Source organism: Uloborus diversus, chromosome 2 (assembly GCF_026930045.1).
Source record: "Uloborus diversus isolate 005 chromosome 2, Udiv.v.3.1, whole genome shotgun sequence".
NCBI classification, from domain to species: Eukaryota; Metazoa; Arthropoda; class Arachnida; order Araneae; family Uloboridae; genus Uloborus; species Uloborus diversus.
The window spans coordinates 144098077-144242255 of NC_072732.1; the positions used below are offsets into that span (position 1 = coordinate 144098077).

At 32.6% G+C, this 144179-nt stretch overlaps 2 protein-coding genes across 6 annotated transcripts; one reads left to right on the forward strand and one right to left on the reverse strand.

Moving 5' to 3' along the window:
- Positions 1-37449: 37449 nt before the first annotated feature.
- LOC129217384 (annexin A7-like) lies at positions 37450-77562 on the reverse strand. Of its 4 annotated transcripts, none has more exons than XM_054851677.1 (11): positions 77414-77562; positions 61751-61820; positions 56204-56298; positions 55987-56100; positions 55789-55845; positions 55288-55321; positions 53939-54087; positions 49184-49361; positions 48094-48206; positions 43989-44169; positions 37450-37577 (listed from the first exon to the last, which is right to left on the reverse strand). In XM_054851677.1, exons 1-10 carry the CDS (start codon positions 77432-77434, stop codon positions 44047-44049), a joined length of 954 nt encoding a protein of 317 aa, XP_054707652.1. In that variant the 5' UTR covers positions 77435-77562; the 3' UTR covers positions 37450-37577; positions 43989-44046. The 4 variants fall into 4 exon arrangements, with proteins under 4 accessions (XP_054707652.1, XP_054707651.1, XP_054707654.1 ...); XM_054851676.1 differs by having other exon boundaries at positions 61745-61820; XM_054851679.1 differs by having other exon boundaries at positions 77419-77525.
- Positions 77563-91346: 13784 nt separating this feature from the next.
- Positions 91347-101893, forward strand: LOC129217385 (ubiquitin domain-containing protein 2-like). Of its 2 annotated transcripts, XM_054851681.1 has the most exons (3): positions 91347-91548; positions 95784-96060; positions 99235-101893. In XM_054851681.1, exon 3 carries the CDS (start codon positions 99988-99990, stop codon positions 100702-100704), a length of 717 nt encoding a protein of 238 aa, XP_054707656.1. In that variant the 5' UTR covers positions 91347-91548; positions 95784-96060; positions 99235-99987; the 3' UTR covers positions 100705-101893. The 2 variants fall into 2 exon arrangements, with proteins under 2 accessions (XP_054707656.1, XP_054707655.1); XM_054851680.1 differs by lacking the exon at positions 95784-96060.
- Positions 101894-144179: the final 42286 nt, after the last annotated feature.

A 144179-nucleotide genomic window follows, 5' to 3' on the forward strand; every position in this document is an offset into this window, starting at 1 on the left:
GAATTGTCATTTATAAATAAAAGCGTCAAAGAGACCATAAGTATTTTAACTTTTTACGACCGCTAAGGTTTCACTTTCTTTTTTTTTAAATTAATTTATTTATTTTTTACGACACCACTAAAAATACATTGACAGCCCGAAGGCCCGACTAACTAAAAGTAAGGCCCTAGGCCCATATTAATTTGGAGGTCCCCTGAAGACTATGCAGTGTTTGATTTACATTTTTAAAGCACGAATGTACTTTTGGAGGCCTCTTTGTCTAATCACAAAACTATGCATAAATCACTTATGTGCATTTATGAATCCCCTTTGGCACCCCTCATAATCGTGACCAACTAAATTCGTTACTGGCAGAATGATTAAAAATTCACCTTTAAAAAAAGTTTTTTTTCCAATTAATAAGTTAATTTTTTTTTTTAATAAATGTATTTTTCATATCGTTGCAATGCTATGCTTAAATTCTTTAAAATATTTTCGGCCCCTTAGGAACATGGGGCTCCCGGCCTAATCCTAGTCAACCTGTGTGGTAATCAGGCTCTGGGCAGCCCAATTTCAGAAATTCCCCCTCCCCCCTCTTGGTGATGGCCCTGCCTCCCTTCACCCGCAAGCTTTAGCCCATGCGTAAAGAGGAGCTGAGACTATGTTTTGCGAATTTGCCTTATTCTAAACACAAGCACTTAAAATTTACATTTTGCTGTTAGTTGACAGGCCCGAAAGACTTTGCTGCTAGTTGATCGGCCCACCGGGCAAATGCCCGGTTGCCCGCCGGCTGTATCCGCCACTGTCTGGAGAATGGAACATAAATGAATTGCCGCCAAAACTTGAACCAAGACGCATAAACGGTTTTCGCGATTTCTTTTTAACTCAACTAAGGGCAAGCAGTAACCCCCCGATGGGAGGTCATTGTGTGACCTCTCAAAAATTTCCTTGATTAGGCAAATTCAGAGAAAATATTGCATTTTTTAAAATGATTCCTAGTCGCTTCTCATTAGATGTAGGTATGCGTACCAGGTCGTATTTTATCTTTCGGCAAAATTTGGGAATTACCGTCTCTCGTCCTTGAGCGAAAGAGACACTTAAAAGGGGGAGTTACTTGGGGGAAAATAATCATACTTTATTTCAAAAAAAGTCGAAGAAAATGTTTTGTAATTTCACAGCCCTCAAACATTAAAAAAAAAATCTTTGATTCTTTATATGCGTGTTCTAAAAACAATGAAACAAAATTATTTTTTGCTAATGTACAGTTATAGAAGATAACATTTGAGTAAACACAAGTAATGCTTGGCAGACGATAAATAAACGTGTACCAACAGAACGATTCTGTTCCATTTGTTTTGTTCTGTCGCAGACGATATTTTTCACAATTTTTTATATATACTAAGCTGCTGCACTTTTAGTAGTTCGATGAGAGCCATTATCAACACACGAAGCATTTCTTTCGCCTAAATTTTCATGGATATTTATTGCTTAATTGCAAAGTGCGGAACATTAAGCGATTTGTCGTAGTTTTAAAAATTCCTAAAGAATCTTCCAGTTGCCAAGTGACAACGCATGAACATTAAAGAGTTTTCGACAATGCCGTAAGCAATCAAAACATATGCCTTTTTATTTTATTTTTAAATTACATTTCATTTATTGATATTAAATTTATGTCAAGTGTATACACTGTATTATTTATTTTTTAAAGTAAAATATATTATTCACATTGCAATAAATATACTTCGTAATGACATATCTACTGCGTATTATGTTGAATTTGTAATTATTGGTCATTCAATAGTACATTGTGCAGTTACTGCTGATTACCAGTAAAAGTGCATGAAAATTTTTACTGCGAAGTGCAGGTAAACGGCAGTATCTACTTTAATTAAAATTTTGATTGCAAAATCAAATTGAAACAAACTGCCCAAAAAATACTTCGATATAAACATATAGAACAGCCTAAAATCGAATTTCAATATTTAATTGATATTTGTGGGAAATCAAAAACGCGTTTCTTCAAATATCTCAGAAACTCATCTTTGTAGATACTGTCGTTTACCTGCACACGGCAGTATACGCGTTTTACTCGAAACTTGAAAATGTCCACTTACATCACTTTGCTTTTCACTGCCTCAACTGTGATTGCTTTAAGCAATAAAATTTCGTTAATTACCATTCATTTAAATGTGCTCTTTGACTCTAAACTTCTGTTCAAATCGTGAGAAAACTACCTTAAAAATCACTTAAATTTAGACACGGTTTATGGTAAAACAACTACTTGGCAATATTGGGCTTATAAGTGAAAAAAAAAAAAACAGTAAGTAATTAAGGCTGCGTTCGGAAACGATCCACCGGTTACACCGCGTGGTTAGTCCGGTGTGGTTATGACGTATTTGGAATTTCTCAAGAAATTCCGGTAGAACAGCTGTGTTTCCGAACGCTCGTGGTTAAACCGCGGTAGTTCTAGTTCAGCAGCAAACGACACTCCAATCAACGCGTAACTTTCATAATAGGCAAGTCACGTGTGTTACGATCAAAACATGAAACACGACCGGATTGGCCAACACAGACTTTGTGACGTTTGTGATCTCGCTAACCGCTTCCAGACAGCGGTGCCACAGGTTGCTACCAAGTCGACCGCCAGAAAACAACCGCAGTGTTTCCGAACGCGGTTAAGTGACGTCAGTGGTTCCACCGCAAGCGTTTCCGAACGCTTGTGGTTGCACCGAGGCGACCGATCCGCGTTTCCGAATGCACCCTTATTATTAAATGTCCCAAAACATTGATAAAATGCCTTACATTTTTTACTAACTAAATTTAAGCAATAGTAAAACTTTTTCCGTCATTAAGTTAAAAGTAAGAATTTTTTCCAAGCGTACTAAACTGAAGAAAAAATACTACTTTTGCGAATGCCGGAAAAATAAATCTATTGTTGTTTACCATCAGATTGGTGGATTTACAAGTTTAAAAGTGATTTAATAGCATGTTCTGTGAGTATTTTCTTATTTATTGGTAACTACAGAGTTTCAATTTTTTTCTTATTGTATTTTAGAAGATAAAACTGGGCATGTTGCTGAACTGCAACAAGCAACACGATGCATTTAAGGGCTAAGATTGGCACCAATGTTGAATATATCGGCTCTGATAGGTAAATCCCAAACGACTCTCACTGAACTACTGAAAGTTTTACTTATTAATATAGCGTACACAGCTAAAACACATTTTCATGAGTGTTTATATTTTAAAATTTAACGTTATTTCAAATCCTACTTCTCATTTTGTATTTGATAAATCTCACTGATTTTCGAAACCTAGTGCAACTTTCTACAATAGTATATTAGAAAAATTCTTAACTATTTAAATTTCGAGAAAAAAAAAACTCGGGCTGAGGGGTACGTACGTTTTTTTACACCTGCCTTGGAATATCAGGGGTGCCCACAGGGGGGGGGGGATTATGGCGCAAGTTGCGCCATCAAAATTTTCGGGGAAAGGGGGATTTTTAAATGTTTTAATTTATTTATTTAAATTTATTTGTTGATTTATTTTTAGTATAAACTATTTATTTTATTTTTATTTTATTTTATTTTAAGTTCATTTTATTATTTAATTGTTTTGTGTGTATGTGTGTGTATGTTATAGGTGTTGAACGGAACTTTTCTAACAAAGCAATAATAATAATAATTTAAAATAAATAAATAATTCAATAATATATATATATATATATTAAATAAATTAAATAAAGAAGGGCAAAAATAAAAAAATGGCAAGGGGGATGAAGAGAAAAATTTGGGGGAGGGGGAGATTTGCGTCATCGAACTTGGGGGGGGGGGCACCCGTGTTGAATACTTCACTGAATTAGGAACAACGAATCGTATGCAATACAAATTAAAGTGTGCTTAGCTTACTCTTCTTATTTGTTAAACAATTATTCGCGGTAAACTTATTCCCTTATGAAGAGCAACGGATCAAAAACAGCATGATACATCAAACATATTCAGAGTAAACAGTTCATTTTGTGCACGTACTCTAATGATTTGTAGATTAAAAGTAAGATTGGAAATAAAATCCATCACATTTAAACTTATAAAACGTAAAAATCAGTAACAAAATCTGTCCCACACATAATAGATTATACGATCGCATGTATGACAGAAAGTGAAAAATCAGAATGAAACGGCAAGCATTACAGCACATTCTGGCTGAAGAAAGCGTTTTGATCAAACGTGTTAAAAGATTCGATCTGTTTAGAAGATTGTAAGCAGGATTTAAAATAAAATCCACAGTTTTTAAACTCATTGAACATAATAAAATACTACAAAAACCATTCCACACTTAACAGCTTGTTCTATCGCATGTATAGTCAAACGGATTGTGCAAAACCGAAGCAAACGGCTAGCATTCGAGCACATTCTGGTAAACTATACATTTTTTTAAAGACCTCTAATGATTTGATTGTATTAGGTCGTAATAAAAATGATATCTGCTACTTTTAACTCATAAATCATAATATATTACAAAATTTATCCCACACATAATAGATTGATCACAGTATAAACGAAAGTGTAAAATCAGAGTAACCGATTACTATTCAAGCAAATTATCGGTGTACAGTACATTTTATTTAATGATTTAATTACATTATTATCATAAAAATAACAAATAAATATACATAATGAATAAAAATAACATAATGAATATACTGCTTCTAATATTTCCATTTTTTAATACACTTCATTGCTTCTGGAACAATGGCGGTACATTACTGTTTTACACTTAAATAAAATCCAAAATACAAAAACTACTTACCTGTAATTCGAGCCTAAACAGCATTTTTTATATTTCTTTCTCTTTGAACTTTTTCTCAGGTTTGATGACAATGTTCCTCGCCTCCCTTGGTATTGTAACATCAATTTATTGATAAAATTATACGGAAACTACACAAACAGCATATTTGCACCAAAAACAACTGTTGACATTGCCACTCTTTTTTTTTTCATCAAAGATTCCGCCAGTTGGACTAGTACAGTTTGATAAGGGGGTCATGGTACACTAACGAGGTACGGGGAGACACACCGTATCTCACGGTGAGCAAGACCCACACATTAAGGGGTAAACTCCCAGCTGGGTTGACGCCCAGCACGGGGACCTTCCCCGGCGCAATAGGCATCAAGCGCGTCCGTAGCATGATACGACTATCGACCGCCGCACCCAGCCGTGCGGGGGGCCCGCTACGCGGACCCTCCGGGCGGTGGAACCTAAGGCCTACGGCTAAGAGGTGGGGTGCGTGCGGAGAAAAGTACAGTTTGATATGCGCGGTGTCTGACGATTAAAGGAGCGGTAGATCCATTAACTGTCGAATAGAGATAGACAAGGAGATAACGTACCTATGAAGGTAAATACTGAGAAATCTGTGAAACTAATTTGCCAATTTTAACTGTGTTACTCAAATGATATTTTTTGCAAAGAAATTTTCCATCTGCAATTTTATTTAGGATCATAAGATGCTTATCTGACGATTAATGGAGCGGTAGATTCATTAACTGTCAAATAGAGCTAGACAAGGAGCTGACGTACCTATGAAGGTAAACATTGTGAAATCTTTGAAACTAATTTACTGACTTTAACAGCATTATTCTGATTTTTTGCAAAGAAAATTTCCATCTGCAATTTTTTGTAAGCTCATAGGATGCTTTTTTTTTTGTTACTTTATGTTATGGATGCATCGTTTGATCAGCAATAAGCGGTAAGCGAGCATAATTGGCGGGAAAATGTTTTTTGATTAAAATTACTTCAAGTTAACCTAGAACAAGAAACTATGCAGAATGAATTAGTAAACAGTAAGTTTTTTTTTATATTTATTGTTTAAAAAGTCAAGTGGGTAGCTATGATATGGTTATATGCATGTCTGTCCTTATCCCCCCTTCTCTTTTTGAGGGAATACTTTTATTCGAGGCAAAAAAAGAAAATGGTTTTCAGTTATCGTATTCACTGTTTGTACACATAACTACGACATTCACTTTAATTTGTTTTAAAAATAACAAATTATTTTATCATTCAACAAAATTTTAAAGATATTTTTAGTATATTTTGATTTGTTTTCAATCATGCTTTTTTTAAAGAAATTGTTGATTAAAGCAATATTAATTATTTTAATTTACTTTCACTACTTTATATACGGACATATATACTGGTTCAACAAATCTCATACTTTTTTATACACCATTCTTCCTTCAGCACAGTGCCTTAAGATTGACGTAAAAATTTTATCTTGAGTAATATTCCTGAACTAAGTGACTTCGAAAAAAAGTTAGGAAATTGAAAGTTTCTACTGATCTTGGGCAACTAACTAAATATTTGAATATTCTACTCTAGTCAACAGAATGTGTTCTCTTGTGTGTAATTATAATGTTTTTCTGGTTATTTACAACTAGTGGCACCCGCACGGCTTTGCCCGTAATAGAAAATTAAAAGGTCTTTTGGCTCGCCTGTATATTTATAAGTAATGTATGGTGAATTTTCTCGCCAATTGGCTTGTTCCCATGTTACGGTTCCACATTATGATAATTTCGTAATTTACTCGTCCATCTTAGGATATTTTTGTTCTTAAAATTGGAATAGAAAAAGAACTACATCGAATTTTTTAAAAATCGCTTCGAGGTGCACACCCCCAGACAGCCCGGTTATCACATCCAGAAACTGCGGTATTGTTCTTGTTAAAACTCTTCAGTCTGGAATTGTGAATAGCCGAACTGAAGGCATATCCCATCTCATTGAAGCTGAGAGTGCCAACAAACTGGAAGATAAAGTAAATTTATCTCACCAGCGAGTGTCCACAGTATGGTGCGGTTCGACTCATCAATTAAAGGCAAAGCTTGGGTATTTAGCAGGGCCTCGGAGTCGAAGAGTCGGAGTCGGACTGATTTAGTGGTAATGGAGTCGGAGTCGTTAGAAAACATACCGAGTCTGACTCCGGGCTTCCCTTTTCCTTTAATTTCCGCTGACTCTCCTTGCATTTTTTAAAAAACTGACCACCAATTTGTTCGATTACATGTATAAAAGCCTACTAATAAGAAAAAAACTTGTCATTAACAACCAGCTGGCTTGATTGTTTATTGAGTTTTCTGTAATAACCAGCTACGCTGTTCCCTAGTTTGTTTGTTTTTCAACATTCTTGAACTAATAGAAACTGTCAGCAAACGGTTTTCTTACCTAACATTTTATGACATAATTACTTTTAAATAAAAATAATAACATTTTTTTTACTTCGATCTCAGTTATAAAATTGCAAAAGGAATGTACCCCTTAAGAAAGTCGGGACCCGTAGCTCGGGAGGTAACTTGCGGTCTTCCGTAATTCAACTTAGTATGTCGAAAGCGCAAATCATAAAGATATGATAAAATATATGTTTTTTCAATCTAGAGACTATATCTACAAGTTTGATTCTCAACAAAAAAGATAAAATAAAACAAGTACTATATGATTTCTTGGTTACAACACTCAACAATTGCAGTTAATCTTAAAATCATCCAATTCTAAAGTAGCCAATAAATTTAAATTAAAAATTGAGAGAAGAAAAATAATAGGGAAAATGAAAGCTATTTGTGTACAAAGCTGTATACCACCGCATTTTCTGTAAAATTTGCTCCAGGCGTACATTATACCCCATATTTCCCCGCAATACAAGTATAGTGCCCTATTTTCGTTTAAATTTTATAGATGAAATATAATTTCAGATTTATTGAGGATTATTTTTCAGAATTAAAGTATGTGTATTTTTTTATTAAAACCTTTTCAAATTTTTAAGCAATGAGATGATTATGTGATTTAATTTTTTAAATCATAACCATTACAAACATTTGATTTTCAAATTCAATTTCTGACGTTGTAATGTATGCATCTTAGGTTTACAAAAAAAATACAACGCTTAAATTTCATAAAAACGAATTCATATTTCAATCTATGTATAGAGTTTTGCCCCCTTCTCGGGGGGGGGGACGGTTGAATAGAAAAATTAAAATTAAATTATAAAGTCAGAGTCTGACATTTCGAAATCCCGGAGTCAGGGTCGGAGTCGGCCATTTTTCTTCCTACTCCGCAGCCCTGGTATTTATCAGTAAGTTACAGCTTTTAAGCCAAGGCTGATGAAAAACTATGCGCAATATGCCAGACAGCCCGGAAATCACATCTGGAGACTGCAGTTTCGTTTTTGTTAGAAATCATCAATAATTAATCGGCTGCTGGTTAATTGGAATTCAGCGGATTATCTTCAACCGATTAATCGGTAGTCGACCAATTTGCTTATCGGTGCATCCCTAATTTATTTCTTTTTAAAATAATCCAGAAAAAATTGCACTGAAATAATGGAGACTTTATTGCAAATCGATTTCAGAAAAGCAATTTGTGTTTAGGGATATTTATTTGACAAACATGTATTCACCTTTTATTACACAAAAAGCATCAAATAGAAACCAAAACAAAAGAAATATGATAAAGAAACGTGATACTTAAATATGCAGAAAAAAATAAACTATAGGGTCTGGTGGGGGAAAGTGGTCAATGGGGTAAAGTGGTCATACGTCAAATAAATGGCTATAGCTTGGAAATAAACGTTCGAATGAATGTGAAACTTTTATTTTAGAGTAAAGCAGTTAGAAACTACATTTTGAGTACAAAATTTTACAACTGGCAAAATTTTATTTGGTAAAAAAAAATATTTTGCGTGAACATGAAAATTTTTAAAATCTAAACACCTATTTCAACATCCTTGGGAAATTTTGTTTGTTAGAATTAGGAACAGATTGACTGTACAGGAAGCTACCTACATTTCTCAAGAATTCTTACTCATTAGCAGTTAGCGGAATCTATTTTAGATAATTTTTTAGAACAATTGAAGTAAGATGGGGTAAAGTGGTCATAATATTAGGCTTAACGAATATTGTTCTTCTAGTGTCACTTAAGCTTTAGGTATAAGGCAGATACAAATTAAATATTAATTTTACTCAATATGTATTGTTTTTACAGTAAACGGGGTTCAATATACGAGTATATGCGTATATATACGCATATATACTTGTGTAGACATGTACATAGACGTATTCACATAAATGCGCCAATAAATACATATATGGGTATCTGCAAGTATTTTTTATCCACACAGTTATACATTCTACTATACACGTATATGCTCGCTTATACTCGTATATATAAGAACACTTATATACTCAACTAGACACGTATATACGCGTACGTACTCGAGTAGACACTTACATACAAGCATATGATGTAAAAGTATACAGGGTGAGTTTACATTCTTGAGTAAATTAATAAAAGGTGTTAGAGAAGAGGAGAAGAAGTAAGAGTTAATAAGGAACATATGGTCACAAACACAATGCTGACGCGCTACATGCACGCAAAGTGAGAAATTGATGGATGCAAAAAAAGTCACAAATTTCTATATATATATATATATATATATATATATATATATATATATATATATATATATATATATATATATATATATATTACACAAATACAATTTTACACAACATTTTAGGACTTAAGAAAGTTTTAAAGCGATTGATGAAATTTACGGCCTTTAGCTGTAATACATGCGTCGCATTCACAGATCCCTCTCTGTTGCAATAACGAGACTTTTGAAAAACTTTCATCATCCGCTGCGCCTTTGATGCGACGCGTGTATTAGAGCTACTACAGACCGTAACTTTCAACAATTGCTCTAAATATTTCTTAGAAACTAAAATGTTAGGTGAAATCATCTTTGTGCAACAAATTTGTTCGCTGCTTTGCCTCCTGGCTTTGTGTGCATGTAGCCCGTCAGTGATTATAACTTCCTCATGATTCTTTGCTTCTTATCCTCCCCTCTCACACCCCTTTGATTTTTGCCCAAGAGCTTAGATTCACTCTGTAGGCCGACATGTATATCAGCGTATATTCTCGTGTATACATACATGTACTGGTGTATACACGTTAATGTACGTATATACGTCTATACAGGTATATAATCGTGTGTACACGTATACATGTGTATATACTCGTGCTTCCATATTATATATACGTGAGTAGACACGTACAAAGGCGCACTGGATGTATCCACGAATTAACTCGTGTATACCCGTATATGTATGCATGTACACTTATATATGCGTATATACGTCTACCATACACATATATACTCAAGTATGCACGTATTTTCTCGAGATACAAGTACATGCGTGCATATGATGTTCGTTTATACTCGTAATTACTCGTATATACACGTGACACGTACATATACGTGACACGTATATACATGTGACACGTATGTAGACACGTATACACTCCTGTATGTAATCAAGTATACATGCTTATATACTCGTATATACACGTATATACTTGAGTAGGCACGTGCATGCATGTATCTGATGTATACATGTATCTACTCATATAGGAGCGTGTTTACTCGTGTATAACACGACACGTATATATTCGTGTATACAGGCATGTACTCGTGAATATACTTGTAATTATAAAAACAACTGAAATATACAAGTATTAGGGTTCTTTATAATGGTTTTGCTACTATTTTTAACTATGACCACTTTACCCCATGTTATGACCACTTTCCCCCACCCCATGGGGTAAAGTGGTCATAAAACATAGGGAAACGAAAGTTCTATAAAACTACTAAAATCATTATTTTTCTTCTTAAAATTCAATGTACCGTGTTCTTTAATAATGCAATGTAAAATAACAACAAAAAAAGTTGAACTGTTTAAAGAATTTGTTGCATTTATTATCCACCTAAGTTGAAAACCTACGATTTTATGACCACTTTACCCCCACCAGACCCTAATAGTTTCTTTTTTCCTGAGGCCTATAATAGTCTCGTTTTTCATTTTATTTTCCGACAGGATGAGCCGTACCTGCTTGAAATTCAAAGAAAATAACATTGAAAGCAAATTAATAAATTCCAATGTATATTTATGGAGGTTTTCCCTGCTTTTTTATTTTTTCTATAATTTTATTTTTAATCTATTACCGTCTAGAAATTGAGTTATTTCTCGAGAAGCATGCCAGCGTGCAAATCTTCTGCTTTCTTTTGTTGATACATTCATTTTCCGCTAGAGGTTATTTCGCACGTACCATCAGCAACCCGCAAGGAAGTGTGGGTAGAATGATGTCATGTCACGACTTACGTTAATTACTTCTAATTGGCCCCAAAGCGGCGATTGGAAGGACGCCATACTCTCCAATCATGAAGAAAAAACACTTCCCATAATTCAACGAAGGATCAGAACCCGCATTCGCCCATTTTGGATACTAGTGAGGCTCCGTTGGAGGAAAAAAATATAAAAAAGAGTGTTAATTTAATGAAGGGGAAATGATCCGAAGGTCAAAGTCCTTAATGAAAAGGTGCTGGATGATTCACAAAATTGTCTGCTTTTGTTGACACTATCATCAAACACAATAACACCAAATTCAGTTTTTGTTTTTTCATCAGTCTCTTTTGTATATACACGTCAATATTTGACAATAATCAAATGCAAAAAAGATGAAACAAATGCGTTTATTTAATTATTTACTCCCTATATCAAATCTCTTCTATTCTGTCACTTTGATTTTTTTTAAAAATGGATGACCTTTTATTTTAAAAAATTATTAATTAGTTCATGAACATATTCTCGTGAGTCTGTAGCTTAGAGTGGGAATTAATAAATGGAGAGAGCAAGTCCAATCATTGGTTTAACAAAAGCTGAGGCAAAGACCCCGAGTCACGTGACTCAACAACGACCAATGGTTGACACGTTTTACGAGAGACTTACGAAAGAAATATGGTTTCTTCCAATGCTTCGCATTAAAATCTATCACTTACACTTAGGGGTCTTTCCTTCATGAATGAAAGTCTTCACTCCATCCATTTTATTTCTTCTCAATGGTCTGTAGCTAGGTCTTAACCGAAAAGTTTATTTGATGTAAAGCACTGTATATGGGGCGAAACTAACCCGGCAGCGTAGTGATGTTATGATTAGGATCTGCGTAGCCAGGGGCACCCCGAACTTTTTGGGAGATCGAAAAGTCTCAATTGGCAGAATGGAACTCCAAATTTTGCCGAATGATGATAATTTTGCCAAATCATCAAACAGAATTTGCCGAATAAGGAAATTTATATATGGTCGCAGTGACCTCCCATCACCCCCCTCCCCGTGCATAGCCTTCACAATGCAGCCAGGGTAGATTTACCCCAACTATAGAATATAAAAATAAATACCAGTAAAAAAAGGAAAAGCTATCGCTTCTTCATGCAATACCATCTTCAATGCCATGTATTTTGTCAAAATTTCAATCAAGTCAGCTGTTGTTCCGGATTTCTTAGTTGGATGGCGTTGGAAAGTCACTCCACATCTCCCACCAAAACCGAGAATGTCATGTCACCATTCGGGGGAGAAGTGGAGGAGTAGTCTTCAGCCATGCTCTGACTTTGGGTGGAGTACGGAGTCATTCTTCTTTCCCACTTGATAAAAAAATTGCTTTAAACTACATTTTGAGGACTTCAGTTTCTATTAAAATACCGGAAAAGAGCTACACAAATATTCAACTTTAAACCACTTCTTTAAAACAAGGTTCAGTAAAATTTACAATTGGTGACCAAACATGGAGAATAGTTATTATTTGCATTCAGTAGTACAGTAATTTGCTACTGAAATTACCAGTAGCAAAAATTCCAGGGTTAGCACGAGTTCAGTAAATGAGATTTCATAGATCAACAATTTCTGATTGCGAATCTTACCCTGAAGCAAAGTAAACATTAATTACATACACAATTAACAAACTAATGCCACACGTGACTACCAACTTATTGCCAAACTTTTTTTCCCATCCGAAGAAGATGGAAATAAATTCGTCCCTCGTATGCTATTATATTAATTAATGAATCACCAAGTAAACACGGTTGCTGCATTTTGCTTTTGCTGGAAGACAGACAATAGAAAGTTTAGAAAGCGGAAGAAGCCACCCGATGTTTGTTTGAAGATTTATTAAATCACGACAACGTCTAATCAGAATTCGTTAATGATACAATAAGAAAATTAATTGCAAATCTTTGAGTTAATACGGTAAATATGAGAAACACCGTTTATACGTCTCTCGATTATACGTCTTTTACATTTGCATATCATTTTCATAAAGTTCCTATTCATATTTTAGGCAATAGTGTGTACGCCTCACGATTATACGTCTTTTACACTTATAAAGTTCCTATTCATTTTTGAGCCAAAGTGCATCATTTATACGTCTCTCTATTATACGTCTTTTACATCAAGTTCCTATTCATTCCTATTCATTTTAGTGCAAATGTTCCTCGTTTATACGTCTCTCGATTATACGATTTTTACATTTATACGTCATTTTCATAAAGTTCCTATTCATTCTTATTCATTTTAGTGCAAAGGTGCATTGTTTTTACGTTGCAAAATATTGGATATAAGTCGTTTGCACCTACCTGAAATTTAAAAAATTTCGGCTTGTTCATCTTTTTTGGTTTCTGTTGGAGGAGGATTTCCTTCAGGCATGGAAAGTCAAAAGAAGATGGTAGGGAAGCTTATTTCATTTGTCAAAACGCTAGTCAAAAAGCATTTGATGAACAAAATTCAATTCATAGTGCTTTAATCAATGCTCAATTGCAACCAACATGTCAGTTCACTATAAAATACATTTTTAGTGAAAGTCCTACAATGTGTAAATACCTCGAATAAAAGTAGTATGATCACAATAATACTAGAAATATGCAAGGCATTTTTTACTTAGAAGTTATGTTTTACTTAAAAGTGCAATAAATGCTTTTAGTTCAAAACTATTAAAAAGTGTACTTTCATTTAAAAAATTTAAAGCCTTAAAACTAAAATTTGCACAAATTAGAGTTAGCACGGTTAAACCCTTTAAAATATTGGTTATTTGTCAATGCTTCGGTTGTACGTCGTTTTTATTTATTTATTGAGGTACCTTTGAAATGCGTATAGACTACGTTTTACTGTATTTGAATTACAGTTTAATTATCTAGTGAAGAAATAACAGAAAACTGACGTAATGAAGCTATTATTGCTAAAACTTTTCTCGTGTTCTGTAGGATTTAAAAGTCATAGTAAAATTATAACGGTAAATGAGCATAATGTTGTTGAATTAGTTGATTGAAAGGCATTTGTAATTGTTAAATACATTGATATCACTTACAAAAACGAAAACAGGTGACTCAAAAAGTAACAAAATACATACTACTTTTCGCTTTAATTCGAAACTTATGTACGAGGGTTTCTTTTTCTGTTTTTTTTTTCTTTTCAAGGTCCGATTGATCGCGGAATAAAAACCAGAAAGTCAAGCCGATTATGCTGTGAGTAGATTTGTTGCGCAGTCTCTGAAGTAAGATAGTGCTGTGCATCAGGTCGCTGTGGTTACTTCGGAGCATGCAGTGAACGAGGAAACATGCCTCGAACAATTGCATCTCCCGCCAAGTATGAAGTGCGTGCTGTAATTCGATTCCTGAATGCTGAAAAAAAGGGCGACTCAGAACAAACGTAGAGGAATGTTGTCATCAGGCATTGTCCTTCTGCACGATAATGCGTGCTCACACACTGCTGCTTTAACCAAAAAAGCTTCTGCGGCAGTTTCGCTGGACAGTGTTTGACCATCCTCCATGCAGCCCTGACTTGGCGCATCTTCCGATTACGACCTCTTTGATCACATGAAACGCTGGCTAGGGGGACAGACGTTTGGCTCCGACGCCGAGATGCAGATCAGCGTACAGAATTAGCTGAAAGCTTAGGCGGCTACCTTCTATGACGAAGGTATCGAAAAATCGGTACCACGCTGCGACAAATGTCTTAATCGGAGCGACGACTACGTCGAGAAGTAGTTGGAAGGTGTATGTACATATTCCAAATAAAAAGAGTTTCCATTGTCTTTGTGGTCTTCATTTCGCTATCGATCGGACCTTGAAAAAAAAAAAAAAAAAACCTCGTAAGTTAAATGAAGTTTTTGCTATTATTTAAAGCTCATATTATTTGAATGAAATTTTTGCTTCAATTTAATGAAAATGTTATTTGAATCATATTTTTGCTGCGCTTTGATGATTATGCTATTTTGCTTCCACTAGAAAATTATGTTGCTTGAATAAAATGTTTGCTTTAATTTGAAGATACGCAACTTGAATGAGATTCTTGCTTTAAGTTGAAGATTATGTTATTTGAGAGACATTTTTGCTATAATTTGAAAATCATGGTACTGGAATGAAATTTATGCTTTAATTTGAATATTAATTTACCTGAATGAAATGTTTGCTTTAGTTTGAAGATTACGTTATTTTAATGAATTGTTTGATTGAATTTTAAGATCATGTTACATTAGTAAAACTTGCCTAGTTAGAATCTTCAATCAGGTTATTTAAAAAGTGTCGCCTCTTAAATAATTTGTACTCTCACAATTTTGAAACTCAGCAAAAAATTCAGTTTGAATGGGTACCACGTTACTTATTACAAAAGTTCTAATGAGTTGTGGTAAAACTTTTACTTACTAGTTCTTAGTATAAATACCATAAATAAATGTAAGGTAAAATCTAAGTTCTGCTGTCAGTTTTAGTTTGATGCGTAAATACCTTAAAGCGTTAAAAAAATTAAAAAATCATAATTCTGGTGAATGTAACGAGACTCAAGTATTCTAAATGTTATGTTCATAAATATCATGCATTTTAAAGTAAGGTACAATTGTTTTCATTTTGAATACTTAAAACAAAACTTCCGCTTTCGCCTGAAAAAACTGCTACAAATTTTAAAATTTTTCAAAATTTGATGACAAGAACATTCATAAAGATTTGATGGACCAAACTGTGCTCATTTCTTCAGCAATTATAAAGAGTTAAATTTTTCCACTCGAGCACAACATTGATTGTTTTAGAATTGCTCAATAGAAATTGAAGCTCTAGACAGAAAAAGAAAAAAATGGAACATATGTACATGTAAATTTTTCTCTTAAAAAACTTTCGTAAGAAAAATTGGTCGGAATCGATTACTGCTTCAAAAATTATTAAGTGAAACAAGCAGGTGGACGGATGTACTAACACAGACTGACAATCATTTCCCCCTTAGCTTATTTTTCCTTTTCTATTTCTTAACTGAACTTTTAGTCGGCTATTCTCGCAATGTCACGAATTCTAAAAATGTTAATCTGCCTTAGGTTTTCATTTTTTCATTTTATAATAACTTTTTCCTTTTTTCATTTTTACCTCATCGTATATTTAAAAAAAAAAGTCTAAAAATTACACGAAATACTTCTGAGTAAAATTTTTATCGAACTTTAAAAATATTTAATGACACAAATTCAAAAATCAGATCGACCTTCTGCGCAAGTCTTGCACGAGTAGTTTAATATCTAGTACTTGCGCCCCTCACCATTCTGCTTGTAACATTTTCCGAACCTTTTTCAGGCCGAGGGTGAATTATTCTTTCAGAAGCAATAATTTTAAAACCTACTGTATTTACTGTGCTTGATCTAGTTTTTTTTGGTAACTGTTCTAGTTCTGCGTAATATATACTATTTAATTTTTACGTGTTCAAAATTTGCACAGCAACCACTCATTCGCAATGTTTGACATTGCAAAGTTCTATTACAACTCAACAAACCCTAGTCTCAATAACAGGTTCATGAAAATGTATCACGTTCTGATTAACAAAAGTCTTCTATAATTCACGCAGAATCCAATTAAAGCGACACCACAAGATAAAAACGTTATGTTTCCATAGCAACATCCATAGGACAGTAACGTTCTTCTCTAAACAGTTCCATACGTTGTCTTTTTGCTAAATAACTCTTCTGTCCAGAAGTTTGAATTCAGTTCTCTAAGTACCTTTTTGCAGAGAGAGACATAGTTTTACGTAATTAATTACTTAATGCTTGAAGTAGATAAAAAAAAAGGAAATAAAAAAAATATCTGACCTAGTTTCTAAGAAGGAAAATGGCGTCATAGAAGGCGTATTTCATCTGCTACGGGACGCATAAAAGAGATATTTGTTTTTTACGTAAGACGTTATAAATTACTTTAATTGCTTAATGATGTTTGTTTGTGGTGGACAAAGAGCGTAGACAAAAGAGGTTTGTTTTAATTTAGATGCCTGGAATGTCAATGAATATCTTAACGTGTATATCAAGCACAAACCAGTTTCTTATGATGTTGAGTATATAGAACTAAATGTTTTAAAGTAAAAATTATACAGATTTATGTTGAAACTATTTTACTCCACAAATTAAGTTAGTCTTTGAAAGAATATGTTGTATAGTGGTAAAATAATTAACATTTACTTCGTTTCAAATCGTACGAAACATTATTTCCTAGTAATTAATTAAATGTAGGCTTGCCAGATTTCTGATATGTTCAACCGGAACACCGGAATACTCCCCCCGCCAGCGTAAGTATCCAAAAGGGTACACACACACCTTTTCGGACTTATGTCAGTCTTGCTCTGAGGTACAGAAATGACAAAGTTATTATTTTAAACAACCCTTCACAGTAAATTATTTTTAGACTTTTTTGGTCATCTGTAATCAAATTTATCTTAATCCGGGACGGGAAGTAAACCGGCCAGGACACCGGGATTTTGTCTGAAAAACGGGACTGTCCCGGTCAAACCGGGACGCCTGGCAAGCCTACTAAATGCCTACTTAAACGAATAAATAAAAGTGTATAAGCTCATATCTTCTGAAGTTTTTTTTAAAATAAATATAAAGTATTGATATTTTTTGGTCTGAAGAGCTTGTCTGGATCATTCCAGAAGCTTCAACATTTCAGGCAATGTCGTGCGAGTTTTAAATAATATGAGTCAGTGGCTCTGTAGGGGGTTTGAGTGTGAATCCTCCCTCCAGAACCCTTGGTTTTAACACATATTTCAAATCCTTATACGGTAATTTATATACATGTAAGGACTGTTATGACCTTCGCAATGAAACGTAGTTGTTTTTCAATTTAAAAGGGCAATTTATTTCATGTCGTTTGCTGGAAAATGCTTACTAAGCTAATCAACCATTCAAGTCGAAAATGTTTATAAACATTGCGCTTCACGGGAAAAGTGTCTGTCAGTCTGTGTGTGACCGTCCCATCTCCTCCACATTCAATAAATCTTATGAGATAATTTGTTCGTTTCGATCAAAATATTTTTTGTTCGAAATGAATAAAGTCATCTAGGATAATTTACTTCCATGTTTCCTTTTTTTTTTTTCTTTTCTTTCTGAAATTTGATTCGTCCATTTTTGTACAATTCAAAAATAACTGTATACTAAATCAATATATTCTACGGAGAAATTTGAATCTTCTGCGACACATGATTTAACATGTGGATTTGTTGAAAGCTTATGTTCGAACTTCGTCGCAACAAAATTTTAAAGCAGAGTGTTTATAACAGAAGAATTTTTTGCATAATAATTTAAAGATCATTTTGTCAAAAATTTAAAAAAACTTCAACACGTGCCCACGGAATTAAATCAAATCTTGTAACCAAAATCACCAATAAAACCATTCTTTTTTTAACCAAAAAATGAGGAAAATTACAACGATTCTGAATGTCTTTTTAGTTTTTTAGTCTCCCACTCCCCACCCCCTTTTCCCATGAAATGGGAAAAAGTTTATATTACAATTTGAAATGCATTTCCCAAAAACTACGTTGACGAAAGTAAGGATAAAAAAAATGTATCTTCAATTCGTAAATGTTGGAACTTAATCATTGTCTTTCATAAATAGCTCACGATGTAAGTCTTTAAACGTATATGAAACAAATATTGCAGTTGAAGTGCTGTACAATTTTGTACTTTATGACTTTCAACAGATTTAAATTTGGATATTCATTAAAATGCCTTTTTACAATACCTCGGTCATACATAGTTATTTTTAAATTTATTTATATGGCACATTTATAATTGTTAAACAACGAAATATGAGCCTTGCAAACAGGGGTGCCTACAGGAGGAGGGGGGTGCAAGTTGCGCCATCTAAATATTTGACTAGGGGGGGGGGGTACTATTTTTATCTACTTATTTAAATTTATTTCTTCATTTATTTTAATTTAAATTATTTATTTTGTTTTATTCTATTTATATTTTATTTCATTTATTTATTTAGTTTATGTGTCTCTGTGTGTGTAGCACAGAACTTTTCTAATAAAATAATAATAATTAGAAATAAATAAATAAAAAGCATTTTTAAAAATAAATATTTCTTTAAGAGAGAGAAAAAGGGAAAGAGGGTTGCGATATTTGGGGGGGGGGAATAAGCGCTATTGAAGTTGGAGGGGGGGTACCCCTGCTTGCAAAAGTCACCGCAACTTTTATTCGTTTAAAAAACAGATAAATATTAAAGGTAAAAATAAATAACTAAATAAAATAACTAATACATGAAACTGACTTTTAGCATACCTACATATTCTATTTTTTGCTTTGTTGTTTGTTCTTTAAAAAAAAAGAAAAAGTAACTCGGGACTACGAAACGTTTCAGTGACCCTAAGACTATGAAAGCGATTGTTATCTCCGTCAGAAATATTATTAACCGAAATTAAATAAAAACAATCTGAAAGACGAAAACATTTTGGCGACTCAGCAGAGGAAAGGGGAGACAAAACCTGTACTGCTGCCAACAATAAACTGATTTTGAAAACCATCATCTGTAGTAATTATTGGACTGCAAAGAAAAATACGGCCCACAACCCGTGTAATAATTGCATATTCCACGAAAAACGCCTTACTGCAACTCGTTTGGCGGGTCTTCGAACTTTCCGTTGCCATTTACGTGTACACATGTTGATTCTCTCTTGTGCTGGATGGGGAAATTATTCTATATCTGATCCATGATAAGTATGCTCAGGAGAAGTGAAGTGAAATGGCCTCCGATTCCCTTTCAGCCACCTGCTGCAGAAAGTGAAAATACCGAGAGGGCAATGGTTTCTGTTTTTCTTCGATCTTCAATTGCTTGCTCATGTGCAGATGATAGTGATTTACGTTCATTTTACCACGGTTTTACCATAAGCATTTTTGGTATTTTTAATAAGATATTTTCAAGATTATGCTTCTGGAAACTTTTTTTTTCTTCTGTAATGCGATTTTTGTACATTGTCAGAGAACTTACAAACTGTTTTACTTGTATCACTTAATTCTAATAGTATATACAAATTCCGACATTTTTTAATGTCAGAAAAAAATGAAATAGTGAAAAATATTGAGAAACGAATTTCTGTGGAGTTAATTCAGAACTAATGGATTTACGTTCATCAACAAAGCTTTTGCTGGTTCTTTCCTTTGTTCTATTTTCTTAAATTGCTTTCATTTTCTCAAATGAGTTTTTGAAAAAGAAACGAGACTTCATACGGAAACGAAAATAAATTTTCATTTTTGATAGATAGTTATTAGTATCAAAATTAGACAACTGGAAATATTATATTTCGAAGAAAAATTACGAACTAAATGAGATCTTATATCTCACATGCAAAAGATTGTTACCCGCGCTCATTTTTATTTAATTTTTTTCTTAAATTTATCCCAGCATAATGTTTCAAAAGTGATGAATAAGAATAAAAAGTGTTGGTTTATTACTTGCAGTTCTGGAAAAACAAAAAACAACATCACATTAATCGCTGAAAGCTCGCCAGAATCAATCGCTATTGGAGCGTTATTGTTGCAATGCTGCTTTGCTGCAGTCGAAAACTTCAGCAACTACTTAAAAGCTAAAATATTGGTTAAAAACAATTTTTTTGTTGCAATTGATCCTTATTTGAGACCTGTTTCAGATCTTTCAGCCTCTGGCTTTGTATGCATAGCGCACGACAGCATCGCGTTTTTGACCATGTACTATTATTGTGTGATTCTTGCTTGTTATCGTGTATCTATATCACTCGTTTGGAAGAATAGAGCCACAATACGAAATTCTTAAAGGGCTTCAAAGGATGTTATCTCCTTTGGAAAATAATGACAGATTTTTTGTTTTAATATTAACCACTGGAGAGCAGAGCAAACTTACTTTCTTAATACAAATTGCCTGAAGAGTTCAACTTTGAACGCTTCTCCTGTAAAATTTCATTTCTTCGTATTGCGGCACTCTTTTTCCAAACGAGCGAAATGCAAGTTGAGGCTGTTCTAAATTACGAGAGTGTGTATTAAACTTTATAACTGAATATCAACATCTCTGCTACCATTGAAATAAAATTAAATACTTCAGCTAAATTGAAATGGACTTCAAAATATCTGAATTAGAATGGTATTTTAACAAAGAATTGTTTCGTACAAAAAAAAATTTTTTGATCTCTAGGTTTCAGAAAGAAATCGATTCCTTTTTAAATGACAAACAAACTGCCTATTGAAAAACAAATTTCAGTTTTGTTTCAGATATTTCTCACGTTTTTTCCTCCTAATTTGCGTCCCTGACCAGTAATCAGCTTTGGGCCACCGCTTACGGATGGATCCCTAGCATTAATCATTTATTTTTTCCTCTTCAATTAATTTCTGGAGCTCAATCTGCAAAAACCAGAAGCCAGGTTATTTTCAACAGTTACGCTACCCATCGATTTAACGCGTCTTGATGAATAATTCATGAGCCTCTGAAATCAAATTTCTGGTCCCATCCGTCCCTCTCGGCTTCAGAAGTTCAAGGATATGAAACATACTGAGTGACGAGTCGTCAATGTTTCATTATTTTTCCATCCATCTAAAAACCCTTTTTTTTTATTATCAAACATTGTCCTTGAGGTCGTAAAAGTGAAGATGGAAATCAGCATTGAAAAAGCAAAATGTGTGAAGACCAAGACTGCGTCCCCGGTGATATGAAATGACCAGATATGTAATTTGCCTCCACAATGGAATGTTTTCAAACGAAATTGTAGGTTATGGAATAAATCGACCCATCCTTCAAGTTAAGGGAAGGTCAATGGAAAAATTTACCCATCTGTATCTAGATAACCAAGTGCGATAAAGCTACCACACGATAGAATTTGCGAACCATAACGAATCCTAATTTACAGGATGAACCCAATCTGGATGAGTGAAAGCTATGCGAAAATAAGGCGCAAAAAAAAGTTTGCATCGTATAAAAATGGTATTTATAGGATAATAAATTCCGCTAATTTCCTTCTGTTTATCATTTTGATTAAAAATCTTTTTAAAAAAACCGTTTGTTTATACAATGCTTCTGTCTGCTGGTTTCATTTTGATTTGTTCAAAACGAGTTGCATTTTTGAACTCCTGGAAATTGTTGAAAATCATCGATTGTTTTTTGGTTGATGGAGAATAACTTGAGGGCCACTTTTCATTTGCTTGTTTTTCCGTCTCTACCTACAGAATTTTTTTACTTATATATTTATTCTTTTGAAAGTAAGGAAAATTAAATTACATACATTTATATCGAACGCATTCACAAATTCAATACTTCAGTTGAAGAAAATAGTGGAGAATAATATTTAAAATACATGAAATTATTAAAATAAGCATAATAATGCCGTTAATTTTGCAGTAGTTGGCAGCATCAAAGGTCATACCGAATATAAATGAACATTTTTCTGGTTTTCTTCTGCGAAGACAGGGAGGGGCGCCTCTGATAGAAAGTCACGAGAGGTCACTGTCACCTGCCAAAAAAATTTCTGGATCGGCAAATTTTGTCTGACGGTTCGGCAAATTTGTATACATTTCAAAATATTTCAGTTAAAAATTTTACTATACCTACTTATGGTCTCTGCTCGTAAGTTAAGTGCGCATTCTCTTATTTTATCGCGTTGAATAAAATTTGGAATTTATTCCTCCCAAAAATTTAAGTTTGGGGTATCCCTGAAGACAGAACTATTTTAATGCTTTTGATTAAGAACTAGACAATTTTTGTGAGTTATAAGTTTGCAACTATGAAACTGTTTGACGCGTTGTATAGTCAGAGGCATCGTTACCGGAAAACGGAGAGGGCGATTCGCCCCGGGTGTCACCCGTCTGGGGGGTGTGACATGCTAAGCGGAATTGCGATATTTTAAAAAGTATAAATGCTTTAGTTCAAAAACTTTTCCCCTAACATTTTAACTAATTCTAAACCTCTTCAATCGCTAACAACTTCTAGAGTAGACCAAAGATAGTAAAGATTGTCTTGTAAGATTATGAAGTAGAAAATTTACTGGTCTGAGGGGGCCTTCGAACCTCTTCTCCACGCAACATCATTAAATTTTGTATAAAACTGCGTTTTAAGAGGTACAATTTCGAAATATTTCTGTGGGACTTCCACTTCCCCCAAACCTCTATTTCCCTAACATATTTGGAGACTGAATTTCATGTTTTCTATAAAACGTTAAGAACTTTTTTTTTGTGTGTGTGTGTGTGTGTTGGGAGGGGGGGGTTGAAACCACGAATTACCGCCCTAGGTGTCATCTATTCTAGGTACGCCACTGGGTATATTAGTAGAGGGAAAATTTCAACAGAACTCAATTCTTTAAACAATCGTTTTCATACGTTCAATGGGCAAAAAAATGTCCTTCCTAGCAATTAAACGTCGAGTTTAAGTGTCAAAAAATGATTCGTGTTTTTTAAACTAACTTTTTGTATTTTTAAAATTGGGGCCACCATTGTTCGCTCTTCTAATATTTTGATGGAACTTTTATTGTTTTTTAATTTATTGGTAGATTTAATCGGCGAATTATAATAGCCCTTCTAATGTGAGTAACTGACTTTTTTTATGTTCTATCCTTTTTGAGGTACACCGGTCTTCGTACGTTGGTATAGAAAGGCCTTATTCACCGCCACTTAGTTTTCAAATACTTCTTTAGTACTAGCCTAGTCTGAATTTTCTGCTGGAAGGGGGAGCGGGTGTACTGGTCTTTAAATGCTTCTGCTAGGATTGACTGTGTGGCTTAAACTAAGGATTCTGGGGTGATTTTACCGAATTCGGCTCAGTGCACTAAGACTCTGAAGTGAAGATTTACAATTTGCAAGCACTATATTTTATGTCAGCTATCTATTCTATCTTTTCATCCAAACAAAGATGAATGAAAAAGAAAAGCCTGAAACAAACTAGTACGTTGTGGCCATCATAAACTTTCTTCTATGTTTTTCTTTTTTTTCTGATCCCTCCCCATGATTGACGAGGAAGCAATACTCCCAACAGAAACAAAATTACACATGCAAAAAAAAAATTAAAAATTTTAAATCATTAAGATAATATTTCCGATCATTTCCATACAATTAAAATCACGAGAAATACGCAGACGACAATGTATTACGATTTATCTTTCTTATTGTTGCATCAATAAAGCTATTTTTATTCGCAAAAAAGAAAAATCAACACATTTTGGAGCGATTGGCGTCAAAATTGAACCAAAACCTATTTACATATGGATTCACATATATTCCAAATTTCAACCAGAACGTAGCATTACTTCTTGAGATAGGGCACTCACAATGGAAAAAAAGAACGGGCGATTGCGCTCCCCCCTTTTTAGCTGTTGTCACCAAAATAAAATCATCTCTTATACCCACTAAGGGCTACTTGCCGATAAATTGTTCTTTCATTCCGTTCATTATTTCTCGAGATACAGCAGTCACAATTGACGACAAAAAACGTTCTATAGCTCGACCCCCGTTTGAATTATTGACACCATGGCAACATATGGACCAAATTTTGTTTGATTCCGCCAGTTACTTCCTGAGGAATAGCAAGCACGCGTAATTCAAAAAACGTCCCATTGCTCCACCCCCCCCCCCCTTGGAGGAATTCGCGCCAAAAACCAATGGGCACAAGTTCACATAGGGGCACATATGTGTACCAAATTTCGTTCGATTTCATGCGGTAGTTTTTGCTGTAGAGCGGCCACAAAAAACTGGTCATACACAGACGTGACACACACATACATACACACACACACACACACACACACACACACAGACTGACATTTTCCAAAAATATTCGAAATGGACTCAGCACACCTCAAAACGTTCGAATATGTCGAAATTCGAAAATTTGCACGAATCCAATACTTTCTTCTATATATTAGATATAGAAGAAAGTAAAAATCAAAAATTTCTTACGAAAGTTTTGATTTCAAAAATATTTTTGTGCACAAAAAATTACAAAACAGTATTTTGAACTTATTTATTTGGAGAAAAAAAATTAGAAAATACTAAATAATTTCTCAAAACAAAAAAAACTTTAATTTTGCAAGCTATCTGTATGATCACCAACGGAATTCAAACCCATCAAGCCCTCCTTCAATACATACAAAATAACCCCTTTAGAGCAGGAATTAGCAAATGGAGGGAGCAAGTCCAATCATTTGCTTAGCAAAAGCAAAAATCCCAAGTCACAGAACTCAACAACGACGAATGGTTGACACGTTTTGCATGAAACTAGCAAAAGAAACCTGATTTCTTTCCAATGCTTTGCTTTAAAATCTGTCACGTGACTTGGAATCCTTGCTTCACGAATGAAAGTCTCCACTCCCTCCATTTTATCTCTTGTCAATAAATATCCTCCGTACTAGAAAACATGCGAATGTTTCCAAGTACAAATAGCCTGAAAAAAAAAACTCTCACATAAAGTAGCATCATTTAAATCGTTTAGTTTGAAAACAAGTTTCAAAACTTCAATTACGGCGTTTCTACTTTCTTTATTAAATTTCTCCCATCCATAAATGTCATTGCGGAACCCATTAGTTCTGTAATCTGTATTCAAAAGCCTAATTTTTCATTTCACTAATGGAGCTCATTAAATGCGCAGTTTCTTTTGAGGACTCGTAATTTAAAATGCGCACGCTTCACACACGCCATCCCGGCCCCTTCCTTTATTGTTATTTTGAAAAGGAAGGAACTGTTATTGGACGGGAGAAGCGGGTAGTATTCCGTGCCCACGCAAATCCTGCGGCGCGAATTACGTTGATGGCCAAATCTGGCCCAGCAAATAAAAGAATAATGGGTCGAAATATGAAGAGCTTCAGCCCTTTCAATGCCAGTGGTAATCGCCAGCTGACATCACTGCTCAGTTTGTTGGAGGCTGACGTTTTGTGTGGTCGCTACTGATACAATCTTGTCAACGAACTACCAAGCGTGTCAAAAAAGTAAGACTTCATCCAACGTGAAGCCATTTATATAATACCTCCACAATGCCATGCATCAAACTATATTTTTTATTTATTTTATTTTATTTTATTTTTTTTAACTTTTTCTAATTAAAAAAAAACAGAGAGGGTCGACATGGGAAAAACGCTTTTTCATAATTTTTGGTTTGGAATCGGTGCGATTTGATGTCAGATTACATCATATCACATTCCAGGGTCCCCCGTACCTACCCCTATTTGTAGTTTTACCGGTCGGATGGGACCTTGGAGGTAGCTATGATTTTTTGATCCAGCCATACAATAACTGAATCCCTTCTTCGTCCAGTAATACCTTTGCACAGATGTTACTCAATACTCCATCTTATGCAATCTGCTCAGTTTGTGTACCCGAAATTTGAACTCCAGTTAGTATGATCTTAAAACATTTCTTATTCAGAAAATCTCACACTCGAATCTTCTTCTATCTATCTATACATATCTATATACATATAATAAAACAAGATGTTTGTGTGTGTGTGTGTGTGTGTGTGTGTTTGTGGCGCGCATCCCAGGAAAACGGTAAGGCCTAGAAAGATGAAATTTGGTATACAGGTGCAGTTTTTGCTGAAAAAGTGCACCTCGGGCTTCGATTTTTGATATTTTTATTAGAAAAAAAGTTATTTAATGTTTTATGCGTTTTTTTTGCACTTTTTAGTACTTTTTACCTCACAGACCCCGAACCAATCGCACCACACAAATATTTTTTGTACTATAATGTAGGAAATTTAGTTTTAAATATGATGATTGAAAAAATTTTGAAGATAGAGCAATTTTTGTATTTTTAATTGATTTTTGAAAAAACCTTTATTTTACATTTTTTTCTAGGTTTAGTTTTTTTCGAAACCCATCCTGCGACAAGTATTGAACCCTCAATTCTAAAATTTTAGTTGGTAATAGTAAAAACATTCCGCCCTCTTCAGAAGAAAAAAGTTTTGAAAAATACGCAATAGTTTTTTTTTTTACAATTTTTTTAATGGCAGAACACAACGCGCGCTGTTCGCTTGCCGGCTGAGTTCCGAGTTTACCTCATCACGTGATCCAACTGAAATCGTTTGCCTTCTCTTCACCTTTCTTTTTTTTTTTTTTTTTTTTTGCAAGCGCTACTTTTTGAACACTACGGGGAACAAAGAGCTTTTATTTTTGAGGGCTATTTTGATTAAATAAATAAAGTCCGCGATTTTTTGCATGATCTTCGTTTCTGTTACGAATTGGCGGTTAGGTTAGGTAGATACAGAGATAGATAGAGGTTGAGTGGACAAAAAATGTTTTTGTTTTCGAATTAATACTTATATAAATAAAAAAAGATTGTACTGTCAGGAGGTAGATATGCGCAGATCGTATAGATTGATAGATAGACAAATATAGAGTTCGATATAGCAGATGGACAGCAAGAAAGAGGCATGTCCGTCATTTAAGGAATTTCAACGGGGTGTCAGTGCCCCCCTCCCCACACACACCATGACTTTGAAAAAACAATGCTTTCACATAAAATTGGAAGTGCTTTTTGTTATTTTTCGACAAAATTTGCATGAAGAGTACCTCGTACCCCCTCCTTTAAAAATATTCCAAACGACGGAACTGGAGATAGATCTAGAAAATATTTTATTCAAACTACTAATGATATACATAGATATAGATTGATTGATACCGCCACAAAATTTGTTTAAGCAGCCGCCGAAGGCGGCAACATCGGTGTAAAAAGGCGAATGATAATATTGAGAAAAAAGAGAAAAACGTTGATTAATACCGTCGCTAAATTGTCTAGGCAGCCGCCGAAGGCGGCAACTCTGGCGCAAAAAGGCGAATGGCGTAAAAAGGCGGACCAGCTGGTCGCCGCAGGCGGCTAGTAATAAAATAAGATGTTTGTGTGTGTGTGTTTGTGGCGCGCATCCCGGGAAAACGGTAAGGCCTGGAAAGATGAAATTTGGTACACAGGTGTAGTTTTTGCTGAAGTTGTGCACCTCGGGCTTCGACTTTTGATATTTTAACTAGAAAAAAAGTTATTTAATGTTTTATGTGGTTTTTAGCACTTTTTAGTACTTTTAACCTCACAGACCCCGAACCAATCGCGCCAGACAAATATTTTTTGCACTATAGTGTCTGAAATTTAATTTTAAATGTGATGAACAAAAAAATTTTTGAAAATAGAGCAATTTTTGTATTTTTTATGAATTTTTGAAAAAACCTTTATTTTGCATTTTTTTCTGGGTTTAATTTTTTCTAAACGCATCCCGTGAAAAATATAATAACCGCTTTTCTACAATTTTACTATGTAGTAGCCAGAACATTTCGCCCTCTACAGAAAAACAAAGTTTTCAAAAATGTTCAAAAGTTTTTTTATTTACAATTTTTTAAAGGCAGAACGAAGATATGAGCTATCGCTTCACCGAAGATCTGCTGTCCGCTGCGAATATGACGTAACGCAACAACGTGATCTAACCTGAAGTGCGTAACTTGCTTTTTTCTTTTCTTCCTTTCGAAGGATTTATTCGTTTTTTTTTTCTTTCCAGGTATTTCATTTGTTTCTCCCCCCCCCCCCTCGGATGTTTTGCTAACCATTCGATTTCGGTTAATCAGACGGACCACATCGGATCGTTTTGGTCCCAGTCACTTTTTTTTTTTTTTTTTTTTTGAATTTCAATAAAAACAATGATTTTTATACTTTGGCAAACTCCGGGTACCACAAAGACATAAGTTTTTGTGCATTTTAATAAATAAGTAAGCGCGTTTTTTTTTTTTTTTTTTTGCATGATTTTCTTTTTGTTAGGGAATAAGATTGGAGGTTAGATCAAAATAAATAGAGATAGATGAGAAAATTTAGAGATGGATCGAATAGTAGATAAATATACATTGAGTGTACAAAAAAAAAATTTTTTTTTTCTTTTTTTTTTGAGCAATCACGATTGCTTATTGTTCTCACTTGACCGTTTTTGGCGTCCGTGCCTTTTTCAGCTTGGACCAGGCCTGGAGCACCACCGTCCATCGGCGGCGGCGCGGCTGGTCCTGAGCACTGTCCCCCGGAATCCACTTTTGCTGGGCGGTGGCGTCCATGTCCCACACACACGAACGCCTACACACACACACACACGAACGCCTACACACACACACACACACGAACGCCTACACACACACACACACGAACGCCTACACACACACACACGAACGCCTACACACACACACACACACGAACGCCTACACACACACGCACGTACACAACACTCACTCACACACATGCGCCTACACAAACACACACGCTCGTGATTGCGAAAAACATAATTTGAATTTAAGATGCCAAAAATTCAAATTATTTTTTTTTTTTTTAATTTTGTTCTCGAATTAATACTTTTTTTCTTTGAAAAAAGATTGTTAATTACTCTCAGAGGTAAATTTCCATGGATCTAGAGAAAGATAAATCTACAGGTCGATGTACAATGAGAGATAGACAGACCCCGTTATTTAAAGAACAACAACGGGGTTGGGGGGGGGGGCGCCGCTGAAATTTGAAAACATTGTTAATTACTGTCAGAGGTAGATACGCATAGATCGTATAGAGAGATAGATAGATAGATAGATAGACAAATGCAGAGGTCGATATAGTAGATGGAGAGCAAGAAAGAGACATGCCCGTTATTTAAGGAGCTTCAACGGGGTGTCGATGCTCCCCCCCACACACACACACACACCATGACTTTGAAAAAACAATGCTTTCAAGTAAAAGTGGAAGTGTTTTTTGTTATTTTTCGACAGAATTTGCATGAAGTGCAAGCAGTTTGTGTCTCCCCTCCCCCTCCTTTAAAAATATTCCAAACGACGGAACTGGAGATAGATTTAGAAAATATTTTATTTAAATTAATAATGATATAGATATAGATCGATTGATACCGCCACAAAACTTATTTAAGCAGCCGCCGAAGGTGTCAACACTGGCGTAAAAAGGCAGATGATAATATTGATATATAGAGAAAAACATTGATTAATACCGTCGCTAAATTGTCTATGCAGCCGCCGAAGGCGGCAACCCTGGCGTAAAAAGGCGGACCAGCTTGTCGCCGAAGGCGGCTAGTACATATAATAAAATAAGATGTTTGTGTGTGTGTGTGTGTGTGTGTGGCGCGCATCCCGGGAAAACGGTAAGGCCTAGAAAGATGAAATGTGGTATACAGGTGTAGTTTTTGCTGAAGTTGTGCACCTCGGGCTTCGATTTTTGATATTTTAATTAGAAAAAAAGTTATTTAATGTTTTATGTGTTTTTTTGCACTTTTTAGTACGTTTTACCTCACAGTCTACGAACCAATCGCACCACACAAATATTTTTTGCACTATAGTGTAGGAAATTTAATTTTAAATATGATGAATGAAAAAAATTTGAAGATAGAGCAATCTTTGTATTTTTTACGAATTTTTGAAAAAACCTTTAATTTGCATTTTTCCCGGGTTTTACTTTTTTCTAATATCATCCTGCGAGAAGTATCAAAGCCCCATTTCTAAAATTTAAGTTGGTAATAGTAAAAACATTTCGCCCTCTTCAAAAGAAAAAAGTTCTTAAAAATAAGCGATAGTTTTTTTTTTACAATTTTTTTTAATGCTGAACACATTGTGTCTTTCCACGCATCGGTCGAAGAAAAGCGTTCTTCCGGATTTCGATTCGATATTTAGGATGGAATCTTAATCGCAAACAAATGTTAATCTTTTTTTTTACCTATATAGCTTACTTCTACATTTTATGAAGTGATGACCACGTGTTTTTCCGACAGCGCTTGCTTTTTCTCTTTTCCCCCCCTTTTTTTTTTGTTTGTTTTATTTAGGGATTGCATTTATTTCTTTTCCATTCCCCTCCCCCCCCCCCCCCCGCCCAAGCTGGACGTTTTGCTGTTACTCTATATTAGGTTACATTTCATAGTTGTGCGCATTTATTTGAATAAAAACAGCGAGATTTTTTTTTCTTTGTCGAACGCTACTTTTTGCACACGACGGGGAATTTTTTAGATAACTTTTTTTTTTTTTTTGCTCTACTTAAATAAAAAAAAAGCGATTTTTTGAGTGATCTTTGTTTTTATTAGGAAATGGGTGGGAGATTAAAATAAATAGAGACGGAAAATTAAGAGATAAATCATAAGAGTAGATAGCCGCCGAAAGCGGCAATCTTGGCTTAAAAATGTGAATGGCACAAAAAAAGATAGTGATGGATTGATTAATACTGCTGTCAAATTTATTTAAGCAGCCGCCGGAGGCGTCAAACTTGAAGTAAAAAGGTAAATGACAAGTTAGCCAAACAGCCACCGTAGGTGTCTGCTTGCATAGAAAGGCGAATGGCGTAAGAAGGCGAACCAGCTGGTCACCGAAGGCGGCTAGTAATTAATAAAAGAGTGTATTCCCATGTTTAAAAAAAAAGAAAAAAAAAGCATTAGGGCTCCTCCCTAATTTTCCTAATTCTCCCGTATCCATTATTGGAAGAAAAAAAAAACATTTTAAATAAACATAATGCTCAAAATATGTATAATGATAAGAATTTTCTGAAAGAAGCATGGGGGTAAAATTAAAATAGCGGTAATTCTGGAAATCTTCAGGAGACTAAAGAAAATTTTCTCCTCTTACCTCTCATGTCCAAATTGTAGAGGTTAAGGTGAGTGGTTATGCCATCTCTCGATGGTAGGGTCAGTTATAGTCGTTCTGTGTTAGGGATAATGATGGTCGACTACTTGATGTCCACTTTGGTGGCGTTCAAAAGAGCGAATGCTAAAAAGGCAGAAGTGACTCCACATTTCAGGCAATGAGAAGCAAAGGGATGTAAGTGAGATTCCAAAAGCTTTGAGAGAAACGCGAGCAAATTTCAAGCCGTAGGCAGGCTTTCACTGAAACATTTTTTTAACTATGTTGTTATTGTAGCATCTCCCAAGGGTGCTACACTACTTCTTGTCGCCACATATGTGAGACTTAAGCTTACCATTTGTACTAGTTATTCCCAAGTTTTTAAGTTTGGCATTTACTCCCCTTTGCTTCTTATCCCTTCATTTGAAAACAAACACTTTACGCTCAAACCATATCAGATCGATTCGTTAAAAAAAAAAAAAAAAAAACCTTCGTTTCTCACAATATGGATCGCTTAAGCTATTGACTCATAGACGAAACAAGTAACCATTTGCAATTTGAGCATTAATATTAAAAATATGTTGATTTTTTTTATTTATTTATTTTTTTTTTTAACAATACAGATTTTTCCTAATAAAAACATTCTAGCTTAAAATAATAGCAGTGGCAAGCAAGTAAAGTTTTCGGGAAAATAATTATTCGACCTAAGTTTATCCAAACACGTCAATATATTAATAGGATTTTCTCGCAAATCAGGTCTTTAAAAAATCCTCTCACAACAAGACTTTTTTTCAATTGAAAAAAAATGTCCGTTTTTATAATTTTTTCCCATCACGTTATAGATTTATGTTTATCTTAAATTCATTCAAATAAAAAAAAATCTACAAAGAAAATACGTAAAGCAGATTATATCATTGCCAGAGTAAGATAAAAATATAAAGTATCTGCGCACATAGCTCAAAACTATCTGCAGGAATGAAAATCAACATGCAGTGGGTAGGTAAAATTTTTAGTAAGAAAATGCCTTTTGCCTTCAATCATGTATTTGTGAAAGCAATAATGAACATTTTTCATTAATATATCTTCAAATCTTGGTGATAATCAGTGTTTAATATGGATATTATTAACAGTTTTCAGCCACTGCGCATATCTACAGCAAATGTATCTGCACAACATCAAATGTATCCGCGCACGCGCGCGTCTATATTATCTAGCTATGATCATTGCATTGTGTAAACTTTTGCACAAATGTATATGCAATTTGTATGTTTGTCACACTTTTACTCTCTGACGTTTTATCTCTAAAATGTGTTTCACTTCTCTTGCATTCGCATAAGGAACTGTCCATGAATTAATGTCACACTTTTTTCCAACATTTTTGCTCCCCACCCCCCTTGTCACAATGCGTCGCACTTCACATTAACCCCTTCACTCCTCTTATCACATATCACCTTATTTTTCATTCACACATTTTCATCAAAAACTTATGTGATGTCTCACTTCTTGTTACCCCCATCCCCCACTCCCTTTAAGCATAACACCATGTGTGAACGGCCCCTGAAGTAAGATATTTTTTAAAGCATATTTTTTACATTTGTGCGAAAAATTGATAGGATTGTGCTTCGCGCACACGTGTTTTGCTCTGTATTTAGGAAAGAGAAGAAAAAAACTACCATTGAAAAACTAAAGGATTAGTAAAATATCTAGCTAGAGGAAACTGTTTTAAAACTTATGTTCATGAATTCAGACTACGGGAGCTAAACTGTTTACTTATGCAATGGCCCATATTTTATATTATGCGTATCCCTCTGCTAGAAATATTAGGCCCCCTCCCCCCCCCCTGCCCGATTAGGTGTCAGAATATTACTACTGTATTTCAAAGAAAAGTAGGGAATAATCTTTTTGTTAATGAAAATTTTTTCTTTTTGCTGTGGTAGTGAATTTATCTTTGTAAATAAGAGTTTTGGATCAACAAAAAATATTTAACTGCATTGAAAAAACTATTTTAATTTTCTGAATTTTTTCCGGCCTGTGCTTAGCAAAAAAAAAGAACATGCCGAAGTTCGGGTCTGCACTGTGTATGCAATAGTTAAAATTATAGTGCCTAATTTAGTCTTACTACTATTATATATGCGAAAGTTTGTCTGTATGGATGTATGGATGTTTGTTACTCTTTCACGCAAAAACTACTGAACGGATTTTTATCAAACTTTACAATAATATAGCTTATGCATCAGAATAACACATAGGGTAGTTTTCGTCCCGTTATGGGGGGCAAAACCCCCTTAGGGGGGAAATAAAACACAATTTTTGTATAAATTCTCTAATATTGGGATGAAAAAATACTTGCACATATTTACATTATATGTCCATCGAAAGCTCTGATTTTTCGGCTGAAGATGGCACCTGTTCGAAATTTCTAAGTAGAATAAAAAACGAGTTATGAGCTTTTTAGTTCCATGTTCGAAGGCTTTCCTCAACTCAATACAGTATTTAGTGTATCATCTCAACTCCCTGTCGATAGCGACAATTGTTGTATTGTTGACTATCTTTGCTTTTCGTGACTGTTCAAGGCTTTTCTCAAGTCAAATCTTGAAGTAAGATTTTTGCACAAGATTGGCAAATAATACATGATTTGGCTGATCATTTTACACTTAAACGGAACTTTAATGTAATTAATGGGTTTATTATTATTTATGCTGATTGAACACTTACTCATTATCCAATCAACCAGCAGATCGCCAAAATTTTTGCAGAAAGATTTCCGTAGCTGATGCATTTGGCAGTTTTTTCAACGTCGCTGTTTTTGAAGCCGAAGACTACGTCATAATGTTTCTCAGCTTTCACCATGTAAACAAAATATCGCCAATCAAAGAATTTTCAAAAGACTTTTTTTTACTGTGTTAAATAATCCAGCAACTAAATTTAGCAAATCCATAAACAGCACAAAACCTTCCATTAATTTTCCTTTTTGCACAATTTCAAACAGTCACCAAATTTTACTACTTATTTTGGAAACATTTCGGATAAAACTGTTTAGCGCCATTTTATGGTGACCAAAAGTATCTCAGCATCTGGCGACGATATCTCTGTAACGAGAATTAATATCATATCGTTTTACAAAGTAAGGAAAGAATGGGGGAGCACCATCGAAGGTACTCCAAAACGACTTTCGCAAATTCGGTAAAATCGCACCAAGAGCCCACGATTGAAATTTCCCAAAATAACTAAAGCAAGTATAAGGGGATTACGAGCGCAGCTACTTTTTTTTAATCAACTTCGTACTTCATTAGCCATACAGAGAAGGTTTTAGACTCCATGTTAAAAAAAAAAGTATCAACAGATTAATCTTTTTAAACATGAGAAGAATTTCATGTTTTGGAAATTTGTATATGCTTAAATCTAGTGCTTTCGTTTCTAAAGCAATACTATTTTGTTCTTTATACTTATTGATATTTTAGTTTTATGGGTAAGGAAGAAACTCGATTCTTAATCACGTCAAAAAGATGTGTTTTAAATTCTTTCACTTAAAACAGAAAACAAAAGCAAGTAACGATTTTTTCTCATAATTATTACTGACCCAGGCAACGCCGGGTATTTTTGCTAGTCTTACTAATATTATATATGCGAAAGTTTGTCTGTATGGATGTATGGATGTTTGTTACTCTTTCACGCAAAAACTACTGAACGGATTTTGATGAAACTTTACAATAATATAGCTTATGCATCAGAATAACACATAGGGTAGTTTTCGTCCCGTTATGGGGGGCAAAACCCCCTTAGGGGGGCAATAAAACACAATTTTTGTATAAATTCTCTAATATTGGGATGAAAAAATACTTGCACATATTTACATTATGTGTCCATCGAAAGCTCTGATTTTTCTGCTGAAGATGGCACCTGTTCGAAATTTCTAAGTAGAATAAAAAACGAGTTATGAGCTTTTTAGATCCATGTTCGAAGGCTTTCCTCAACTCAATACAGTATTTAGTGTATCATCTCAACTCCCTGTCGATAGCGACAATTGTTGTATTGTTGATTTTCTTTGCTTTTCGTGATTGTTCAAGGCTTTTCTCAAGTCAAATCTTGAAGTAAGATTTTTGCACAAGATTGGCAAATAATACATGATTTGGCTGATGATTTTCCATTTAAACGGAACTTTAATGTAATTAATGGTTTTTATTATTATTTATGCTGATTGAACACTTACTCATTATCCAATCAACCAGCAGATCGCCAAAATTTTTGCAGAAAGATTTCCGTAGCTGATGCATTTGGCAGTTTTTTCAACGTTGCTGTTTTTGAAGCCGAAGACTACGTCATAATGTTTCTCAGCTTTCACCATGTAAACAAAATATCGCCAATCAAAGAATTTTCAAAAGACTTTTTTTACTGTGTTAAATAATCCAGCAACTAAATTAGGCAAATCCATAAACAGCACAAAAACTTCCATTAATTTTCCTTTTTGCACAATTTCAAACAATCACCAAATTTTATTACTTATTTTGGTAACATTTCGGATGAAACTGTTTAGCGCCATTTTATGGTGACCAAAAATATCTCAGCATCTGGCGACGATATCTCTGTAACGAAAATTAATATCATATCGTTTTACAAAGTAAGGAAAGAATGGGGGAGCATCATCGAAGGTACCCCGAAACGACTTTCGCAAATTCGGTAAAATCGCACCAAGAGCCACAATGATTGAAATTTTCCGAAATAACTAAAGCAAGTATAAGGGGATTACGAGCGCAGCTACTTTTTTTTAATCACTTCGTACTTCATTAGCCATACAGAGAAGGTTTTAGACTCCATGTTAAAAAAAAGTATCAACAGATTAATCTTTTTAAACATGAGAAGATTAATTTCATGTTTTTTAAATTTGTATATGCTTAAATATTGTGCTTTCGTTTCTAAATCAATACCACTTTGTTCTTTATACTTATTGCTATTTTAGTTTTATGGGTAAGGAAGAAACTCGATTTTTAATCACGTCAAAAAGATGTGTTTTAAATTCTTTCACTTAAAACAGAAAACAAAAGCAAGTAACGATTTTTTCTAATTTCCCAGGCAACGCCGGGTATTTTTGCTAGTGTTATAATAAAAATCGATCGCCATTTCAAGTTTTGGTGCTGCCATCTATATGACAAATCTTACACTAATATATCGAATATTGTTTTTCAATATTAAGACGGGGCAAAAACTGGAATAAATATCATAATCATTAATCATACAATAATAATTATATTATTTATCGGACTTTTCGCCTTTTGTCTACCAATTGATAAAATTATAATTTCTTAGAAAAATATTTCCCTCTTTTTTTTTATTAGTAAAACGTAAGAAGCACGTAGAGTTTTTTTATTTGTAAAATTTTACGCGTAACCTTTTTATTTTTAATTAAACTATCTTATTTTTAAAAACGTTGGTTACAAACGTAGAATTTTAACTTCGCTTATGACAAGATTGATACAAAGAGCAATTTATTTAAAAGCAAAACTTTGAATAAATATTGCAAAAACTGTTTCGACGTTATCTGAGATCTTGAAACACTGTTTCCAGTATTTTTGTTACAGAATTGTAATCTAACAATTGATTTATACAGCATGTTTCGACTGTAGTACAATAATGATTTTAAAGGCACAATTTTTCTTTGTAACTGTTCATGCAATGCGTTTTTACCTGTTTCATCAAGAGGAGGGAGGAGAGGGACACAGAAGTAGAAACATAAAACATTTTCATTTGTACAAAAATTTATTTTATTTTGCAGTTAAAATAATGTGCTGGTAACATTTCAGAAATAATTATATTCGCCTTCAATAAGCTCAAACAATATTGCCATTTAATCTTGAATGCAGCTGCTCCAAGCTAAAAAGAAACAAAAACGAAAGTTTGAATCGGAGGGCATAAAGCTAAAATAAAATAGCATTATTAACAAAATATTTTTCAAAAAATTTAAACTTTCATGGCAAGTGTGTGAAACACAGGCAGAGAATACCTCTAAAAAAAAGAGTTTTCCCATCGTGAAACTCTATTTATTTGAGGGGGGGGGGGAGGAGATTCTCCTAACTTTGTTTTTGGAGTTTACATTGCAAACATTTGCATTAATCTGCCAGTATTGATTACTTGTAGTCGTCATCTTAAAATGATCAATCTGTGTGTTACCGGTAAAGAATAAAGCACCGGCGTTCTATAGAACGCCTATAAGCCTTATATATAACTCTAGGCGTTTTTAGACTAAGTATGAAATATGGGGTTATTCTGAAGAAAATAATGAGAGTGCAATTGAAGAAAAAAACATTCAAAAAACGTAAAGAAAAATGAAAGCTGAACAAAACATGAATTACGCTATTCTTATAAAGAGGGGAATAGTTTCATATAAAAAATGAGTGATTATAATTAACCTACTTGAACATGGAATGACAATTTGATTTTATCTCATTAGGTTTCACGATATTCAATACAAATCGAAGCTGTGTTTCATACTTTACGGATTTCTCATTTGACATTCTACAGAATGCCTGTGAAATATGTGAAATATGATTCATTTCATACACTGCCTGTTAGTTTTAGCAATTATATACATATTTCCTAGGTTTGTAATTGTACAATGATATTTACAATTTTTTCATTCTAATAAAACAAAGTTGAAATAATAAAATTTTGAACATCGTATAACATTATAAACATAATATTATGAAATAGTTCATCTTGTAAACTTTCGACTTTTTTTTTTATTTTTAAGTACGAAGAAAGTATTATCGTGATTTGTTACACCGTTTGCGTGTTAAACATTCTAGGTTATCGTATTCATTGATTATAGGTTGTTGTTTCTTGGAAAATGTATTTTTAAAAAATATTCTCAAATGTAGGGTAAGGTTGCTGTCAATGAACCGGTTCCATGACTAGACCGCGAAGATGTTTCCCGTACCAGAGTTTGTGCAGACGCGTAATCAGTTTTAGTACCTTCCTTTGTCTGAAAACAGTCTACTGCAGAGTCGTTGAGTAGCTAAAACTATTTAATCATATTGTTAATAGGTCAGAAAAGATTTCTACCATTATTTTACTAATTATTATTTTCAATTATTTATAACATACTTTAAATATCACTAATCATCTAAACGTGAACATTGAATTAAAAGAATGCCTTTCCAAGTACAATTCCCCATACTTCATGTTTCATCATGATTCGTCACAGCAGTAACACCTACAGTGGCTCCCAAAAGTCTTCGTACACCTAGGACTTTCAACGAAATTGGCCCGAAATCATTGGCTAGAATTAATATTTCGGAATAGGTATTTAATTATAAGATCTCTGATCAATTTTTCACAAAACTGCATGAAAAGTTTTTAAAAAATATTAAAACTTAATTTTTTAAAAATCAAAAACCGAAAAGTGCTGGAAATTTTATCTCACAAAAGTCTTCGTACACTTTATAAAATGTCTATATATTATTGAATAATCTAGCTTTTGATTAAGTTATTAATTAGTAGAATATCATACAATATTCATAACACCTTTTAAACGCTTGGGAATAGATTTCATTCTGTTTTCTTTCTTTTTTTTTGCGTAATTTCTGAGTAAGTGTTCAACCACACTTCGAATCTTACTGTTTCTAGCTCTATTTTCATTTCAAAGCCGCACTTTCGTAATCTAGCCTACAGATATCTCTAAATACGTTACATTAAGTTCAAATCTGGAGATTGAAGGGGTATTTTCTAAACTTTAGTACAGTTTTTAAGGCACTAGACGCAAACGTTGGATACCGCGTGCTTCTTATCGTTGTCTTGATAAAAAAAACAAAGTTGTTTCCAATAACCAAATTTTTGGCTAAGACTTTAAAATTGGTTTTTAAAATATTAAAAGGAACAACATGATTCATTATTTCATCAAAAAATTACAAACTACCAAGTCCTGATGCTGATATGCACCCTCACACTAAAACACCTTCACCGTCCTAATTAACTGATCCAACTAAGTTCTTAAGATTAAGTTCCTAATTTTTTCTTCTACTTACAGTTATACAACAATTTAACCAAAATTGTTGAATTAATTTTTATCTGTAAGTAAGACATTATTCTAAACTGTTTTTAGCTTATTTATCATTGATTTTGGGACGAAAAGCGTAAGCTTTCTGTTTTTCGCACGACCAAGAAAATTTCTGCGGAAAGAGGTCCCATTAATCCAGCTAATCAAAGAACTTGGCGAACAATTTTAGGTGAAAATTAAATGTAAAATGTTTCATTTAACTCTGTAGAAACTTTTACAGTACTCAAATGTGTATTTTTCATAATTTTTTTTAACTTTATATCTACGATCACGTTTTTTGAACTTTGCCGGTTGACCTTTTCTTACCTTGTTTTCGGTCCGATTCCTTTCTTTAAAGCATTTTATCAAGCACTTTACTACACAAACAAATAAATTAACTAATTTAGAGATATTTCAAACCAATTTACCCCTACTGTGGGAAAAAAATTCAAATTTTGAATGACTTTTGCGGGTTTTTTTACGAATGCCAGCCATTTTACAGTAATAAGCAATATATTAAGGAATAAATAAACAAAAAATTAAATCCAAATGACTTATAAGGGTCAACACAATGCAAAAATATTAATAAAACGGCATACGATAATTTTAATTATGAATTTATTCGAAAAGATTTGAGTGTACGATGACTTTTGTGGCGTGTTATTTCTCTGTTTCTTCGTTTTCTGACCCATTTCAAAAAGAAGATCCGTCAATATTTTGAAAAAAATCAATGGGACATATTTAGAATGACATAGGAATGATGTGAAAAAATTTTGGACTTTATATTCGAATTCAGTTTTGAGTTATTTTGGTTTTACTAAAAAATTTCAAAGTGTACGAACACTTTTGGGAGCCACTGTATAAGAAGATTCAAAATGACGCGGATGCTATCATTTGACCACTAGATGTTTCCATGAATGGATCAACCGACAGAGTATTTTATTCATGGAAAATCGCAAATATTGCGGTAACTTCAGCTCAGTTACCTTTGAAAAATGCTCAATTGGGTTAAAATAAATATGACAATGAAAAAAATAATCTTAGTAATTCATAAAACTATACTTTATTGTAATTTCAAGGCAAATTTTTTAATAAAATTGATTAAAAATTTAAAACATAATAATACAGTTTCAAATACTTTTGCTGTTCCAACAAAATGCAAAAATTAGTATTATTGCCAGTGGACAAGTGAGAGCATGTAACGTGCTACAGTAGCTTACAGAAATGGTGGCATGGGACCTTAACGAAGTCTGCCGACAATATAGAATCCTGAAAGCAACTTTAAACAGTCGCATGGAAGATAAAAACCGCTTTGTTGTTTCCTTAGTCACTTATTAAAAAATTAGGAGATAAGAACTTTGAAATAGGAATCTGATTAGTGAATCATATTTTGAAACTAGAGAAGAAGTTTTTGGAATTACTTCCGAAAAATTGGGGAAATTGGCTTTTTAAGTGGCTGAGAAAAATAACATGTCCCGCAGATTAAATTAAGACAAAAAGTCTGTTAATACTATAGTTTCTACTAGTTTGAGATTTAAGCTTCTGATTTCAGCAATAAAATGGTCAAAATTTTAGAGAGCAAGTACAATGTTGCGTCAAATGAAAATTTTCAAAATCGATTTAACGAAATTCTCAACAGTTCAAAAGAGGTTGAAAAGATATTAGCTAAGAACAGTGTTGCACAGGTTGGGAAAATATCAAGTGGTGAACGAGGTGTGATGACAACAGCTGTGCATTGTGTGAGTGCTGGTTTTTTTTTTATTTTTTTTTATGTTTCTTTTATCCGAAAATAAAACATTTTAGAAAATAAATCTATTTCTCTATAACTTATTGTTGTTTAAAATGTTGTTAAATATTTGTAAGTTACGCGTTAATTTTTTAATTTAAAAAGGTAGTCAATCGATGGAAACTCGATGGTCCATCCATAGCAACTGGTAGCCATGAATGGACCACATTCTAAAATATTTATTTCTAATTTTCATTATTTATTGTGTATATTTATCATAAAAGTGAATATTATTATTAAAAGAGAAATATACTGAGAAATTGTTCCTATAATTAACGTGAAATTTGAGTTCGATCTCCTTTCTAAAAAAACCAAAAACTGTTATGTGGTTCATTGCCGGTAACCTTCCCCTACATGATTGTGCTACAGTAAAATTTTAATATTAATTATGTAAAAGGTAATTCAATAAATATGTGATATTTATCAAGATCTATTTACTTAATCTTGTACAACAAAAGTCAAAATTTGACTGAATCACTGAAAAATATGACTTTTTTATGAGTAGTCATACCGCACTCTACCGCGGACCACCACCGAGGCTTTCATTCATCATGGGCTACCTTTTGGTCCGTGTACCACCGGTTGGGAACTACTGTGCTAGACAATATTGAGTGCAATTCATTAATTTGCTTCCGTACAGAAAATTTGTTCTCAAACTTTTGCTAAGAAAAGCCTTCGCCTTTGAGTTTTAGTATTATTCAAAAGAAATCATACGAAAAGAAACATTCATATGACTGCTACTTTTTGGCTTTCTAAATTTCACTTTTCTGTTTCAATTTCAATTTTTATATTTTAACCAAAAGAGAAGAACCACATTAAGCAGTTTTTAATAATAAAACATAATTTGTATACATACATCGCTTCAATCTCTTTTATTCTATCTTTTTAACGGACTCCCTGATTGAGTAGATAGGAGTAAAAGTTTCATTAGAAGTTTGACATGCCAGACAAGCCCTACTACGCGAAAAAATAACCACAATCCGGGTTAGTTTATAATTCAAAAAATAATAATAATTAGTAATAACGCCGTAAAATGACTTTTAAAATAATAAAGAAGTATGTTATAGTTCTTAAGAGTCCATCAAGTGTAATAGTTATAATGCTATTCTAACCAAAATCATTACAACTAGAGTTCACCATAAGCTCTTTCAGCCTTAAATAAACTTTAACTGCTGATAATTTTCAGGCTATTATTCAATGTATTTCTTAACTTTTATCTATAAGGGTTAACCCCAGTAAAAGACAAGTCAGTTTTTGCTTTTGTAAATGATATATTTTGTGGTTTCTTGTATGTTCGCAAAATATAAATTAAAATTATTTGTCGCTGAATCATCCATAAAAACATCAGTAAGTATTGTTGAATTTGTAAATTTGGTCAATGTTCATTTGAAAAAAAAAAACTTCTATTGTTGATATTAATCATATATTTTTTCTATAAATGATGTAATGATATCTTTATAATGATATATTTCAATAATATGTAAAATATTAATGTATAAAGTAAATCTTTTGCATTGCTTTTGGTGAATGATCATTTGTTATCATATTTTATGATGGTTGAAACGTAGAAGCTTGACTCACTATGTTGCCTTTTATCAATGAGATTATTATCATACACTGAGGTGACAAAAGTCTTGTGATAGTGAAATGAAAGTATACAGATGGTAATAGTGTTGCGTACAACACGTATAACTGCGCCGTGCAATGATAGAGCTTTCATTTGCATTTAAGTGATTTACAAAAGAGTTTTAGAGATATTTGAAGAAACGCTATTGGTTTCAACTGGGAAATGTTGGAATTAGACGCTTTTTTCGCTCGGGGTTTTCAGTGGAAACCAAATAAACAAGCTTCTTTACTAATAATAAAGCTGAACGTCTCTCTGTCCGGATCTCTCTCTGTCTGCCAGGATCTTTGTGACGCGCATAACGCCTAGATCGTTCGGCCTATTTTCATGAAATTTGGCACAGAATTAGTTTGTAGCACGGGGGTGTGCACCTCAAAGTGATTTTTCGAAAATTCGATTTTGTTCTTTTTCTATTCCAATTTTAAGAACATTTTTCCCGAGCAAAATTATCATAAGATGGATGAGTAAATTACCAAGTTATCACAACGTGAAACCGTAACATGGGAAAACCAATTGGCGGGAAATTCATCATACATTATTTGTAAATATACTGGCGAACCAAAAGGCCTTTTAATTTTCTACTACGGGCAAAGCCGTGCGGGAGCCACTAGTGTACAATAAAGCTAACATACAATAAATGACAAAAATACAAAAAAAAAAGAAAAACCAGCAGTATAACTGTCTCTTTGGTGATCAAAATATATAACTAATTAAAAATAAATTAATATTTGCGTTATTATTTTTTGTGTGTGCAGCATGTATTAAAGTTCAACCTTTGATATTTTAGGTTTGCTTTGGGTATAAAACAGCTGCACAGAATAATTTAACAAGGCCAATCACCTTTTAAAAGCGATTTTATCTATGCCATGAACAAACAGCAGAATTTTCTTTCCACTTTTTAAGGTTGGAGTATACGAAGTAAGGCTTTTCGGTAATCTCCGCTTGTGTCTTCTGCCACATCTTCGGCCAAGTCTTTTTTGAACAACTTAATGTATGCTTCTTTGATATCTTCCAGATCAATCTGTTAAAATAATAAGAAAAACTCATGAATGCAAATGATAGTAGTCCGAAACTAGAGACTAAAAAAAGAAAACAGAAAGGAAAATAACTGTAGGGTCATTGCGCGAAAACTCCGCCATTTTGTCCCGCACGTAACAACTCATATATTTCATTAAAAAGTAATAATTTTAAAAAGTAATGAACAAAAATATTTTGCTGAAGAAATTACACATACACATTTGTGATTTCTTAAGCAGTAAAATTTTTTTCATTATCCTTTTAAATTATTATTTTTAATTAAATATATGAGCTGTCACATAAGGAACAAAATGTGTCTTTTCCCGTGAAATAGCTCTTCAAACAATGAATGCAGTAGTTCTGATGTAAGTTTTTTTTTTCTTTTGTATAATTATTGAAATGAAACAATTTTTTTATATTATGCGTCATAGCTCATTGCTATTTTAATGTAGGGGAAATGGGGGCGCATGTGGACATAGTATGCTTTACTAACGTAAATTCAAGGAAAACTCTTGGAAAAATCTCAAGTAATGGCAGTACCAGTCATACCGCTTGATCGAATTTTTAGAGCAATCGGCCATTTTATGTTTCTTCGTGACAATTTTGTTTTATCAAGTGTTGTATATAATTTTATCACAGTATTTTTCATGTTAAAGTACATGTTTAGCAACTAATAAGCTAAGCTTAGTTACTGCAAACCATTATATGAACATTCAAGTAAATTTATGAGAGTGTTTAAATTTTTTTATTAAATTAAGAATTTCTTATTCTTGCAAGTTAGTTGTAAAGCAGATGATTGAAGGACTTCCTATTTCCTCTCCGTAACAATAATATTAGTGTACAGGATATTATAAGCGTTGAAAAGAGTGGAAATATTTATAATTCTTCTTCTTCTTCTATAATCAGCAAGTAAATGCAATGTTAACTATTGTTATCATCATCATCATAATTATTATACTAGAAAATCGACCGTCATGGTATGACGGGTGAAAGTTTGCTTCTACATTTCAACGCAGCCATTGCCTGTTTGGTGATATTTTGGTAGTTTTAAGTTTCATCCCTAACTCCAGTGGATTAACCCTTAACTCCAGTAGATAGCGGTCATTGTTGACCGTTCTTTCGTTTCTTCATTCTCCTGAAATGACACAGTCTTACCAATAAAACAGTTAAGTCACCGGATCGAGTTCAGCCATGCCACAACAAAGATTTTCCCTGCATGTTAAACTCTACCAAAACATATTCGCAACTCAAATAAACTTTAGGGAGCGCTGCAGCCACTGTCTAATGGCGGATGAAAAAGGTAAAACAAACAAATGCCGTAACTTATAATTTGCTTTGAAGCTTAATGAATGACAGTAATTTTTCATCGTGTTTGTGGGAACCTTTCTTTTCTATTCTTCTGAAATATCATTACATCATAAACCGTCTGAACCCTGTAATTTACCCCAAAGAAAACACGTGGAATGGAATGTTTTACCTTTTTCTTTAGTGTTGTTAATCGCCACAAGGTAGCGTATTCGAGCTCTGGAGTTGCGAATTATCAAATTATCATGCCTTGGCGCGAATTTCATTGTTGAAACACGCGGGTTACTTTATCATCGGCAATTATTTATATGAAGATATTCATTTATTTCTCTTTTTTTTCATTTATTTATTTTTTACTTAAATGGTTGATCGATTAGTTATTGTTATATAAAACTTACAGCAAGTAAAAAGACATAAAATACTTTCATTTAATTAAAAACTGAAGCTAAAAATCATTTTAAAATACATTATCATACTTTGTATGAAGCTTAAAAAAAATAACAATAAGAATAATCTTTACGGAACAAAATATTATTTGTAGTATGTAGTCTTATAACTTTTTTTTTTTTTTTTTTTTTGTTAATCCAGTGATCAGAGCATGCAACGAAACCTTAAAATTTGACAGTTATATATTTGGAAAACAATCTTTTACTAATGATATAATTGTTGTGCAATTTAAACGGGCACAGTTACAGCTTGCAAACCTTTCAATGTAATTTGTATATGCATATACAGTGGACTCTCTTTATTCTGGGCACTCATGGTACCGAACAAAAGTGTTTAGATTACGGGAGTGTTCATTATAGAGGGAGACTGTACTCTTTTGCGTAAGAGTGGGCTATGTTCAGTACTTTGCCCAGTGAGATATACCGGTAACTGAAGTAGAGGTGTTTAACTTTGAGTTGGTGGTTAGTGCAATGTCTAATTCAACTAAAATCTTGCATTTTTTTTATTTCTCTTTTAGCTTAAAAAGTCTAACGTAACATTCAACAATAAAATATTACTATACAGCTTTTGGTACAAAACATGAAAAAAAAAGTTATTTTAAATCTGTTTTTGCATTGTGTATCCTCAAGCAAGGTATAGTGGTGGTAAAAAAAAAATGCATCACTCGCGCCGCAAAGGAGAGAAATATCATCCCCACTGCATTTAACACACAGTCAAGCATCCCGTATCCCAGATGACTTGGGGGTGCATTTCTGATCAAGGAGTTGGTGGGCTTCACTTTGTGCAAGGAACAGTACACGCTGAAGTATGTATTAGCATTTTGAAGGAGAAATTGCTTCCTACACTGTCCGGGATCACTTTACTTCAGTTCCAAACGTCATTTTCCAGGATGATTCTGCTCCGTGCCATAGGGCAAAACTGGCAAGTAACAATTTAAAAACCTTTATAATGCCATTAGACTTAAACTGACATGGGGTTAAGTAATTTTTTTCTTTCTCTAAACTCACACGCAGGTTCAGAAATGGAAAAATGAGCATGGGGTCAGCAGTTTGCCATGACCCGGAAACAGCCCCAGTCTACTTAAACAAATATCGGATTCCTGCTGTTAAATGTTTATTTCATAAGTTTTGCAGAATTTCACATACATTCATCGTTAATTGGTCGACCAAAACTTCTCACATAATCCCATTGTTGTGAAAATGCGAGCGTTTTTTTTTTTTTTTTTTACCAGCACTGTATGTCCTATCATTCAAATGAAAATGTTTCCAGGTTATTCTCCAGCCACATTTTGCATAAAGGTAATCATACGTTCAAGATCTTGAAAAAAACTTGATACAACGGCTGAATTCTTGAAATATAGTTCAGTGACAAAAATTTCAGGCTCATATTGCTCAACTGAATGATTTCAGTAATCATCTAGAATGCAGTAATATCTAAAAAAAAATATTTTTCCTCTTCCTCTATCCATTTTCTCTTTAATGGCATTCAATCAGTGATAAAATCATGAATGTATTTTAGGCTTTTCAATTGATTCTTAAGAATTCCCGAGCACCGATTGTGAACATGTTCATGGAGGTAGGAGAGGTGATAGTTGAAGATGATTGAAAATGGCGTTCAACCACACACACACATAATACCGTGATGTTCATATTATAGGGTGTTCAGAGTGCAGAGAGGTCAGCCTATGTTAAGTCTGTGGACTTTTGCCAGGACCATCCAAATGTGTTCAAAATATCGTGGAGTTCACATTAGAGAAGTGTTCAGATAGCGGGAGTCCACTGTATATATTTCATATTAAGGAGTTTTTCACGACATTAGTTCTACATTTTTAATCGGGTACATATGTGACTCAAACTTGTTCACATATGCCCCCTATAGGGGCATATGCGAACAATTGAAGGTAATTTTTAAAAATAAGAAATAAAGACTTTGAAAATCTCAAAATTTAGTACTCAAAGAAAAGACTATTCAGTCATACAGCCATATTTGATTTGAGAAATTGATAATATTTTTTTGAAAAATAAATAAAGAAAGAAATTTGTTCACATGTGCCCCCTTTTCCCCTAACACTATCGGTAAGAATTTAAATAACGCTTAAAAGAAAATACAATACTTTAAAAACTGGTCATTCTTAATAAGTGACTTTAAATTTAAAGAAAAAAAAAAGAAATCCTACCTCTGATCTTGAAACTAATATTCGAACTAATGCTGTATCGTCCGTTCCAAGGCCTTTCAAGCATTCCTTCAGTTGCCTTGCAAAATATTTATTCTTATTCTTGATGCAATACACTAAAACAAAACATTATTAAATTCTTATTAATATCTTACAAAACATAACAAGTCAAAGCAATAAGGAACTATCCATACTTTTTTGACTGACGAACTGGAAATTTTTAAATTATTAAAGTTGCAGAGAAGAATGTATGGTTGAGATGAGAAACAGTTATTGAAAAACAATTTGGATTAATCAAATTGATAATAGTTACTGTTAGAACAATTAATTTTAACTTTTCAACGTCATTGATAAAACCCATTAAAAATAAGCAAGCAAGATCTGAGCGTTCGATGTTATAGCGCACCTCAGAATTGTTGGCACTCTGTGGAAGAAACAAAAAATGGAATTCGTAAGAAATGAAGAGGGCAGTAAATGCTATAAGCAAAAAGGAATTCCACAATGTGATTATTAACTCAAAGTTTAGGCACGAGTTTTCAGCTAAAACTTATTTATTATTGTAAACGAACATTATAGCAACCCATGCTTGTCTGGTTTTCATTTGATTTTGAAGTTGTCGTGTCCAAGGATGTGTGACAACAATCCTGACGCGCACTACTATACATCATTTAGATATCTTTATGTATTATATTTGTCGGGATGTCTGCGACGCGCATAGAGCCTAGACCAGCGGATTTTCATGAAATTTGGCACAGAATTAGTTTGTAGCATAAGGTGTGCAACTCGAAGCGATTTTTCGAAAATTCGATTTTTTTCTTTTTCTAGTCCACTTTTAAGAACATTTTACCGAGCAAATTATCATAACATGGACGAGTAAATTACTAAATTATCATAACGTGGAACCGTAACATTGGCGAGCAAATGAACATAGCAAATTGGCGAGAAATTCATCATCCATTATTTGTAAATATACAGGCGAACCCAATGACCTTTTAATTTTCTACTATGGGCAAAGCCGTGCGGGCACCCCTAGTCTTTAAAATAAACCTAATGTTTGAGTTCATAAATGATTACCAGGTCACTGAGTGCATACCTATTGACAGTAATGCGTCTTCTGAATCTCCTGCAAATTCTGACCTTATAGCCGAGCTTAATGAGTGGCCACCAATCCGCTCGTAAGCTTCAAGTGTAGCTTGCAGTTGAGACGGACTTCTGGAGCATAGGATATTGGTGAATACTTCTCTGTCGACACCAATCTGACCTACACCACTCTGCAATTAATGAAAAAGTATAAATGCTACTGTAAAAGATTGAAAACTGGTAAATGTCGACATTCGCCTAGCAAAGACATCGGCGAAAGACCGAATATTTTCAGTGCATCACCGGTGAATGTGGAAATTCTCCAGTTTTGGTCTTTCACAGTAACATTTTTGTAACGAGCACATGAAACACTCATTATAGCCTAAGTTAAAATGATTGAGGGATTAAACTTTCAAAATTAGCTTGGTGGGACATGAAAAAGTAGGACGTAACAGGGGACGTGAGGTCTCAGAAACCGCTATATTTAAAAAATTCTTAAAACTCGTTTAATTAAGATACATTCCTGTAATTTGCCTCAGATGTTCTTTGAACTTTTATTAGCACGGGGAAAAATATTTTTGAACTTTGAATCGAAATATACCATTTCCGAGGAAATTTTGCTAGAGTCTTAAGATTTTTCGAGAAAACCATATGCTGCAGTAAATAACTAACTACGCGTAATGAAAATGTATCTATTTTTTAATAATGATTTCATTTTAGTTGCTTAATATATACAGAACATTTTAGTGCCAGAAAATTGATTATATCAAGTTACGGGAAAATTTTGGCAGCCCATTAACTATTAGTATTTTGCGTCGTATTTCAAGGAATAATTCAGCCTTTATTGTCCCTAAAACATCATTGCGTAACATTTGTGAACATTTCTAACAACTCTCAGCGTCAGCTAGAATATTTTGCATCTCTTCCGCATAACGCGGATAAGATAAATGAACCTATATCCGCGGCTTTAACGTTAAGAGCCTAATGTCTACTACTGCCGAAAATAGTAACACTGAAGGGGAGGTTCGGTCTCTCATACCGCTTCTAAAGAATGCAATTAAATTTAAAACCTGATGCACTCGCCTAAAGATACTGATGAGCAAGAGGGGTGTTCAAGGTCACAAAACAAAAAGCTATTGGAAAAAACCATTCAATCGGACTGAAAATAAAATAAGGGTGATCGGATGAAATTTTGAACGGTCTGTGAGACCGCACCTCCCCTGTTAAGGGTTAAAACCGTAATAGACTCTGAAAAAAAAAGTATCCTCAGTGATCGAATGGAGAGTTATTCTTTTTAATCAGATAGATTAAAATTGAACTCTTATGTCTAGGATAACTTTGAGTTTTTATCTACAGGATAACTCCAAAAATGAATTCTTGTTTCTGTACTTATTATGAATGGAAGTATATCTTTCATACTTGTAATATGGTTCTGTCATACTAGGTACGTATATATAATTACTGCATTAGTTTACTGCTCAAGTGTGGCTGCGAAAACTGCGCGATACTTTTTGACAGGGTTCTTGAATGATGGCGGTCGGATATACCTGGATAATTCTCCAAAAACCTGACATTTTCCAATCACAATTTTTTTTAAAAATAAAAATGCTGAAAAAAATCTGAAAAAAAATTATACTTACTCTTTGTTAAGAACTTATTAAGGGGAAAATAGAGGGAACTCACTTTATCTATGCTACACCCTCAAAAGAGGGGGTCAATTTTTCATACAGCAAGAAACTGATAAGCAGCACAAGGAGAGTTACAAAATGAATTTCTTCATGGGTTATTTAGAATGTAACTATAGTAATAAAGAAATAACTGAAGCCTAAATAAAAAAGTATGGTTATTAAATGACAGCACAAAATTAATCTCCCTTAATTGACACCCCCAATTTCTTCGAGTACAAGTCTCATATAGGTTTTTCCATATTATTCACTTTGAATAGCTTACACTCCGAATAACGGACATTCATTTCAACGAAAAAAAATCGATTGCTACATAAAAACTTTCTTTAAATTAGCCATGCACAGTATGATAAAATTTACGAAAAGAAAAGCTACCTTCTCATTACCTGTGAATCGTTTTATGGTTCAGAAATAAACATAAAACAAAAAGGGAATCAGCATTATTAATAACATATATTTTACTTTTAACTTACAGCAACTGTGAAATTTATACCAACTTCACTTACCTACTCGAGCAACATTTAGATAAACAAATGTCTAACCAATAAATCTCTTTTGGAACGCTTCATCTGAACAACAACAACAAAAAAGGATAAATAAATAGAATTATTCCACTGATACATTTTTTATTTATCGTTTGCCAAATTTAACTTTCTTTTTTTCAATCAATCATATTTTCAAACTATGTAATGGAAAGAAACACGTCGAGTCCCGACTTACGCGAGGGATGCCTTCCAAGACTCCTCACGTAAGTCGAAATTTCGTGTTATGGAAAAAAATATGCATACAAATTTTTTAAATCATACCAAATACTTTTAGACACTTATAAGCACCCCTCAAACTGCTCTAAAGCATTCCTTAACCATACACTACAGTTTCTTGCATAAAGAATTAAACATTTACTATATTTAAAAAATAAAAAAAAAACTGTTATTCAAAATGAAATACTTTAAGATGAACAAAATTAATGATCAATGGGAATGAAAGACATAAAATAAAAAACACGGTACGCACAACATGTAGTAAAATTTAAATGATGCACTATAATAGTACAGTAGATACAGTAATTATATTTAAGAGTTAAAAAATGAAGATAGTGATGATTTATGCTCCATGATCAGATCGTTATTCTTATCTAATACATTTTTTAAATACGTTTGCTTCGCCTTTATAACGTTTCAATATGTGGCAACATCTCCCCTTCCTGATCTCTTTATTAATCCACAATATAAGAGCAGCTTCCATTTTCATAATATTTATTGCTAAACTTTGCAAGCTTCAATATTGAAACTTAGTTATGAACTTTTACGGATATCTTTTTGTTTTGACTTATTGTACGTATGGAAGATTCACTCGTACTTATTGTCGCGCTATACCGTCGACGTTTTGCAGTTGTTCAAGCATCTCGAGAATCTTAGCTTTTTTTTTCTCTTTTTTTTTTTAATCAAAAAATTTCTTTTTCTTCCCATATTCACAAAATTTAGATGAAGGTGACTCTAAGGTGCCATTATATTTCATCAACTTTTATATTTAGAATGAAAAAATTAAATAAATAAAAGATGCTGAGAGGTTATTTGATGCACTAGACTAGTTTGGTGTGGAAACTTTGGCTGTCAGTGATGCTTAAAGGGATGTAATAACATTCACGAAATGAATATTTAGTAACCAATAACGGAACTGATACTTCTTATAAAAAAATTCGTGTTGTGGGCGAAAAATTCGCGTTAGCTCTAAAATTCAATGCTCGTTAAAAATTCGCGTTATAACCATTTCGCGTAAGTCGAATATCGTTGTAACGGGAGTCGACTGTACTTCTATTCTACGAGATGCATTACCAATGCTTGAGATATAATGCTAGGAGATCTGTGATTGTTTTAGGACAAGAGTTTGACTTTTTTTTAGGACAGGAGTCTGACACTTTTTTTAAGACAGGAGTATGACAAATTCCATTTAATTTGCCTGTTACGTAGGCCCAGGAATATATTTAAGGTAAATAATATTATTTTTCTATTCTAACCTCTTAATTCAACCACACACTATGAGTAGAGTTAAAATTTTTCTTTATTTAAAACAGAAATATTGTCCAGGAGAATGACAGCGAAAATGTTTCATACCCTATGCTGAACTTCAAAATTTTAATGAGAACAGCAGACAAATCATAATAACAAAATACTCAAGGAATCCAACAAAATGGTGATAATAAACAGTTTTAAAGAACAGCAGATTAAAAATTCCCTTTTTTATCTATAATAATTGAACTCATTCCTAGGACAGAAGACTGACATGAAAACCTGGGGACAAAGTTTATAACAATGTACCTTGATGATTTAAATAATTAAATTTATTTAAAGAATGCTATTTTACGCCTTTAAGCATGCTTAATTTTGCACTACAAATTGAATTTGTGGAATGTTGATATAAAATTTTTAAATAATTTAAGTCCATTTGAAAAACGGATGGGGACAAGCCAAAAGTGTGACTTTCTGGTCATTTAAAAATTTGTGTAGAAAAAATTAAATGAGTTATTGTTTTAATAAAAGTAGATTAACATCATATAAGTTATTTCTATCTATTAAAAAAATTAAACACTTTCTGTGTTAAACAATTTTTGTGTTAAGCTACGGGGAAATAATATTATTAGGATTTTGAAGAATCACCCACCTGTCTTTTGTCTTAGCCAAAACCTGTACATGTCTTGGACAGATATTATAATAAAAAAAGGGGAACAATTTACAGTCAAAATTTGGAAAATTAGATTCTTTGAATATTTGTACTTTGTTTTTATCACAATTTAATTCCTGATTAAATTTATTTCACGTGCTAAGAAACGAGAAGATCAACTAAATTGTGTTGCAAAAAAGCAAAAACTAACTTTCATATGATTATTTTGATGCTTCACGTTGTAAACAGAAAAAAAAGAACTTCAATATGCATTTGGTTAATGGACCGGTTCTAAGCATTAAATTCAAAAATGTTTTTAGTTCCCAAGAAAATTTAATATTTCAGAATAAAGATAATTTTAGAATATAAGTAAAATAGATTCCTATTGAGGAATCAATTACAAATAAAGTAGTTTAACTTACATCAAACAACCTTTGTGCATCTAGTTCTGCTAAGTCAAAATCGATTTCGTTGGTTTCCTCCCTCTCGGCTGTCAATAAAGATATAAGAAGCTTTCGAAAATGTCCACTGGTGTCCTCATATACCCAATCTTCCAGATCTTTGTTGTACCCTGAAATATTTTTTTAGAATCATAACTAGTCATAGTGAGCATTCTTTTTCATAAAAAATGAAATTAAAATCTTCTTTTTGAAAGCAATAGTTTTAGGTTCAAATTAAGGAATTTAACGTGATAAGACCCATGTACGCAGTGCATTTCCTTTTCTAAAACATTCTCAGTGTAAGGAAATAGTGTGAATCGCGAAGAAAAACGTCTGCACAGGCTGATTTTAAAAACTAGTGAATAAAAGTTTAAGTAAGATTCCAAGTGAAAATTGTGAAGGGGTTATCTTGTCTAGCTCTCTCTCTAGTTATCGGTTTGCATCAGTAGTATCCAATGAAAATCCTCCATGGCGGTGCTCTCCTCCTCCTCCTCCAAAAATAGATCACTCATCAATTTGTGGGGCAAGTAATCAGTCCTTTAATATCTTAGGGACATTCTTAATTCTCAAAAATTAAAATTCTCTATTTTAACTAATCAATTGATATCATTTAAAAAGGAAACTTTGTTACAATAAAGAGAAAAATAGAAAATGTGCCTTGAGAAAATATTTATTTCAGAAATTGATTTCTTCGGGAGAAACTAATAATTCTAAAATTTGAACTCGATCAGTAAGCAACAGCTTTGGAAGCATCGATACTTCTGCATTATCATCGTGTCACCATACGATATCCTCTTTTTTACTTTTCACTCCAGGGTCTCCTGTATCTATCACTATTTGTGGTTTAACAAGTTGAATGGGACACTGAAGACGACTCTGATTTTTTGATCCAGATCAGAAACCGAGCAATCCCTGGTCCAGCACCCTCAGAGTTATCGTTTCACTTGGAAGCCTTTGTGACCACGAGCATATTTAGTGTCCCTCGGTCACCATTAATGAAGACGGTGGATCTTCGACAGGCTAGGTTTGAGCCCGGGACCCTCCGGTCACGAGTCCAATGCCTTACCGATCAGGCCACAACGGCCCTACAATATCCTCTTGTAAACCAAGCTGAACCATCGTCGAGTTACCTATAAAATTAAGCATTTCCCAGTTCTTTTTGTATAATAGCAAATTTGGCAGCAACTTCGCTTTAAATGGACTTCAAAGATTCCTTTGTTACATACTATTTTTTTAAATCAACAATAGCATATTACTTTCAATATAATTATTTTAAGTTCTTTATTCATAAAACTTTACTATACAAATTGCAGATAAATTTTTAAACTTACTTTGTTTGAAGCATGTTCTTATTTCTTCGATTTCCTGTAAAAAAAAGTTTTGTTTTTGAGTTTTCAAACTGATGTGTGAATAAAGTGAAAAAATTGAAAGTTTATCACTTTTTTTCTAATACTAATTGTGTGCTCAGTTTTGCTCACGCAATGACCAACTATGTAGTTAATATTAAGGTTTCGATCACACTTATAAAAAACGAACATTCCGTAATGTATAAATATCAGTACATCAATAATGAATAAACCTATTTCTAAGGGATTTTTTTTTTATTTCTTTTATTTTACTTAGATTTATATTTTAAATCTTATCACTAACATTAGTCTGCTTTTGCAAGAAAACTAAAATGTATGAAATTATGTATTTATTCTTGCTATTAATAATGCTAAAGGTTTCCGCAGTTGCTTGTTAAGTTATAAAGATTATAAATCCAGATGAAGCTAGAAGTGTTTTAATTCAAAATAAAATATTCTTTTGAGAGTATAATAGCTTCTACAAACCCTATTGTGATATGTGCAGAGAATTTCAATGATTGACTTTTCATCAGTACCAATTCCCTATAAAAGAAAACAAAATTGAATGCAAACGAGCAGTTGATATACTACAGATGCTCTCTACAAGCTTTAAATTTCAATTGTATACTCAATATTATATACTGAAAGCTAATAATTTTATTTTATCACGATTATAAAATATACCTTCACAGCTTCGTACAAACACTCTGATAGAAACACAATCTGGGGTGTCAGCAATGCTACACAAAGATCTTCGAAATTTCCTCCGAGCTCTGCTTTTATATCTTCTATGAGGTCCTGATAAAAGAAAATAAAAAAGTATAAAAAAAACAGCTTGCAATTCTCAAAACAGTTTTTTTTTCCCAATATTTCTCTGTGTAAAAGCAAAATTATTACCCACCCTTCCATATAAACTTTTGTATTTTCGCTTGATTTCTTGCCTCTGAGAATTTGAATGTGTAACTAGTACATCGATGATAGCTCTTTCATCTGTCCCTAAGATGAATGAAAATTATAAGTTAACTAAACTGTTTTTAAAAAAGGAAATTCATTTAATAATAAATAAGCCTCGTTGAATAATATCCTCTGAATACAATTTCTAATGTAATACTGTCTGACCACGCATCGTATGAAAAGGCAAACGTCCGGTTTACAGGCGGAAATGGACGCATCTATTAGTTTTTAGGGATGTCAGGGTTTGCAGATGCATTTTATCCGCTAAATTAAGCAGAGTCTTATTCAAATGAGCGAAACACGCGCATCAAATTTTTATTTTTCCCCCTCATTCAAATACACTCATCTTAACTGGAAGATTGCCAATTCCATACAATCCGTGGTTGGATTGTACATGTTTTCTAAAGGTTTTGTTGTGTTCAAAGAATACTAGCTAAAAAACTTTAATCAGACCCATATTACAGTAATTAATTAAACAATGATTCAGTTTCTTTTTATTAAACTGCTCCACTAATAGAAAATTTCCTTGAGTGTTGTCTAAAATTAAGAAATAATAACTATTAAATGCATTTAAAAGAATTATTGCATATTAAAACGTAGGAAAAGCAATTTCACCAACTTAAAATATAGTTTCTAATCAGTAATTTCAGAATTATTGAGTGATGTAATGATCTGTGTACAATATTCGCAACTTTTTGTTTAATGGAGGGTAGACTTTTTTTCATAACCTTGCCAAGGGAGTAGCCACTGGGCCTACTGTCTTTTAAAAGTAGGCCGAGTGTCCAGTCAAATACACTAAAAATCTTGAAGTACCGCAAAGTTAACCAACTTGGCTAAAAGTTACCATATGTAGCTAATTCATTTCGAAAAATGAAACGTATTACCTGTTAATTGAAAAATTAGAATTGTTTGTGTTGTGGAATGGATCAAATGTCAGTTCGTTAAAAAAAAATTTAAAAAAAAAATATTTACTGGAGTAATGTCAGGCAGTTGCATAAAATATTCCTCATCTCATATCAATTATAAATTTATCTTCTATAAACTGTTGAGTATTATGTCATTCTATTTATCTTTCAACGTTAGTTTAAGTCGCCATTTCCGAAATGGATAGCATTACAAAAAAAACTCTGTAAAAGTTGTTTCTCAGTCAGTAGAATCTCAGTGCTAAGAAAACAACCTCTTCTCGCTATTTCATATGCAAGAAACAGAGATTTGGACAAATATTTAGCCATTACTTCTAAAGCTATAGTTCAGTGTAAAGTGTGCTATATTAGACACTGATTACGATTAATTAACTCAGATTATAATTCATTGTATTCGTTCAAAAGGACATTTATTACCAATTCAATAACAAGGTTGAATAATTTGTGCTGTGGAATTAATAAGATCTCATTTCATTGAAAAAAAAAATCTATAGATGCGAAAAGAATTCTGAGAGTAAAAAAATAATAATAATAAAATAGTAATATTGATAACAACAATTTTTAATATTTTAATAATAATAATCTTTATAGATAAAAGGCTACTTCTGTCCGGATGTCCGGGGTAAACTTCAAAACTACTGGACGAATTTTAACCATTTTTTCACCATAGATAGCTACATTATCTGGGAACAACTTAGGCTATAATTTATTGCTAAAAAACTTAGTTTAAAACGTCGTGATCGAAAACAGTAAATGTCATGTAATTTCCACACTAAATGATTAAAGATTAAACCCATTGTTTCAAAAATTCGTTGCCTTACAACATCAATATTAAAAGTAATCATAATGTAAATTTTGAATCAAGGCCTCTTTGGAGCAAGCATGACATTTACTGCTTTTTTAGGAATTGTACCCTCATCTTTATACATAAAGGGCTACTTCTGTCCGGATGTCCGGGGTAAACTTCAAAACTACTGGACGGATTTTAACCATTTTTTCTTTATACATAAAAGGCTACTTCTGTCCGGATGTCCGGGAAAAACTTCAGTGGAAAACAGTAAATTTCATGTAATTTCCCCATTAAATGATTAAATTCGCAACTCCAATAAACTATAGAGGGCGCAGCAGCCACTGTCTAATGGCGGATGAAAAAGGTAAAGCAAACAAATGCCGTAACTTATAACTTGCTTTGACGCTTAGTGAATGACAGTAATTTTTCATCGTGTTTGTAGGAAGCTTTCTTTTCTATTCTTCTGAAATTACATTACACCACAAACTGCTTGAAGCCTGTAATTTACCCCAAAGAAAACACGTGGAATGGAATGTTTTACCTTTTTCTTTAGTATTGGTAACCACCGCAAGGTAGCGTATTCGAGCTCTGGAGTTGCGATTATAAAACCCATTGTTAGAAAATTTCATTGCCTAACAACATTAATATTAAAAGTAATCATAATGAAAATTTTAAATCAAGGCTTCTCCGGAATAAACATGAGTTTAAAGTCATTGAAACATTTGGAAACTCTACTTTTCGCACCCTTAAAGAAACATAGTAGAGAGCTTTTTTCTTTTGTGTGTGTGTACTATTTAATTAAATAATGCGTACGATTTCTTTAGTGATCTTTGTTTTTGTTAGTTCACATTTTCGAACTTCTTCAAATTTTTACATGCTTAAATTCGTGCTTTCGTTTCTAAATGAATATTCGTTCGTTTTTTATATTTATTGCTATTTTACTTTTATGGGTAAGGAAGAAGCTCGATTTTTAATCACGTTAAAGCGATGTGTTTTGAGTTCTTTCAGTTAAAACAGAAAACGAAAGAAAGTAGCGACTATTTCTTACAATTATTACTGACTCAGGCAACGCCGGGTATTTTTGCTAATATGAAATGAAGCGAAGACAAGAAAAATAATCAATAAGACGTGGAAACTGTTATCATCTGCAATAAATTATAATTCGATTCAATTTTGAAAAAAAAAACGTATAAGCAATGGCTCACGTTACTCGCTATCTACTAACGGCAACACTGAGATCTATTCGTTACATAAAGCAAGAAAAAAAAGGAAAGAAAGAAAATAACCTTATTTTTTTTCAATAACACACACACACACTTCAGATGGAGTTAGAGAAAAATTTCGTTCTATTTGTTTTTCAGTGCCAGTTTGAGTTGCCAACATCGAAGTGAATGCTAGTTACCAAAACAAAAGGGGGGGGCGGGGGGGGGGGGGGGGACTCTGTAAAAGTTGTTTTTCAGTCAGCGGAGTCTCAATGCTCGGAAAACAACCTACCCTCTCTGCTTTCTGTTATTATTGCTAAGAATAGTGATTTGGACAAATATCGAGCCGTATGTAGTCTGACATTTGTTCGGAGTAAAGAACAAAAGGAAAAAATATATTTTGCAAGAATGAAATGATGAAAAAGGCGAGGTTTGATGCATAGGGAGGATTGATACATTGACAATTTTCTCAACAAATGGCGCTAGAAATCACTCTAATGCATGTGATAAACTTTATTTATTACAAATATCTATTTGATTGAAAATTTAAGATTTGTGGAGCTATTGTTTTTTCTTCATACATAATGTACATTATGAAAGTTATTTTTATAAAGGTTAGTTTTGCTACAGAAATAAAACAAAAAGTGGAAAATTTGAATAAGACAGTATAGAGAGGAAGGAAGCATAAATAGTGGAGAGAAATGATACAGTAGTATTAAAATAATGTTTTAAATTGTAAAATTCTATACATATCTATATTATACTCTGTTTGCATACAGATATATTGATAAATACAGATTAGTAGTTTATATTAAACGTTTCTGAAAATGGAGTTTTAGTTTTGAATCATTAAAACTTATGTTTTCTGATGTATATTTATTCAACAAAAAATTTAGTAGATTACAAAATATAAAAAAATACCCGATTTAAAAGTAAACAAAATTTCTAATAACATTTATTTCTCATGTAATTTGAAAAAATTGCCTATCTTATACAGTTATATAACAACTAAAAAGCAATTTTAAGGGAAAATAGTTCTATAGTTGAAGAGGAGCAAATTGTAAAAACACTAAATTCACTCAATGTTATCTATCAACACGAATAGAAGTGCTGACCCGTCTTTTGCAAAAATACTTTAATGTGAGTGAAAATATGTTAGGATTTTCCATACAAATAAAGTATCATTACGCATTTTTCTGAAAAAAAGAGGGGGGATTTGTATTATTTTTAAATGTGTAACTACTTTTTCTTTTTTTGTAATAAAATCTTTTTAAATCATACATCCATATGTGATTTTCTAAATATTTTTAGAGCAATGCTAAGAGTTGCATGAAGCATTAAATTGAACTGTCTACAATGTTTTTCCTATTTATGTAGCATTCTATCACACCTCTCTGGCAAGAGTATGAATCCATCCCAGCAATGGGGAGGTTTGATACAAATGTAAAAATTCAGAATAATTGAGATGATTTCTTTTAAATGATTATTTTTTGACTTTGTTGGGTTTTTTAAATTTTAATAAAAGGTGACTTCATAAGAAACATGACAAATTTCTTCAAAAAATATTTTTAAGCTTAAAAAATTACTGTAAAAAAGTATCATTCCTCCCCTACCTTCCCCATTTGTTATTAACATTTTAAGTATTGACTGAAACCTACTGATATCCCGTGCAGTAATAATTTATTTAATATTAGGCACGTTTTGATGTTAAATGTTTAATGCAATTTTTTAACTGCAAGTGGAGAGAAATGAATGGGGCAAAGTAAAATTCTTTCCTTTACTAATTCATTCATTAGTTAAATCACTTACGCATTCATACATTAATTCGTTTATTTATTCTTTCATATCAATTTATTTATCTATTAATTCATTCTCTGATTTTCATACTTATTCCCTATTTTATTCACTCTCTTATTTTTTTCTCATACATTAGTTTAATTATTTATTCGTTTTGTGTTCCATTACGTATTTATTTATTCATTCATGCCTTTATTTATTCATTCAGCTGATGAAAAAAAAAATTAATAATCAAATGGAAAATATTTCATTGGAAAAATGGAAAATATATCGCTAGAGAACATAGGATAGTTTTTACTTTGCACGATACAAAAAAAAGTGAACATTTTTCTTTACTTTTTTTTTTTAATTTAAGGTACCGATTTTTTTCCAAAAATAAAAAATATTTCATGCAAATTTTAGGGGAAAAAATACATTGTTGTTTCTTTATATACTGTAGTTTTAAAAACAAATTACCAGTTTGTTCATTTTTAAAAAGGCAAATTATCTTAACTGTTTTACTTTGTCCCACCTTCCTTTACTGCTCCTTAGACACTTTAAATTTTCTGTTCAAATCCGTAAAATAGTAAAAATTTTACTCTTACTGCTTACTCGACGAACTTTGGTCGAGGTCAAATTTTGTAACTTCTATTTTACACAATCATATTTTACATATTTATAATTATTATTATTATAAATATTTAATATTAGTAGTATTTTACAAACTATTGTCATAAAATAAAAATTTAAAACAAAATTTACATATTTTTTAGCCAATTAAGTATTTGTTTACCCACCTATACCTTTCATTGCTTTCCGAAGTTTGGCAGCAGCTCGTTCCGCATTGAAATTTTCAGCTGGTGTTATAGTTCCCTAAAAAAGTTCACTTTTGCAGTTAATTTAACATACAGTTCAAAATAATTCAATGATGCATGATTATTTAGTTTGATGATTTCACAAAAACATATAGAACTTAAGAACACAGGGTGATCGGAAAATATCTGGTCAAATTTTGAAGGGATTTTGAGGAGACGAATATAAAAGCATTCGCAATATATTGTGTGCCCCAACACGCCATGTGAAAGTTGCAGAGGGCGCTGTGCCGGGCAGTCATTGACGCAAAGGAACCAATGTGGTGTTACCAACGGTAACATTTTATACAGCGAACAAAGCTGTAATACAAGAAGAGATATAGCTAGGTTTTTAGAGCTTCAATTTCAAAAAATTGCTGTCTACGATCACGTTTTTAAGACTTCAGTTTCTAAATATTTCCGGAGGAGGCTATAAAACCTCTTCTGTCGCTATCATCACAGAAAAAAACGTTTAAAATTACCTTTATGGAACTTCAGCTTTGAAACATTTCTGAGGGGGAGTTCTGAACAACCCGTGCCTTTTCATAACGTCATCAAAGATGGCCTGCATCCGCATTTTTAAGACTTGAAATTCCAAAAGTTTTCCGGAAGCAAGCCCTCGATTTTCCACAACATCATTGCAGATCATCTAAAATTGCATTTTTGGAGCACCAGTATTGAAAAGTAACTGAGAGAGAGTACCCTTTCCTTGACTCTACCAAAGATGGCCAACGACTGTGTTTTAAATACTTCAATCATGAAATGTTCCAGAGAAGATTATCCGAACCTCCCTTCTCCTCAATATTACCAAAGATAGTCTAAAATTCTGTTTTTAGAACAAAGTTTCGGGGGCTAACCTAAAAAACATCCCTTTCTATGCATAAATATTAAACAACTTTATAAACTAACGAATGCATTCCTATTTATTAGGGTGTCCCAAAAAAAAAAAAAAAAAAAACGAAAGTCGGTTTATCAAGTCGCACACCCTCTTATATTTTTCCTTTTAGGTCAAAACAATTGTGAAATAAGTTTCATATAATTTGAACAATGGCAATCCGTGCTGATTTGCGCCCACACTTTCAGGCGCAAGTCGGTACGGGTTGCTGTTGTTCAAATTGTATGAAACTTTTTCCACAATTGTCATGACCTGAAAGGAAAAATGTAAAAGGGTGTGCGACTTGAAAAACCGACTTTCGTTTTTTTTGGGGGGGGGAGGGACACAACCTATTATTTACTCTCAAGTTTTATCTACAATTCCAAGTTTCGTTATAATTATTCCCCTTGTTTATTTCGTTACGTCCAGTACGAGGTATAGTAATAAAAATGCTCTCCTGCTATTGAAACCTTTCTTCTTCACAAGGAAAAAGGATCAATAAGTATCAAAACGACCTAAAATTAGCTCACGAGTTCTCAAGCGATTCAAAAGTTTTTTGAATTAGATAATGGATCAAGAATACTTGTGTGTATGTTTTTTTGTGCCGGAAAAGCTCTTATATAACTTCCATTTTGTCATTTCACATATTCTTAAACGATATTCTTCATTTCTTTAACTTTCTCGTTTTAATTTCATTAGTCACTCCCCCCATATAATGCATTAGTCATTCACCATACCACCCAAAATGATTGTCTGGATCCAACCCTGATCCCCCCCCCCTCTAACTTTTATAAAATTCTGCTTACACCACTAGATAACTGAAATGTATTCTGATACTCTTAGCTCACCTTTCACTTCATTGAGCAAAAAAAAAAAAAAACATATTTTACGAAAAAAACCAGTGCAACAAGCAATACAGAAAATATTATTATTATTATTATCATGATAACATGTAGCCTAAATTTGAAAATGGACAGTAAGGTCATTGCAAGGAAAAAGGTCAATAGTTATCACTCCAATTATATAATGGAAAACATTTTTAAAAGCCATTTTTTCTTATCATGATACCTAAAAAAAGAAAATCACAAAAAGCGCCTATACTTTCCCTTTCAACGTTCGATGTCATGTGATCTAATTACTTCAGTAACCCATTCTAATATTAAAAAAACTAACCTATTTGACAACATACTGTTCATAAGCCTATCCTACTTCCGATTTAATAGAACGATTTCCCTTGTCAGTGGAGCCGATATTTATCTCCATGGCAACCTGTTTTGTTTTCTTCTGAAACTATATCCGCTTAGCACTATGTCGTTAAAACGTAGGTAAAAGGAAAAAAAGGAGCTATATGTTGTGAAAAAGTAGAATACTTATTCACACTTTCACCCAGTGACGGTTTGAAGTTTGACAAATGGCTGCCAAGGGGAAGATTGAACTTGCTCCTGGTGCTTTTTAGAGGAACAGGAAAGTGAATGATCCTCACTGTAAATAAAAGTTCTTTCACCTGTCCACATAATGATTTTACTAGTGCAACTCAGACGGTATTACACTTTGCAACATTTTACACAATATATAATACATATATACAGGGTGTTCCGTTTTAGCCTGCAAGACCTTTATTTTCGCAACCGTTAGTCCTAGATGCATACTTCCAATTGCAAAAATGTTCAAAATCAGATGCAGAGTTAAGATATTGAAAGTTTGAAGCGAAAATAAAAATGAGTCAAAGAATACAAAAATTAACTTTTTATGCAGGCCCTAGGTCCCCTAACTAACACAGGGCAAGAGTGATTTTGGTGCTGGGGTTTTCGGGAAGTTTTTTGCTTAGAAGTTCTAATTTCTAAGATATAACATTTAAACATACATAAAACAGGTTGAAGCTACATCCATAGATCAAATAAAACACAAAACGGGGATTTTTTATTCTTATTGTATTGTACAAATAATAAGAGATTGATTACCAAACAGTACAATTAGGCTCTAATTTTTAAGAGCCTCAAAATGACTAAAATTGTAGTAGTCTTACTTAAGAAAACTTTACCTTAATTTTCTTTCATTTTCTTAAGTTTTCTCCTTTATTTATTTACCTTTTTGACGTGTACTTAAGTGTGGGATACTCTGCCTCCCAACAAATATTTTGAACGAGTGGAAAAACACCTCAATGGCCTTGAAATGGTGGTTCCATATTAATGTTTATGTTTATGAGGTTTGATTTCAGAGGACCCTACAAAAAATGTTTATTTCGGGTCACCCGCTATATTAATCAGGCCCTGAAAAATACTGTATTCAAAGATCCAGCTCATCACACATCGCAAGAAGCGAATATATGCAAGCCAAGAACTTACAAATTGACCTTTGTTGAAACGTTATTACTAAATTTGTCAAATTTTTACTACATCTGGTGAATTTTCCTTTAAGTTACTAGACTGCAGGGTGCAGGCTGACAATAGGGTAAATATGCCAGAAGCAATCCTTGTTTAAGAAGCCTACACTTGCTTTAGAAGTGCGCAAAATGGAGATAAAACTGCACATGTTGGGTAAAACAGCAGCATTTATTTAAAAAAGTAGAGCTGCTAGAGAAAAAACTAAATTCATATTTCGATTCAGAGCCCCAAGCATATCTAAAATCAGTTCTCAAACTCTGGGCACCAAAGAAAAAAATTTTTTGTTGGCCTGTGTAATATTTAGAGAAATAATCTCCATTGAAAACTATTACTGACACAAAATACTCGACATTTGTGCAACCAACACTCAAGGAGATATTTCAGTTCTAAGTTTTAAGGGGCCATACAGAAGATGAGATTGGAACTTATCGCCCTTTGAGAAGAATGACAGGTCGCCAAAGTAAGTAAAACAAGGTATTCATATTTTTCATTGCTATTCAAAAATAAATGCAAATGTTATGCAGTGATACGCAAAAACGCACTACAAAACCTCGAACTATTTGAAAAACCACACTCTATGCACACATATAATTTTAAGCACTTGTTAACCACTATATTTTCCCCTAAAAGGTGTTATTGACGGCGAGTGAAAAGTGGTGTAAATCACAAAACGCTGCGTTTTCTATCTCGGTGAATAGTGATCGTACTAATATCAAACTTTTTGTGTTGGAACTATTTTTCAATGGAGATCATTTCCCTAAATATAAGTTACAGGACCTGGAGTCCGTATAAAAGTCAAGTTTTGTGTTTTTTGTCTTATTTATATTTTCACTTCAAACTTTCAATATCTTAACTCCGCATCTGATTTTAAACATTTTTGCAATTGGAAGTATTCATCTAGGACTAACAGTTGCGAAAATAAAGGTCTTGCAGGTTAAACGGAACACCCGATACATACGTATATATATATATATATATATATATATATATATATATATATATATACAGTAAAATATCTTCAAGGGGCCGCAAATTTTGTTTTTTTAGGCACATATTTCTATATTGGTATTCGTTGTCACGGAATTTCACTGTATAATGATAGAATAGTAAGGTTAAAAGGAAACATGAGGTAAATGGAAACAAAGTCTTCCCACGCTTCTGGTAATTTCTGAAACTAAATTGGTGGTGAGTGAAGACATGGTTACGTACAGAAGACATTCTGAGAGTTTCCAAACAACTTTGTAGATGTCATCGTTGTTTGAAGATGAAATAGTGAAAAAAGTTGAAATTTAAAGTTTAGTGATCCTATATTTTCCTCTCCAATAAGTCTACAAACAACAGTAAGTTTCAACTAGTTTTACTTATCATGAGTAAAGTTACTAAAAACATTTAGTTATGAATTTTACCTACCCAGATATTTTTGATGTGCAGCTTGCTTCCATCAATTTCAGTAATTGTGAACTCTGCGATAAACGGAAACAACGAAGTTATTCATTCTTCCATTTTTTTTATTTGCGTATATATTTATTTATTTATTTGGAAGTTTTAATTTTGATTTAAATTACACTTTTGTGTAATCATGGTATGATTACTGAATAACCAGCTAGGCCGTGGTCCATTGGACAACATCGTAAGTTTTGACTAAAAGGGGGGGGGGGGTTTCCCAAAAAAAGTTTAGCCTTAGACCCCTCCCCCCATATCTAAATCAGATCCTGTGCGTATTTTACGTAAATTCATCGCACATTTTTTTTTTTTTTAATCACGATTGCTTATTGTTCTCACTTGACCGTCTTTGAGTTCTGGTTCCTTTTTCAGCTTGGACCAGGGGCCTCTGCAACACCACCGCCCACCGTCCTCTGCAGGTGTGGCTCCGCGGTCCTGAGCTCTGTACCCCGGAACCCGCTTCTCCTGGTCGGTGGCGTCCATGTCCTACACATATGCACGCTCGCACTCTCACACATGCCTTCACACACATGCACACATGTCTTTACACACATACACACATGCTTTACACACATACACACATGCCTTCACACACATGCACACATGCCTTTACACACACAACTATACACATGTAAATGCTCAGGGGGAGGGGCTGGCTTGGGAGCACAGGAGCCGTTTCTAGAAACAATAACTCATATGAGTAGGGCCCTGTCGCAACTCGTGGTTGCGAAACACATAATATAAACTCAAAATTTCAGAATTCAAACTATTTTTTTTAGGAATGATTTAAAAAAGCAGTTGGACGATTCAGCGAGTTGAAAGCTACCTACGGGCAGTAAGATTCAGTACTGTTGGTGTAGAACTTCCTAAACTTCCACACTGATTGCTTATATTGTGAACATCTACCAGCATCAACTTCATAGGGAAAGAATGAGGTGCTTCCATTTACTCCCTAGTCTCTGGTGTCAAAGGAAACAAGCTGAAGTACAGTCATACAATGAGTAACAAACAGTAACAGTTATAAAGTTAAAATTTTCATACCCGATACTGTAAGAGAGTGAAGCCTTAGACGCAATGCACCAAATTTTATCTCTAAAATTATGCAAAAGAAACAGAAAGGTTTAAAGCTGAAACACATCAGTTGTTACATAAAAAGTAGTCGAAAAACTTTGTACTGCATAGTGAATAAAATATGACAACGTATATAAAGTACAAATTCAAAATGAAAAAAGGTTAAAAAACCAGCAAACAGCAGTTTCGGCACTCTAAAATACAAGTGCCATCATCAGTGCAATTAAAAACGAAGACAAGTTCAACCCGACTAAAACACAGTCGAGGCGAACATTGGAATGAGAGACGAGTTGTAAAAGGTATGAGAGCAGTACCGAAACGATGAAAGGTTAAAAAACCAGCTGTTTGCGGTTTTTTTTAACCTTTTTTCATTTTGAATTTGTACTTTATATACGTTGTCATATTTTATTCACTATGCAGTACAAAGTTTTCGACTACTTTTTATGTATTCACTAGCTTCAACGGGCTTTTGGTCGTAAGTGGATTCCATTTTTCCATTTCTTTCTTCTGTTTGTTTCTGTCCTTGATTTTAATCATGTCTGACATTAATAGGTTTTGTAACGTACGGGTTAAGAAATTTAAATTTTTAGATCATTTATCCTTTTTGTGTGAATGTAAAAGGAGACGAGTTATTCCTAATTTTATTTCACTTGAGTGCAATTTATCTCGGTCAACGAGAATTGATAAAACTTTGTTCAACTTTAAATTGGCTCTGTTAAGAGCTGTCATCCAAGATACGCGACACAAAGTTGCAATGATTGAGCAGGAGCTTTTTGATTTACACTTACGTGTTGCTAATTCCAGTCGTCATTTTGAATTTTTTGACAGGAGGTCTTGGCAGAGAGCTGCTTTTTATTCAAACAAACACAAATCAGTACTTAATAAAAAGTTAACCAGTTTATGTAAAGTTTCTTCTAATCTTACAACTTATAACTTACCAAAAGTTAATGTTAATGCTGTCGTCAATCTTTCAGATGTTTCCTTAAATTCTGTTCAAGTTAATGCTTTAAAATTCAATAGTAATTTTGCGGCCCCATCTAAACCGTTGTTTCCTCTTTTAATTGCTCCGGTCGAAAAGGCCTTGAAATTTAGTGCTTTAACTTCCACACAGAAGGATTCAATCCGTCATCTCATTTCTAACAACATCAACTTCAATTCACAGTTCCATAACAACAAGCTATATAATGTAACTCGTACCGTAAGAGATTTATGTGCTAACTCTGATTTAGTCATTACAAACGCTGATAAGGGGGGCCAAATTGTTGTTCTAAACAAAAAAGATTATATCAACAAATGCAATAACTTGATTTTAGACGGGCCATATGAAAAAATCAAACAAGATCCTTGTGGTAAAGAATTAAAAACTATCAGTAACGCCATTAAGTCATCTCCGTTGATTCCAGATTTTCACAAAAAACGCTTGATTCCTTCTGTTGCACAATGTTCCAGATTCTACGCTTTGCCTAAAGTGCATAAACCACTCATTCCTCTCCGTCCCATTGTTTCTAACATTGGTAGTGCTTCTTACAAATTGGCCAAATTTTTAGTTTCCGTTTTTTCACCTCTTCTTTCCAGCAATTGTTTTACTGTTCGGAACTCTCTTGACTTTGTTCGCAAACTTCGAATTTTTCAGCTAAATAACCATAGAATGGCCTCTTTTGATGTGAAATCACTCTTCACTAACGTGCCTGTTGAAGGTGCGTTAGACTGCCTTAAAATGAGATTAACTGAACATCACTTTTCCGATTTTGAGATCAATGAATTATGCAATTTAACACGTTCTTGCTTAAAACTAAACACGTTTGTTTTCGACGGTAATTTTTTCCGTATGACTGAAGGTCTTGCTATGAGCAACCCTTTGAGTCCAATTCTAAGTGATTTGTACATGCACTATTTCGTACTTAAATTATTTAAAATTATACAATTTGATTTTTACGTCAGGTACGTTGACGACATTTTTGTGCTTTTGGACTCGTCGGTCAGTGACCTTGATAACCTTTTATCCATCCTAAATACTATTGACCCACATATTCAATTTACTGTTGAATTGGAATCTGGAAATCATATTTCTTTTCTTGATGTGTCCATCACTCGTCATAACAATATATTTACAACTACTGTTTTCCGTAAACCCTTTGCTGTTTCTCTTCCCCCCCCCCCACAAGTTATCCGTTCACCCTCCTAAACAAAAATTGGCTGCTTTCAGATCTTTTATTTACCGTGCTTTAGCCATTTGTTCAAATTCCAATTTACTTTCATCAGAACTGAATTACCTACGAGGTATTGCGGTTGATCGGGGATTCACATCAGATATTATTGATACCATTTATAAGAAGCTCTGTAGCTCAGCTAACAAAAATCAAACACTTGCTCCTGTGAACTATTCGAGTTCCGTTGTCTTACCCTTTTTTCCTAAAATCAGTCTACAAATTGCCAAAATCTTAAAAAAGTTTCATTTTTCCGTCACTTTTTCTCCTGTTAATAAATTAAAATTTTCACAGCTTAAACACCCTGTTCAGAACCTTGACAAATGGGGCATTTATAGTGTTTCCTGCCAGTGCAAATTGGCCTACATTGGGCAGACTCGACGATCCCTCAAATTCCGGATAAAAGAACACGAAAATTACGTCAAAAAACAGGATCTCAAACGCTCCTCTATTGCTCAACATTGTTGGTCTTGTGGCCATAATTTTATTTTTTCTTCCGCCAAAGTTATTCACGAGTGTTCGTCCATTCATGATTTAGATTTTTGGGAGTCATATTACATATGGAAAAATGCTAATTTAATCGTCAATGATTTGTCTAGCACTCCCCCTTTTCCTAATGTTTGGAAGTCTGTTATTTGATTTATTTTTTGTCCGTGACGTTTTCTCCTGAGTGCAACTGTCCTCTGTAGTTCTGACGTAACCTTGACGTCATCGTTTCCGGTACTGCTCTCATACCTTTTACAACTCGTCTCTCATTCCAATGTTCGCCTCGACTGTGTTTTAGTCGGGTTGAACCTGTCTTCGTTTTTAATTGCACTGATGATGGCACTTGTATTTTAGAGTGCCGAAACTGCTGTTTGCTGGTTTTTTAACCTTTTTTCATTTTGAATTTGTACTTTATATACGTTGTCATATTTTATTCACATCAGTTGTGTTTCCTTTTACCCTAACTGATCCTACATACTTTATACATAGTACTTGAAAAGGTAAATTTTCAGTTTCAAAAATTAAACTTCAAGAATAAAAGACTTCTTTAGAAAATTGTTGCAAAAAGATCAGTTTCAAGCGCCTGATTTTAAAGAGCTCTGAAATTCATGATATACCTTTTGAAAACGAAGTAATATGAATGAAAACAAAATTTCATATTTTTCCCTTTCGCCGAATGTTGCCCTTTAAGCAGAGTAGATCCTAGCAGGTGTGCAGAGTGTGCACCGCACAAGGGCGGCCAAAGTAAGGGGCGGCCGCAGGCCGCATCATAAAGTTCTTTTAGTAAAGCAAAATTCCTGAAGAATTTCTCAAAAGTTAACTTATAATAAGTCAAATAAATGTGCTAAATTTTAAATGTTCAATTAGCAAAGTAAGTGCCGATTTCCCGACAGCATAGCATAGTTTATGAAAAATAGATTGTTAGGGAACATTGTGTTGGTTTATTGTCCATTAATATCTACTCTTTACACACATGCTTCATTTGGTTGAAAAATTTATGACAGAACCGGTAATCAGGCATGGATACAGGGGAGGGGAGATGAGGGAAATGGCCCCTCCTGAAGCATGAAAGGGTGCCGTCTAAAAGGAGCACTCAGGGCCTAGGGCCCTCCAAGCTTTTATAGACCTAAACAATGAAGACATAGTTTATATATTATATTTAAAAAAAGCTATACTGATTAGATACTCTCGCAAGCATTTCAAACAACAAATTCTGTTTTCAACAATCGCGGCTGCGTGGAGAGACTGAAAAATTGCGACTCCCCTGAAAGTCAAATATACACTGGTGTGCAAAAATTAAGGACGAGACGGTTTTTTCAATATAACTTTGTACAAAAGCTTTCCAAATCAACACATTTAATACCGTAAGATCCCCAATACGTAAGGACATTTGTAATGTAAGCAACACTTACTAAAAGAGAAATCAGAGGGATAAAAAGAAGCTTTATTGAAAAAGTAGCATGGAGCGCAATGCGACTGAAGGCCGAAACATCCCTGTGATGGGTGTCCAGCAAGAAACATCCGGTCTTTAGTAGGGGATATGATCTCCCCCGACTGCTAGGTAGGTTTCACAGTGTCTGCCCATGTTGAGAATGAAGGTGTCAATGAGTTGAGTTGTTGAGGCATTGCTGCCCATTCGTCTTGCAGCGTCAATCGAAACTCCCGAATCGTTACTGGTGGTAAGGTACGAGCTGCCAAGCGTCTGCCTAGAAAATCCCATACATGCTCGATGGGATTGAGATCCGGAAATCGTGCTGGCCAATCCATACGTTCAATATCCTCACTCTCTAAGAGCTGTTCGGCAGCTACTGTGCGATGACATGGTGCATTGTCGTCCATGAAAGAGAACTGCGGACCCATAGCGCCTCTAAAAAGACGCACATATGGAAGAAGAATCTCGTTGCAATAACGGGTCCCGTTGACTGAACCTGCGTCGAAGATGTGAAAGTCTGTACGACTACCAAGCATGATGCCTCCCCAAACGAGAACACTGCGACCTCTCCATACCTGTCCCTTTCAATGATGTTCGAGGGATGATTGCGGCTTCCCCGCTCTCTCCAGATGAGTATGCGATGAGAATCGCTACTCAGACTGAATCTGCTCTCATCTGTAAAGAGTACTCGTCCCTATTCATTGTCTCTCCAATTCCGCAGTTCCCGGCACACGCCTTCTCCGATGGGCAGGCGTCAGAGGTACACATCGTATAGGGCGTCGTGCAAACAGACCACCAACGTGCAGTCTTCTGGTCACGGTAAAACGCGATATCGGTCGTCCAGTCGCCTGTGTCGTGTGTCTAGCGATTTCTCCCGCTGTCTGCCGCCTGTTTCTTCTGGCCTGTAAGACAATATACCGGTCATCTGCGGGTGTGGTTCTTCTTGGACGACCACTACTGAACCCCCGGATAGCTGTTCCTGTAGTTTGAAATTGTCTCCAAAGTCGTGAAACGATGCTGTGAGCAATTCCGAACTCTGCAGCCACACTTGTCACACTGCGGCCTTCCTCCAACTTCCCAATGAATCGACCTCGGGTAAAAGCATCCAGATGTCGTCTAACAGATTGATTATTCGCCATTTCTCGCTGAGGCAGCAACTCTGTGTGATTTTAACTGCTATACGGCGTGCAATCTCTTTGCCAGAAATACTGATCTTACACCGACAACATGCTTTATACTACTCAGACACTCCCTCATTACGTCTGCCTGCATATCTGCACATGTGCTACCGTACATCACCTTACTTAATCTCCTGATTGGTCTTTCTGTCCGCTCTGCCTCTTCGTTCAGCTGATATGCTAATTTTTCGACTTCGTCCTTAATTTTTGCACACCAGTGTATATGAATGAACTAAAATTTTGTATTTTTCCCCCTTTACAGCATTTTTTTCGAATTAAAATCACGAATGAACTGCCCAGTTTCAGATCAGGGCTCTTGCCTCGGGTAGTAAATTTAAACGTGACTCCAAAACGAAGATCCAAAAGAATGCCATGACCTCCTTGACGAGACTAAAGAAGGCTTAAAAATGGCATTTTTAGGACATTAATTTCGGAATTTTTTTCTGATTGAAGCACCGATCTTAAGGACCCAATTAAATCTCTGATTCACCCCCTTCGAACTTAACTTAATCAAACATAGCCTGAAAATATTGGCTTTAAAATCCAAAATGTGTTTTCAGAGGACAGCCCTTCTTAATGTCATCAAAAATTGCTTAATGACATTTTACCTATTTATTTTTCGAAATTTTAGCGATGGACGCCCCGAAATCCATTCCTTAACATTACTACCAAAGATACTACCAATTAGCATCTTTAGAGAGGCCCCTAATCCCACCCCCCTCAGTTTGAAATTGACTTCAGTTTCAAAAAACAGTTCGTGAGGACACACTGAACCACTGCTCGCTCTTTGTCCCATCGTAATCAAACAATGCCTAAAATACGATTTTGGGACATCAGTTTCCAAAAAACTCTAGAGGAGAAAATTGCCTGGCTTATGTAACTTTTTACGGCGCTAGGGCATATACCCATCAATCGTCGAAGTGAGGTGGACAAAAGTCAGTATTTTTTAGATATTAATATCGAAAAATATCCGAACGATCCGTCGAAGCTTCCCCAGTTTTGTTAACGTCACCAAAGATAGCATAAAATTGCGCTTTTAGAAATATCCGCTTGGGAGCCAGCCCCAAAACTCTTCCTTCCCAAAAATAGCCTAAAATGGATTTTACTTCCGAAAAATATTTCAGTTCGGAATTTTTTCACGTTTCCCCTATCGTTTTCAAATATAGCCAAAAATGGGTTTTTGAAACAACAGTGCCGAGAAATTACCGGAGGAAAGCCGCCAGATCCTTTACTGTCACCAAAGACAGCTTAATTTGCGTTTTAAACTTCAATTTCGAAAACTTTCAATGCGAGATGATTGAATTGTGCATTGTCACATGTAATGTACATGTATGCATTATGCATTTTCGTCTTCACACTGTAACAAATTTCGGAAACGTTTTTAGATATATCGGAAACGTTTCCGAAATAGTAGGAATCCTTCATCCAATAGCAAACTCCTCAATATTCAGAAAGCTTTTTGTTATTTCAAGATATCTAGAAGCGGAAGTGATGACGCAACGCTTCGAAACCTATTTCATCCTTCCAACACAGGCGCCAATGAGTCGGAAATAACGAGAACTTCTTTTTTTTTCTTATCTATGGTTGCTGCAGTCAGCAACTGTTTAGCATTGGATTGCTTGTTATTTCATGTCTAGAGAGTAGTAAAATGTGTCGAAACTAATTTTACGCCTTTGCATTTTGGACTGCCCTTGATTTTTTAGACGATGTACGCAGCTATTAAGTTAGTTAATAACCATTTGCTTCTTTACAATTTCCAATGCGACCATAATTAGATATATATTGTGTGTTCAAGCGTGAATAGTTTCAACACCCGTGTTTATACTTAATGAAACGAAACCCCTTGGATTACTTATTCAGTTGTAATGGAGGTACTTAGATTTTCTTCCGCTCATGTTCACTTGTAAGTATTAATGAATATTTTAAAACATGTTGTTATATACATTTATATTTTTGTTGATTTGCATTTGATGAGGCTCCAATTGTAACTGTTTTTGGGTTTATCGAATTAATTTAAAGTTATCCTACATACCTATGTGCGCGGTGTACTATTTGTTGTAACCAACTGAAACTGATTAATTACGCAAAAGAAGTAAGATTTATATTTGAGAAGCAATCACAGAAAAGTTATTTCGAAATATTTGGATGTACATACATTTTGGTTCAAAAAGAAAAAAAAATCAATTGTTTAATTCATTAGAAATATGGTAATGCAAATATTTTCTAGTATTGTAATATGCTTCACAAAAAATGTGCCGGTATAATTTATCTTTTTTTATTATAATTTATTCATTCATTTAAAAATATTTATACCATTAGAAAATGACCATGTTATCTATTAGTAAGAACATAGTTATGAAATTAATTCATCTGCTTATTCATTTTGTTAAATGTGGTTAACAATAAAAAAATTCCTTGACATTAGTTCCGAAATTAACATTTCCTTCGTGGATATACTAGTTTAATGTAAGACAGTCAGGAGGAATGAGTCAGTGGCAAAAATGGAACAGCTGCATTTACATGCTGAAATAAAAAGTAATATTATTTCATGTCATCGTTTTAAAAGTGATCAGTTTTTAAATACTATGTTATTAATATGCAATGCACATATGGTGAGAAGACGAGGGGCGTTCACCACGCAGACTGTGCCATTGACATTTTCAAGGGGTTGCTTTTTTTAAGGTGGGGGGCGCTTTATATCATTTTATGGGTGCACCATCACTCTTATGGTGTGGGGGGGGGACTCTCGTATATATGAAATGGAATAATCATGTAATAGAAATCAATGTTTTAATAAATAAAATATATAATGCATTTTGCGCACACTCTAAATCAGTAACCTATTTTGATTAAGTATCTATATTTGTGATAAACTGGAAAAGGGCAAGAACAGAAGAATAATCCCGAATGGTTCCAGCAGGGGGACTTTGGTGTCATATTTAAATTCATCAATTTCTCTGTTGGTACTTTTCGGTACACTTTGTTCGTCAAAGAAATTGACTTGACGTAAACGAATTTCGGAACGCAAAGTGTAGGTAAGTCCAGTCAAATTTTATCCGGAAATAAAAGCTATCAAGTTTGATACAAGATATGTTTTTAAGTTCTGCAATAAAAATACAATATGTTGATAATTTTGTCTTGAAAATATTGAGAGAAAAACTGAAGTTTAATACTGTTTAACAAACAATCCCACTTTTGAGAAAGTACTCCCCTTCCCTCCCCCGACGATTTTGTGATTATGAATGAAACTACTATATTATTTCATAAATTTTCAAAAATTTATAACTGTGCATATGTTATGCTGTTAACCTTGCTATTTGTCATTAGAAATTCAGAAAAAAAAATCCAGGAATGATTCTAAAATTGCTTGTTTCATTGCTCTTAGATATGAAAGAATTGAAACTGATATGGCATGCAATACTATAGTAAAGAATTATTTTTTAGAAAAAATCACGGAAAAAGGATTCCGAAATTCTCAGAAACGTTTTTGAAAATTGTTTGGAGAATTCCGAAATACTCGGAAACGTTTTCGAAACTTTCATGAACCACAGCTGCACAGAATACTCAGAAACATTTTTGGAAATTACGGAAAGAGGATTCCGAAATACTCAGAAACGTTTCTGAAAATTACAGAAAGAGGATTCCAAAATACTCAGAAACATTTCTGGAAATTATAGAAAGAGGATTCCGAAATACTCAGACACGTTTCTGGACATTACAGAAAGAGGATTCCGAAATACTCAGACACGTTTCCGGACATTACAGAAAGAGAATTCCGAAATACTCAGAAACGTTTTTGAAATTTTCATGAACCGCAGCTGCACGATATACTCAGAAACGTTTCCGAATTTTTTTTACAGTGCAGAATTCGCGTGACAGTTGTAAACATGCAGTGATTTAAGATAATTAATTAAGATTTTCCAGCATATTTTGCGTACTTAAATCTCGTAGTCGGTAAAAATATAAATAAAGAATACATGCAATGCATATAACATTGCGTTTTCTTCGTTAAATAATAAGAATAAAATATGAGATTTGAAAAATGAATTTGCTTTAAATTCAAAGCAAGCTTTACTAAACTGGTTATAGTCTCCTATAATAAATGTATGTTACGATGAAACACAATGGGTCAGTTAAAAAAAAAACATTGTATTTGTTTCCTTAATCTAATATATAAAGTTTAATTTATGCTTTAATTCGAAATAAAGCTTTTTTTTCACTATCGTGAAACATTTTTTTTTAATTAGCTTTTTTATTTTCGGCGTATGCAAATTCCGTAGTAGAGTTTTTGGATAAGTAATGGGAGCAACTGAAATGAGTACATATATATATATATATATATATATATATATATATATATATATATACATAATTTCTGATTGTAACTTGAAATTGCTTCAATAATTCAAATCCTGCACTAACTTTTCTAATTCTAGATCTCAACAACCACAGAATTTCTCTAATATTTCTTAAGCTCTTAAATGTTTTCCGTCATTTTTCAAGCATTCCAAGGTAGAAATATATGTTTGAAGAAACTTACTCTACCATAGACAGCAGCCATTAGCTTTCCCAGAGTGCGGCAATTTTCACGGTTTCACGGTTGAAGGGACCTCGGTTGAAGCAATGTTTTTAGCTCAGTTACAGACTTGCATATAGTTTTATTCGGCTCCGTTATGTCTTCTGATTAGAGAATCCTCTTTTCAACTCATAGCAACCTTTTATTTTTAGAGAAAACAAGCTTCTACAGCGCCATCTCTGAGCCTTTTCTTTCACTTCAAATCGATAATTCTACAAGCGAAGATCGAAAGAATTCGAAAATACGTTAACAATAAATATTCTAAAGCAAACTGGCAAAACACATTTTAATGTTTTATAAATTATGTTAAAAAAATAAATTTCTTCACAAAAATTGTCATCGGATTTTTTTTTTTTTTTTTGTACAGATAGTTTTGGTTTCATTCCTTCCAAAAAAAATTCCCAACACTTAAAACTTTTTAAATTGTTCAGATTTTTTTTGAAAACTTGTATGTCACTTTTTTGAATTTAAAAAGTAGCATTTTTTTATTTTATTTTTTTTTTATTCATATTTTTTTTCTTTAATTGAGTCGCCCTAAAATGATTTTTATGTCTGCGTTGAAGCATGAAAACTAATAAGGAAGTGAGAGGAAGCGACATGTTAGAAAAAATATTTCTTATGAGATGAATGTCGGGAATTTTTGGTCGAATTATCCATCTCTTTACAAACTTCTGACCAACCTGCAAGATTAGAACACGTCAGTTTCAATCAAAAGAAATCTTTACACAAATTTTCTTCCTTCAGCGCGACACTTTCAGTGAATATTTCAATTGATCTACCCCCACACCCACAAAAGCACATTAGCCGAATCAATTTCAGATAAGCACCATACAGATAGCAACAGCAAATTTTTTTTTTGGGGGGGGGGGGGGGCAAGGCTTTGTCATTTCCGAGATGAAAGAGGAACATTTGCCCATAATCAACTTAAAAAAATGCAATTTATGAATTCAGTAAACTCGCGCTACAAAGTGATTTGGCTTACGTGAAATAGATAGAACGCAAGTTTTTCACGAGTAGCGTATCTGAAAGCTGACGCGAACTCTTAGCGAGCAACACGAGAATTTTCGGAAGCGAAGCGTGAAGCGTAAGTATTGTTCATTCATTTAGCATTACTGAAACGGAAGTTTTCGCACTGTATCAGTCCAGACCTCGTTTTGATAACTTACAGGAATAACCACATAGTATTTTCTATTCTTTTTTTTTTTTTCTATTCTAAATTTGAAACTTAATAAAATATAATGGCAGCTAAGAGTACTACTTCATCTAAAGCTAGTAAAGAAAAGAACCGAAAGAGATTTTCTTATAGTTCAAGAAAGATTTGGTGCATCGGTTACAACATTTTGTATTAAACATCATAACTTTTTACTTCCCTTTACAAAAAAGGAAGTATTGTATTCGCAAAAAAATTTTCACTCAAAAATCGACCTTAATTTCCATTTTGCTCACCCCCGAATGAATGTTGAGTTTTATTTTTCGACTCGACCACACGTGGATAAGTACCTAAGAACGTATAGACAAGCGAAATATCCATTTTGACGATTCCCGAGTTAGTTACAACGGGTTTTCTCGTGACGTCTTTATGCATGTATATGCGGATATGCGTATGTGTGTATGTATCTCGTATAACTCAAAAACGGTATGTTCTAGAAAGTTGAAATTTGGTGCGTAGACTCTTAGTGGGGTCTAGTTGTGCACCTCTCCTTTTGGTTGTATTCGGATGTTTCTAAGGGGGTCTTTGGCCCCTTTTTTGGGGGGGGAATCTTTGTTAATTTCGATGTAAACTCAAGTGGTGTTATAATTTGGCGGACACTTGACGATATATGGCCAGTCTTTTGGTCGCAAAGTTTTGTCGCCAACTTGGCGACAAATTTTTTTTTTTTATCTGATTTCAATTTGGCCACTGTTGGTGATATTTAGAGAGTAAACTATTGAATCACATTAAAATTGCCAGTAACGGGGAAATGACATTAAATTGGAGTAAAAGGAAGTCATGTGATGCACACATCAGCTCGTTTGTAAAAGGAAGTAAAAAGGGCTAAAATCGCAAAAGTACGATGTAGTTCTGATTTTTTGATATGTTGTTTGTGTCAGCTAAGGTAGTGTAAATCTAAGTTTGCAGTTTTCAAAAACCTGTGCTATCTGTGTAATCCGCAAAAAAATGCGAAATTTTTCGACTCTTTTTAGTTTTTTCTTTATAACTCCTAAACAATTCAGTTTTTGATACTAAATGTAAACACCCGTTTTAAGCACATTAAATTTTAAACAATTTAAGCTCAAATGGCGTTCTTTACGATCAAAAGTTTAGGAGAAATCGTACTTCAAAAATTGGCCATTTTTGGCGAAATATTAAAAAAATATGCTTCGATCACATTCCACGTCAAATATGGACATGAATTTTCTTTCTAATTTAAAAAAAAAACTGGATATACTGTTACAGTACATTTAATTTTTTTTTTTTTTTTTGGCTTTCATTTAAGCCAAAAACGAAGTCTGTAGTTTCAATAGTTCTTTTACAATCGCAAAACAAACAAATAATCGGAAAATTCGATTTTTTAAGAAATGAGACAAAACACTTTTCAAGACAAAATGGAAGATCCTATGCTAAAACGAGCTGATGTGTGCATCACGTGACTTCTTTTTACTCCTAGTTTACTCTCTAAATATCACCAATAGTGGCCAAATTGAAAAATAAAACGCCAAATTTGTCGCCAAGCTGGCGACAAAACTTGGCGCCTAAAAGACTGGCGATATATCGCCAAGTGTCCGCCAAATTATAACACCACTTGAGTTTACATCGAAATTAACAATGATTTTCCTCCAAAAAGGGGCAAAAGACCTCTTTCGAAACACTAGAAAGCAACCAAGGGGAGGTGCACAACTAGACCCCACTAGGAGTCTACGTACCAAATGTCAACTTTCTAGGACTTACCGTTCTTTAGTTATGCGACATACAAACGCGCATCCGCACATATGCACATCCGCACATAAATACATACGTACATACAGACGTCACGAGAAAATTCGTTGCAATAAACTCGGGAATCATCATTATGGATTTTTCGCGTGTCTATACGTTCTTAGGCACTTATCCACGTGTGGTCGAGTCGAAAACAAACTCAATATTCAATAACAATGGGTTTTATATTTAAACCATAGACTAATAATAATTATATTTAAACCATAGACGTTATTAGTCTATGATTTAAACATTTAATGGGGAAATTACATGAAATTGGCTGTTTTTTATCCTAATATATCCACTTCCGCAGGAAGTACTCTACAAACCACCAACTACTTAGAGTCACAGAACTAATCAGAGAAGCTGAAAAAAATCATCAGAAAAAAACCATCGGGCTTTTCCTAGACATAGCGAAGAAATTCGATAGGGTAAACTTAACGTCTTTGGCACATTCAATGCACTTATAAACATTATCAGTTCGTATCTCATGAATAGGCACTTTATCTTTCGAGTGAGAGAAACTTTCTCAACGCCTAGACGCATACGGGACGGGGTGCCTCAGGGCAGCCTCTTAGGCCCAACTGTTTACTCAATTTTCTCGAACGATATCCCACACATGATCAACACGCATCTTGCCATTTATGCAGATGACACCTGCGTACTAGCCTCCGTTTAGGGACTTTATCTTTATCAAGCCTTTTCAACAATTCAAAACCACCTAACACAGCTAGATATCTGGCTAAAGACTTGGAAAATCAAAGTTAATGCAAACAAAAGCATAGCTACCTGCTTTTTTACAAGAAAAACAGAGCTCCATCCCATTAAACTGCATCTCTATACCGATCCGAATGATTGATCTCAGCGGGCGAAATATTTAGGCATAACTTTCGACCGTAATTTAACCTGGCGACCTCACATTGAAGAGGTATGCAAGAAGTGCCTCAACTCCAAAAAACCACTAAATTATCTCCTGCACAAAAAAAAAAAGCGTTTTATCAACGGATAATAAACTGCTCATTCATAAGTCCTGCCTAAGACCCATTATTACCTATGAGGCGCCCATATGGGCTATGTCTGCAATCTCTAAAACCGAGTTGAGAACTTACAGAGAGTGGTGGTTCGAGCGGCGTGCGACCCTCCCTGGTACGTCCGTACGGACAAGCTGGTGGAAGAGATTGGCATCCCGACGCTACACAACTTTTGCAAAAAGCTCGCCAAGAGATTCCACAACAGCATCCCCTGTGTGGGCAATCTACTACTTAATAACCTTCCAAATTACGATCCATTGGATCCGGCAAATTCTCGCAGGCCTCGCGCTCTGGTAACTTAGTTTCAAATTCGAAACGGTGTGAGTAAATACACTGTAACAAATTTCGGAAACGTTTCTGGATATGTCGGAAACGTTTCCGAAATAGTAGGAATCCTTCATCTAATAGCGAACTCCTCATTATTCAGAAAGCTTTTTGTTATTTCAAGAAATCTAGAAGCGGAAGTGATGACGCAACGCTTCGAAACCTATTTCATCCTTCCAACACGGGCGCCAATGAGTCGGAAATAACGAGAACTTATTTTTTTCTTATCTATGGTTGCTGCAGTCAGCAACTGTTTAGCATTGGATTGCTTGTTATTTCATGTCAAGAGAGTAGTAAAATGTGTCGAAATTAATTTTACGCCTTTCCATTTTGGACTGCCCTTGATTTTTTAGACGATGTACGCAGCTATTAAGTTAGTTAATAACCATTTGCTTCTTTACAATTTCCAGTGCGACCATAATTAGATATATATTGTGTGTTCAAGCGTGAATAGTTTCAACACCCGTGTTTATACTTAATGAAACGAAACCCTTTGGATTACTTGTTCAGTTGTAATGGAGGTACTTAGATTTTCTTCCGCTCATGTTCACTTGTAAGTATTAATGAATATTTTAAAACATGTTGTTATAAACACTTATATTTTGTTGATTTGCATTTGATGAGGCTCCAATTGTAACTATTTTTGGGTTTATCGAATTAATTTAAAGTTATCCTACATACCTATGTGCGCGTTGTACTATTTGTTGTAACCAACTGAAACTGATTAATTACGCAAAAGAAATAAGATTTATATTTGAGAAGCAATCACAGAAAAGTTATTTCGAAATACTTGGCTGTACATACATTTTGGTTCAAAAAGAAAAAAAAATCAATTGTTTAATTCATTAAAAATATGATAATGCAAATATTTTCTAGTATTGTAATATGCTTCACAAAAAATGTGCCAGTATTATTTATCTTTTTTTATTATAATTTATTCATTCATTTAAAAATATTTATACCATTAGAAAATGACCATGTTATCTATTAGTAAGAACATAGTTATGCAATTAATTCATCTGCTTATTCATTTTGTTAAATGTGGTTAACAATAAAAAAATTCCTTGACATTAGTTGTTCCGAAAAAAACATTTCCTTCGTGGATATACTAGTTTAATGTATGACAGTCAGGAGGAATGAGTCAGTGGCAAAAATGGAACAGCTGCATTTACATGCCGAAATAAAAAGTAATATTATTTCATGTCATCGTTTTAAAAGTGATCATTTTTTAAATACTATGTTATTAATATGCAATACACATATGGGGAGAAGACGAGTGGCGTTCACCACGCAGACTGTGCCATTGACATTTTCAAGGGGTTGCTTTTTTAAGGGGGGGGGTGCTTTATATCATTTTATGAGTGCACCATCACTCTTATGGTGTGGGGGGGGGGACTCTCGTATATATGAAATGGAATAATCATGTAATAGAGTTCAATGTTTTAATAAATAAAATATATAATGCATTTTGCACACACTCTAAAAATAAAATCAGTAACCTATTTTGATTAAGTATCTATATTTGTGATAAACTGGAAAAGGGCAAGAACAGAAGAATAAACCCGAATGGTTCCAGCAGGGGGACTTTGGTGTCATATTTAAATTCATCAATTTCTCTGTTGGTAGTTTTCGGTACACTTTGTTCGTCAAAGAAATTGACTTGACGCGAATGAATTTCGGAATTCGAAGTGTAGGTAAGTTCTGTCAAATTTTATCCGAAAATAAAAGCTATCAAGTTTGATACAAGATATGTTTTTAAGTTCTGCATTAAAAATACAATATGTTGATAATTTTGTCTTGAAAATATTGAGAGAAAAACTGAAGTTTAATATTGTTTAACAAACAATCCCACTTTTGAGAAAGTACTCCCCTTCCCTCCCCCGATGATTTTGTGATTGGGAATGAAACTACTATATTATTTCATAAATTTTCAAAAATTTATAACTGTGCATATGTTATGCAGTTAACCATGCTATTTGTCATTAGAAATTCAGAAAAAAAAAAATCCACGAATGATTCTAAAATTGCTTGTTTCATCGCTCTTAGATATGAAAGAATTGAAACTGATATGGCATGCAATACTATAGTAAAGAATTATTTTTTTTTGAAAAAAATCACGGAAAAGGGATTCCAAAATTCTCAGAAACGTTTTTGAAAATTGTTTGGAGAATTCCGAAATACTCGGAAACGTTTTCGAAACTTTCATGAACCACAGCTGCACAGAAAACTCAGAAACATTTCTGGAAATTACGGAAAGAGGATTCCGAAATACTCAGAAATGTTTCTGAAAATTACAGAAAGAGGATTCCAAAATACTCAGAAACATTTCTGGAAATTATAGAAAGAGGATTCCGAAATACTCAGACACGTTTCTGGATATTACCGAAAGAAGATTCCGAAATACTCAGACACGTTTCCGGACATTACAGAAAGAGAATTCCGAAATACTCAGAAACGTTTTTGAAAATTTCATGAACCACAGCTGCACGATATACTCAGAAACGTTTCCGAATTTTTTTTAGTGTGTATCTTCTAGGGTTCACTTACCTTGTCTCGACACTAGTTATTATACTACACTCTGGCTGGGAGCAGGCTCCTTCCTATTTTTATTTCACTATATTTTTATTTCTAAACATCATTTTAACATTGTCTTTATTTTATTTTATTATTTTTATTCATTCAAATAGCCTAGAAAGCAACCACGGGGGAGGGGGGAGTGTAAAACTTAAAATATGTAGGAAGGGAAAAAAACAATCTTAAACTTATTGTTTAAAAAACTCTATTTAAAATTTACTTTGAAGAGCCCTTGGCTAACCATTACGGTACTCCCGTTAGAGGAAATCACATCTCTCGTACATCCATGCAACCATCTTCTGCGTCAAAATAAAGCCATGTCCCCAACCGGAGAAATATCAGCATAGCACACCAGAGAATAAGGGGCCCCAAATGCCTCAAGCAACGAACCTAAATTTCCGTGGAAATTACATAAAATTTGCTGTTTTCCATCCCAGCCGAAATATTAATTTTATTTTAGAATTTTAATTTTTAAGCGTTAAGTTGTACCTTAAGATTAAGCAAATCATGGAGTGAAATCCCGAAGTCTTTAAGTGGTCTAGTTGCTGAGATATAAGCAAAAGCAGGTCTCAGATTTTTTTCCGTGACAACCAGGCTAATTATAATAAAAGTGCTTAAAAACGTAGGAGGTAGGGGAGACCGGGGTTAGTTCTTACATTTTTTTTTTCAATATTTTTTTACGCTAAACTATTTCAATTATTTACACGCGTGAAACTTTGAAATGCATCTAGGTTGTTTAATATTCATAACATATTTTTAAAAAATTATTAGAAGCCACTACTCTAAAATATTTCAAGTTTTTTGAATAGATGTAGATTGTAACAACTTACCCCACCAAGGGGCATGTTGTTAGAGTATATGGGGTTAGTTGTTACATGAGATATATTTTAGTGATGAAATGAATTTTACACATTATCTGGTTTATTCTGCTAAATTTTCAAAATTCTTAACCACGTTAAAAATCAAAAACTTTTTGGCTTTACAAATTTACTTCATTAATGACTTATTCTAATAAACTATCATCATCATTATCATTGTCCGAAATACAATTTTCACAAGCATATAATTATACCAAACTCAGCACATCGGTCATGTGCCCATTTGTCAAAATTACGACACTGAAGCCGTTTAGTTGGTTTTTTGGTACGGTTTATAGCACTCTATGCAGAACTAGAGTCCCAGTCTTCATCATCTTCATCCGATGAACGCACTGTTTGGACGCATCTTTTTTTTTTTTTTTTTTTCATTTGTGTCTGTTGATTTCTTCTCTGTTAGACACAATTTCCTTTTTACAGATTTTTGTTTCCCAGCATCGGCTTGCAAAACATTTTTTACTGGTGTATCTACTAAAGTGGCGCTGACCTATGGTTTCTGCTTGCGAACCGCCTTCACTTCTGCACTCCTGCAGCGTTGGAGAAAGACCTACATTCACTGGCGTAACTACATACCGCACGACCGAGTATTGCTGGGGGGCCCGGAGTTGGAAGGGGGCCCAAAAATTTTTGAGCTTTGTTTTCATTCACTTTTATAAAAAAATTTCCGTTTATCAAACTTAGTTTGAAAAACTTATATTGGTTTTGGGGCCCCCTAGAACCTATCGACGTGGAACCCCTGTTTGTATCGGGAGCCACATGCCAGACGTTTTTTCGGGTCCCTCTTGTGGCCAAACATTACAATTTTTGCCATTTGCTAAAATAGTTTCAGTCAATTTGAAGCTCTCAAATAGCAGTGGCCCTAGGCCATGGCCTATGTGCGAAAACCAAACCTTGGAACGGCATTGAGCAAAAAGTGGAGAAAGGGGAAAATCCTTGAAAGAGAAAGGGAAAAGAAGGAAAAAGTCCTGACCGTAAGGGATCCTGAAAAAGACTGTCAAGAGAAGTTTTTTGTGTAGAATCTCGAATTAGGGGCGGGAGGGAGGGGTCGGCAAGGTCCTAAAAATTTTTGAGCTTTATTTTTTTTTTTTTTTTCAATTTTATTATTTTTTCCCTTAACTAATGCTTGATATTAAAAGCTTATATTGGTTTTGGAGCCCCCTAGGGTTATAATATCATTCAAGACCGTCTAAAATTGAGTTTTTGGAGCAATAGTAAAAGCATTCCGGGGGAGAGTGTTGAAAACCTTTTCTTCTTATCATTTTTAAATATGGTCCACGTTTGCTTTTCTAGGGCTTTTATTGAGAAAAATTTTTGGGGGAGGGATTCGAACTCTCCGTCATCCCAATATCATCAAAAATCGCCTAAAATTTGTGGCTTTAAAACTTTGTTTAAAAAAAAAATCCCGGGAGAGCCCCGGAACCTCATCTTTCTTGTCAGTTCATCAAAAGCAATTCAATTTCAGGAGTTCAACAGTTTTGAGAAATTTCCGTGGGAGAACCTTCGAACCCCCATTTCTTTAAAATTATCGAAGATCATCTAAAATTGCGTTTTGGAAGCTTCAGTGTCAAAAAAAATCCTGAAGTCTTATCTTTCATCCCCTTCCCTTTATATAACATCCTAAAAACTCATTTATGCACCACTTTCAATGCTGTTGGGGAAAGAGAGGAGGATGTTTGGAACTGTGTCCCGAAATTTTCCGAAATCGAAGATTCAAAAAGGTTACTTAATGATGGCAAACAATCGCATTTTAAATACTTCAATTTCGAAAAATTACAAAGAAGGTCCCCAAACCTTTCCCTTTTTCTTAATATTGCGTTTTTGGAACTTCAATTTCGAAAATTCTGGGGCAGAATTCTCAATTTAATCCTTTCTTCTAACGTCATTAAAGGTGGCCACAGTTACATTTTAAGGATTTCCACATAAAAATAATTCTGGGGCAAAGTCCCCCCAATCCCATCTTCTAACGTCTTCAAAAGTGGCCTACAACTGCATTTTTAGAAGTTCCATTAATAAAAATTCCTTGGGCATGGCCCATGACACAGTTTTATTACATTACTATTCTAATTGCATCGACTGATGAACTTGTGTAAAATTTGAGCCACTCAAATACGTTTGAACCTTGATTTTTTTTTTTTTTTTTGTTTTTTTGCATCGAACTACTTACTATGCTAATTTTTTTCAAAAGTAGTGCACTGTACTATAAACTACTAAAAAATATAGCTACTACAGTAGCGTCCGCTACTTCCAATCACTGCTTCTGCAAATATATTTTTTCCTGTAATTAATAAATTCTCTATCATTTTGTATATTGTTATCCTGCTTTTAAACCATTTTTGGTGATTTTTTTTTTTATAGAGGCTCATTTTAACGCCCCCCCCCCCCTTTTTTTCTTGTACCTTTTTCAAAAGCTTTTTGCAAATCGTCGTTTTTGAAATGAAATCATTGATATTAATCAGTGTTTTGCCTTCTCGCATTTAGGATACTTGTCATAGTTGTTAATAAAAGACAAAAATCTAGAATTTTTCGAATTGAAAGTAACTTTTAATGAAAAACAAAAGAGGGTGCCCATATTTGCACCCTTTTCCTCTATATACAGCTCCGAAATGAAATATCAACACTATCCAACGCAAATAATAAAAATAATTTTCTTCTTTTCTTATACGCTTTGAAAAACTTTTTTTTTTAGTTTCACGACAATTTTACTTTAAACTATAAAATGCATCATTATTATTTTTTAAAATATGCAAGAGTAATTGGAATTAATTTCCAAGTAAAACTGTATTCAAGTAGCATATATGTTTAAGAATGTCAAATGTGCTTAATCAGTGGTGTTCCCACGGGGTATACTCCACATACGCCGTATACTTTCATATATTGTTAAGACATATAGCGTATACCCTCAAGCTTCAAAAATTTTCATATAATGACATATTACGTATATGATCGCATACTCATATTGTGCGTAATGGATTACTGGGAGTATACCCTCAGAAACACGGGAATTTCGCTGCTTATAATAAACAAGAGTTTACCAATATGATCCTTAATATACCCCAATATAAATGAAAATTTCAGAGCTTGAGGGTATACGCTAAATGTCAAGAAAATGTTTGAGAGTATACGGCGTATATGGAGTTATACCCTATGGGAACATCTCTGGTTGTGGCAGTCTCCTGACAATATAAATAAATAGAGTAACATAACAAAATGTTAAGACAGTATTTACAGTAGAACCTCTCAATAAGGGACACTAATGGGACCCGACATTATGTCCCTTAAATAGAGGTGTCCCTTCTTCGGAGGTATTTTAGTTTATACATGCAGTGTGTTTACTAAATATAAATTGGTTATGAAGATACAAACACTATTAACACTGAAGAATCAATACTTTTCATTTTTCATACACAACTAAATCAAATTCACACTTAATGATTTTTTGTTAATTTTTTTATGATTGAGTTAAAAATTTGGTAAGTCCAAAGTTTTCCCCCATAAAGCAATTATTTTGGAGTAATTCATTGCATGAATTTTGCTTCATGTCATGTAATTTACAATGCAAGACATTGTGAATCAGTTAGTATTCACATTTCAATTTTTGTATAAAAGCTAGTCAGTTTCTGTGCCCTCTTCTTTGGCCCTGAGCCTACTTGAATAAATATCACTGTGGGCAAATCATGTACGTAACTTTCAGCAAGATTTTTACAATGTACAATACTTGTTTCTTCGACATATTTCAATGTCCAACTCTCCTCAATTTTTAAAGGAAAAGTAAAACTTGAATTCCAGTAAAATCACTCTTTCTTAGGCACTTGTACATAATTTTTTGTAATTTTGTTTTCGCTGTTACTGTCCCTTAAATAGAGTGTCCCTTATTTAGAGGCAAATACATGGAAGTCCCTATTCAAAGGGACTGGGACCGGCAAAAATGTCCCTTAAATAGAGGTGTCCCTTATTCGGAGGTGTCCCTTAAGGGAGGTTCTACTGTATATGCATTTTGCACATCTTTGCTGATGCGTCAGCCTTTATGCAATGTTGCAGCTGTAAATTTTGCTTACTGTGTCATGTCATATTTAAATTTTATTTTATTAGTAACAGATGTAGATCAGCAGCGAATTTTCGAGGAGAGTACAGGGGTTCCGCGTCCCTCTCAAAGCGATACAATTAATTTTACTATCCCATCACATATTCTTAAATTTATTTCCCTATAACAAAAATCAAATTTTTAAATGATTATTTTTTTAAAAAAGCACCTGAGGCATACGCAGTGCCAGATTAAGTCAGAGACACATGGGGCACGGTCACCAATAAGTAGTTTCAATTTTAAAAAACTGGAGTAATTTGATATTGCACTCTTGAAAGGTATCAGTATTAAGTGTAAAAAAAAAAAAATCCTCAAACTTGGAAGTGAGGGAGGGGGGAGGAACACGAAAAAAGTTTGTGCCCAGGGCGTCATCAAAAATCGTAATCGGGCCTTGTATAGAGGTTAAATATAATAGGTCGGTTCAATGTTCAATAACCTAGACTTCGTGTTATTCGGAACTCCAGCGCTCGAATACGCTACCTTGCGGTGATTTATAAAACTGCGAATGCAACTAAAACATTGCCACGTTGCGCTCCACGGTGTCTGTTGACGTAAACACAGGCAGTTTGTTCTGAGTATTTATTAACGCAATCGATGTGTCTTAGTTTGCTTTCAGCTACAGAAATTAATTCTTCCCTTAGTAGTATTCTCGAGCTTTTCAAAATAATGTTAGTTTTCATTATTTCCTTAATAATTGGTGAAAGCGAAAATTCTGGATTATCAAACTTGGATAACGTTATACAAGTTAAAAAATTTTATTGTTTTGTATGAATTTGTAAGAATAGGGGGTTTTTTTAATCTTAAATTAATTAAACTTACCATATTTTACAGCAGCATTTAGTTGGAATGGACAGTATGCAAAATATTTTCTTGAATATATTATCGTAGAACAAAATGAATAACCGAGAAAGAATTTACTTTATTCCTTTTATTCTCAGCTGAAAGGTTTCGCCAAATTTGTTTAGGGTTATAGTTCTATAGTATAGTGCGAGCAAAGAAGCCTTGGCGAGATTTCGCGTTTTTAGTTAAACCATTTTTAATTTTTATCATGAGTGGAATAAAATGGTAGTAAGATTACAGAATTCGATAAGTGAAAAGAAATAATGGTCAATCAACTGAAAAGAAAACTACCACCATATATCCGTGAGAATTTTGTTGATGATTTGCATAACATGACACTATTAAATCGTAACTCAGAAATTAGAAAAATCGAAACAGAAAATTTTTAAATTAACCGATTCGGGAATTCGAGAGAAATAACTCAGCCAACAAATGCAAAAAAATAAGCGCTAGCCAAGCAAGGCAAAAAAGTATCATCTTCCTTCGATAACAATTTGTAATGTCATATTGAATTTTCTAGCATTAATTGTGATTTTTGTCAGACCACAATTATTATTTAGTTTTATCAAGAATTGATAAATATCGAATCCAACATCGTGGAAATAGCTGCTTAGAACTACGAACTACGCAGTTTGCATTAATCTTTGACGTTTAGTAATGCTTCTTGAATTCTCATTTCTTTCTACGTGGGCCAGAATATCCAAAAGACTTTGAAAATTAATTTAAAAAGAATAAAGCGAAAAAATCATACGTACGAACAAAAATCACAACACTTTTAGCATTTTCTTCGTTACCATGTGCGTTTGTTTTGGTTTTTAAGTCCGCCATTAGACAGTGACTTCAGTGCCCCCTATAGTTCGTTGGAGTTGCGAATAAATATTACGACAACGTTTCTGATAATCTTAGCCATTAATTTCAGGAATTTTGTAAAATATTATTTTAAAGAGATATTTGGCTTTGCGGGATCATAAATTTACTCATGACAATTTTGTGATAAAAATTTCATGAGGGGAGAGGATATTTTTTCTCTCCTGTGTCCCCGCCAACCTAGAAAATGGGGACATTTGGTCGCTTTTTTGGAGACTCAAGATGGACATTTTTTAAAACTCCAGGTATTCCCGCACTCCCATAGCTTTTAGTTTCTCTTCTGATTTTTGATGCCATCATTTTAAACAGATGGCAACAATTTCTATTCTATTATTTGTTGCCTCGCCTGTCTTCTGAAGATGAAGCTAAATAATGTTAACCATTGTTTGAGGAATAAGGTTATTTAGTAATTTTCTGCCAAATACGTTTTGTGTACATTTATTGCCGCAATAATGTTATGCTGCTTGCGTGAATTATTTGAAACTTATTATTTGACTAAAGTCGCATTTTATAGTGGATCGGAAACAAAAACTACACATAAATATACTTTTGTGAGTTTTTACGTTTCACTAATTGATACTAATTGTTTTATGTGTACACCATGCTATTCAACGTTCAACTTCATAATTATGTTTTCTGTATAGCTGAAGTGCTCATTTCGTTGTAGTCCTAAAGTCTTTCTTTCCCATTTATTATATATTTAGTAGTATAACGATATGTTGAACACATTTCAGTGTAATATCAAGGTTATGTTAGCACTATGATGAAAATTTAGCTCTTTTAACGTTTAAAAAATTAAATTGTTCTTATTTGTGCCCAATTTTTATGAGAAACAGTTGAACGTTACGTATGATTTGTTATCAACGATTAAAAATGTAGAAATTTATTTAAAAATTTCCTGCGACAAGAAATTTATTTAAACCGTGAGTTGTTCCTCTGTTGCATGTTTATTTTGCTAACCAAATGGTGCTCTTATCATGGAACTGCTAGTGCAGGTCATCTATTGTAGAAACATTCGTTCTATGTTTTGTTTCTCGCCGCGTAATTAAAATCATACCCAACCTTTAATTACATTTATAGTTTTAATTTTAGAATCGTCTCTTCCTATTCATCCCTTTATTTTTTAATATTTCTTTGATTTATGATTACTATCTTTAAAAGTAATTTTTAAGTAATAAACACTTTCTCCTTTACTTGAAAAAGAATGAGGAATATAATTAATATATATAGGAAGTGTTATACTTCTGGCCAAAACATTCTTGGATTGTTTGTTGGTGTTGGTCTGACATATTTGCTTTTGGAGGTCGCAAAATGGGGAAAACCCTTCTTATTATTAAAAATCAGTGGACACAATTAAGAGTCGGGTACTTTTCAAAAATATCTTCATAACTTGGCGGGGGGTTCAGGATTTTTTTTTACTGTGTAAGGACTAGGGAATGTTCTAGCAACAAACTGTAGTTGCTCCATTTTCTGTCATTTTTAAAGAAATTTTAGGGATGGATGTTGCAAATCATGTTATTCTAATTGACCTGAAAGTTTCAGGGGGGGGGGGAGAAATTTTTTAAAAAGTGGAGCTTTTTTGCAAATGTTGAATTTAGATCTGAGGGTAAGTTTTCTGTCTTTTGAGGGATTATGGTCTTTTTAAAAAGTGTTAAGATAATATTAGTAATGTTGAGTAAATGATTCAGCTGGAAAAAAATCAGATTTTCTTTTTTTTTTTAATTTACTATTTGATCAGATTATATTGAAGAGGAAATTATTACACTCATTACCTAATGCTTAAAAATAAATTATTGCTGAATAAACTGGGGAAATTTGTTATAATTTTATTTATGAAGCTATCAGTATAGTTCATCAGTGTATTTATTTATATTTTCTATTTTGGAACACTTTTTGTAGAAAATAAGTGTTAGAAATGAGATGAAAGGGAGGTCCAACTGAATCAAGCACTGCAACTAGAGGTCTATTTTACTAATTCCCAATTAAAAGTATTAAAAGAGACCTGTAGCTGAAGCAAAATTAAGCAAACACCTAACAAAAATGTCATGAATCTTCCAAGCTTCCAACAAATGACCACTAATTTGTGCAAACCTATAGGCAGCAAACACTTTTAAATCACACAAAATGTGATTGAGTTTTCTCCTAAAGTAGGCAAAACAATGGAAAACCCGTAACGATTGAATCACTACTGTTCATTGACCAGTAAGAAGACTAATAACTTTTTATTTTTTCTACAAGAATTTGCCCTAATACAAGAACAATCCCCATTAAGTTCATTTGCCTGACATTGCCTATCAAGATTACAGCAGTTATGTCTTAAAATGATAACTGTTTTTTCTTTAAAATATCAAAACAGCTGTCTTAATGAAATGCTCTGAAATCCCAATTGCAGGTTCAAGACCAACAGGTATTAATTATAGGTAGAACATTTTGCTTCATTTGTTTGCAAGTTATAGGCTAATAAGGAATTTAAATTGTATCATTTATTATGGAAGTGTTGTTACTTCAGTGTCTGTTGTGAAGTTTTTTGCCATATTTCTACCATTTTCTTTACTAAGAAGACTTCTTAGTAAATCATGTTTAATGAAGTTAAGTTCTTAATCAAATGTTTTGCATGAATTTTCTGTAGTTAGCGCATATTGATATGGTGCTTAAAAAATTATGTCTATTAGTATTAGGGAGTTCTAAAAAAATGAAAGTTCATTTTTCAAGTCGCACACCCTCTTATATTTTTCCTTTTGGGTCAAAACAACTGTAAAAATGTTTCATATCATTTGAACAACGGCAACCCATGCCGACTTGCACCTAAAAGTGTAAACCAGCCCTCTGCTAAATGGAATCAAAATAAAATTTTGGGGAATTTCGAAATTTCATGTTGATAAAAAGTTGCCCATATTGTCTCACATGTACCCCAAAAACATTTATCCATATTAAAAATTTTGGCATCAAGCGGGAGGTCTAAAATTTCTAATTTACTTCAAACGATTGAATTTTTCGATTTATTTCTTGAATTACTTATACATTTAAAAAGAATACAAGTTCAAAAATTATTAGCGAACACATTTTAAAATCACCATTTACAAATCAATAATAAAAAAATATGTAATGAATATTTAACTTAAAATTGAAAAAAAATCCATATTTTGAGTACCATGTTGGAGACTTAAATATTACGATAGAGCAAAAATTTCTATTTAGCACTAATTTTCGACTTTACTGTTTTTATTTTTCAGCTTGATAACTTCTTAAAATTTACCTTGCATTTAAAAAAATATATAGTAGAAAAAAATACTTTTTCGATAAATTTTAGACTTCCTGCTGGACATTTAAGTATTTTTTGATTTGAGTAATATTTTTGCGGTACATGTGGGGCTATATGGGCAACATTTTATCAACGTAAAATTTCGAACTTCGTAAAAATATTTTTTTACAATTCAACCTAGTACATATTGCTGGTTTACACTTTCAGGCGCAAGTTTTATGTTTTTATCTCCCCATCTTTGAAAATGCGTTCGTTATTTCAAATTTTAGCTGATTATGTCATTGTAACCAATAATACTCATCGTGTAGATTTGTTTAATTGAAATTCTAAAAATAGTTACTTTAATGAATTCTTTTATTTGTCATTTTTACACTTTTGATACCTTCATGTTGAAAATTGTAATCTCTCTGCTTTCGATATGAGAATCACATTTTTCTTATTTTGGTCTTTATTACACTTTTTTAACTGGCAAATAAGCAAAATTTCTTTTGATTTTTTATTAAAATCATTCACTGAAAATGTTCTAGTGAAATTTTGTGTTTATTATGAGTCAAATTTCTTTTTTTTTTAATTGATTGCAAAATTAGTGTCATGATTATGCTTTTGTATGGAATGTAAAACATTTATTTATTTATTTTTTGTCAAATTAGCTCCAAGGAATTTGTCAAGTTTAATTTTGTCATATAAAGTGAAATGATGTACAGTACTCAACACCTACATTCTTACTATTATATTTCAGAGTGTTGATGTAATTATGTAAAGTGTTTTTTAATATAGCAAATATTTTTCAGTTCAACAAAACTACATGCAATATGCCAGACAGCCTGGTTAGTGATAACCAGGTTGCCTGGCACATTGCATGACGTTTTGCCTTAACCCTGGCTTAGAAGTGGTAATTTACTACTAAATGTTTCAGTTTGTTATTGAAGAAGGCAGTTTTTATTGTTCATTATAATTCAAAGTTATTTCTTATTGAGGATAGGTTACTAAAAATGTTCCAATGATTCATTATGTAAAGCATTATTAAACCTGTTGTTATTGTTCCTTTTTTTTTTAAATTTTTTCTTTATATTATGTTGTCATGTATCTATTCTTTATTTATACATTTCCACCCAGAAGTTTTGCTTCCAAATCCGCATTTTTTTAATAGTACAAAATTTCGGTATTGAGGTTAAAATTAATTAAATTTAAATAATTTCTTTGTGTTTACTCTTTTTATTATTTTATTTGTTCTTATGTTGTATGTTAATCTTTTGATCTGATTCAGTGAATTTTGTTGCATTCTTGTCACCAAATCTATGAAAAATAATACTTGTTGATTCATAAAACATTAGGTGTTAGGTAGAATTTAAAGGATAATTACATTTCTTAGATTATGTTAATGTAACTAATAATTAATAGTAAGTAGATAAGATAAATATGTAACTTTTTTTTCAGTTAATTTATCAATTTCTATGTTTTGTGCAGTTGTAAAATTTTGTTTTTCGTGTGGTTTATCATTTGATTTATTTTATTCTTTCATAGATATGGACCTAGAAGAAGACTGCTTAATGTTTTATGTTTTAGAGTCTGAAAATCCACTTGCATATGAGAAAAGACGCTATTGCTGTAAATTTTGTTCATATTCAACACGATACAAGCATCATATGCGATATCATGGAGCTAAACATACTGGAGTTAAACCTTTTCAATGTACTGTATGCCTAAAAAGATTTACTGTGAAGAGTAATTTGCAGAGACATATTGTGTGCCATCATTAGTATAGAGCAGAACTTTTCATGCTAATTAATTTCTAATTCATGTTAGTGATTTTTGGGAAACATCTTTCTTACTGTCTATGCCATAACTAAATAATTTTTCTTAAGTGATATGAACGTTGTATATTCTAAAATACTTTCTGATATTTTTGCTTTGTACTGATGATAGATTTGTATTTATTTTGAGTTTACAGCATGAAATGTTTAAGATTGTACTGATGAAATGCTGTAAATATAAGCCCGTAATTCGTCAGATGACAAATGTGCATGCAATGCTAAAATAGTACAAAGGAGGCAGTAGAGGTTTTAAATTCCACCTGAAATCATATTAGTTATTTGATTTTGTTGTAGTTCAGAACTTAACGCCTACATTACAGTATTGCTTGGGAGATATAGTGTGTCAGTAAATATGCTGAACTAAAAAAATAATTTTAGATATGCCATACTGACCTCAACCATAAATCTGTATTGTTTTTTGTGTATCTATGTATGTCAAAATAGTATAACTCACACATTTATCACTTTTATGAAATATTTCATTAATTACTATAGTAGTATCAACTTAAAGGAATTGGAAAAGAATTTTTAAGAAATATTTACCTACACGTTCCTCCCGAAATAAAAACTTTTGACAATGTTCAAAACACATAACTTTAAATTCAAATTACATTTAGCTTTAATACTGGATGGATTTTTATTTTTTTTTAATTTTAAATTAGAATAATGAAAAGTAATTTTTATTTATTAACAATATTGTGTTCATCTCTGAATTCTATATGCTAGCTATATAAGATCGGAAATTTTTGTTGAAGTTTTAATAAAGTTCCATACAGCAGACACCCAATGTGCTAAGTCTTTATTAGGATGCCCTTTTCATTCAAGTGATACTTCTGAATTCTATTTTTCCATCTTATATGTTGCATCAGTATAAAAGCCATCATCATTAGAATTGAACTTCTTAATGTGTAAAAGCAGTGGCTGATCTCTCAGGAAATATGATAATGATTTAACGTGTTTAAATACTCAGAGAGGGTAATATTTTCAATTTTACTCTACTAAATCTAAATGCTATTTCTATTAAACATTTTTGTACTGCTTGCAATGCATTTCTCTCTTTAGCCTTTGCTATATAAAGTAATTTTTGTAGTGTTTTGTAGATGATAACATTAAATTGTAAGTAACAAATGATTTTGATGATTGTTAACTTACAAACAAAACCTTGCAAGCAAACTTAAATAAAAATTGCCTGAGCCAATATTTCCAAACTTTTTCAATTTGCGGCACCCTTTGAACAATTAATATTAATACTGTTGACAATTCCGGACACTCTTGCCTCTCCTTCTAGCATCCCAAGGTGCAGCAGAACACACTTAGGGAACCCCTGGACAAAACCATTTAGATAAATATAATGAGCCATTCCACCGTCACGCACGTCATGATCAGACGCTTAAATTTCACCAACATTGTGTCATATCTCTTAATATTTTAATTAAACAGGGCTAAGCGCATTTTTAATCTTAGCATTTGATACAAAGATACTCCTGATACAGTTACATTTTTAATTAGATAATTTTGTTATTTAAAATTTAATTTATTTGCATGCATCACATTTGAGACACCCAGTCACCCTCTTGTAACTTGATGTATAAACTAGTTAATGTTTTTGCTGTATTAATATATTATTGACAAAATAAATTGTAGATTGGGAAAGCAAATATTTGGATCTAAAGGAAACATGCTTCATTTGTTGAGAAATAATAGTTTAAACCAATGAAAAAAATTATGTATTGTGCCATTCCACGGAAAAGTAGTTACTTTGTCCCACTTGTGACGATGCATACATTTCATTAAAAAGAAATGACAATCTTCTGCTAAAGAATCACACATACATTTGTAATTTGTTATGCAAAAAAATTTTGTTTATTACCCTTTTAAATTACTTTTAATGAAATATATGAGGCGTCACATGCAGGACGAAATTACCGTTTTCTATAGAATGGCCCTAATGTGTTTAAAAACATTCTAGTGTTTCCCCCAGTTCAAAAAAAGGGGGGGGGGGAGCAGGTTGCTTTCAGGTAATGGGCACTTTTTCAAAATAATTTTGTAGTGAAATCTATATTTTTATTATATTCAATCTTCTCACATCTTTCTGTTGCATAAGAAAAATGATTAAGTCTAGTTTCAAGGCCTAACTTTCATGAATTTTTACCCTTTCAAGGTATTTGCTTTTGCAATTTAAGGTGCAAGGAGAGCACACTGAGAGATACAAAGTAGAGGACAAAAGGGCACTACTAAGGTTCCCTCGCAAGGGGCCTTAGTAGGGCCTCCTGAAAATGCCTGGAGGATACATTATTTGTTTAGATTTAAAAACATGCATGTTGTTGTAAACATGAAATAAATGTACTTTCATAAGTAGGAACATGTTCATTATGTATTAGGAGCATAACTGCTCAAAATTGTATTCATAAATTATTTTAGCACTTTACTAAACACATAAGCATCATAATTGTTTATGTGTTTAGTAAAATCTTGTACCATTCTCATCAGCCAGCTGTGCTGCCATTGAATTTTAAAATTTTATCTATTAATAAATGAAAATACCTTTGAATACTTGTTGCACATTTTTTAGCTGAATCTTTTGTTTCGGAAAGGACATGAGTCGCATTTTTTTCTGTATTTAAATGAAGAGAAATTAATTGGAGTGGGTAAGAAATGACTTATTACAACTCAATTTCCGTTAAGTACAGAAAGTGCATGAGTTACCGACACATGTTGTATCTTTTGTCTTCAATTTCATTAGTGAGGCTTTGTCCTTTCTAAAATAATTAGTCAAAGAAATAATGGCAAACATTCACAACAGAAAATTAGTTTTTTAGACCAGTTAATTTTAGAAATAAACAGGAACCATTTTCTTCTTTCAATAAGTTCACAATTATATCCTTTTAATTTTGTATTCTCTCTCTCTCTCTCTCTTTTTTCTGTTAATTGCTGATAACACATTTTATTTATTATCTTGTTACACTTTCTTATATTGCTTTAAAGTGAGGACTTTGCAAGCCTTATTTGCTCTTAGAAAAATATTGACTGTTTCAGAAACATTTGGTCTAGTATGATATTTTATTGTAATAACTTGTTGTTTCTTTAATGATGAATAACATATGAATGATTAATAATCAAAAGTAAATTTTTCATTTAGTTTAATTTTTGTTTCTTTTTAGCTGGTGAACTAGAAGAAGAATGTTCCACATTTTACGTGATATCAAGATCAAGTCGAGTGTTCCCTAAGAGTAGATATCGATATTTCTATTGCAAATTATGTCCTTATTCATGCAATCGAAGGTTACACATTCAAAATCATCAAGTTAAGCATACAAGAGAAAGACGTTATCAATGTGCAACATGTTTGAAACTTTTTAGTGTAAAAAGTAGCCTAAGGAGACATCATCAAACTAGCCAATGTGGGAAGCATTGAAACTATATTTTACTTTACTTTTTCGAAGTAAAAGCTTTCGCACTTTTAATCTTTCTGATATGTAATTTAGGAAATTGGTGCTTAATTCAATTAATGAGTCATTACTTTGGCATTTGTAGAATACCAATATTTTATCATTTATTTTTTTATGAACATAATTTGTTTAAAATTCTGTTACAATTTATTACTCAAAACTGGATGTTTATTTGTATGACGATTGAAATTTTGCATTAAATTGTTAGAAACATCCTAATGAATCTCTTTTGTAAAAATGTTCCCTGTTTTTGCAAGTGAATTGAAATTGTGAAATGTATGTCCTAAGTACTTAAGGTTTTTTTTTTCCTTCAAACATTTAATGTTTTCAGGCACATACAGGGTTGCAGTCGATTTGGCTAGTGCATTTTTTTCTGAGTAAAAAACTGTCTTGCATTCAACGTAACATCATTCTTGTGTATCTGGAACTTACTACTGGTTGTAATTATGTATGTAAGCATTTAAAATGGGAGGTTGTTTTGGCACTCAGCAAAGCAGACCTTCTTCTGGTATTGAATCACTGGATGGCACTAGTTTACACCAAACTATTACAATTGGTAAAAATCAACCTTTAAAACATGAAAAGCCTAAATGGAAAAGTGACGTGCCTTTGAATGAAAGTCAGTTGCACAGAAAGCGGGATGAGTTTTGGGACACAGCTCCTGCTTTTGAAGGAAGAAAAGAAATTTGGGATGCGTTAAAAGCTGCAGCTTATGCTGCAGAAACCAATGATTATGCTCTTGCACAGGCAATTATTGATGGCGCCAATATATCATTACCTACTGGTACATTAATGGACTGCTATGATGAGTTAGGAAATAGGTACCAATTGCCTGTTTACTGTTTAAGTGTTCCAGCAAATTTGGTTGAAGATAGCAATGAATCAGAATCTCCAGCTGCTGAAAGTGAGCCTTGGAGTGAAGGAGGTGAAGAAATTGCTGTTAAATTTAGACTTTCAACTAGTGGTAAAGACACCAAACTAGTTATTCGAACTGGGGAATCTGTATTAATGAGCAAAAAAAGACTACAATTAGTGGAAGGAGTTGATCCATCAAGACAGCGTTGGTATTTTGGGGGGCGTCTTTTGCATGATAAAATGAAAATTGAGGAAGCAAAACTACAAAATGGATTTGTTGTCCAAGTTGTTGTAGCACAACTAAGTACGCCTGTTGGTGACCATTGAATTTAATACTGTTTTAATTTGCAAAATGTATACATTTTGATGCAGATGGCTTCGGTATTTGCATTCTTTGATGTGATTAAATCATTTTAAACAAGTTTCTTGAAGTGTGGATTTCAATATACAAGAGTGATCCTCTGCTTGTTGCCAATCTTATGAAAAATTTACTTTGTAATTTTGTTCTGGCATTTTTTGCTGTAAATACGTTTAAAATATTTATTTTCTCGTCATATTTTTATACAACTATATCTGTGAAAAAAATATTTTCTTCTTGTTAGTAATTATATTTTAAATTTGAAAAAGTTTTAGGTTATAAAATTTAATTGTCTGGAAATATGAAACTTTTTGAGAATGTATTTCATTTCAAGTTTGAATTTTTGCATTTAATGATCATTAAGGAATTCAAATTCTTGAAATTAATGTTAATTGATGTCATGTTTAAAAGGTTTTTCTATCACAAAATATATTAACTGATGAAACATAATTTAAAAGAAATTATAAACACAAAATTTGAAAAAAAAAAAAAAGATTTTAGTGATAAAGTCATTAACTTATGTTTTTGAATTATTGATTTAATTATAGGTAACAAGATGTAATTAAAAATGCTCTAGGATTGAAAAAGCACAAGAGCAAAGAAACAAATGTTTGAATAACATTAGGTGGGTTTCTGTCCATGACATTTTCCGAACTTCCCTACGTTACAAGTTCCAGCTTTAGTTGTTTTAAGAAAGTTAATATAGGTATGTATTTCTAATTTTTGTTGCAAGATAAAGCAGAATCAGCACATGAAGATAATGAAATGTAATTGATTTCTAGATGTTGATTCGAGTATTAAAGTGATATGAAGTTTGCTGTGCAATTGTTAATTGTGCATATGCCAAAAGGTTTTTATGAATCAAGCTTTTTGTTATTTTATTGAATCTCAATTGGTGTCTTTATCCTAGAGCATTTTTATACTATCTTTTATAAAAAAATTTATGATGTGATGTTATTGCTGGATTTATGTACTTATTACATGTATGAGTTTACAATGATATGTGAGGTGTTTGAAGTTATTTTTAAAAAATGTATTTCGACATTTTTTATAACAAGCTTGAGTTTAAAAAATATCTTTATTTGTGAATTTTTAAGCTTAAAAATTTTAGTTTTATGTACATTTTTATCATTTGACATTGTAGGTTTTCAAATAAAACTTATTTTTAAAAATAACTTGTGAGTTTTTCAGAGGTGTTGTGTTTTACTTTTTAGACTGATTTAAATGACAGAAGAAAAAAATACAAATAGCATTCACTTAAATTTTAATATTTATCCTTTTTATAAAGCTGAATTTTGTTTTTTAGCAGTAATATCTGTCAAATTGCATGAAAAAGTTCAAAATAGCTTGAAATATTTTAGTTATTTAACAAACAAGCTTTTATTTGCAAAGTTTGAGAAACTATCATTTTGCTATACTTGCCTATTTTGATTATATAGCTAGAGAAACATTTTATTCAAACCTAAGATGCATTTTTTTTTTTTTCATTTTAAAGTTCTTTCTAAATGTGATATGAAGCTGAAAACATTTGCACAACTGTTTGAAAATACTTTTGTGCATGTTGAAAAAATTAATTTAATTTTTTAAAAATTTGTTTTTGCATGTGAGCAGGGCCCGATTTAGAAATTTTAGGACTGTAAGCCAGGTGCACCTGTAGCAGTACTTTCGACAAAAGCTGTAGAGTTGAAACCGCACATCCTTTTTTTCTAATTGCGTTTGCTACAGGCTATGGCACACATTGCGAAAAATAGCTGTTTTAATGTTAAAAGCCCTCCTGCTATACACTTTATAAGTCGCTATTGATGTTTAAACACTGTAACCAATAAATAAAGCCTTATTTTACTTCCAATTTCTATATAGTCTCATTTTTGGGAACCCCTGGAGCTAGTGGCTCCCTAAGGTGGGCTTCATGGGCCTATAGGTAAATTGGGAACTGTATGTGAGATTTCTTTTCACTTTTCTAAGTCAAATATATATATATATATATAAATAAATTTAATCTCAAATTTTATTTTATTTGTGAAAGCTCATAATTTTTCTTACAATTTTTCAGGAAGAATTACAAACAGATTTTTTGCTAAGTTTGTTTCTAGTTGAACCAGTAGTTCTTTTTCTGGTCTTTTCTTTGGTAATTCCTCATGAATATCAATAGAATTTTTCAGCATGCTAAGTACAGTCAATTCCTTCTAACCTGCATTGCTTAGGATGACCAAACATTTCACAAAATATAGGAAATGCTTTAACATATTTCAATGTTTTTATGAAAATTGACAACTTGAGAAAATCTGAGCACTTTCAATGGACAAAAACATAAAATTAAAAAAAAGAAAAAAAAAACTCTTTAGAGTAATTAATCATTCAAAATTATTAAATTGTTGCCAGCCTTACAAATTCAATGCTGCACATCAACTTTTATTTATGCATAAATTTCTCTAAAATTTCAAATTATTCTTTTCAGTATTTTGGTTGCAAATTAAGTTCAACCAGAAAACATTTTTCCATTTATTATGAAGTTTTTGCATCTAGAAAAATTTGATATTTCAATTTGATTTACCTACTATTTAATTGAATATGCAAAAAAGGCATAACATATAATGTTTGAAATATAAGTTAAAGATTCAATTTTTAAAATAGTGAAAGTTGTAAAAATGCATTTTTAGTTAGAGATGACTTAATGCTAAAAAAATCCTTTGGCAAATTTATTTATCTAGGAGATCTGATTAAATGATGGAGTAGGAGTTTGTCCGCCTCTTCCCAAAGTGGTTGAAAAATATGCTAGGAAAAATTGTAAAATACGTTTGTGGTTTTGATAAGGTAAAATTAATTTTGACCATGATATTACATATCAGAGATTCTACCACACCAAAATTACTAGCATAGCTGTAAATAGTCGAAAGTTATCTAAATCTTGCAATGAGCATGTATTTCTCTACTAAGATTTAAAAAAAAAACGATATGGGGGCAGTAGATGACTCTCATGAAGATACATTTATGTAATTTGAAATATTCTTAGCATAACAAAATGGGTTACTTTTGCTAATTGTTTGTTAATTTTATGTTGTTGTCAATGTTTACAATTCAATTACCCTAGTACTCCTGACTATCTGCTTAACCAACTAAAAGGAATTGCAAAGAAAAATTTGCATTTCTGTCTTCAAATGTTGTTAATTTGCATTTAAGAAAGATTTTGTTTGTCAAAAAAATAATTACTAGTTTTGAAAATTTTCATCTTAGTTAGAAATAGAATAAGTCAGAAGTGATCCCACCTTTTAATTTTTAAACTTAATTTGATATTCAAACTTAACCTGCTGAATAGAAGTCTTTTAGCCTATTCATGAGCCAATGAAGTTTGAATTTTGATGCCTTCTGGCTTTAGATTAAAAAAAAAAAAAAATTCTTCAAATAGGATTGAATTCTACCCCTTAGGAAGTCCTGCTGTTAATAGTTTTGAAAGAAGCTGGTATTTGTGCTCAACATGTTATTGTTTACTGTGGCTAATAACTTTTACTAGAGAAGACTGTTTATTTATCCAAAATAAAATGTGTTAGTACTTCAGCGTGAATTATTAAATGTTAATTTGGGGTGGCAATTTATTAAATTTTATATGTTGAGGTAAACATGTAAATTACGTCGGTGACAGTTCATTGGTAGAACTTAAAATAATACCTATTGATACTCATGAAAGAGCAGAAAGAATATCTTTGAAGATAAACATTTATATACTGAAAAGGTAATTTCAGAGAGCAAGTAAAGGAGACATAAATGTAAAGTTTTCTCAAATAAAAAACTAAATTTAATTTTTTTCTTTTCTTTTTTTTTTTTTTTTTTGCCTAAGTGAATGAAAATGTTGAATATCTAGTTAGTATAGGAGTTAGTTCTTGCATGTAAAATGGAAAAGTAAGATATGGTTGAAAGAAAATATTTCTTTGTTAAATCACACAAATTTGCAGAGAACTGCATACACGTTTTTTAGGGATGAAAAGACATCCAAAAAAGTCAACACTCTTCTATGTTAAAAAGGGCTTCCTTGCAACCTTGGAACATGTACATAGTTCTCTGCAAATTTTTCATTTATCGTTGTAATATCTTCTTTTACTCTTCTTTTTTCTTTCTACCCATAGGTATTTCTTCATTTTTTAGGATATGGGTGTTCAAAAAATATTTTTATGCTTCAAAATAAACTTTTTTTTTTGCTCTATGTTTTAATAATTTGTAAGACAAGTGACTTCCTTAGCACCTGCTTTAAATTTTGATTCAAAATAGGTTTCATTAAAGTATTAAATGTTCATTTTTTTAATTCGATTTACTGTACACAAAGAGTAGTTTTTGTAGCCACAGAATAAACAATATGCTATTTGTTTGGAAACTTTAAAAACATAGACCTTTACAAAATTTAAAATGGGCATAACTATAACTTTTATGAATAATTGTGGGAGTGCTTAGTAATTTAACACCAACTTTGGCCATAATTTATTCATGGACAGTTACAATTCTACGCTTAGATTACTAATATACTTCAATCCCTTTTCATGAAGTACTGTTGACAAATTTAATTATTATGCTAAAATAATCGTTCTTACACTTTTGGTTACTTTTACTAAATCAAAAAAATACTGCTAATTAAGATTTTTTTCTTTAACTTAGTAAAAGTAATCTGCTCTATGCAGTTTTTTTTTCCTAAACTGAACTAACTGCATAAAAGTAAGATATTAATCAATTATCTGACAGTAAGCCTGAATTTGTTTTAAACAAAAATGTTGCATTATCTTGTTGTGTAGTAAAAACTCTCCATCCTTAACTTTGTGTATTTTAAATTTAGTATTTTAGGGTAATCAATCAGCTGTGTGTGGTTAATCAACTGAATTATTAATTTATTAAAATGACATATATTTGAATTTTTGCAATTAAAATAAATATTTTATTTAAAAAATATTTTAATAAATTTTTTTCTAATATAATTTTTTTTTTTAACCCTCAGCATTACAAGACCATGAAGCATTTTATGAGTTGAAATCGGATTCAGCAAGACAACTTTACTGTAAATTTTGTCCTTACTCTACTCGAACTAAGCAGCATATGAACTATCATATTGTCAAGCATACTGGAGCAAGGGATTTTCAATGCCATATATGTCAAAAAGCATTCTCTCAGAAAAGTACTCTAAGAAGACATCATATATTAAAACATAACTTACCTTAATTCTTTCAATTTGTATGTATACATTTTCATTAGAACCTTCACTTTTACTGGTAAATTAAAATTTATGCTCATTAACCTTTTTCATGGAAATGTGAAAATTGATTTACCTACATTGTGGCAATTGATTTAGGTTTTACATAAGTTCTGATAAATACTTACTTTTTATTTGTTTGTTGAAGAATTTAAAAATTCTGATGTTGTGCATTTTATTGAGGTACTACAAGCTATGCTAGAATACTAAATATTCTTTTGTAAACAATATGTTTGGACTTGGGTCCAATGAACTAATTTACGGAACATACTTAAAAACATATGTGGATGATTCTTCAAAAAGTAAGAAAATTGGTGGTGTATTTGGTTCGAAAAAAAAAATTGTTTAAACATCTGAAAAAAATTAAGATACTTTACATGTTTTGTAATTAAAATATGACATCATCAAAGCATAATTATTTGTATTATATTTTTGGTATTGTGTTCTTTGTAGGTATGTCAGAGACAAATCTACACAACACACAATTACAAAAGTATAATAATATACAGTGACTAACCATGAATAGCTTACTTAAATTTTTTAATTTAGAAAAAAACCATCAAATTAAACCATCAAATTATTTTATTATTTACATTTATAAATTATATATAAAAGCTATACCACTGAAATGAGATAAAGGGCATACCAATAAGAAAAAATTTAAAATTTCTCTCAGTTATTTGCTTAACATCTGTCACTAAACTTCGAACTTCAAGGTTTATTACTGTATATTATTAAGGTTTAACTATATTTTTTCATTTTACTGGTTTTCTGTAAGCCAACATTAATAACATGTAAGTAAAACATTATTAAATTTTGTCTCAGAAAGCTGTTTTAGAAGCTTTTTTGGCTCAATTTCCGCCTTGAACATAATATTTCAAGGTTTTACTATATATTATCAAAACTTAATAATATTTATATTTTACTGTTATTCTAGAAGCCACACCAATAAAGTGGATTAAAAATGCTTACCTAGAAATAAAGTAGAAGTTTTCACCAACAAAAAAAGAATGAAGAAAGTCAAAATGCAACTGGTATGAGTTGGGTGGGGGGGAAAGTGGAGCTACACTGTATTATACATAAATTTCTCTTTTTTAATGGAGGTATTTAGTTAATTCTTTTTGTAGACATATATTAAGATTATAGCAAGTATTTTTGTTTTAGTTTCAAAAACTGGCAACAAGCGAAAATTTACAGAAAAATGTTTATGTTCAGTAAGGTGGGCCGAAATAAGTCGAAAATTTTTTTTTTCGAAATCAATTTTTGGATAGCGCGCAAAAGTTGCATAGTGAGCTAGTTAGCTCTCACAAAAAATTTCTTGGATATTAAAAAATATCTAGCCGGCGCTATTTGACACTGAAAAACTGAAAAAAAAGAGAAAAATGAATTTTTGTCGATTTTTTTTAAAAAAACTAAATTCCAAATATTTTGCTGGAATGCACCGAAAATGTTATATAATGAGGCAGTTCGATCCCATAAAATGTTTCATTGATTTTAATGAGCATTTAACCGCTTCTTTCCGACATCAAAAATTGGAGAAAAATGAAAAAATATTGAATTTCTTTAAAAAAACCAATGTGAAAATTTTTTTTCAAAATTAAATCATAGACTATTTAAATAGCGCCATTAATCATAGTAATTATTATCACGCAATAGTATCATACATTTTCGAGAACTACATATGTAGATAATAAAATTTTAAAAAAGAAATCTTCAAATTTGATTTATAATACCTCATGCATAATGAATATTATTTTTTGGAATAATATTGTCCCTTGTTATCAAAGATGGAAGTTCTTTCCTAGCTTGAAGTTTAGCACAAATGAATCCATCTCGTGCAGTTTCACCACGAACTTTTATTGCAGCTTCGGGTATTAGTTTCACACAACGTTTCACAGCTTGCGTGTGACAGGGAAATTTCTCGAAAGTAAACTCTGTAGAATGTTCTTTGCACATTTCTTTCCATTGTTGGTCTTTTAGATGCATTGTAAGAGGTGGCCCTGTTACAACACAGTTTGCCCAATCAACTAAATCAACATAATCAACGGCTTCAAAATTGAGTTTAGGACGCTCAAGAATCGTACACCATCCGAGCTCTTCGTCTTCTTATTTCTAGAGTTCAGAATGCGCCTAACAGCTAATTCCCGAATGTATTTTCTTGAGTCAAACAACATTGTCAACAGTAGCTGTTCAGAATGAGCGAAATATGCATTACTTGACCGAGAACTTTGAAAATTATCTCCTTAACGTTGTCTGGAAATTGCCTTGCAAGAGAAATCATTTTCCAAAAATGTTGGGCGCGGTACTTTAAGTTCGGTCTCATTTTCATTTCAAACCACATTGGAGCATAAACTAAAATTACACACTTTACAAGCATTGTAAGGTTTTCTGATGGAATTGGAGTGCCTATATAGAAGCGTAACAAACAGTTTGTAGTTGTCAGCCATCGCGCATGACTGACTGAGTTTGCCTGGGCTACTGTCAGCCACGCTTGAAGGACAACTACCATCTTTTACGGCAAGACAGATTCTATACAAATATTGTTGTTCAGTACTTAAATTTTTTTATATCTTCCATATCCAAAACCAGAAGATTGCAGTTAATTTTATCAAATTTGACCACCGGATTTTTTTCGCAATCTCTAAGAAGTTGTTCGATAGCTCCAGAATATGAATGTGGCCACTTAGTGCAACCGTCCAATTCCAGTATAAGATGCCTCAGTGGCAACTCATTGTGGACATTGGACAATAGAGAGGACCCCTTTAATTGCTTAATTCCCAACTGTGGAGGTGTAGAAATACAGCATTTCTTGTCGAGGGGGTTTTGTCTCTTAAGTGGGTCATAAAGTCGAGAGGAAGAAATGGCTTGAGAAAAAGAATACTTGCGTTCAATTCATTAATCAGTTTAAAGAACTTCAGAGGATTCACATTTTTTTAATACTCAAGGGCTCTATTTGTCAAATATATATAAAATAGTTATAAAATAATCTTAGGAATAATAAAAGTAGTTGAGCGCCGTTTATTATCCAAGAGAAACAATTGGAACCAAAGATTAAAAAATTAGCATCTTATGTAACTATTTTTTATTTGAGTGTGTGCATTTTTTAAAATTGGCGTACAAATGTCGCATAAAATTGATTGAATTTTCACTGTTTTTTTCTATGTAACGTATTGCGTAACATTTCAGTACTTACTTGTTTCAAAACTACTTTTAATTTTTTTTTTCATTTTTCCAATGTTTCAGTCTTAAAGGAGCGTAGCTAAATATTCTACGAAATGTATAAAAGTCTTTGAGGATTTCAACGATACTTCTAATGTTTGCTGAAAATAGCGTCAAACTTTTATTTTCGACCCCCCCCCCTTTTTTTTTTGAAAAAAGTGCATTTTTGCCCCTTTTTTTTCAGTTTTTCGAGGTCAAATAGCGTCGGCTAAATATTAAACAAATTTAGCGAAATTTTTTATGGGTAATAACGGGCCCATATAGCAACTTTTCCGCACTATCCAAAAACAGATTTCCAAAAAAAGTTTTTTCGGCCCACCCTAATGTTCAGTCCATAAAGGGTCATAATTTTATGCTGCTGATAAACTTCTTTCTAAAATCATTATTAACAGGCGTAAGCTGCAATTCTTAGTGTAGACTTAAAGTGGATGATTTAGAGAATAGGTCTCTATTGAAAGGTTTGAATTAACTTGAAAATTATATTTGTTATGAGTCTTTTTCTGAGATGGGGTGAATTGGGGCTGTGATTAGGCTTAGCTAAGTATTGCATTATGCTGCTCCTTTTTGTCTCTGAGTTAGCATTTGTCAAAGATCAATGTTCTACTAGTGGACTCTGTCTTCTGCTCGCCAACCCCTGGAACTGCTGACGTAGTCCATAAAGATCGCTACTCTCTCTCACTGGTCACTGAAGTTTATTGTCTAGCCCAAACTTTTGGCTAGACAAAAAAATAAGTATTTTGTCTTGACCCTTCTCAAATCTTTCGTACAGGAGTTACGAAATTAGATGTTTCTTATCTTAATCAGTAGGCTTTGAACAAAAGTATGTTACAGCTACGTAATTTAAATCTTCACAATTATTTTATTTCATTCATCGCCACCATTACTTGTTTGGCAACACAATACATTATTTTGTCTTTTTAATGTACTTTTAAACAAAACATAACTAAGAGTTCCATTAAAATAAAAAATAATTCGCTAGATAATTAAAGTAAGCAGTTAAAATGTAAAATAATCTGCCATACAAGAAAAGAAGTCATTAAATAAAGTAAAATCTCTATTAAAGTAACCCGCCATCTAAATGAAACAACATTAAAAATGCCATTAAAATGTTAAATAATCCATCAAATAAATATTGCTAAATAAATTAGGGTAGAATTTATTGCCAACTTGTAAAATAGTCAACAACAAATTGACTCAAACTATTCTTACTAATATTATAAATGCAGAAGTGAGTTTGTTTGTATATTTGTTTGTTTGTAATTCTTTCATGCCTTAACAACTCAACTAATCATCATAAAATTTTGTATACACATTGTCAGCGGTGTAGAATAGAACATAGACTACCTTTCATCAAAAAAAAAAAAAAAGTATTCCAAGATTTCTATTCCACTCTTATAGAAAATCATTAAGAATGGTTCATGCTGATAAAGCAGAGGAACCATCATTTTGGTGCCAGGGCATTGGAAACTGATTCCGTTGATTTTGGTACCCTGAGTTCAAATATTACTGTTTTTGCACAGCAGCTAAAATTTCTAAGATATAACATTGAAATATGCATGACATAGGTTTAAGTTACATCCATAAATCAAATAAAAAATGAAACATGGAATTTTTATTCCTATTGTATTATACAAATAATCAGAGCTCACTTACCAAACAGATCAATTTGCTGTTGGCCATGGATCCCCAATTTTTAAGGGCCCCAAAAAGGACCAAAGTTATAGTGTATTTTTAAGAAAATTAAGGTACTCTCCTTTATTTATTTACCCTTTTTTAGGTGCAAGTGTGGGATGCTCTGCCTCTCAACAACAAATATTTTGAGTGAGTGGTTCAACACCCCTGAAACCACCACCCTTGGTTCTCCACTAATGTTTATGTTTATAAGGTTTGATTGGGGAGGACGCCCAGAATTTTTTTAATTTAGGTTTTGGTTTAAATGTTCGTTTATTTACCCTCTGTATTCTTCGGACCCTGAAAATATTGTACACCAAGATCCAACCTGACCTATCACACATCACACCAAGAGAATATATGCATAGCAAGAACTTATAACTTGACTTTTATTCGTTGAAGCGTTGTTACTAAACTTGACAGATATTTACTTCATGTAGAGAATTTTCCTGATTGTAACTGCACTGCAGATTGATTATAAGGCAAATATGCTGGAAGCACACCTTGTTTTAGCAGCCTGTACTTGCTTTAGAATTGCGCAAAATGGAGTTATAACTGCACATTTTGGGTAAAACAGCAGCACTTATCTGAAAAAGTAGAACTGATAGAGCTTTTTAATTTTATATTGTTATATTTAGATAAAAATTTTAATTTTATATTTCAATTCAGAGCCCAAAACATATCTAAAATCCATTCTCAAATTCTGGGTACCAAAGAAAAAACATTTTTTTTGTCCCCCTGTGTAATCCAACATATTGGTAACATTTTTATGTAAACTGGAGGGAAATAATTCTGCCTATCACATGATTGTGTCAGAGGTCAAAGCGACAAACTCTCTTACGTGCATGTGCAAAAGTTAATTGAGCAGTGTCATCTATGTTTCCACAATATTCAGTGACTGTTAATGCACTATAGATGTAATGGGGCCATGCCCCAAAGCAGAATACTTAACAATGTTCTGCAACGTAAAATCATTTGACCAAAATTGTTCTGCAAGTACTTCAAGCATTGTACGCGAAAAAACCTGACATTTTCCACAAATTGCGTGCCAAAAATCAAAATGGTTTCATATAGGAGGTTTTTTTATATATATATATATATATAACTGGACTGTTGCTATTTATTTCTGTGGAAATGAGATATATTTCCGGAAACTTCACAGCTTTCAACCAAATGACTAATTAAAGAGCACTGAATTTGTAAAATTAGTTGATCATGAAAACTATAAAATCAAAAAAAACTTTAACAAGGTGTCAAACCTAAACCGATTGAGATTCTCCAAAAATAATTTATATGCTTTCTAAAATGCATAGAAAGAGCAAAGATACAAAGTTTCTAAAAATCTGAACCTAGGTATCAAACCACATTTTTTCGGTTAATTTTGCATGGCATGAAAGAGTAATTAAAATAATGCTTTTAAATAAAAAAAATTACTGAAATAATAAATGAAATGAGTAGAGTTTTGGTTGTATATAATAAAACACTTCAAAACTTTCTAAATATTTGAAATATTTTCTGGATGCAAAGGGATTGAAATCTCAATTGTGACACGCAATTTCGTGTTTCAATGTTGGCATGTTTCCAAAACATACGTGTGTGGCGGAAAATGAAATGGATAAAGATCGATTGGGAAAGTGCTACAAAGGACTTAGCGAATTCAACATCGCGAGCTTTCCGCCAAATTATCGTAATTTGCAAGAATTTTAGATTCTCTTCTAATTTTAAGAATTATGCAGAATTTCTGCAAAATTCTATCTTGAGTTGGAAGATACGTGTAGAAAATCTGCAGTTTCTACATATTTTCTTCACCGCAGTTTCTGCAGATCTTCTGCACCACAGTTTCTGCAATTTTCTGCACCGCAGTTTCTGCAGATTTTCGGCACCGCGATTTCTGCAGAAATTTACAGAATTTCTGCAGAAAATTTGTCAGTTTTCCTCTCACAATTAAACAGAATTGTTCTGCAGCTCAGGCATCTGTTCTGCGACGTACGTCGCAAATTTAGTAGTATTCTGCTTTGGGGGGGCCATGGTATTTGAATTTCCTAATATTTGTTTTGGAAAAAACATTTGTTGCATTCCATGTTCAAATATATTATTTTATTTCATTTTGTTTTCTTTTTTCTTTCTTTCTTTCTTTTTTTTTTTTTTTTGAATACATTTTTCTTGATTGTGTTAACTTTTTCTTTATAAATATTTTTTAAAACTTTTACAACTTTACTAATCAAAATTTTGTTTCTTTATTTTATTAAATACCTGAGTGTAGCAAATTTTTTTGGTTAGCAATATATTTTTATTTTTAAAATAAATGTTTGTTTGTAATCGTCGTTTAAATAATTTTCACTGAAATATTTTTCTATAATAAGCTTAACATTGTGTCACATGTATAGAACAATTACATTTAGCTACATCATTAATATTAAATAAACTGGATGTGATACTAATATTACATACTTTATGCAACTACCTATTTTGAAGAAATGTGGTTAAAATAAAAAGCTTTTTTACAATGTAATTAATTTATGTATAATTGAACTGTTTTTGTTTAAATTTTATTAAAGTAGATTTCCAAATATCTTGATATCAATTTATTTTTATTTATTTATTAAACTTTCAGAAACAGAATGCACTTCAAACATTACTAAATGGGTTTTTAATAATCAAAAGTCAAGTTGTTTCAAGTATAAAGAGTTGGAGCTGTTTGTTAATGGGAGACATGAAATAGCGATTTTATTGTGTATTTCCTACTAATTAAGAAAAATGGGAGAAAAATTAAGAAAAGTGGGAGTTATGAGCAATAGTTCGAAGCATGGCATGAGTCTAATCGAAGCATCTGCTAAGACAATTACTAAGGATGAAAAACAAAAAACAGTCTTGTTTATGTGGTCCAAGGACCAAAGCTGAGTATAAAAAAATGTACTTAAAAATTAATTTTGGACTTTATGAGTAAGTTATAATTTGTGTATTTGATTTATTTTTCATATTTTCTCTGGATTTGATTAGCTTTTTGTATTTTGTCTGTACTTGAGTTGTTTATTCTTTTTCTTTTTTTGTAACTGCATTACTTCTTTTTCAGAAACATAATCCTCGTGCATTTTTGTCAATATTACAAAATTTGAATGTGGCTGCGAGACCTTTTATAAATACACTAGCGGTATTCGTACGGCTTTGCCCATAGTAGAACATTAATAGGTCATTTGGTTTGCCTGTATATTTACAAATAATGGATGATGAATTTCTCCCCAATTTGCTTGCCCATGTTATGGTAATTTCCTTGTCCACGTTATGATAATTTGCTCGTCCATGTTTATGATAATTTGCTCTGTAAAATGTTCTTAAAATTAGAATAGAAAAAGAACAAAATCAAATTTTCGAAAAATCGCTTTGAGGTGCACACCCCCATGCTACAAACTAATTTTGCGCCAAATTTTATGAAAACCGATCGAACGGTCTAGACGCGTCACAGACATCCAAATATCTGGACAGAGATCCAGACATTCAGCTTTATTATTAGTAAAGTTTTTACCAAAATTTTACATGAGTAATCATAATAATAGCATAAAATAAATGGGTAAGATTGACAAAATTAAAAATTTTTATTTTTTTCCCTACATTACTGAAGCACTTCAATGAACATAAATTTATGTACATTAGTAATGATAAATACAGTTGGCTCTCTGTTTAACGACTTTCAAGGGAACACAAAAAATCGTCCTTATGTAGAAAGCATCCTTAAATAGAATACTTTTAACACTATAGTGGACCATCTGGGACTGTGAAACGCTGTCGTTAAATAGAAAAAGTCATTAAATAGAGCGTCGTTAAACAGAGAGCCAACCGTATAACATTAGATTTGGGCTGTGTACAGAAAATGAAGGTATTTTGATTTCTTATGGAAATTTAATATTATTCGAAAGTCAACAGTAGTTTCATTAATGATCAAGACTATGTATGTCTCTAGAAAAATCCAAAGTGTTATTTCTTTGCAAGGCGATATATGGAAATGTTTGGGGCTGCTATTTGGAGCCAGCATAGGCAGTTCATACTGATGGGGTGGGAAGAGGGGAGGGCAACCGCCCCCACGCTTCTAAAAGTAAAAGGACCTTGCCCCTCCACTTCTATTAACAATCCATACTCTCCAAAATTAATAATTGATTGAAAAACAATTTTGTTGGTCAATTAGTTTGTTTGAAGTGTGTGAGAAGAATTGACTTTTAATATGCGTGTGTAACATTTTCCTCTGGTTATTATTGCACAAAAGTTAAAATTTAACTTTGAATTCGAAGGAGGTAGTCTACTCTGCTGCAATAAGCACAAAGGTTTTATGTTTTTTTTTTTTTTTTTTTTATCAAAGTTGAGTTATTGTCACAAGGTGATTATAACATATTTTACCTGTACTATACAATTTTTAAGTGTCATTTTGGGAATCGGGAATTTTTTTTTTTTTTTAATTCTGAAAAAGGGAAATATATGGAGGTGTAAAACTTTCAAAAGCTGTTTCTCATTTTGAGCTCGGCTGTAGATACGACTTTTGTGCTTAGCATGGCCATAACTGTTGTGGCCATTCATTCCAATTCTTGATGCCATGTTTTGAATAGTTTAGAAGGGGTCATTTAATTGATAATAATGTTGAAACCCTAATTATGTACCCCAATTTTCAAAATATCTTCTTTTGATCCTAATTTCTCTTAATTTCCTCTCGCCCCCCCCCCCCTTTTTTAGTCCACCAGCCGCCTATGGGAAACAGGTTTACACTATTTGTTTTTGTTATGACATGGCATACAAAAAATTGTCTCAGAAGATACTGATTTCAATGCAATTGTTTTATATGTTGCAATTAATTTCAAATTACTTATTTACTATTTCAGTGCATTAATTCAAACTATAATGATTGTCTTTATATATATATATATATATATATGTATGTATGTATATATGTATATATATATATATATATATATATATATATATATATATGTATATAAAGAAACACTATCATATATTGTATTTATAATCCGGACAAGTCAACCGAAATGAACTTCACTAAAAATGAACTTCACTACTCAGTTCAATAGGTGCCACAGGCTGCTCTATGATACTGGTAGACAACACATTTGATAGCAATATAAGGATTGAACAAGAACGAAAAATTCTTTTAAAAGAAGGAAAAAATGAAAAAATCCCAAAATACCCTGGGGCCTCATCAGGGGGTACTCCCCAAGGGTAGGGAAAAACCATGAGATGTTTCGTGAGTGCTGCTGGCGAAATTTGCCTAAAAAAGCAGCACTAGTCCCTGACATCTCACAAAACAAGCAATTGGGTTACTGAAAGTCCAGAATATCAGCATGACATGAAATACAAACATTGAACCTTTAAAAAACGAAAATTACAAGTTTTATCTAAAGAAAATATACAAGAAATAATAAAAGATTTATATAAAGAATTTTCTTTATATAAATCTTGTAGCTTAAATATTGTTCTATTTTCTTTAGTTGTTCTTATTGTTCTATTTTCTTTTAGAAAATATACAAGAAATAATAAAAGATTTATATAAAGAATTTTCTTTATATAAATCTTGTAGCTTAAATATTGTTCTATTTTCTTTAGATAAAACTTGTAATTTTCGTTTTTAAAAGGTTCAATGTTTGTATTTCATGTCATGCTGATATTCTGGACTTTCAGTAACCCAATTGCTTGTTTTGTGAGATGTCAGGGACTAGTGCTGCTTTTTTAGGCAAATTTCGCCAGCAGCACTCACGAAACATCTCATTGTTTTTCCCTACCCTTGGGGAGTACCCCCTGATGAGGCCCCAGGGTATTTTGGGATTTTTTCCATTTTTTCCTTCTTTTAAAAGAATTTTTCGTTCTTGTTCAATCCTTATATTGCTATCATATATATATTAAAAATATTATAATAAAATTTCATATTTTCAAGGAGAAAAATAATTTGTTATGTGTGAAAGAAAGGCATTTTCGTAAAATTCATTAGTTTTTATTAGTACATTTATTTATTGTATAATCATTAATTCTAAAAGTTGGAAAGCTAAATATTTATTCTAATGACATAAGTTGAAAATTTTTGTCCAATAATAATGTTTCTCAATGTGTTTTCATTCGGAAGAAAATTTTACATGATGTGAAATAATTACACCTGAGTGATTATTACTAGTTGCTAGCAATAACAATGACCCACATCATATAGACATACATTGTTAAAAATTATGAAAATATTGCAGTTTGTAAAGGTGCAAAGTATTAACTAAATAATTAAATTTATTAATATTTTTCATGCATTGAATTTTTTTTTTTGTAAAAGAAAGGAAGAAAAAGATGTTGTAAGGAGGATCCATTTTATTTCACTATGCAAAAAGTTTCGAGTTACGACAATTTGGTTGCTTTAATATAAACAAATATTGATTAATTTATGAATTAAAACTTTTCACTGGAAGTTGCTTTTAATTTACAGCTAGGTTCTCAAAATGAATTTTGTGGGAAATCATATCTCAATGAGTTTTTTTTCCTCATTTGTATGTGTAGTATTCATAATATCTTTTAAACTTCTAAAAAATGGAATACATTGTTTAAAATTGTAAGTTACTGCATTAGTTTTTGATAGCTCTTCAGCTTTGTTAAGATATATTCTTTTCAATGTAAAATTGATCTGAGGGAAAAAATTCACTCTGTAAGTACTCCCTTTGCTTACTTTTTACATTCCCAAATTCTGCCATCAATTTCAATTGCAATATGATCTTATGTTAATTTTGCAATGCTAGTTGTGACTTAAATGTAGCAACCAAAGTAGGGCGTTAAACTCAAACTTATCAGAAAACAAGAAAATTCATGTCCAAGTTGCACAACATGTAACTATAATACATCTCAAAGAATTTTTTTTACAATATGATTTAAATAATTAGGAATTACTTTGATTGTTCTCATGGAATTTATTTGTTTGATTTATAAGTTGTACAGGCCTTAACTCCAACTTTAATGTAAATTAATCAAAGTAGAATCTTTCTGTATTAAGTCATTTATTTAATGCAGCATTCAATTGTTATACTATTTAATAAAAGATATATGATGAGTCTAATATGAAAGAAGTACACTGACACTTTACTCTGATTATATCTAGATAAAGAGAGTATGTGTTAGTTTTATAGTCATCTGCTAGACACCTAGATGTACTAGATATATCTGCTGTGGGCAGGTAAAGGGCACTAAATGAAAATTTTTCATTTTTTATTTGATATCCATTGTGTATTATCTTCACTGTACACCTATTTTGTTTCCGCTGAAAAAAAGAAACGTATAACTCCTACATTTCCCTATTGCTAGTATTGAATCCAAAACATGTTTTTTCAAATATCTTGAAAACTTATTTCTGCAGATACTGCCATTTACTAGTCCACGGCAGATATGTTTTTGCTATTGCTCAAATTATGTAATTAATTTAAGAATGCCATATAATTAATTACTTATTTTTCAATAATAATTAACATCCCCAAAGTCATGGTGCTCCTGATAAATGCTACAGGACCCCCATCCCCAAGAACTAGTCCCCCCCTCCAAAATGCTATCCAAAACCCTTTGAAATCCCCCTACCCCACCATAAATATTTCAGTGCTGCAGTCCACCAGCACCTGTCCCTCATGGGCTGAATTACAGTAATAATGCAGTAGAACACCAACTATCCAAATTGCTTTCGGAATTCAAAAAAAAAAAAAAAAAAAAAAGAGATGATTGCACTTGCTACAATTCACAAAATGATAATTCTGTTGACGCATGTTATCTCTCTCTCTGCAAAACTAGGCAAACAGCTTATTTTGACTGAGATGTTCAGCAAGTAATGACTTTCATTTACAGTATGGAGGGTACATGGTACTAATGGGCAGCACTTGTTAATACAGTCGACCCTCATTTTACGCGGGGATTACGTTCCACGGAAACGCCACGTAAATCCAAACTGGGTAAATTTAGACATAATACTAGTCTTAGAATAGGGGTTTGGTTTTGTAAATAACACAATACTTCACTCTAGTGATGTTTAGTTGTATAATAAGTTTAATGTGTAGTTATATCGACTTTTATGCACAACATGCATAAAGAAAACATAAATTAATTTCGTTTTCTGTTTATAAAGAGGAGCTGGCTATGATAGTCTTTTGGCAGTCATTAAGAGTTTTTCTCTGTAATTCTTTGCAGAGCATTAATGCATACATGATCACTTACGTCATTTCCATGATAGAACCTTCCTTCACTAACAAATCAGAAAGATCAGTTAGTTCTATTGTCTAGGAATGACTCAAAATTTTCAATGTGAACGCTTTTGGTTATGCGTCATTGACGTTAGTATCCTCGTTGGTTTTTGTCTCCTTGGTCACTTCTAAAAGCTCTTCTTTAGATGAGTTCTGAACTGTGTGAGTTTAATAACTTTACTTTTGAAAAGAGCTCTGGAACCAATCGCATAAAATGTCTCCAGTGGCCCAAGCTCGATTATTAGCACTCCAAAATGCATTTGATTATGCATAATCTGCAATCTTTAGGAGCTTGGTTTTTGGAAGAGGGGAGAATTTTACCTGTTTGCATTATCGCATCCACGTAAAGCCAAAACTCATCTGCATAAAATAAAGTAAAGGTGTCAGATCTTAAACCACATATAATTGAAACCACATAAAATAAACCCGCGTAAAACGAGGGTCTACTGTATACTTAGCATGAAAAGTGTTTCCTTTTTATTTGATTAATTAAAAGTTCTTTTTCTTAAAAAAGTTTTTCTATTATTTTCAACATACATACAGAAATTGATTGACAAAGACTTATTATTCAGAAAAATCTAATAATCCTATGTTTTTATTATTCGAATGGAGTTTGGGCAAAGTTGATAATTGGAGTTCTACTGCACAGTGATATCCCGTGGCAACAAACTTCAAGGGACCGCATTTTGTTTGCTGTTGCAGGAATTTCATTGTAAAGGAAATTTAATCCGGAAAATAGTTCATTGAAATGGATATTTTTTTGTATTAGTATTTGTTGTACTGGAATCCATTGTAATAATAAGAGCCATCAGGCTGAAGATAACTAGAAGAGTTTAAAATTATGGAGAGAGGTTGCCAAAATATCAGATTGAGGTGTGAAACCCCTTCTTGTGCATAGCAATGAGTAGCCATGCAACTGTCAGAGGAAATTTTCCATAGCTGTTGTCATTATCTACATCTACAATTTGTTAACATTTGCTACATAGTGGCAGTAGTGTAGCGGAAGCGGGACAAAAGGGGACCCTCAGCTTTATTTTCCTATTAGCGTTGCCCCTTTTTTTATATTTTAAACACAAGTGTCCGCCAACTTTTTTTGGTTTCATTAACTTATGTAATCATTGTACATAGTCTCAATGCACAATACACTGCATAGTGGACAGTGTGCAAGAATTTGCTCTAGAATGCCTTGATGCAAATTCATCTGCTCTTACAGATATAATAGGCTCAAGTAAGTACTGGTATGCAGATTGGTAGCAGAGTTATGTTCATTGAAGAAACTTGTTAAGTTGACCAGTTCAGTTTGTTCTGTGATGGCCTCATCTCAGGGGCGGCAAAAAGGGGGGTCGAGAGGGGGCGGTCGCACCCCCAAATTTTTTGAGAGGAATGATAAAAAATGAGCACATTCAATTTACGTAAATCCCAAATTAATGTTTAAGTAAAAAAATATTGCTGGTTCTCTGTAATGGTTGATGGAAACTCGTCACATTTCCAGGCATGAGCAATTGTTTTCCGTTTTTTAAAATTATTAGTAATGTATCAAGCCTTTATAGGCCTTTTCGGAACAGAAAAAACTGATGAAGAATCATGGTTAATTTTAACTAAAGACGTAATTTTCTCATATTGGCTAAATATCTCGTTCTTGAGTGCTCTGTGTAACAATAGTTATGAGAGGCGCGTGCAGTGGTGTGGTTGTATGATTTTCACAAGAAAATGCCTTGGCATTTTACATTCATTGTTACGCTCATATTTTAAGTGTGTCTTTTTAATGAGCATTCATCTCTTTCTACTTCTAGAAACATATTTCAGCTGCTCAATGCATCGTATGCTTTCATAGATACTCTTTAAAAATACATATTATTTTTGAAAAAAAAAATATCTCACATCAACAAATCTTTTCTGGGGCTCTTTAACTATACAATCTCCCCGCCCCATATCTTGATTATTTGCTGTTAGCCAATATGTGTTTTGTTCTATACTGAGATAATTCATATTTAAGAAACTCGACCCCCCAAATAAAATGCTGAAATGCCGCCCCTGCCTCATCTGCTACTATACAAGTTGCTCTTCTCAGGGGAGGGTCAACAGTTCAATTGTTTTGGATGGCTTACTGACCTGTCATCTGTTGAACATGCCTGGAATTTCATTAGTCAAATAGTTTGCTCTTCCCATTGCTAATGCAGATAAACTTGAGACTCTGGTTTAAAAAAAAAATCTAGCATTCTCTCTGTGTATGATATCAATTCAACATCTTTGATTCTATGTGCCATGTCATAAAGAAACAAATATTACAATATGTGATGGATTGTAATAATACTGATTTTGAATATGTTATTGTTTTTGTTGGCTTTGTAAATTTAATCAATTGTTTGTTTCAATATGTATCTTTTGATGGGTTGCATTTCTTTTATCAAACAAAATCTGGTGATATTTTTTTTTTTTTTTGATCAATATTATGATATTAGTTGCACCTTTTTTATATGTTACTTCAATTATTTAAAAATGCTGCTAAATAATTTTTAATTTAACGCAGGAAGTTGTTACTGCAGTATTAAGTAAAATAATGTAAATGCAAATATATATGTACACAATTATGATTTGTAAATGTATTGTTTTTATATTACTGTACTATTATTTACTAGCTGTGTCCCCTGGCTTTGTACTGTCTGCCTCAAAAATAAAAGTTATGTCAAGTGTATTGAACAAAAAAAAAATCTAAAATCCCTACAGATTGTGGAAAAATAACCAAAAAGAAAAAAAAATAAATCTCCCAATTACAGGAAGAGCCTCAAACCAAAAGCAAGAATTTTATTTGTTCACAGTTGAGAAAAAAAAAAGGCTACTGATCTTTCTCCTCAATAATTTTATTCACACTAATTAAAACTGAGCTACTGACAGACGATAAATTTCCTATTCAATATTGATGTTTCCTATAAACCTTTCTCCTGGTGATTTTACAGCCTTTGTGGTTTTGGAATCCAAAGGAAGTAAATCTACTCCAGAGGTATTTTTTGAAGACTGAAATCAAGACAATCGGATAATTATTTTGGATTGAAAGAGCCATTTAATGCCATTTTCGGGCCCTGAAGTTAAATTTTGAACAGTTCAGTGTTTTTTTTTTTTTTGGCGTCCAGAACACCACTATGTTCTTTCACAAATGCCCAAGTGCCTCCCTGCCTAATTTGGTCAAGATCTGACGTAAACTGTTCTTTGTTTTATTTATGTAGATTTTTAGCAGCAGATCAAGCATTAATTTTTATGCTATTTAAGAGGAGCTACCACTGACATGCTATAACTCATCAAATACCCCAAAGTTGAAAGACAAAAAAAAAAAAAAAAAATGACTGAAAGAATTTAAGTGAATGAAATATGAAAATAAAATTCTTTTTTAGATTTACTGTAAAGCAAAAGATGCAGGGTGCTCCAAAGGAGGGAGGTCACTGACCTCACAAAATTGTTCTCATTCAACAAATTTGGAGCCAGTATTAATATTGCAATAAAATATTTTGAAATGGTCCCTAATTGTTTCTTGTCCGAGGTATTTATGCTAGTCATATTTTATCATTTGGTTAAATTCAAAACTTCATTCAATAAATTGAGAATTTCCCAAAAATTTCAGTTTGGGGCACTTGTGCAAAGACAAAATTTTTTGACAACTGGAGGATGCAGTAATGTCTGGGGTAGAAACTTTCAAGATAAGCTTTTTTAGAAAATTCCATATTACTTTCATAAATTAATATTTTCTGAAGTGTTAATTTATACAAATAATGTCTTAATCATTTCACATAAAAGAAATCATGCAAATGAAATTCTAGTAATTAGTTTACAGTAAAATGTTATAAAGGTAGTAAATTAATAATTTAATCATGTAATAGTTATTTAATTTGAAGAAACATTTAACCCTGTTCTTAGTTCAGAATTAAATGTATGTACAATTCTCCAATATTCATAACTTGTTCCCTTTATGGACTTTTTGAGGCCTGATTTTTTCCTTAAATGAACCAAGTTTACAAGATCACCTCTGGTGACCCAGGTTGTTCAAAACTCAGCAGCAACCTTATCCTAGTAATAGGGAAGTTGCAACCTATTTAATGTTCCTATTTTGACTATTGGATATTGTTAGCTGACCCTCAAAACTAAAAAATTCACCATCGCCGAATTTTAAAACACCGTGATTGATTTTTAATGAATTTTTAAAAATTCACGCTCAAAAGTGTGCTTTTCTGAAACGTCACGAGCTTACGTCACAGGGCACTAATGGGCAGCCTTCCGCCGAAGATCCCTTGTTTTCGCTACGGTCATTTTGAGCGCGCTGATATTTTTATTTTTTAGAAATTCAATAATCCTTTTGAACACACTATGGAGGCCGGATTCGTTAAAGCATAATCTAATAATTTTCCTCAAATAACATCAATGATGGTATTCGAATATTTCCGATAGGATGAGAGGTTTAATGTTCCAGAAACGCGAGGAGGTAAGCCTTACGTTTCGTCTTCAAAGTCAACTGCATGTCAACCGAAGTCAATTGCATGCGGCGGAAGAGCGCATGACGTCACTTCCTGTGCCATTTGATGTCACAAGCGCTTGAACTTTAAAAATTGATTTAAAAAAAAATTACTTATCGTATCGCAAAAATTTTTTCACCTATGATGTTCATACGTGTTACTCTATCGTATAAAAATAAAATTGAAAAATCGAAAACTTCCCTATTTGCACTTCAAGAGTAATGGTCCTAAAAAAATACGGCGTTTTGGTTAAACTGCATCATGATATTTTTTGCATTTAATGTACAATTTCTTATTATAAACTAAATATTTTGATATCACATACTTCCTCATACTCTTAATTATTGATAACTATTTATTTATTTATTTATTTATTTTTTTATTTTTATTTTTTTGCTATGCATAATTAGATTTTCTTTCTTTTCTTTTTTTATTTAGATCGAGATAGCTCCATGTTTTATGTTGTTTTTGAGCAAAATCCGGCTGACCGTGAACAAAGACTACGTCTCTTCTGCTGCAAATTTTGTAATTATTCTACCATCAAAAAATCAAACATTAAGCAGCATGAAGTGAAGCATACTAAAACAAGGAACTTTCTATGCATTCATTGTCATAAAACTTTCAGCTTGAAAGGCAGCTTGAGAAGACATTGTATGATTGCTCATCAGGAAAACTTGATTGCAGATCAGTAATTTTAATGTACTTACGTTTATCTGTGTTACTGCAGTGCAGGATACTGTGTAAGATAATATTGTAATAAATTGAAGTCAGGTAGAAAAAAATTCGAAATTTTTCGCTATGCAGAATAGCAGTATCAACAAGATGATTAAACATGTTAAATAAGTAATTTTAAATGATTTCTAAGATTTACTTATGTGTTCCTGTGGCTTGAAAAATGAGTATACCATGCAATTTAATAATTTTAAAAGACCTTATCTAGTTTTCTGGAAAAATGCAAAATTTAATCTTCGTAACATTTTTTCGTTTTAATTGATTTAGACTCTTATGAGCTAAATACTGACTATTTTGCTTTTATTGTAGTTTTTTAAGGATTATTAGCTATTTATTACTACTTTTATGCTACAAATCCAAAAATCTACTTATTATTTAAAATTTTTCACTTTGTCGCCATATTTGATCGTTTGCACAATGGAAGTAGACTTAAACTTCCAGAAACAGAATTGGATGTTTATATCATGTGTACTATTGAAAATAACTTTAAATGTGCAAAAAGTTATGAATTTTTGAAAATTGACTATTACTTTCTGGAAAAGAAAATTTGAAATTTTAATGTAAGTGTCCTTTAATATGTGGAAAAAAAAAAAAAAAAGATTATTGGCATTGGCTTAAAGATCGGCGGATGTTGATTTTTGTTACTATGCATTATAATGTATGCCGATCGATGCAACAAGTTAATCATATTTTATACTGAAATTTAGCTTTGCATTTTGCTCAATATGTTTTGTGTAACTTACTAATAAGAAAATAAAAGGAAGTATTGTAAATCAAAAGTGGATGCTAAAAGGTTGCTGCAGGACTACAGCAAAACGCTATAATATTACGCGTGACATCAAGGAAATGCTAAAATAAGTTGAAAGTACTCTGTTTTCAACAAATAGTAAACAAATTAAAACAATTTTGAACAAAATGTTTAAAAAAAAACTTAAAATTTTAACAGACAAAACAAAGGGAAAAAAAATTCTCAGTTTTTTTTTTTTTTTTTAAATCTAAGGGGAGAAGTTTTAGTTCTTCTGCATTGCTACTTTAAACAATTTTAATTATTTTGAAAATATTACTATTTAAACTTACATTTTGAATGAAGCGAGTAACCTGGAATTTTCTAAAAAACAACCTGGAAAACCTGGAAAAGTCAGGGAATTTTTTTTAACCAAAAGTGTATGAACCCTGATTGAGATCATAATGAGATCTCATATATTTGGCCTAGATTTAAGAGAATTAGTATTTAACTGGTAATAACTGATAGTTTGAGAAAGTGAAGTCTGGTGAACAAATTTGAAGGTAGAATGCTTTTAGACATTTAAGCTCTCTTCCTTATTAATTTTATTGGTTCTTAACTAGATGCACATTTGCTAAAAAGATGTTTCAACTGCTATGTGGAAATTTTTTTATAATGTGATAGGTATTAATAAGAAATTAATTCTTGTTCAAGAACAGAGGTTAAGTAGAGGTCAAGTTGTTACTACCATATTTGTATTATTGTTTTGTCAATGCTATCATTTCAAAAATAATTTATTTTGAAAAATAAATAATAAAATTAACTTAGATATTCTTACTCATATAAGTAATTTTTAGTTTTAAGAAAAGCTCTTAACCATCTTGCATTTTGTATCCCTTTGAATTTTATGTTTTTTTCTCAAATATTTTTATCTTCCATAGTGTAGTACCATTTGAGCAGGATGAGCTGTTATTAAGTTTGTATTGTTTTGCATTTTTCATTCGACTCATGGCCTGCAACAAATTTGACTAGGAACCAAAAGGTTCTAAATTTTAAGACTTTTCTCCACCCATCCCAATCTTTTAGCATGGTGTCTTATGTTATGGATTTCCGTACATTAGTTTCTCAAAAATCCTAAGATAAGTGGGGCCAACCCCACCTCAGATTTCTGAAAACTCGGATTATCTGGAAACTTCTTAGTTAAAATTTTCAATATCTGGACAACATAAAGATGTGCATCTTTTATTTCTATATCTGTACCTCGGAGGGATACAACACTATATCCATTTTCATAATTTTACAGGAAAGTAGTTTCAACCACATGATGTTCTATCCCTCTAAGTGAAAATGGACTTTGTGTTCTTTTAAAATATGCTGTATCCATTAATTAATAACTGTTTTGGATATTGTGCTCTATGCCTCTAGGAAATATGAGAAAAGCTTATTTTAACTCTGTAATGTCATTTAGAAAAAAAATTTACATAGTGTTGCATCCCTTCGAGGTACAGATATACGATGAGGAGGATGAATTGTCTTCACACAAAAAATTTATCAGTCACATTGCAACAGAAACTTCCACGAATTTTCCCAAAAAGATGTTTCACTAGTTTGTTTCGAAAAGTATTTTGGTGTGTAAGCTTTTAGGCAGACAAAAAATATACATTTTGACTCTCTCCAAATTTTAAAATCATTTGGATTCGTTTTGTCACGAAATGTATACGTATTTGTGTGCATATGCAAGTACAAATACCTCGCACTACACAAAAATATTAAGTCACAGAAAGGTAAATTTCATAATGCGACTTGTACAGTATGAAGTTGGGCACTTTTTTTGCTGATTGCAATCAGATATTCCAAAAAGGATGATTTTTTGCTCCTTATAATAATTTTAAGTCATTTTCCACAGTAAGATAGTATCTCCAAGACTTCTAGTAACCAATAAATATTTTGTCCTACTTGGCGAGTGTTGCTGACCTCTAAATACCTTTTATTACTTCATTTTATGCAAAATGGAAGTCTTACAGTAGCAAAATGATCCATTTTCAGATTTTAATTCCAATCATTTTTTAGCAATTGAAAAAAAAGGTCAGAAAAATAAATAAAGCACATTAAATGGAACCTCGAACTTTTGAAATTCAGATTTTCAAGACTCTAATGTACTGTCAATGCAGTATTTGCTTCTTTGAAAAAAGAGGAGGTGAAGTGTTGTGACTTGTCACTTATTTTGTTGTAAGCTTCATCATGATGAAAAACCTCCTTGCCATAGAAATTATCCTGGTTTCTCTTAATCAATATGCAATTGTGAGTCTGATACCTATAGAAATTCTTCAGAAAGGACGCTTCTCTGAGGTGCTTTGCAGCAAATAAATAAATAAGATAGAAATTAAATAAAAAGAAAAAAACTGACTGGTGACTCTTGATAAATTGAGCGTTCATATGCTATAATGAAAGTCAATTAATGTTTTTTATTATTATTATTTAAGAAATTACTGCAATTTTTCTTTTCCCAGTGAAAGCAAGAAAATGAACAGAAGTAATGCTTGCTCATACTTTAAGGATGGTAGCTGATTTTATAAATGATAAAAAATTTCTAAAAACCAGTTTGTAAGCGCTAATATTTATCATTTTTATCAATATTTGTTAGATACTTTTTTAATATCAATTTTAGCTTTCAATAATTTTAATAGACATGTTAACCCTCCTATTAATACCTTTTTTTTTTCTTTTCAGATGAAGATAATTCAATGTTTTATGTTGTTACTGGACAAAATCCTTTTTATCCCAAGCAAAAATTCCGTCGATTTTGTTGCAAGCATTGTAGCTACACCACAGTGCAAAAGACGAATATTAAGCACCATGAAGTGAAACATACCAAAACTCGAAATTTTCAATGTGATGTATGTCAGAAAAGTTTTAGCTTGAAAGGCAGTTTAAGAAGACATTTTGTGACTGCTCACCCAGAACATTCAATCAATGATTTTCCTTGAAAGTAAACGTTTATGTTCAACATTTAACATACATTTTAAATAAGAAGCAGTATTTGTGTGACATACTTTTTATTTTTATGTATTTAATATTATTACAGGACAAAATCCTTTTTATCCCATGCAAACATTCCTTCGATTTTCTGCAATTATTGTAATAACTCCACATTTCTAATGCAAATGTATATTGTTTTTGTTTCAATAAATGTAGTCGGAAATTAATTGTGTAAACATTCCCTTTTTTGAATTTGAATTTGTTTTTTTATGGGGTAGTTATAACTGGAGGAAAATGCTTTCTTTGATTTTGGGAACAGTCGTTTTATTTTCGAATATTTGAACAGTCACATTGATAAATTTTCCTTAATATATATACAGTAAAACTCCTCTAATGCAGACACTAACAGGACAAATTTTCTTGTCCTCAATGGAGGGGTGTCCGCAGGACAGGGGTTTATTTATGTTATTTGCCTTGGAATCGGAGAATTAAAAATTGTCTGCATAAGAGGGGTGTTTGTTAGGAGGGGTTTTACTGTATATGCATGTATGTAATTTTTTTATTGTATTATTTTCAATGTCTAGTAGTAGGAATGTCCTGATTAATCAGTAATTGGCCGCTTTGCCTATTATTCATAATTGGCCAAATTTTGCCTTAGATCAGATGGTTACTAATGACAAAAAAAAAAAAAAAATACAAATACAAATGTGATGCCCAGCAACAGGCTCTGGGCCCAGCTAGGCTTGTCCTAGTCAGTTTCTAAGTCCCCAATAAAGATCAATGGTCCTCTTAAAGCTATCCACCACCTTGCTCATTACCACCTCTTCTGGTAAGCTGTTCCAAGTGCCCACAGCCCTACTAAAGTAGTAGTTTTTCCTAATTTCCAGGTTAGCCTGAAATTTGAATAGCTTTGAAAACATTGACCCCTCATCCTACTTATGGTGCAAAAATTTAACCCTTCAACATCTTTTATTTTAATAAATTCAAGCAACTGAATCATGTCCCCTCTGATTGTTCTTTGCTCCAGGCTATACATATTAAGACATTTAAGACTGGCATCATAATCTAAATCCGAAAGTCTCCTTACTAGCTTCTTTGGACTCTTTCCAACAGAGAAATATCTTTCTTGAGATAAGTAAACCAAAAATTGAGCAGTGTACTTACTCCAAATGAGATAGGTCTGACCGAACTTCTATATCAAGGCAGAAAGCTTAACAGCAAATCTCTTAATATTTCTGACGTATCTTTAACATGCAGTTTTACTTAAAACTGAATATTAAAGATATTTTTATGTACTATTGAAATTGAATGAAAATTTAAATTATACTTTTTGAATTTGGAGGGTTAACTTTTTCAGTTAAAAAACATTTTAAAGTTCAATAAACATTTTTATAGTCACTGTATGAAACAAATACTTTAATTACATTGGTTGTTCTTTTTGAAAATACTTGTTTCACGGTTACATTGAATGTATTTTTTTAAAAATCAATTATTTATCAGCAGTTCTTTTTACTAACTTGCATTTTATTGAGTTTCTTTTTTAAACATGTTATAACTTTTTCTTTCTTTCTTATACCTAGATGAAGAGAATTCTATGTTTTACGTGATTACTGAACCAAATCCTCTCTTTCCCAACCAAAGATTTCGCCAATTCATCTGCAAGTATTGCAGTTATTCTACAACTAAAAAGTGCAACATTAAATACCACGAAGTAAAGCATACTAAAACCAAAAACTTTCAGTGCTTTGTTTGCAGTAAAACTTTTTCCCTGAAAGGCAATTTGAGAAGACACTATTTGCTTTCGCATGAAGAAAATGTTTCGATTAATTCACTTCAAAACTGAACTACAATTTCACAATTTTGTAGACTCATTGTGAATGTATTTACAGAATGCATAGTGATATTTTATCTTGATATTCATAATATATTCATTTTGAAATACTGGTTATCTATTTGCAAAAAAAAATTTACAAAAGGCTATTAATTTTAAGTTTTTGCCTCCCATACATTGTGAGCACATTTTACATGTTTTTTAGCAAAATTCATTTATTAAAATATAATTTATTGTTTTGTACAAAATATTTTTTTTAAATAATAAGTTTTTGAAAGGGTTTCATGATTTTGTGCTGTGAAAATGTCAAGTACTTTTTGATGAATAAAATTTTAAGCCTCAGATATGAGTAAAGGCATGAAACTAAGTGATCAAAAATGTGTGTATTTCTCAACCATTTGTCGCATTACAAACTTTTTACTTTATCATAAAAGTCATAAGAGTATTCTTTACTGTTCATCTTCTCATTTTAAAGCTGAATAAATTGACTTATATTAAAAAGGAGCAAAGTTTTAAGTCAGAAATTGGCTGACTGGGAGGAAACAAAAATAGTTATTACAGATAATCATTTACAACAAATTGCTGTCTTAAATGGTGTCCCACAAGGATCGATTTTGGTGCCATTGTTGCTTCTTGTGTATACTCATGATGTTAATGAAATATACTTTCCTGATAACATCAATATTTTTATTGATGTCAAAGTTGAAGATTGCTGCATGTGAGTGAAACAGCTTCAAGATGCTTGACTCAGATTTCTTAACTGGATAATGGCAAGTGCTTCATTCAGGTCGTGGAAAAATGCTCTACCATTTATTGGGGACTGTCACTGCTGTGTAGTCAATGAGGATGGTGTTCACTTATTTATTTTTGCACTTTTGCTTCAATCAACTTTTTGATTTTATTAACTTATGCTTGTTTGTGTTAATATATTTCCGATCTCTCCCTTGACAGGCTACACCACTGGTCTCTCAATAGCAAAACAGAACCAGTTGATCGAATTCAGGGATGGCCAACCTTTTTGGAAAGAGTGCCACTTTCTGTAGAAAAAAGTTCTGTGTGCCAAATTCAATATTTTCAGCACAGATAAATTTCTTTTAAAGTCAATCATGGACTAATTATGCGATTTTGGCTCTAAATGCAAACTTAGTCTTTGTAAGTTTAAGTGGTAGAAAAGCTCAGTACCAGAAGAACTTGTCGATTTAGACCTCCAACAAATACAAGCTAGAGCTCATATTTTGTTAAGAGCACATTACAGGCTCAGAAAGAGAAGACACATTTAAGTTCTTTTGCACGAAGAGCTTCATGGTGGATAATACCATCTGTCAACTTTGTAAGGCACTCCATATGTGCAAACAATATCTAATTTTGTCCAATCTGCTTTCTTAACTTCAATTGCATTTTCAAGTTCTTTAAAAATGTCCTCTTTTGAAGTTGAAACAATATTTAGGACAACCCTACACAGTTCCTAATCACAGCATTACAAAGCTGCCAAGTTAAGTTTTGCCCCAACTATAGTTGGTACAATTCAAGAAAATGCTTAAATGCACATTATCTGTAATGTCACAGATTTCGTTCAAAGTTAATGATAAGTACTTGCAATATTGTAATTCAGACAATTTGTGTACCAACCTCCTTGGCCATTACAACTGTGCAGTGCATGACTATATTTTAGATAAAACTGTTATATTGATCATATTTTAATGTCATTATAGTTATCATATTTATAATGAAATATAAAATAAGTAAGAATTAAATGTTTTTCTTCGAATATGAGTTGAATTTTTAAAGTTGGACAAGGTTTTGAAAGTGATATTACTGCTACACAATGGCACCCCTGCCGCAGGTTGACCATCCTTGATCTAAGTGTATTAAAGTTGTAATTTTCAGTTTGATCAGCACTGCAACGTAGCAAGTAACAAAACCTGCCAAATGCTTGTATATATTAACAGCCCTATTTGTAACTCTTTTACAAAATTCTGAGACTATCCAGAAATTTGGTAAGAACTTAGTTGGAGTTTTCCATCCTGTTTTATTCTCTTTTTCTTGGAAACAATTACAATATGGAAAAGGTTTAAAGGAAGGCTACTTGGTTAATAAACTGACTTTAAATGTTTACGATTCTAGAAATCCATAGTATGTTTACAATGTTTTATGGTAATCTTAAGATTTCTAAGAAAGGGTTCAAAGAGAAAATTCTTCACTGAAGGAGTGTCAGAGGAAATCTAGTTCTGTTGCTTAAATTTTAAATGGAAGAGGTTGATGAACTAAAATTTTGCACATAAAGCAGAACCAGAGGTCATTTTTTAAAGCCTTTTCAATCCCAGCTAATCTCAAAAATAATAAAAATTACTATTTCAATAGAAATTGCAGGTAATTTAAATAATTTTCCAGAAGCATTTTTTTTCTACGATGGAATGAAGTTTTTAGAGGGATCTTGAGATTCACTGGACATTAATAAATAGACTGGGATTAGCCCACCTAGACTCAGATCCTTCGACTGGACATCCATTTATTTTGTATTTTTGTTTGAAATAAATAATATCTCATATTTTGTATGCTTATCAGCTGTATGCATTAAATTTTGCTCAGATACTGAAGTATAATTTGCAATATGCATAGGAATTATCTTTGGTAACATTTAATGTGTTTAACTTTCTTTTGTTCAATTGTAAACTTTAAATGGTGAAAAATTTGCATTATTAAAGAATAAAATTGCCAAACTATTGAATATATTGTTTTTGTTGTTACAAGAAGCATTCTTTTCAATGCAGAAAAATTTATTAGCTTTCGACTTCATCAATATCTTTAGCGTCTTAAATTTCAATAATTTTCTGCATTGAAAAGTTGTTAACAACAGTTCAAAATTATTTTTTTAAGTTCCTAAATGAATGCTTAAGTTTTCTTGATAGAAGTTGTATAAAGTCTTTTTAACCTACAATACCTTCTTCCTATATTTAAAATTTTGACATTTTTATTGCAATTTCTGTTTAATAGTTTGTCATTGATTAGGGAAGTTATTTTTCAAGTTTAACAAGACTTAATTAATAGTATGTATGCTGTTTAGTTATTGGTCTTCCTTTCAGGGAAAATGAGGAACACTGGTTCGTGTGAACTTTTGTTGGATTATGATTTCAGACTTAAAAGGTTTTATTATGCACAATCAAAAGCAAAGAATTGGAGGGGAAATTACTCAGTTACTTAAATTTATTAAAATGTAAAGTGTTGATGTGCTAAATTTTGCACAGATGGCAGAATCAGAGCTCGGTCTTCTGAGCTTCTCAAATCTCAGGCTAATCTAAAAATTAGGAAAATTATTTCTTAATAAAATGGATGGCATTTAGAACAATATACAAGTGCTTTTTTTTTGCAGTGGAGTGAATATTTTAAAGGGGGATATTAGTCTTCATAAGAAATAAATAAGTTGGACTACTGATCCCAGAGCCTGCTGGTTATAATATTTGAATTTGTATTTTAAAACTTGTATATTAAAGTTAGATTCTTTCAATTTTATATTTGATATTACTTTTTATTTGTGGTTAACCCATGTAAAAATTTTGCTCCAGCTTGTGTTTTGATATTTATTGTATCTTATTCTGGACATAACTATTCAATTGAAATGTTCCTTATGTTGATCATTTGCCTGATTTTGTATAATTTGCTGATTTGTATTCCTTTGATTATGCAAAATAAAAATAATTAAATAACATCTTAACTTTTCTTTTTCCTCCCTAGCTCTGAATTCAAAAGAAGAAAATTCTATGTTTTTTACTGTCACAGAAGTAAACAAATATTTTCCGAATCAAAGAGTTCGTCGCTTTTGTTGTAAATTTTGCCCTTACACAACTATGAGAAAATGTGATATAAAGTACCATGAAGTGAAGCATACTAAAGCAAGACCATATAAATGTTATGAATGCCATAGAACTTTTAGTCTTAGGAGTAGCTTACGTCGCCACTGTCTATTGGCCAATCACAGAAGTTTGTTTTCTCAATAAAATTTTAGATGCTTCTCTGAAAACAAAAAATACATTCGGGAAGTATGTATAAGTATCAAGCTTCTTTTTGATTCATTCGTAGTTGACTTTTAATATTTTTATGTATGAGTTGTCATATGTTCTGTTAATTAAAAGTTAAAATTATCACTTATTTTATCTGAGATGATTTTACTTAATCTAAGGGGAATTCAGTTAAAGTAAGGCACTTACTGATAGTATGGAAAATATAACTTAGGAAGTACAACTATAACAATATAAACTAATTATTTGTTAAATGAATCAATTAACTAACGTTTTGATGCACAAAAATTGCAAATTACTGCAGACATGTGTTTTGGTGCTACAAGGAACATCCTTTTCAATGCAAAGAAGTGTGAGCTTCTGGATGAAAAGTCATTCGAGAATCAAAAGCTCACACTTCTTTGCATTGAAAAGGGTGTTCCTCGTAACACTGAAACATGTGTCTGCAGTAATTTGCAATTTTTGAGCATCAAAACGTTGGTTAATTGATTCATGAAAAGGGTGTTCCTCGTAACACCGAAACACTTGTCTGCAGTAATTTTTAATTTTTGTGCACCAAAATGTTGGTAAATTGATTCATTTAATTTTTAAGGACAAAGGTATTTATTTGTTAATTCTATATTATCAATATATACTCTATGTATTATAACTTTCAGGGATAGAAAATATGTTCTGTTATATTTGTAGTGAAAAGTGATGGGAGCACCTCAAGATTTCTTTGTATGCTTAACAATGTATGCTTTGTATTTTAAAAATTGCAACATTTTTTTGTGGTATACAAAGAAATGTACTAAGAAGGTACTCAAAAAGTATTTTCAATGAAATCTGAAAACCGATACATTTCACAATCAAATAGCTTATTTAACTGTGTACAATTAAGTAATAAATTGATAATGTGAAGTTTGGTCGTCAACGCTCACAAAGTAGTACATAATTTTCACTTAACTAATAATGAATTATTCAAATGTAAGCAGTATGAATCTTAAACAAATAAATGAAGTTTAGCACAGATTTTATTGTCTTTATTTTTAAAATTAAGTCTTAAAACTTAATTCTAAAATCTCAGAGTCTCTGAATTTTCTAGTTAACCCTTCAAGCGGCCGTGACGTAAAATTCCTTCACCCAGCGATGTATTGAAGAGCGGCCGTGTCGAAAAATTTGGCCTTGAATATTCTGCTTCGAGAACGGCTGCGGCGTAAAATTCTATGGAAGAATATTCATGGCAAAATTTTTCGACACGGCCACTCTTCGATACATCGCTGGGTGAAGGAATTTTACGTCACGGCCGCTTGAAGGGTTAAAGAAAATGTGACATCAAAGTGGAAAATATGGAGGAATATTTTGTCAAATTAGAATTCTTTTTTATAATCTTGTGAAGCATCAGTGTATTAGGTGTATGTGTAGAATATGCCAAGTGTAATCTGAACTGCTATGGGTTTGGCCATAAAGCAATCATATACTTGCCAAGCAATAAGAATTTTCAAATACAATAGGTACTATGGTGAATCAGAACCAGTTGAAGCTACTCAATCAAAAATTGAGGAACTCGTCACTGATGCTAAGAATATCAACTTCACGTGGATCCCCAGTCTTTGTGGGTAATGAGAAAGCCAACCAATTGGCCAAACAAGGATGTGAACTTGCATAGCCTCTCTTTGCTCTGCCTTTCATTCTAATTCTAATTTAATCAACCATTGTTAAGGTTGCAAGTACTTATATGTAAAAGATTCAAAGACCTTGAATGCTGTGAGGGAAAGTGGTCGTGTCTTCTCACTACCCTGTCCCAATGGGTGTTATAACCAATGGACATGACTACCTCAGGAACCACCTTCAACCATGTAGGCATCACTGAGCTACCTGACTGTTCCCTTGTGTTCTTTGGAAGAAACAATGAACTTTTTAAATTTAGCTGTTCGTGCCTATTGACCAACACTTTTTCCATTTTACCATCTTTTGACAACTATTTGTCAAAGGCTGTTTTGTTAAACGCAAAGAGCGGCAAGAAGGAGATGGTCTGTCTGATTCATTCTCCAACATAATTAAAAACGTGTATAAGCAGGTGCTTAGTTTTAACTAATGCAGTTTTAATAGCCTTTTATTTTATAATTCATTTACGTGTGCTGTTTTTTCAAAATTAATTAAAAGTTGTAAACTGATATCTTGTATGCATTCAGGCAAAAGTCCATCAATGTAAGTACATTTGATTAGTTTTTGATGTAAGCCAAACATCCAATTTAAAACTGTAACCTTCCAAAATTTGACTGACGATTTGGAGACAGTATTGTAATGTTACATTTTTTTAAAAAAATAATTTTTTAATGATGCCTAATGTTTCTTTTTGTTGGATGTTCGCATGTATGCAAGAATGCTCTCCAACTAGCAGAAAGGGCTTGTTAAGCACCCTTGCATCAGTAAACGTCGCACAGGAGTCTATAAAAGGATTTATGCTGTTTTCATATAGATTCAAAAGTTTAAATTGACTACTACAAAACTATATATTTGGAATTAGTGACCTTTGCTTGAACACAAACAATGTTCTTACAGGATTTTTCTGTATAATTTTTTAAAAATACTGTCATTTATGTTAGATATTATGTAATTATAATGTATGTTTTAATAAAACTTTGCTGTTTAAAGTTTATTATGAATATAATTTTTTATTTTTGTTTTTAGTTTTCGAATTGAATGAAGATGACATGTTCTATGTCATGGTAGAACCAAATGAATTGTTTCCAAACAGAAGGCGACGCCAATATTATTGCAAGTATTGTTCTTACACAACTGCAAAGAAGTCTCATATGCAATACCATGAAGTCAAGCATACCGGAACTAGGGATTTTCAGTGTTATGACTGTCAAAAAACTTTTAGTTTAAAATGCAACTTGCAGAAACATTGCTTATTATGCCATGGCAAAGAGTAGTTGAGTACATTAATATGCATTATACTTTTTGTTTTTTGCACACATGCTAAAATTAGAAGTTTCAAGGAAAGTTTTTGGTTGTAAAAAGAAGAATTTTTGGTTTTAAAAAATCATGCTGTTGCAGGTACAGCTGACTACTTTTTTTTTCAGTGTTTATAGCAAAAATATTTGCTTTAATTTTTGTTTTTGAATGTATTGACTTAAAGTTTGTGAAGAGTCTCCTTTATATCCCCTTAACCAAAGATTTTTTATTAACTCTTAAATGGCAGTCTTGATATTAATAATTTATTTTCTATGTGTTTTGACGAGATTCTGAAATACCTTCTTCCAGAGGTTTGATCTTGGGAACTGAACTGGAACAGCAGTGGAAGCAGTGGCGGATACAAGGGGGGGGGGTCATGGGGGTCATGACCCCCTCCCCCCAATCCAAATCCACTTACATTATGTTCAAACACTTGTTGCATAAAATGTAAACGGTTACAGTATCTTATCAATTCATCAATTATTTTTTAAAGTAAATATTCGACCTACAGCTTTGTTACATTGTTTATAAAATAAATTTAAGGGGGGGGGGGAGTCATTCTTTGCATGACCCCCTCTAAAATGGTTTTGTGTATCCTCCCCTGAGTGGAAGCACTCTGTTATGCATAATTCTTGGTATTTAGAGTATTTGAAAATTCTACATTTAAAATACCTGTCTATAATTTAATATTGCTCATTTTAAATTAAAAATAATAATTTTAAGAAGTTCTTTCATGTTTTGTGACAAGAAAACAGAGGATTATTTATGAATAAATTGAAGAAAAACCATAGGTATTTCCTAACTTTTTCCTGTACTGTCAGTAATATGAATAAAAATAAAATCCTAATACTAGTCGTGTTTTGTTGCTACTAGATTTTCTTCTTCTTCTTTTTTTTTTTTTTTACATTTTTTTTTTCTTCTTTCTTTTGATAAAAGTTGACTAAGCCTACAATTACCAGCATTGTTTAAAATAATAATTTTTTAGCATGTATGGGTTCAACTTGCTATGGGATCATTAAAAATCTTAGTGCCCCCCCCCCTTATTCTTTAAAAATAAAACCTTTTTATTTCTTGTAAGAAAATTTGGTGCACTTATTGAGTAAAAGAAATAATTTAAAAAATTTTCAACTATTTCATGAGAATTAGTAGAGTAAGCTCTCACTGTCTGTATGAAGATATGATTCTTTCCACACCATATGAGTCATTCTTCAAAAAGTGTAACTTTTCTGTCACACTCCTTTTACAGAAAAAAACTTTAAGGAACAATTCATTTAACAATGCTTTTTGATTTCATCAAAAATATATCTATTTAAACCTGCCAACAATTTTTTAATAATTTTTATTTTAGTATATTTTTGGTTCACAGCATGTGAATTCTCACCTCCGTGGCATGTCACACCTTGTGTGACTGTTTATGTTGCTTAATTGTTTAATTAAAAGTATATACTTATTTATTTATTCCTTTCACAAATGTCTCAAATACTAATTGTTTAAGTTTATTTAATTTTTTAATATTGTATTTTAGTTTGTTTTTTTAGGATAAGTAGTTATGTCACACAAAAAAATGCTCACCTTTGTTACCCAAACTTAAAATGCCATTCCTCATTAACACATGGCAGTAATGACATCAAATTTTATTTTCCATGATACAAGGGAACCCCCCTTTTTTCAGCCATAGTTGAAGTTGTTAGGCTTTTGTCGGAAAACAAGGAGATGGATTTTGCTTTAAAATCCAAGTGTGGTTATTTTGACTTCTCACCTCCGTGAACTGGAATTTCAGGGATGTAAATTAATGTAAAAAAAGTAGTGAACATGTTTTCATATGCTTGACATGTGCAGATTGTAGCAACGAAGAAAAAACATATTTCCCTAAAAAATGTATCCATTAGGCCTATATTAATCGAAAATTCCTCACCTCTGTGACAGACCATATTGATGTCATTATTTGTGAGGTGAAAATAAATGTTGAAGGTTAAATACATTAATCTTAGGCATTCTACCACAGTTATAAATTGCCAATATATTCTCAAATTTACTAAATACTATTTTTAACACACATTCGAACTAAAACGATAACTACTAATTAAGTCGTACTTTAATTAAGAGAGCATAATATTAAATTCCCACTAATCATTAAAATAGCTCACTGTTTGCACAATTAACAAAATTACTACTTTGATATTAAATTGGCCTCAATTTTTAAACATTTAAAAAAATTTCTTTTCTTTTTTTATTTCCGTGAACAATTCATTTTTAATTTTTTTTATTTATGAGTAAAATAATTGGAACTTAGCTGGGCCATTATTTATGGTTACTTCTAGTATGTAACACTTTCATGTAAGAATGAAAAAAAAAAAAAAAGAAAACAAAAGTTTTCGAAATTGAAAAATATTTGCGTTCAAAAGTTATGTTTTCTGGAGAATGACCCATATATACAGTAGGGTGGTTCAAAAAAACTTTTTTTCAGCTAGATTCCAGGACACCCCCTATTTTTTTTACACTTACTAATAGTATTATGATGTAAAAGTTTTAGCTTCTTACTCAAATTTTAAGACGGTGCTCAATGACCCCTTAATTTAACATTAGCCGTATCATAGAAAATGCCACAAATTGAGAAATATTTAATTTCCCCAGCTGTTTTTTTGTAAGTAATTGTTTTATTGCAATGTATATGCATATTTCTAGTGTATATTATAATATGTAGCATCGTTTTTTCAGTTCAAAGTATTTTTTTAACTCCCCTCCCCATACTATTGAAGTTTGGGAGAGGGGGTTGAGTTCTCACTCTTCTGGTTCAGGGGGACTCTTTCAGTTGAAATAGGAAGCTAAAATTCTTCCAGTATATTGCTATCCACAAGTCTAAAAATATTGAGGGGTGTCCCGGTATCTAGGAGAAACTCTTTTTTTTAACATGTATTTTTGAACCACCCTAATATACAGCGTGCAGTATTTATATTTTTTTTCTCTTCTTTCTGGAGAGGGAAAACTGCTCTTGAAAGGACTTGCGTAAAACTGGTTTAAAACTTTCAAGAATAAAATTTTGTATTGTCCGTACAGATATTTTCCAAGCAATACATATTTGCAAACATCAAGTTATATGTCATACTCATGAGTAACTGCTGTAATATTATTTGCTAATGCTTTTTTCTTGAGATGTTACTGAAAAACAGTCTACTTTCACATGACTCTTTTGTCAATAAAAATTGCATAGTTAAAAGTTGCATTTATTTACATAGATAACTATTATATATTACATTGATATCTATATATACATAGATATTTTGGAGTATGCTGTTCAGTTTTGGTCTCCTTATCTTAAGAAAGACATTAACGTATTGGAAAGGGTTCAAAGGCGGGCTACAAGGCTAATAAATGGACTTTCTCACTTAGACTATGATTCCAGGCTTAGAAGGCTAAAAATGTACAGTCTTGAGCAAAGAAGAGACCGAGGGGACATGATTCAGTTGTTTAAATTTATTAAAATGAAAGATGTTACGGGGCTGAAGTTTAGCACTGAAAACAGGACAAGGGGTCATTGTTTTAAACTATTTAAATCTCAGGCTAACATGGATGTTAGGAAAAATTATTATTTTAGCAGGGTAGTGGAACCTTGGAACAGTTTAACGGAAGAAGTGGTAATGAGCAAGGGAGTAGATAGTTTTAAGAGGGCCATTGATCTTCACTGGGGATTGTAAATTGACTAGGACCAGTCTAGCTGGGCCCAGAGCCTGTTGCTGGTCGTCACTTTTGTATTTGTATTTGTATAAATTTAGCTTTAAAAACTCAATCCATTTTCACTTGTATCAAATATATCACATGTATTGATATTACACATTTAAACATTTATTGCCGAGTTCTGTTCTTTGTCTTATTGCATAGGTTCTTTAACTTCTATGGTTCTTTTCTATATTGAAGAATGATAGATCCAGGCATCACCCCCCCCCCCTTTTTTTACTTGTTGAAAATAACATGTAAAAGAAATATGTAGCATAAATACATCAAATAAATTATGGGGGGGGGAGAGACTTAAAACACTCACAGCAATAGTATCGAAAAATACAAACTGTTCTGCATTGTAACTTTTTAAGTTGAAATATAAGAATGACCACAACCATTCTGAAACATAGTTTTGTTGAAATTTTTGTTCCTATCTGGACATAATTAATCATTTTATCTCCAATGAAATGTGTTTATTGTCCCCACAGACTTTTCACATCCCCCCTTCCACCCCCCACTTAGAAAGTACTGTCCTTTTATGAAATTTTAAAATGAAAAATGCTAACCCTAGGGTGCCATGGCGCAGACTGCACCATTGAAATTTTTAGGGGAAAGGCTGTAATGTGTCCATGCAAAAACATATCAGTAATCTAGCAAGCGCGGATCCAAAGGGGGGGGGGGTGTCATGACCCCCCCCCCCACCTTAGCCAGACCAAACATTACACAACAGGGCCTTTTAATCTTCCTGTTACTGAATTTTTTGAAGGAGAAGTTGAGGACAACCCAGTTTGTGAACAAATTTAAATTATATCCAAGCACAAAATTATGAGGGGAGGGGGCAAGTATGGATCAAGGGGGAGGTTAGGGGGTCATGACCCCCCCCCCCTAGCTAGACCAAACATAGCCCAACCAGAGCCTTTTTAATCTTCCAGTTACAGATTTTTTCGAAAGAGAAATTGAGGATCACCCACTATATGAACAAATTTAAATTATATCCAAGTGCAAAATTAAGGGGGGGGGGGGAGGGGCAAGTGTGGATCCAAGGGGAGGGGGTCATGGGATCATGAGCCTACTCCCCTTAACCAGACCAAACATTACCCACCAGATCCTTTTTATTCTTCCAGTTACAGATTTTTTCGAAGGAGAAATTGAGGATCACCAAGTTTGCATAAAAAATTTAATTATATCCAAGCGCAAAATTTACGGAGGGGAAAAGCGTGGGTCCAAGAGGGGGGGGGGGATCATGAGGTTCATGACCCCACCCCCCTTAACCAATTACCCACCAGATCTTTTTTAATCTTCCAGTTACAGATTTTTTTGGAAAGAAAAATTGAGGATCACCCCGTTTGTGTACAAATTTAAATTATATCCAAGCGCAAAATTAAGGGGGAGGGGGGACAAGCGTGGATCCAAGGGGAGGGGGGAGTCATGACCCCTCCGCCTTAACCAGAACATACATTACCCACCAGATCCTTTTTAATCTTCCAGTTACAGATTTTTTTCGAAGGAGAAATTGAGGATCACCCAATTTGTGTACAAATTTAAATTATATCCAAACGCAAAAATAGGGTGCGGGGGAAGCGTTTTTGTATTTAAATTAGAAAGATTTTCGTGCTGAGAGCTCTGGCTTTAAGCAGTTTGAATCAGCATATTGCAGTTATATATAGACTGCAATGCATATCTCAACACAAAATACCTGGTACCTCTAAAAAACGAGACAATGTAGAGGCTTTGCTTTAAAAAAAAAAGAAAAAGTAAAGAGGAGGGTGGGGCAGGGGTTAAAGTAATTTTTGTTGGATATTTATAAACAAATTCTGGCAAATAGATTTTTCTTCGAAAACCAGGAATTACTTCTTGGATTTTTTTTAATTTTTTTTTTTAAAGAGGAATACATAGCTTGTTTGAACAGATTGCTGCTAAACCTCTATTGCGGTTACATCTATATTTGCATATAAACAATTAATGTTCGCAAAAGAGTTGTTTTGCGGAAAATAAATTTCTTTAAGTGTGCGTAAAACAGTGAAACCTCGCTTAACGTACACCCCTCATTTTGGACAGTTTTTTTTTTATTTCCTCCATTTTCTAGGATTAAAACATTAAATTTCCCTTTATTAAAGTGGAGACTCTCAAATTCGGTCACGGATACAACTTTTCTTGTAAAAAGGATTTTTAAAAATGGACACTCTTCGCCAATTTTGGCGAAATGTGGTTAGTTTCCGTTTGAAAGAAAAAGATATCACTAAAGAAATCATAGATTCGCAAAGAAGTCGAAAATCAAGTTAAACTTTGTCTTGTGAGAAAATGTGTGGAAGAAAACCGTTCAGAAATACTAAAATAATGTTTGGAGGGGACCCCGGAAATTGAAAAGCGCTCACCACCTTCACCAATGTTATTTTTCATAACAAAGTTTTCATGAATTTATTTTCAAATGTTTTTTAGGACCCCTTAAGGTTAATTAAACTACTTTTTAATACATAAATATTACACACTAACACACTTTTGATGTGGAGGTAAAATATGTTTAACATTTCAAGCCAATTTAGTAGGGGAATGTGGGGCGAAGTGAAATAGCAGGGCAAAGTGAAATGGTGAAATATCTACTCCATTGTTAGCGCTACTTAACTAGTAATATTTTAACTATGTAGTAAGATGTATCATGTGTAGTCTATTCCAGTCAAGAAAAAATTACCTTCAAAAATCTAATCGTATGATAATACAAGCAATTTTTGAAAAATGATACTCAAATTGTAATATTTTGTTGTAACTCAAAAATTATTTTGATATTATCAAATGATAAATTGGGACCTTCCAATATTCGGTGCAGTATTTAATTAGTTAATATTTAGCTTGTGTTTTTAATATTTCTCACAATTAGTCAAAGTCACTCATTCAATCATCTAATAAATCACCCGCGTTTTATTTACTTAGTAATTTGATCAAAAATATTTTTCACAATCGAATAGAACATATTTCATCCGAAAAATATTTCAATTTTCTCTTTGCCCCATGGGAAAAAAAGTGAACATTTTCCACTTTTTTATTTGAAAAAACAATTTTACTGCCAAAAATAAAAAAAAAAGGTTTCAATGCAAGTTTTGCTATAAAATACAATGTTTTTTCTTTATGTACTGTAATTTTCAAAACAAATTTCCAATTTGTTCATTTTGAAAAAGCTCACATCATGTTAACTATTTCACTTGACCCCACATTCCCCTACTAAAAACCCTGTATAATTTCACCGAGATGCTATAAAATAAGCGGTTTCAATTAGAAACATTGTCATAATGATTATAACAGGAGGGTAAGGTTTTTAATTATACCCATACTTCATTTGAGTTTTTATAAATTAATTTATTTGTTGACTATAAAATATTATGTAATTAAGAAAATCATACCTTCATAACGTGTAAGTTTTATTGTATTTAGTTTATAGTATATTTACATTAGTAGTGTTGTATTATATTTTATGTAGAAATTATTTCTTTCAAAGTAGTTGTCGATTTGTTCTTAATGCCCTGATACAGATGATATACCATTTTGATACTAAATGGCGTTTCTATCAATATTATATGGCTTAGCTAAGAAACTACCATGCGATTTTTTTCATTCTATATTTTTTTATAAGCTAAAA

Excerpts from the sequence above, each read along its gene's own strand:
- LOC129217384 (XM_054851676.1), bottom strand. The coding sequence starts at position 77,434 with ATGGCTGCTGTCTATGGTAGA. Across the intron at positions 56,299-61,744 it reads GAAAGCAATGAAAGGTATAG|GGACAGATGAAAGAGCTATC; the intron begins GTGGGTAAACAA and ends CATTCATCTTAG. Across the intron at positions 55,846-55,986 it reads GTTTGTACGAAGCTGTGAAG|GGAATTGGTACTGATGAAAA; the intron begins GTATATTTTATA and ends TTTCTTTTATAG.
- LOC129217385 (XM_054851681.1), top strand. The coding sequence starts at position 99,988 with ATGGGAGGTTGTTTTGGCACTCAGCAAAGCAGACCTTCTTCTGGTATT.